The 121896-nt window shown below is 31.4% G+C and overlaps 13 protein-coding genes and 1 pseudogene across 22 annotated transcripts; 4 read left to right on the forward strand and 10 right to left on the reverse strand.

Annotated features, from left to right (window-relative positions):
- Nucleotides 1–12014: 12014 nt before the first annotated feature.
- Nucleotides 12015–13329, reverse strand: LOC114181135 (mitogen-activated protein kinase kinase 9). The gene has a single exon (XM_028067491.1). It carries the CDS (start codon nucleotides 13236–13238, stop codon nucleotides 12285–12287), a length of 954 nt encoding a protein of 317 aa, XP_027923292.1. The 5' UTR covers nucleotides 13239–13329; the 3' UTR covers nucleotides 12015–12284.
- Nucleotides 13330–26083: 12754 nt separating this feature from the next.
- On the reverse strand, nucleotides 26084–33562 carry LOC114181934 (pentatricopeptide repeat-containing protein At1g05600). Of its 5 annotated transcripts, none has more exons than XM_028068613.1 (2): nucleotides 33096–33562; nucleotides 26084–27797 (listed from the first exon to the last, which is right to left on the reverse strand). In XM_028068613.1, exon 2 carries the CDS (start codon nucleotides 27684–27686, stop codon nucleotides 26178–26180), a length of 1509 nt encoding a protein of 502 aa, XP_027924414.1. In that variant the 5' UTR covers nucleotides 27687–27797; nucleotides 33096–33562; the 3' UTR covers nucleotides 26084–26177. The 5 variants fall into 5 exon arrangements, with proteins under 5 accessions (XP_027924414.1, XP_027924416.1, XP_027924415.1 ...); XM_028068615.1 differs by lacking the exon at nucleotides 33096–33562 and adding an exon at nucleotides 30741–30913; XM_028068614.1 differs by lacking the exon at nucleotides 33096–33562 and adding an exon at nucleotides 30708–30913.
- Nucleotides 33563–35392: 1830 nt separating this feature from the next.
- LOC114180230 (homeobox protein knotted-1-like 1) lies at nucleotides 35393–37666 on the reverse strand. The gene is made up of 3 exons (XM_028066518.1): nucleotides 37383–37666; nucleotides 36589–36696; nucleotides 35393–35672 (listed from the first exon to the last, which is right to left on the reverse strand). Exons 1-3 carry the CDS (start codon nucleotides 37551–37553, stop codon nucleotides 35499–35501), a joined length of 453 nt encoding a protein of 150 aa, XP_027922319.1. The 5' UTR covers nucleotides 37554–37666; the 3' UTR covers nucleotides 35393–35498.
- Nucleotides 37667–49121: 11455 nt separating this feature from the next.
- LOC114180957 lies at nucleotides 49122–53312 on the forward strand. Its single transcript, XM_028067255.1, has 4 exons — nucleotides 49122–49417; nucleotides 49955–50037; nucleotides 52822–52877; nucleotides 52959–53312. The coding sequence occupies exons 1-4, from the start codon at nucleotides 49246–49248 to the stop codon at nucleotides 53035–53037; spliced, it is 390 nt and encodes a 129-aa protein (XP_027923056.1). The 5' UTR covers nucleotides 49122–49245; the 3' UTR covers nucleotides 53038–53312.
- A 4586-nt stretch (nucleotides 53313–57898) lies between these two features.
- Nucleotides 57899–59768, reverse strand: LOC114181064 (U-box domain-containing protein 21-like). The gene has a single exon (XM_028067394.1). The coding sequence runs from the start codon at nucleotides 59381–59383 to the stop codon at nucleotides 58061–58063; it is 1323 nt and encodes a 440-aa protein (XP_027923195.1). The 5' UTR covers nucleotides 59384–59768; the 3' UTR covers nucleotides 57899–58060.
- A 7809-nt stretch (nucleotides 59769–67577) lies between these two features.
- Nucleotides 67578–74709, reverse strand: LOC114181808 (extra-large guanine nucleotide-binding protein 3-like). 2 transcript variants are annotated; one of them, XM_028068375.1, is made up of 8 exons: nucleotides 73441–74709; nucleotides 73152–73289; nucleotides 71964–72068; nucleotides 71668–71853; nucleotides 70661–70844; nucleotides 69851–70095; nucleotides 68524–68693; nucleotides 67578–68435 (listed from the first exon to the last, which is right to left on the reverse strand). In XM_028068375.1, exons 1-8 carry the CDS (start codon nucleotides 74524–74526, stop codon nucleotides 67853–67855), a joined length of 2697 nt encoding a protein of 898 aa, XP_027924176.1. In that variant the 5' UTR covers nucleotides 74527–74709; the 3' UTR covers nucleotides 67578–67852. The 2 variants fall into 2 exon arrangements, with proteins under 2 accessions (XP_027924176.1, XP_027924177.1); XM_028068376.1 differs by having other exon boundaries at nucleotides 69851–70092; nucleotides 73441–74707.
- Nucleotides 74710–77427: 2718 nt separating this feature from the next.
- Nucleotides 77428–80280, reverse strand: LOC114181131 (RNA polymerase II subunit A C-terminal domain phosphatase SSU72). Its single transcript, XM_028067488.1, has 4 exons — nucleotides 79879–80280; nucleotides 78874–79019; nucleotides 77968–78086; nucleotides 77428–77813 (listed from the first exon to the last, which is right to left on the reverse strand). Exons 1-4 carry the CDS (start codon nucleotides 80091–80093, stop codon nucleotides 77712–77714), a joined length of 582 nt encoding a protein of 193 aa, XP_027923289.1. The 5' UTR covers nucleotides 80094–80280; the 3' UTR covers nucleotides 77428–77711.
- A 1125-nt stretch (nucleotides 80281–81405) lies between these two features.
- On the forward strand, nucleotides 81406–85082 carry LOC114182387 (UV-B-induced protein At3g17800, chloroplastic-like). The gene is made up of 4 exons (XM_028069260.1): nucleotides 81406–81437; nucleotides 81538–81683; nucleotides 82549–82853; nucleotides 83937–85082. The coding sequence occupies exons 2-4, from the start codon at nucleotides 81564–81566 to the stop codon at nucleotides 84754–84756; spliced, it is 1245 nt and encodes a 414-aa protein (XP_027925061.1). The 5' UTR covers nucleotides 81406–81437; nucleotides 81538–81563; the 3' UTR covers nucleotides 84757–85082.
- A 2418-nt stretch (nucleotides 85083–87500) lies between these two features.
- Nucleotides 87501–88903, forward strand: LOC114182738. Of its 2 annotated transcripts, none has more exons than XM_028069671.1 (3): nucleotides 87501–87692; nucleotides 87769–88026; nucleotides 88121–88903. In XM_028069671.1, the coding sequence occupies exons 1-3, from the start codon at nucleotides 87523–87525 to the stop codon at nucleotides 88749–88751; spliced, it is 1059 nt and encodes a 352-aa protein (XP_027925472.1). In that variant the 5' UTR covers nucleotides 87501–87522; the 3' UTR covers nucleotides 88752–88903. The 2 variants fall into 2 exon arrangements, with proteins under 2 accessions (XP_027925472.1, XP_027925473.1); XM_028069672.1 differs by having other exon boundaries at nucleotides 87865–88026.
- Nucleotides 88904–89217: 314 nt separating this feature from the next.
- On the reverse strand, nucleotides 89218–89703 carry LOC114182028. Its single transcript, XM_028068769.1, has 2 exons — nucleotides 89527–89703; nucleotides 89218–89439 (listed from the first exon to the last, which is right to left on the reverse strand). The coding sequence occupies exons 1-2, from the start codon at nucleotides 89701–89703 to the stop codon at nucleotides 89218–89220; spliced, it is 399 nt and encodes a 132-aa protein (XP_027924570.1).
- A 582-nt stretch (nucleotides 89704–90285) lies between these two features.
- On the reverse strand, nucleotides 90286–93938 carry LOC114182507 (monoacylglycerol lipase-like). Of its 2 annotated transcripts, XM_028069390.1 has the most exons (7): nucleotides 93418–93937; nucleotides 92966–93004; nucleotides 92699–92769; nucleotides 91912–91976; nucleotides 91745–91834; nucleotides 91389–91481; nucleotides 90286–90869 (listed from the first exon to the last, which is right to left on the reverse strand). In XM_028069390.1, the coding sequence occupies exons 1-7, from the start codon at nucleotides 93789–93791 to the stop codon at nucleotides 90468–90470; spliced, it is 1134 nt and encodes a 377-aa protein (XP_027925191.1). In that variant the 5' UTR covers nucleotides 93792–93937; the 3' UTR covers nucleotides 90286–90467. The 2 variants fall into 2 exon arrangements, with proteins under 2 accessions (XP_027925191.1, XP_027925193.1); XM_028069392.1 differs by lacking the exon at nucleotides 91745–91834 and having other exon boundaries at nucleotides 93418–93938.
- A 1234-nt stretch (nucleotides 93939–95172) lies between these two features.
- LOC114182363 (transcription termination factor MTERF5, chloroplastic) lies at nucleotides 95173–98419 on the reverse strand. Of its 2 annotated transcripts, XM_028069232.1 has the most exons (5): nucleotides 98235–98419; nucleotides 97177–97226; nucleotides 96863–97069; nucleotides 95654–96776; nucleotides 95177–95471 (listed from the first exon to the last, which is right to left on the reverse strand). In XM_028069232.1, exons 1-4 carry the CDS (start codon nucleotides 98306–98308, stop codon nucleotides 95692–95694), a joined length of 1416 nt encoding a protein of 471 aa, XP_027925033.1. In that variant the 5' UTR covers nucleotides 98309–98419; the 3' UTR covers nucleotides 95177–95471; nucleotides 95654–95691. The 2 variants fall into 2 exon arrangements, with proteins under 2 accessions (XP_027925031.1, XP_027925033.1); XM_028069230.1 differs by having other exon boundaries at nucleotides 95173–96776.
- A 3152-nt stretch (nucleotides 98420–101571) lies between these two features.
- Nucleotides 101572–105342, forward strand: LOC114182518 (annotated as a pseudogene). Its single transcript, XR_003604105.1, has 6 exons — nucleotides 101572–101859; nucleotides 102281–102426; nucleotides 103067–103288; nucleotides 104220–104435; nucleotides 104522–104611; nucleotides 104906–105342. The product of XR_003604105.1 is annotated as an annexin D5-like (transcript).
- Nucleotides 105343–109686: 4344 nt separating this feature from the next.
- Nucleotides 109687–118851, reverse strand: LOC114181041 (transcription repressor KAN1-like). The gene is made up of 6 exons (XM_028067360.1): nucleotides 117607–118851; nucleotides 117357–117433; nucleotides 116719–116764; nucleotides 116253–116397; nucleotides 110029–110125; nucleotides 109687–109934 (listed from the first exon to the last, which is right to left on the reverse strand). The coding sequence occupies exons 1-6, from the start codon at nucleotides 118355–118357 to the stop codon at nucleotides 109851–109853; spliced, it is 1200 nt and encodes a 399-aa protein (XP_027923161.1). The 5' UTR covers nucleotides 118358–118851; the 3' UTR covers nucleotides 109687–109850.
- Between the last annotated feature and the right edge of the window lie 3045 nt (nucleotides 118852–121896).

A 121896-nucleotide genomic window follows, 5' to 3' on the forward strand; every position in this document is an offset into this window, starting at 1 on the left:
TATATTGAAAAATGCTTTTTAAAATGTGTAAATATTTTAAAATGTCATTTCCATTATTAAACTACAATGAAGAGGAATAAGAAGAAGGTATAAAGGTGTGGGAAACAACTAGCTTTGGACAATTGCTATTAAAGAGGGAGTTGAAATAGAAATTTTGTCCTTTCTGAAAAAAGCCCAAAACATTCACAATATTGCACCTCTACTTTTACTTTTCACACCTCAAATATTACTTGTTTTGTTCAACATCTTTATTCGACTTCAGATTTTTGATTGGTTTTTTGGTGTTGTCCTCTACTGAGCATTAAACATACACTATATTGATATTTTAAATATTTTTTAATATATTTTAAAACGTCAAAATTAGTGGCAATCAATATATTATAAGGCATAGTAGAAGGGCACTAAAAAAAACCAGCATCTACTTCTCTCTTTACAAACTCTCTTCTCTTCCTCTTCCACGTGTTCTTCAAACAACTTCTCACTTTCTCTTATAGTTTCTAAATTTAAAAAAATAAAATAAAATAAGTTCCCAATTTGTTTTTTCTTAAATTTGTTTTGTTTCCATGTTGACATGGTAGTGTGAATGAAGTGTAGGGAAACCAGAATGGATTTTGTTTTAATTTAATGTTTAGAAAAAACCTAACACATAGAATAATAATAGAATATTTTGGTTTTGTGTCGGTTCAACATTGTATTAAAGTTGGTGTACCTACGATAATTTAGTAAATAATTCTAACATAAATAATTACTTCAAATTTTCTAAATTATTTCAGATTTAAGAAAGACCAAGAAGAAAATGAAAGTAATAAATAAATCCAGTAGAGAAAAAAAAAATAGTGTACTTACCTTTTTCTTGGATTATTAGAAAGACTGAGAAAAACATTGTTGGAGTATTTAGACCTAATGAATAATCAAACCCTACTAAATAAATACGACCATTCTTTAAAGTTTTTAATTGATAGTTCTGTATTAATTGTGACAACTATAATAATAAAAAAATTATGTTAGTTGGATTTGAACTCATGCCCCCACTAATATGATCATTTTTATTCATCAACGTGAAAGTAGTACATTTTATATAATAATAAAAAATAGATAAATAAATAAAAAAAGTCATTATGAAAAAGTCATAGTACCTACCTAATACATATGTACAAATCACGTAAAATTACTATATTGTAATTTTGATAATTGTTATTTTTATACTTATTATCGTTTTCTTCCTCTCTTGCATTCAAATTTGTCTCTCTCATAGTAAAATCACGCATTCATACAATAGTTTTATCGTAAAAAAATAACCATTGTCATATTCTTTGGCTGCACTAATTATATTAAACTTTATTTCGTAAGAAAAAACTTATTTTATTTTATTAACTTTTTAAAAAATATTCTTCACACTATTGCACTATAAGAAAAAATCAATTTGAAAAACCAATCAATGAATAAATCACTAGTGCAGGGAAAGGAAATGATCGCGATTATTTTGGTCTTTTGGTCTCGGGTTTACACCCGAGACATATGTCGACGAGGTAAAAAGACAGTTTTTTATGCCTCGGTTATGAACCGAGGCATATTTGAAGGTTACTGCCCTGGTTTCCTCAACAACTGAGGCCTAATGTGCATAAGAAATTAAAAAAAAAATGAAATGGAGAATTAGGTTAGATTAGGTTTTGATAACCCAGCTCATGTCGAGGGTGCCAAAGTCGATGTCGATGGGTTTGTCGGAGAGAAGCTACTCTATGTCGGTGTTGAGATGCTCAAGTGATCTGAATCCTTATTTCTTCGAGATCGGAGGTACAACGGCGAGAAGTAATTCCATTCTTTTGTTTTCTTCATCCTTTGCCCAATATTAACATGATATGCAATGTAGTATTCAACACTTGATAAAAATTGTTAGAGTACCTAAATATCAATGCAACAGTACCAAGATCAATGGCAACAAAAAGACCCAAATAAAAATCCTAACAGTAAGGGAACATAATCAACTCGTCTAAAATAAAAAACATAAAAAAAACCACCAGCCAGTGGTGGTTTCACGTGCAGTCCGGCCTCCCTCAGTAGCAGCAGCGACAAAGGCGGTGGACGCTTGATCTTGTGGTGGCGGAAGCTTGATGCAATGGCGAGAACAACGACAAGAGTGGACGGGGAGGCAGTAGAACACGCGGGCAGAGGGAGGAGGGTGCTTCTCTCTCGATGATGAACTCACGCGAAGAAGAATAAGAAGAAGAACTGTCCCCATTTTTAACCCTAAATAAATGTTTTTGCCTCGGTTCAATTTGCAATCGAGGCATATACCACATTCTGTGTCGGGTCCAACTCACCTGAGGCCTATACTACCTTCTGCCTCAGGTATATTACTAACCGAGGCATATACATACTGCAATTAATTAAAATAGTTTTTTTTAAATTAATTAACTTATATGCCTCGGGTGGTAGTCAATTGAGGCCATAAAGTTTTATGTCTCGGGTGGGTATGAACCGAGGCATATAAACGTTTATGCAGGGGTTATTATAGGAAGCGAGACATAAAAGTTCGCTAAAATTTAAAAAATGTCACCGCATTTTAATATGTCTCGTTTATTATGGAACCTCGATATAATTACTGAGATAAAATAACATAAATGCACTAATGAATAAAGATGAAAATAAATAGGTTTAGTAGATAAGTTACACAAAACACAACAATACTATTTTTTTTTCATTAGGACGTCATCTCAAACTACTATAATATAGCTAATTTTTTTTATATATTACTCATCACTATATAAATAGTCTTGCGTTTATCTTACTCACAATTTTGTTATTGAGTCATCATCTGTATTGATTCAAAGTGATTTTGTTCTACTAAACAACACTTTTATATTAGTTACTACACATAATTTATTTATTTGTGACGAATCATACCATAATATGACATAATTTTTTGTTATATAATTTTATCAATAGTGATAACATAATATATTACCCAAAGATAGGGTGATATATAATATAAATTAAACCATTTTTTTGATTTGATGATGCACTAAGTGATGATTTGAAAGTGACATAGTATATAAGTTATCATTATATGTATTTGCCAAAAAGAAAATAATAAGCATGCAAGGATGCATACGTGCTCTTTCATCCTCCACGAACCATATTATAAAATAAAAACTGTGGTAATTAACGAATCTTAAAGGCACCACAAACTTTTGCAATTTCTTCCACGCCTATTTTAAACTTTTTGTTATAAAATAAAGGTAATAAGAGAGACAAAGGAGAGGAAGAATAGAGAATGAGAGAGTAGGGAGCAACTTCTGGTTTTATGTGTGTCTAATTACTGATAGGACGAGTCCTATTTATAGGTACAATATGGTAACCCAGAAAGGATATAAAATCAAATAGTAAATACAAAATATTACATCATAAAGAGTAATGAATAATATGATTATCAATCATATGAGTAATTGTATAAATCAATGGACGACCATTAATTCATAACACTCCCCCTTGGGTGTCCATTGATAAAAGAATGTGCCTCGTTAAAACCTTACTAGGAAAAACCCTTTGGGATAAAAACCTAGTGAAGGAAAAAGAGTACATCATTCTATATAATATTGTTCTTTGCATCTTCTAATTTCTCCCCCTCATGTAAACTTACATCATTAAGATGGCGGAGTCCAATCCTATGAACCAATTGCTCAAAAGTTCTCCTTGGCAAAGACTTTGTAAATAAATCTGCTAGATTTTCACATGAGCGAATCTTTTGGATCTCTACATCACCATTTCTTTGAAGATCATGAGTGAAAAAGAATTTTGGAAGAATATGTTTTGTTCTGTCTCCTTTAATATATCCTTCTTTCAATTGAGCAATGCATGCACTATTGTCTTCATATATCGTTGTTGGTTTCATTTTTCCCAAGGATAAACCACAAGTTTGTCGCACATGTTGAATTATAGACCTTAACCAAACGCATTCACGACTTGCCTCATGTAATGCTAAAATTTCTGCATGATTTGACGATGTTGCTGTTATTGTTTGTTTCACAGATCGCCATGAAATCGCTGTGCCACCACATGTGAACAAATATCCTGTTTGTGATCGACCATTATGAGGATCTGATAAATAACCTGCATCTGCATAACCCATTAGATCTAATTTTGAATCATTTGGGTAAAACAAGCCCATATTCATAGTGCCTTTAAGGTAACGGAGTATTTGTTTTACTCCATTCCAATGTCTTCTTGTAGGTGAAGAACTATATCTTGCTAACAAATTTACAGCAAATGCTATATCGGGTCGAGTATAATTAGCAAGATACATTAGTGCTCCTATAGCACTAAGATATGGTACTTCAGGACCAAGTAGTTCTTCATCTTTTTCTTGAGGTCTAAAAGGGTCTTTATCAACATCTAATGACCTCACCACCATTGGAGTGCATAGTGAATGTGATTTGTCCATATAGAACTTTTTAAGCACTTTCGTTATATAAGCTTCTTGATGTACAAGAACACCTTTGTTTAAATACTCAATTTGTAATCCCAAACAAAACTTTGTCCTTCCAAGATCCTTCATCTCAAATTCTTTCTTTAAACAATCAATTGCCTTTGTGAGCTCATTAGGAGTTCCAACTATGTTTATGTCATCTACATAAACAGCAATTATGGCAAATTCATTCTCGGATCTTTTCATATAAATACAAGGACAAATAGGGTCATTTTTATACCCTTCCTTTAATAAGTACTCACTTAGACGGTTATACCACATACGTCCTGATTGTTTCAATCCATAAAGGGACTTATTCAATTTTATTGAATAATCCTTTTTAGAATTTGCTTTGTTGGGCACATTAAATCCTTCAGGGAGTTTCATATAAATATCATTTTCCAAAGAGCCATACAAATAGGCTGTAACAACATCCATGAGGTGCAGATTCAAACCTTCTTGTGCAACAAGGCTAATTAAATATCTAAATGTTGTTGCATCCAATACTGGAGAATATGTCTCCTCAAAATCAATACCAGGTCTTTGTGAAAAACCTTGAGCAACTAACCGTGCTTTGTATCTAACAATTTCACCATTCTCATTTCGTTTTTGTACAAAAACCCATCTGTACCCAATAGGTTTTACACCCTCAGGTGTGCGAACTACAGGTCCAAAAACCTTTCGTTTAGCAAGCGAATCTAATTCTGCTTGGATTGCATCTTTCCATTTTGGCCAATCATTTCTTTGCCGACAATCTTCAATTGTCATTGGTTCTTGATCATCATTGTCACTTATGACATCCTTTGCTACATTATATGCAAAAACCTCGTCAATATTGACTTTATTTCGATTCCATATTTTATGATTCATGACATAATTTATTGAGATCTCATCATTTTCAACAATTTCAGGTACCTGAGGTTCTTCTGGAACCGAATCATTGATTATGTCAAAAGAATCTTTTGGGACTTTTACCCCCTCGATTAGGCCATCTTGCCTTTTTTCCCTTTTTCTCACACGAGGATTTTTATCTTTGGAACCCAAAGGCCTACCACGCTTTAGGCGTGTTTGAGATTCATTTGCTATATTAGATTGTCCAACAGGAATATCAATTCTGATTGGAGTATTAGCAGCGGGTATATGCGACTTAGTTACCCTTTTTGTGTCAGTAAAAGCATCTGGTAATTGGTTGGCCAATTTTTGTAAATGAATTATCCGTTGAACTTCTAGTTCACACTCTTTTGTACGAGGATCAAGATGAGATAATGATAATTCATTCCAACCAATATCTTTTTCCAGTTTCTTTCTTTCTCCCCCTAACGTTGGAAAAATTGATTCATCAAAATGACTATCAGCAAATCGAGCTGTAAATAAGTCACCTGTTGATGGTTCAAGATATTTTATTATCGATGGAGAATCATATCCAACATATATTCCCAAACGTCTTTGAGGACCCATCATAGTCCTTTTTGGTGGGGAAATTGGGACATATACAGCACACCCAAAAATTCTTAAATGAGAAATATTTGGTTGTTGACCAAAAACCAACTGTAAAGGAGAGTATTTGTGATAACTTGTTGGTCTGATGCGAATCAATACTGCAGCATGCAGAATTGCATATCCCCAAGTAGTCATTGGAAGATTAGCTTTCATAAGTAAAGGTCGTGCAATCAATTTTAGACGTTTTATCAATGATTCTGCAAGTCCATTTTGAGTATGAACATGTGCTACTGGATGTTCAACTTCAATTCCAATTGACATACAATACTCATTAAAAGCATGAGATGTAAATTCACCAGCATTATCAAGACGAATTTTCTTAATTGGATAATCTGGGAAGTGGGCTCTTAACTTGATCAATTGTGCTAATAACTTAGCAAATGCTTGATTTCGAGTTGATAGTAAACAAATATGTGACCATCTAGTGGACGCATCAATTAATACCATGAAATATCTAAATGATCCACATGGTGGGTGTATTGGACCACAAATATCACCTTGTATTCGTTCTAAAAATGAGATTGACTCATTTCTAATTTTTTCTGGTGATGGTCTTATTATCAATTTTCCCTGCGAACATGCAGTACATGAGAAATCATTGGACTGAAGAAGCTTTTGACTTTTAAGTGGATGTCCACATGAGTTTTCAGCTATTTTTCGCATCATGATATATCCAGGATGACCCAACCGATCATGCCAAACAAGAAATTCATTCTTATTTGTAAGCTTCTGGCTTACAATAACATGCGTCTCAATCGCATTAATATATGTGTAGTACAAGCCATAAGAGAAGGCTGATAATTTCTCCAATACACATTTTTTATTTGACTCAATTTGAGTGATATAAAGATATTCAACATCTCCTTCATTATTTGTCTCAATATGATATCCATTTAGACGAATATCCTTGAAACTTAATAAGTTTCTATTGGACTTAGGAGAATAAAATGCATTTTTAATATGCAATCTTGTACCTCTTGGCAGAAGTACTGTAGCTCTTCCAGAGCCTTCAATTATATTTGTAGTACCAGAAATAGTACTAACATTGACTTCTCGCATTATCAAAGTAGAGAAAAATTTATTACTCTTGAGAATTGTATGAGTTGTTGCACTATCAGCAAGGCACAGATCCTCATCATTGGTGTTAATGCCAATATTCATTCTTCATATAAACATAAATATCAATATTAGAGATTACTTTGTAAGAGGAGAGAAAGAAAAAAAAAATAAAATAAAATAGAGGATTTTATTCATAAAAACATAAAAACTTGTACATATAAAAGCAACATGAATTAAATATAAAACATTGTCTTAAAAATTAATCATAAAATAAAATTATTTTCTAACACTCCCATCACCAATAAGGTGATCAATGCTTCCATCGGGTTTAGAAAAGAAATCACCAATATCAAGATGAGTAGTATCCATATGACCATAATCAGAATCACCATCTTCATAAGCAAAGTGTGTTTCTACATTCTTCTTTTTAAGTGATTCTTGGTAGAGTTCAACAAGATGCTTTGGTGTATAACAGGCACGGGTCCAATGACCTTTACTACCACAACGGTAACATATATTTTCAGCCTTTTTGCCATTATTTTCACCCCTTTCTTTTTCCTTTTTCGCATTCTTGTTCCACTTCTGTTGATGAAGTTTCTCTTTGAAATTTCCTTTATAACCATGTCCACGACCATGATTAATAGCACGACCACGACCACGACCATGGCTACGACCACGGCCAAAATTACGACCACGATTATTATTATGGTCTTGACCTCGTCCATGATTATATGGATCAGATGTTGCTGCATTCACTTCTGGGAATGGAGCAGAACCAGTTGGTCGGGCCTCATGATTTTTCATCAAGAGCTCATTATTTTGTTCAGCCACAAGAAGGCATGAAATCAATTCAGAATATTTGTGAAAACCTTTTTCACGATACTGTTGTTGCAAAAGCAAATTAGTTGCATGAAAAGTTGAGAATGTTTTTTCCAACATATCTTCATCAGTAATTCTTTCTCCACATAGAGTCAATTGAGAAGTAATTCTAAACATTGCAGAATTATATTCACTTACAGTTTTAAAATCTTGCAACCGTAAATGCATCCAATCATAACGAGCTTTTGGCAAAATCACGGTCTTTTGATGGTCATATCTTTCTTTTAAATTTTTCCATAGTACAGAAGGGTCTTTTATAGTAAGGTATTCAATTTTCAACCCTTCATGAAGATGGCGACGAAGGAAAATCATAGCTTTAGCTTTATCTTGTTCAGATGCTTTATTTCCTTCTTTAATAGCATCACCCAGACCCATTGCATCTAGATGAATCTCAGCATCTAAAATCCATGATAAATAATTGTCCCCCGAAATATCAAGGGCCGCAAATTCAAGCTTTGCAAGATTTCAAGGCCCGACCAACTGGTTCTGCTCCATTCCCAGAAGTGAATGCAGCAACATCTGATCCATATAATCATGGACGAGGTCAAGACCATAATAATAATCGTGGTCGTAATTTTGGCCGTGGTCGTAGCCATGGTCGTGGTCGTGGTCGTGCTGATAACGTGTTATAAAATAAAGGTAATAAGAGAGACAAAGGAGAGGAAGAATAGAGAATGAGAGAGTAGGGAGCAACTTCTGGTTTTATGTGTGTCTAATTACTGATAGGACGAGTCCTATTTATAGGTACAATATGGTAACCCAGAAAGGATATAAAATCAAATAGTAAATACAAAATATTACATCATAAAGAGTAATGAATAATATGATTATCAATCATATGAGTAATTGTATAAATCAATGGACGACCATTAATTCATAACACTTTTAACATTTTTTAGTTTTTTTTAATCAACACGTGCAATGCACATAGGATAATTATACATGTTTAAAGTATTATATTTTAACCTACACACGTTTTGGTACACTTAGTTTGATTTACATTATTGGCTCTTAAAGGCATTGGTCCCATAGTTTTGTTATCAATTTTAAAATGGTGTATATATATATATATATATATATATATATATATATATATATATATATATATATATATATATATATATTAATATATCCATTATTTGTAAATCATCTATATTTATGTATAAAATATAATTATGAACATATAATATAATTAATATACAAATAATCTCACATTTTATTTAGTAACATATAATATTAAATATTCAGATTAACTATATCGAAATATTAATATTAAAATTCATGCTTATAAATTAACACCTTCGTTAAAAAAATTAATTGATTAAATTTCCAATTTACTCTTAGATTGAGATTTGTTTAGCAGAATTATTTTTTATAAGTTTAAATTAATTGATTGAAATCTTAATTTGCTTATCAATTGAGATTCTCTAACTAATATTATCCTCCACTAAACAAAAAAAAAAATAAAAAATACTCTCATACAATCTAAATCTAAACTAATCGTCCAACAATTTAATCATCTAATTTTATCTATTCCAACGTGTTTTTATAACCTCATTACAAATTTTAGTAAAAATTACAATCTCATTAGAAAATAAAAATATAAAACCTATCAGTTTAACTATTTCATACAAAACACTACAACTTATACTTAAATATAATTCCAAAATAAATTACATTATCACTTATCTAAATTTTCATCGTTTAATGCAGAGTTTTCAAATCATTTAACTTGAAATTTTATTTAGTTATTTTTAATTCATAATATCTCTCCTTTTGAAATTTGTTTGCATTTTAACTCAAAATATGTTCTATAGGATAGAAAAATATTTAAACTACTTCTAAAAGCTTCAACGACGTAACAAACATCAAAATAAAACAAAAAATTAATGAAACATCATATTTTTTAGCTTATAAACTTATAAGACCTATAAAAGAAATAAAGTATTTTATTTAAAATAAAGAAAAACCAAAGTAGAGTCTAAAAAAAAAAATGTAAAAACTTGAAAATAAAAAGTCGAGAAATGAACAAATATAATAATAATAATAATAATAATAATAATAATAAAAGAAAAAGAAAAAGATATAAAAAGTATAAAAATATAATAATATTTTTTTCACGTTTAATTTCCTCTAAATTTATTTTTCACTCACTCACGTGGGATGCACTTATCCCCCACTCACATTATTCTTTTCGGCAATTATTATTATAAATAACTAATCATGTGATTAGAATTGTTAACTTGTTCCACTTGATTTTGATTTGCACGGGTTAGGTTAAAAATAAACTATAAGAACAAAACAACCTTTTATTAGAATAAAAGTTGACATATTAAAATGTCCACACAAAAGTACTATGAATCAGATTTTTATTATGGATTTTTTCTTACATATAAAAAATATTATTTTTAAATATAGTATTGGACAAATAAATAATAGAATAAAAAATTTACCTCAAACCGATTTATTTTCAAAATGTTTTTTATTGATTTTTGACTTGAGTTAACTCATTTCAAACTTCATCATGAACAAAAATGTCTCGGTACGTGAATTTGATAATTTTTCTCTGTTTTCAACCCGAGATGACCTATTTAGACCATTCACATCGTCTCAATTTTTAATCCAAATTAAACCATATCAAACTTTGATGCGCAACGATCCGTCCTAATGACCTGAATGCTAAGGAGTGACTCAAGACAAAAAAATTACAAACCCAATAAAGTATAAAATATGCAATGGATAATAATATTTTGATCCACTTTTAATCCACTACTACGATCATTATTAAATCATCACATTACATCACTAAAAAAATCAAAACAAATAATTGAAGAGTAATTAAAATGATAAGTTAAGAGTGAATATAAAACAATATGTCAAAATATCATTATCCAATTCACCACCAAGGTTAAACTTCATTTTCGTGGAAATGTATCCTTAGGGTACGAGACAAACTTCTTTGTAAACTCTTTTAAAATAGAAAACTAAGAAAAGAAAAATAAATTTCGTCGTAAACTAAAATTAATTTATGCATGTGTTAATTTGTAGAATCAAGAGATAAATTTTCTAAATTCTTATTTTAAATTTGGAAAAAGATTGTTTGACATCATTTGACAATTTGTATAAGAATAAAATAATCTTAACAAAAATTAACTTTTATATTTTTAGAAGAAAGAGAAAGTAAATAGTTATGAGGAATAATGTTAAATGATAGTAAAAAAAGAATAGTATCAAAATACCGGTGTTCTTTAAATTTATGTATAAAGTTCATTTCATCTTTTTCTTATTTTTTTATTGTTAGAAGTATTTCCGAAAACGTTTGTCCAAATATATACAAATGAAATGCACCCCAACCATTAGGAACTATAATTGGTGGAGCAACCGCAGCAAAAATGCAAAAGGCAATGTGAATCTATTAGAGGAAAAGGGAAGAAAAAATGATTTAGATGCAGGGAACCCTAATAGCTCAACAAATAAGAAAAAAAAATAATATATATATATATATATATATATATATATAACTGGCTTAATTATTTTTAAATACATAATTAAAAATATTTTTAAATTAAAGTCTTACTTTAATTCATTATAAATTATGTAAAAAATTTACCAAGCCTGAGAATCCGTAATAATATTTCATAGCCCTTTCAAAACATTACCGTTTCTAATATTTTATATGAAGCTTCCATAATAAGGAGTAGGTTGGAGAACACACGTGGTTACCACTGAAACATGTTTTGTTTATCTTTTCTTTTATGACATTTTTTAACTGAAATAATTTGTGTTAAAAACACGTGTCTTTTTTTTTCTTTTTTTCTTTTTTACAGAACGAAAGAAGACAATGTACGCAGCACACGTGAAATGGGTGGAAACAGAAAATTCCAAATAAAATGACGATAGGAATGATGAGAGAAGATAGTGCTCATTGCTCAACTTGTTAGAGTGATGACAACAAAGTGCTAACGATTCTTCCACGTTCATGCATCTTCTTCACAAAGTTCACTCTTAAACGCAATTATTTTTTTTTAATTTCAAATTTATAATTTCTTTTTCTTCTATTTAAAATATAAACCATAATAGTTTTGACGAGAATTGAACTTGAACGAATATAGAAAGTAAAACAATTTAATACTAAGTATATCCATGCCTTGAATATGGATGGTTTAACAATGAAACAATTGAAGAAAAAAAATAATCATATCTATTCTGAATTCTAACTTCCATTTTTTATCATTGTGGAGCACAATTTACAAAGGGAATGATTCTCCTAAAACTGAAAAAATTTGAATCCGAGGGAATATACAACATCTCAAAAAGGTCATATAAGGTAAACGTTATCAAGACCCGATTCGTTAAAGCAAAAATAACCGGGTCAACCCACTTAGTGAGTTTCCGGGTTTTTGCACACAAACGGGTGGGTCAAGAGTTGTGCCGCCGTCCACCTATCACCGGACTCCTTCTTGAGGCAGGATTCGACGAAGCTGCGAAATTCCGCTGACGCCGTCGCGGGGAGGCTAGGCGGGTCGCCGTAACAAATGGCACATATAAGGGTAGCCCAGTCGGGTCGCTGACCCGTTTCAAGAAACGGGAAATGACCCACGTAAAGTTCAAAGAGGGTCAAACCCAAACTCCAAATATCCGCAGCGAAACCGTTGTAGTTTCCGCCGGATGCTTCCGGGTCGAACCGTTCGGGACTCATGTACGCGCACGTGCCGACATAGGAGTTGCAGGCTTCGAGCGTGCGGCACATGAGTTTGCTGACTCCGAAGTCTGCAATTTTAACTTCTCCCTGGGAGTTTACGAGGATGTTCGCAGGTTTGATGTCGCGGTGCGCGATGTTGCGCGAGTGGAGGCACGCGAGGCCCTCGAGGATATCACGCGCCACCGCGGCGAGCCTCTCCTCGGAGAACGTGCCGCCGGTGGCGAGGGCGGTCTCGAGGGTGCCGCCGTCCATGTACTCCATGAGGATGGCGACGTCGCCGGAGGGCTTTTCGAAGGAGCCGTGGAAGCGCACGACGTGGGGGCAGTCGGTGGCGCGGCGGAGGATGGAGGTTTCCGAGAACGCGCGGCGGCGCATGGTGGCGTCGGCGTTGCTGTGGATGATTTTGAGGGCGTAGGTGGCAGAGGTTGTCTTGTGGCGGACCTTGTAGACGGTGCCGCCGTTGCCGTGGCCGAGCACGGCGATGTTTTCGAGGTCGGCGGCGGTGATGGCGTCTCCGGCGGCGGGTTTGGGGGCGGTGGGAGGGAGGGGGAGCGGGAAGCGGGGGCGGCGCTCTGAGATCTCCGGGAGAGGTAGGCGGAGATTGGGATGGCGGCGGTGGCGGACAAGTGCCATCTGGGTGGTTGGTGGTGGTTGAAGGAAAAAGTTATAAGAAAGAAAGTAAAGTGAGGTGTGAATGGTGTGAGGATTTTATAGGGTGAGTGAGTAATGGATAGTGATTGTTTATAAGGAAAGAGGGAGGATATGAGAGTGGGGTCCACTCTTCTGAATAATTTTAGATAATTAAAATTCATTGGATATTCACTTTTTTTCAGCAGATTTTGTTTACTTTTATTTATTTATTTTCTGCACGTGATCAAATGTAGCCTGCCTTTCACTTTTTATCTTCAATTTGAAAATTTTATATATTATCTTTAGTTTAAAATCCTCTCATATATATCTTTACCTTCACGATAAAAAAACAAAAAAAATGTGTTTAATGATACCCAACGAATAAGAAATAATTAAGATTATGATTCCTGAAAAAATATTATTAAGATTGCAATTCTTTAAAAAGAATTCAGACAACGAGCATTGATTTAAATTTATAATTTTGATAACGATTGGGATGTTTAAAATATATCTATACGAATTTAATTAAGTAAAATGATAAATTTGTTAAAATTAATTAATTAATTCAAACAATTAATTGGATCAGCTTAATGTTCAATAGTTTTTTTATGTAACCATGTCACATGTGACATATCTCTCAAATTTGTTGATGATCGATGTAATTTTCTTACGGAAATTAAGAAAATAGATGAAAAGATAAAACAAACTTTTAAGAAATATATATATATATATATATATATATATATATATATATATATATATATATATATATATATATATATAAAAGATTCTGAATATTATAATCATTTAAAAAATAAATAGATGAGGTAAATAGATATTTTAAATAAAAGATAGAAGAGTGTAATAACTATTTAATTAAAAAGATATTTGATATTGTAGATAAAGTGATTAATTAATTATTTAAAATCTTATTAAAAGTGATATAATCATTTACTATTAATTATTTATTTTATAGTACGAGATTTAATGATTTATTAATTAAAAAAAAATTATTTTACTTAAATATTTTTTTAAAAAATAAAATATTTAATGAATAATTATTAAGAAGATTTTAAAGAAATTTCGTTAAAGATATATAATGTGCTTATTATAATATAAGATTATATATGATGGTGTGATATAATTATTTATTATTAATTATTTATTTTATAGTATGAGATTTAATGGTTTATTAATTAAAAAAATTATTTTACTTAAATATTTTTTAAGAAAATAAAATATTTGATGAATAATTGTTAAGAAGATATTAAAGAGATTTCGTTAAAGATATATAATGTGCTTATTATAATATAAGATTATATATGACGGTTGTTTTTTAAACAAATTTCTTATATGATTTATCATGTATGTGATTCTGGTTATTCAAGAGATTTAAAAAGATTTTTTTAAGAAACAAAAATAGAAAGGAAATAAAATATTTTAATAAGAGCATGAGATTCAAGAGTAAGAGTGAGGTTTATAATAAACATACATACTAAATGAGTGAATAATGTTATGTTCGGTAAGAAAGAAGGTGGTTGATTAAAAGAAAAATAAGTCTAAGATTTAAATATAAGGAGAAAATTTGACTACTTACAAACTTCATGATAGGGAAGTTAGGAAGTTAGTATTTCATGTGATTGTTAGATAGGTATTCATATGCATTGTCATGTTTTGTGTTAATAAATTAATGGTATGATTAGACGAGACTGAGTATGTCTTCATAAGTGTTCATAAATGTCTTTGTGTGATTGACGAATGTGAGTATATTTTCATGGGTGCTCTTAGATGTCTAAGTGTGAGCATGTAAGAGTGACAATGTGGACTAGTCTGACCTGTTTAGGCTCAATTTGCATAAGGCCCACATATTGTGAGTCAGGTTGACCTGCCTTGCACAAAAATACGCGGACTAGAATCAGTGGTCTGTTCTGCGTTTCGTTTAGCTCGTGGGCATGCGGGCTGACCCTGAGAATTGAAGGGAGTGTGTGTTATTTAAGCTAAAAATTATGGATGCCAATGGTCTTAAACATGTGTGTGAATGATACAATAATTATATGAATCAAAGTACTGGATTCAAGTGCACATCAAAAGTTAGAATTAAAAATGGGGAATCAATGGAATTAATTGTTGTTATGGACTTTTTTTTTTTATCTTTTAAATATTTGAATTTAATTAATATATGTCAGTTCTAAATATTTTATCGTGACATTTAATGATAAACTATGTGATAATTTATTTTACTAATTTACAAGTTAGCTTGAATATTATTTTAGGGAATATTTTTAAGTAGTTATGTGGAAGAGGAGGAGTATATTTGCAGTCTCCAAAGAATCTTACTAACTTAGGGTAAGCTTATGTAAGTCGTGGACTATGTGGATCGAGCTTGAACGAGCTTGCGGGTTCAATGTCTCGGCTCACTCCGTCCATTTTTTGCAGGCTTGCGGGTCAGCGCGTTGGACCAAGTTTTTGTTGTCACCCCTATGACAATGTCTCATTGAGTGCTCCTATATGTTTGAGTGTGATTTGATAAGTGTGAGTATGTCTCCATAAGTGCGTATAGGCGTCTGAGTGTGATTTGACGAGTGTGAGATGTCTCCGTGAGTGTTTTTAGACGTCTAGTATGAGATTGGACAATGTGAATATGTGATATTGATAATTCTTTAATTGTAATAATTGTTATTAACTTACTCTTCTATTGTGGTTGTAGTTTTCATCTATAATGATCATGCATATTGTGCACGAGCAAATAATGAAACAAGACTGGATGCACAATGTTGATGAGGAATTAAATATGGGTTAAAGATGCATTAGATGTTCATGTTTTTACAGGCTTTTCAAAATTTTAAACAAATTTAAATATTAATTAATTGTCTGAAAATGAATTTAATTCATTCTTTTTATTAAAAAATCTTATTTTTATTGGCAAAATAGTAATGCATTAAACAACAATCTTATATGTATTTCAACTATTAGACTATGCTAGTTTTGAAAAGTTTTTCGACAAAATTTTCTTTATTCTTAGATTAACAAATCACCCACATTAAGTAATATGGTTTTAAACCATTAGACAAAATAAGGAATGTTACGCATGGCAAAAGGCGTAATGAAACTTATTTCAAACTTTATCTTTCATTTTTACACAACACTAACATAGTTAATAATAGTTAATAATAATAATAATAATAATAATAATATTATTATTATTATTATTATTATTATTTTATTTTATTTTTGCATTAGACAAGTATTTTGAAGCTTTGCTAAATCATTTAGTTTAAAAATATAAGATCATATAATGTTAGGGAGTGAAGTCTTTTATTTCACGAAAAGAAAGTATTTAAATAAGAGTGAATACGTGTTGGGTATTGGGCTCCCTTCCTATGTGGAGAAAAGGCCCAAAATTTGAGAAGCCCATGTCTCACTTAAACCTAGTGGAGAGGAGGCTATAAAATAAAGAGAGAGGCAGAACAATAGAGTAAGAATACACTGAAAGCCCTAACACATAGAGGGAGAGGTAGAGGGAAAATTCTGTTCACGTTTTTCATAGAGCTGTCGCAGTAAATTCGGCGCTGCGGATTCGTTCACCGTTGGATCGGGCTGAAATTTTTACAGCAGGTTCGGAACTCATTGCTCTTCATTCTGACCGGTCGGATCTTTGATACGAGGTCTGAGTTGGGAGATATTAATTTCGCACTGCAGCAGTGATTTGTAGAGGTTTTCCTCTCTTGTTCTTCTCTATTTGAAAGCTTTGTTGCTTTGTTATTTGGTTGGGTGTTGGCACTAATTTGTGCTATTGATTAAGACTCTTTTGTACTCTTGTTGATCATAGTGAAGCTATTTCTTTGGTCTGGACGACTCGTGGTTTTTACCCTTGATTTGAGGGGTTTTCCACGTTAAAAATCTTGGTGCCTTTATTTGTGCTTTTGGTGATTTATTATTGCTGCTCTTTGATTATTGCTCCTCATAGATTCTTGCAAGTTAGGGGAAATTATATCCGCTGCATTCTCTGGTATATTGTTTGTTGTTGTTTTCCCCATCAGAGTGGCATCAGAGCTCTTGGTTGGGCTATATTTACTTGCTTGAATGATGGAGGCAAATGCAAAGATGATTACTTTGAATGGTACAAATTATCATTTGTGGAAGGGCAAGATGAAAGATTTATTATTTGTCAAGAAATTGCATCTTCCGGTCTTTGCTACACAGAAGCCAGATTCTATGTCTGAAGAAGAATGGGACTTTGAGCACCAACAGGTATGTGGTTTTATTCGGCAATATGTTGAAGATAATGTTTATAATCATATTGCTAATGAGACACATGCCAGAGCTTTGTGGGAGAAGATTGAGTCTTTGTATGCTTCTAAGTCGGGCAATAATAAATTGTATTTGTTAAATTGCTTGATGAATTTGAGGTACATGGAGAATTCTTCTATTTCTGATCACTTAAATGAGTTTCAAGGGCTCCTAGATCAATTGTCAGGAATGAGCATAAAGTTTGATGACGAAGTTATGGGATTATGGTTGCTTAATACTCTACCAGAGTCTTGGGAGGTATTTCGGGTTTCAATTACAAACTCTGCCTCGAATGGTGTTGTTTCTTTTCAGATGGCAAAGAGCGGTGCTCTTAATGAAGAGATGAGAAGGAAGGCACATGGTTCTTCATCTCAGTCTGAGATGCTTGTTACAGAAGCTAGGGGGAGAAGTCAGAAAAAGGAACATAAAGGTGGTAGAGAGAAGAGTAGGAGCAAGTCCAAGTCAAGATACAAGAATTTAGAGTGTCATTTTTGTCATAAAACTGGGCACATTCAGAAATATTGTTTTAAGTGGAAAAAGGAGAACAAAGACAAGAAGGGCAAACAGAGAGAGAATGATCATGATGATGATGATCGTGTCACTACTGCTACAGATGGTGATCTTGTTCTTCTTCGTAACTTTGAGTCTGTTAATCTTGTATCTGATGAGAGCATGTGGATTATTGATAGTGGTGCTACACTGCATGTTACACCTAGGAAGGAGTTCTTCACATCTTACACTTCTGGTGATTTTGGAGTGTTGAAGATGGGTAATGATGGTGAGTCTAAAGTGATTGGTGTTGGTGATGTTTGCCTGCAAACCAACATGGGAGTGCAGTTGTTGCTTAAAGGAGTCAAACATGCTCCAGATGTTCGTTTTAATTTAATCTCTGTGCAGTTGCTTGATGATTGTGGTTATGACAATCACTTTGGTTCTAGTAAATGGAAGCTCACTAAAGGTAACTTGGTTATGGCCAGAGGGGAGAGACAATCTAAATTGTATTGGACTAAAGCTTTGGTTGCTAAAGACAGTGTGAATGCTATGTATATGGAGGCATCTTTGTGGCACCGGAGGCTTGGTCATATAAGTGAGAAAGGGCTTAACTGCTTAGCTAAAAAGGATGTGCTTATGGGATTGAGAAATGCAGAATTGGAGAAATGTTCTCATTGCATGGCTGGTAAACAAACCAGAGTATCTTTTAAGAAGCATCCACCCTCAAGGAAGTCAGAATTACTTGAATTGGTGCATTCTGACGTTTGTGGCCCATTAAAGGTAAAGTCATTTAGTGGTGCACTTTACTTTGTTACTTTTATTGATGATTGTTCCAGGAAGCTATGGGTCTATGCTCTTCAGCGGAAAGGTCAAGTACTTGAAAAGTTCAAGGAATTTCATGCTATGGTTGAGAGGCAATCAGGTAAGAAGCTGAAATGCATCCGTAGTGATAATGGTGGTGAGTACCGTGGACCTTTTGATGTTTATTGCAGGCAGCATGGTATTAGACACGAGAAGACTCCTCCTAAAACTCCTCAGTTGAATGGTCTAGCGGAGAGGATGAACAGGACCTTGGTTGAAAGGGTTACATGTATGCTTTCAGAAGCAAAGTTGCCTAAGCACTTTTGGGGAGAGGCATTGCTTGCAGCTGTGCATGTTATTAATCTCAGTCCCGCAGTTGCTTTGAATATTGAGGTGCCAGACAAAATTTGGTTTGGTAAGAATGTTAGATATGATCATTTGCGTGTCTTTGGTTGCAGGGCATTTGTTCATGTTCCTAAGGATGAAAGATCCAAGTTAGATAAAAAGACAAGGCAATGTATCTTTATTGGCTATGGTGAGGATGAATTTGGCTACAGGTTTTATGATCCTGTTGAGAAGAAGCTTGTTAGAAGCCGTGATGTACAATTCATGGAAGATCAGACCATTGAAGACATTGATAAGGTGAAGAAGACCACACCCGAGAAAGACAGTAATCTCACTGATGGTAATCCGATGAGGTTGCCCGCTCACAATTTGGAGAATGTTGAAACGGAAGCTCAAGACAATGAGCAACATGGTGATGTTGATGATCAACAGTTTGGAAGTGGAGTAGAGGTTCCAATTGATGATGCTCAAGAGGAACATGATGATGATGACGATCTTGGTGATATACCTGAATCACCTCAAGTCCAACTCAGGAGGTCTAATAGACAAAAACAACCTTCTACAAGGTATTCCTGTGATGAGTACATAACCTTGACTGACGGTGGAGAACCTGAGTGTTTTGAAGAGGCTTTGGATAGTGAAGAGAAGAAACAGTGGCTGGATGCAATGCAAGATGAGATGAAATCTTTGCATGATAATCACACTTACGACTTGGTGAAATTGCCTAAGGGCAAAAGGGCATTGGAAACTAGGTGGATTTTCAGGGTGAAACAAGATTCAAATTCTACGCTTCCAAGGTACAAGGCCAGATTAGTGGTGAAAGGTTTCAGACAGAAAAAGGGTGTTGATTTCAATGAGATTTTCTCACCTGTGGTGAAAATGTCATCCATCAGAACTGTGCTAAGTTTAGCTGCTACTCTTGATTTGGAGGTTGAGCAGATGGATGTGAAGACAGCTTTCCTTCATGGTAATTTGGAGGAAGAGATATACATGAAGCAACCTGATGGTTTTCTTGTTAAAGGCAAGGAAGATTATGTGTGTAGACTAAGAAAGAGTCTATACGGTTTGAAGCAGGCTCCAAGGCAGTGGTATAAGAAGTTTGAGTCTTTTATGTGTGAGCAGGGTTACATGAAGACTACTTCTGATCATTGTGTCTTTGTTAAAAGTTTTTCTAATGATGACTTTATTATCCTGTTATTATATGTTGATGACATGCTTATTGTTGGAAAAGATATTTCCAAAATTGACAGGTTAAAGAAGACACTTGGCGAGTCTTTTGCCATGAAAGACTTGGGAGCTGCTAAAAGGATTCTTGGCATACATATCTCACGTGATAGGAGAGAAAAGAAGATTTATCTATCACAAGAGCAATACATTAGGAAGGTGTTGCAGAGATTCCAGATGGAAAATGCTAAAGCTGTGAGTACTCCTCTTGCTACTCATTTTAAACTGAGTGTTAAACAGAGTCCTTCAAATGAAGTTGAGAAGACCAATATGAGTAGAGTTCCTTATGCATCTGCGGTGGGCAGTTTGATGTATGCGATGGTGTGTACAAGACCAGATATTGCACATGCTGTTGGTACAGTTAGTCGTTTTTTGTCAAACCCAGGTAGAGAGCATTGGAATGCTGTGAAATGGATTTTGAGGTATCTTCATGGTACAGTTGATATGAAGCTTTGTTTTGGAGGTGATAAACCTACTTTGATGGGTTACTCAGACTCAGATTTGGCTGGGGATATTGATTCCAGAAAGTCCACTTCGGGCTATTTGATAAAGTTTGCAGGGGGAGCTGTGGCTTGGCAATCAAGACTACAAAGGTGTGTAGCGTTGTCTACTACAGAAGCAGAGTTCATTGCTATTACTGAAGCATGCAAGGAGGTGTTATGGTTGAAGAAATTCTTGCAGGAGCTTGGTTTTAGGCAAGATAACTATTCATTGTTTGTTGATAGCCAAAGTGCTATCCATCTTGGTAAGAATCCAACTTTTCATTCTAGATCCAAACATATTGATGTGAGGTATCATTGGATACGTGATGCTTTGGATGCTAAGTTGTTGGAGTTGAAAAAGGTTCATACAGATGATAATGGTGCTGATATGATGACTAAAGCATTGCCAAGAGGAAAGTTTGAAGTTTGTTGTGAGATCGCCGGTTTGGCGGTTATCTCCACATAGTTGTGAGGGGGAGATTTGTTGGGTATTGGGCTCCCTTCCTATGTGGAGAAAAGGCCCAAAATTTGAGAAGCCCATGTCTCACTTAAACCTAGTGGAGAGGAGGCTATAAAATAAAGAGAGAGGCAGAACAATAGAGTAAGAATACACTGAAAGCCCTAACACATAGAGGGAGAGGTAGAGGGAAAATTCTGTTCACGTTTTTCATAGAGCTGTCGCAGTAAATTCGGCGCTGCGGATTCGTTCACCGTTGGATCGGGCTGAAATTTTTACAGCAGGTTCGGAACTCATTGCTCTTCATTCTGACCGGTCGGATCTTTGATACGAGGTCTGAGTTGGGAGATATTAATTTCGCACTGCAGCAGTGATTTGTAGAGGTTTTCCTCTCTTGTTCTTCTCTATTTGAAAGCTTTGTTGCTTTGTTATTTGGTTGGGTGTTGGCACTAATTTGTGCTATTGATTAAGACTCTTTTGTACTCTTGTTGATCATAGTGAAGCTATTTCTTTGGTCTGGACGACTCGTGGTTTTTACCCTTGATTTGAGGGGTTTTCCACGTTAAAAATCTTGGTGCCTTTATTTGTGCTTTTGGTGATTTATTATTGCTGCTCTTTGATTATTGCTCCTCATAGATTCTTGCAAGTTAGGGGAAATTATATCCGCTGCCATTCTCTGGTATATTGTTTGTTGTTGTTTTCCCCATCAATACGAAATAAGGAAGAGAGTTGATATACAAAGAAATAAAGTCTCATAAAAAGAAAAAAAAAATCAGATGCTTATATAGGTAAGGAGATAAAATGTCTTTATTGTTAATAAATATTATATTTTATCATAATAAATAATAAATAATTTTAGAAACAAAAAAGCTCTAGTTGGTGAAAGAGTGAAAAATTAACACCAAATATTTATCAATAGAACACTAATCAGCAATAAGAGAATTTGACACCATTTTAATTAAAAACAGTAATACTTTTGAGATTTTTTTTTTCACAAATTAGCCAGTTCATTTTTATCCAGTTTAGAACTGAAGTGAAACAATTTTAATCTTTAAAAATTATTATATAACCTCAGTTTCAGTCTTAATAAAATTCCGGTAAAACACATAGGGACATATATATTATTTTTATCATTATCTATGGTGGCTACATTAAAAATTCTGGTAATGGAAGAAAATTAACAAAAACATTTCAGAAGAAGATTCTGTCATTCATTTTGTCTCGTGCTGACAAACTTATTCAATGTTAAGCATCTTTCATATTGTTGACGTTACTATTACGTAAGTATTTCTTTTATGTGATGAAACATGTAAGAGGAAAATGATATTTTGACTATTAAATTTTGATAACTTTCTCTTATTATTTTAGATGGTATTTTTTAGGTAATTTTTTATTTTTTCTATTTTCAATATTTTAAAATTATTTAAAAGATGACATTTATGTTATAAGAGAAAATTGTCAAAATTTAGTAGTTAAAATATCATTATCTATATTAAAACATTAATTGGTTCGAAGTAAACTATATGTAAATTATTCGTAATTAATTTTTTTTAAAATATTTTATTTAAGAACATCCAAATTATTTGTTATTGCCAAAAAAAAGCTGATGCTACCTCTCATTTTAAAAGTTGGGAATCTTTTCAATCTATTTTTATAATGGTGAGGGTTCAAATAGGACAATATAACTGCTTGGATGAGCACTTCTTCTATATGACAGAGCCAGCAGCCAAAAATAACAAGTCAATAAGTCACAGTTCCCGTTATAAGACAACTTTATTTTTTATTTTTATTTTCTGAAAAAGCTAAATAGTGATAATAAGTTATTATTTAAACTATTAAAAGAAATATTGTTATGTGGGCACATCAATAATTTGAAGAGAGGAGAAGATTCCTTCTTACAAGAAAACAAGACCCTAAAACATGTGGCGTATTACAACCTTAGACAACGGAGAACAACAACATGAATACATTGCAACAGAAAAACACTACTTGAATTTTTCGCTGCAGCATGTAAATTTAAACATTATTCTTATTATTATTTGTAAGTTTAATTAAGTTATTGACAAACTTGAGTGTTTCGATCGAGTTTTAACATATTTCTTTTATTTGGTGAGTTTTTAAAAATTCAAAACTTTTTAATTGAATATTTAAAGTTAGATTTAGGTATTCGTTATACGTAATTTTATAATTTTATAAAATTTTAAATTTTAAATTATAAAATTATAATTTATAAATTCATAAAATATAAAATTATATAATTAAAAAATTATAATGCAATAAAAAATTATAAATTAAATTATAAACAATAAAATTAAATGAAAATTAAGTAAGGTATCACTCACTTAATTGTCACATAATCTAATTAACAAAAAAAAAACTTATTGAAAAAAATTTAATTGAAAATTTTTAAAATTTTTAGAAATTAATAATACACAAAAATTTAATAAAATCAATTGAAAGATTCTAACTTTATTTAGATTACAAACTTAATTAAGCATTATTATTATTAATGTAATTGAAAACAACAAAATAATGAGAACAATAGCTAAAAATTCAATATTAAATATCTATAACAATATATAAGGGGATTTTCTTTTTGTGTCCACATTTCAAAATACCAATTTTATTCTTTAAATATAATAATTTATTAAATTTTTAAAAATTGACCGTTATTTTTACAAATTTTTTATAAAATCGACTATCTCTGTTGATTTTCTTCTTCTTTATTTATCAATGGTTATTTTTTCATCTATTCTGATATATTTCATTTTATTTTTAATAAATATAGTTTTAGTTTATATATTAAATTAATAATATTATAATATTATCACCTACTAATATAATATCACGTATATTTAAAATTTGTATACACATACGCGATAACGGCTAGTATAAAAAAATAGAAATAGATCATAATTTATTAGCGTTTGAAATACAGGCAGTTGGAATAGGGTGGAGTTAATAAAAGTGGTTTGGATAATACTAAATGGTCCCAGAAATCAAGTTGCACAACTTGTGTGAGGGCTGCTACGGGATAGTAGCTCAAAACCATGCATTAAGCTATACATCAATTAATCAGCCTAATAAAGTTATATTCTTTATTAGAAATATAAACCACATTATTATCAAGTTGTAAAAATATAACTTACCTTTGTTTCTGTATTTTCATTAAAGTGTTTAATTCAGAGAGTGACAAGTACATTACTAACTTGTAGACTGTAATTTATGCAATATAAAAGTAAAATACTATACTTTTTTTTTTTTTTTATCTTAATAGAGTTGGGTCCATGTGTCCTTAAAATATCTGGCAGCTGCCACAAGTTGCATCACATCACAATGGAACCATTACTTTATGTTCCCTCAAATCCTAAATAAATACACAAATGCATTGCAACTTGACCAGTAAGAACCCATTCATGTACTGTATACAAAAGAAAAAATGGCCCATTGTTTTAGCCTTCCACAGTGAGTTTCACTCATTATAATTAATGAAATACTGATATATATAATAAACTATAATAGTAGACTTATGATAACTCAGGTTATATAATTGAAATATTAAAGATCAAAATTTCTGATTGAGGTGAAAGATAATAGTGTAATTAAGGGTTTGAGAAATGTATATACCATATTAATAATGATCAATAGTAGAGTATGATTGAGAGGGACATATAACCTACTGGCAGCCAATGTTGGAGGTAGATCTTTGAATCCATTGTGCTCACTGACTCCATGACAAAAACTGCAAAAAGACAATATAGTAGAAAAAGGAAAGTTCATGGTTCTGAGAAAAAATCTAGAAGGGCTAGAGTGTGTGAACCAGTTATAAGCAGAAAGTGACAACCTCATGACTACTAAAATTCATGAACAAACACTTTTCAAGAATTTCTAGAACTAATTCAAGAACTTAAGCAGATGAGACTTTATTACAGTTTTATATAGTTTGGTTTTGATTAGTGACATGGATTATTATTATTATGCAGGTTTAATGTTAGTTATACAATAAATGAATATGTTGGTGGAGTGCGGAATAAACTAAAAGTTTATAATGTTTTACACACATTCAACTCAAATTCTAATAGTTAAGTGTCAGATCAAAATTTTTCTATAGGAACAAACAAGATGATGATGGTTGTTGTTTGTGTAGTTTTCTATTTAACTCGCTAATGAATTCTCTAATTAAAAATAAAATTAAAAAAAGAGAGTATATACTGCATACCCTTCATTGAAAGCAAACTTGCTAAAAAAAGAGTAAATAACACAATAATTGCTCTAGCAAACAAATGATGTGTCATTGCTAGCAAGAAAACAACCCTTGATTCCAAAATTGCTCTATCAAGCAGCTGCAACAATTGTCAATTTGTCATAAAAGCTTCAGTAAATCAATAATGAACCCTAACCAGCATCACTGTCACATTTGCAAAAGCCAAAAGAATGAAGAAAGATAATTACATTTCAGTAGACAGGTTTAATCTTGTTGATAGAAAATATCTTATGTTGCAACCAAAGTTATAGCAATATCATTAAACAAAAGAAAACTAAAACTGTAAGTACACGGATAACCAAGAGGTAGTCTTATTCATCAAATCAGTGTCCTGGAGGAGAAGAACGGCAAACTATAAAGCATTTTAGAAGATCCAACCTAGGACATGCAAACATAACAGGGATTCCATAGGCAATTTTTGTATAGTTTTTCTGGGTCAAAAGTGAATGCAAGCTTGGTAACTAAACAAGTTACGAAGGGTCAAGTCAGCAACTGAATCAACACTAAATATGGTGTCTTTGAAGCTATGAAAGAAGCATTTAAATTAAAAAAGGTTGGTGGTGTACATGATTCTAGTAATCACAATTTCACAAACTACTCAGGCGACTAAATGTCTCAGAGGACACTTTAATCTTTTCTGAGTTACAAAATAAAGATGTCAATGAATTCCAGACAGAAGTTTCAGGAAGCTTTCCCTGGCTCATCATGTCCTCTAACCACATAACTGCTTCATATTGCCTACCTAAGGAGCAAAGACCTTTAATGACAGAATTGTAACTATTGGTACATGGCCAATATGACTTAATTGACATTTTCTCCAGAAGTTGGCTTGCCTCGACATACCTTCTCTCACCACAAAGCATTTCCAGCAACATGCTGTAAGTATCTCTGTCACCTGCATTACCTACCTTGTTCGACATCTTATTCAAGCTCTCGAGTACAGCCGTAGAATTTCCAACATTGTATAGGCTTTTCAAGAGAGTGTTATACACTCTAGCAGTTGGTAGACAATTAACTTTCACCATGTCTTCCTCAATTACCTTGATTGCTTCATTCACCTTAGTAACCTTGCACAATGCTGCTACTTTTGCCTCGAAGATAGAATGTGTTGGTCTAAAGCCTCTGTCTTGCATTTCCATGATGACCTTATCAGCCTCATCTATCTTACCTTCTGTGTACAGATCAATAGCCATGGCATTATAACTAGCCAAACTAGGAATTGAGCCTTTGATCAAAGCTTCATGAATCACACGTTTAGCACTTTCTATATCTTTGCCATCCAAGAACTGGCCAAGATCAGGACGGTTATAACATCGCTTCGGAGCCTTCAGTCCTTTTCTCAAAATTTTATCTAGAATTTCCATAGCTTCTTCAAGTTTTCCAGCATCACATAAAGCATCCAAAAGAGTTCTATAGACTACAATATCCTCACCATTACCTTTCTGTGAGATCCTCCAAAACATTGAATACAACAAATGGGTGGCCTCATGTAACCTTCTGTCTTGGCACAATCCCTTCATCAAAATTGCATAGCTGTCCCTATTAGGGTAGCAACTTTGATAATCCATCTCTTGGAATAACTGCAGTGCCAAATCGGAACGACTCTTTTGGCAAAGAGCATACATAAGCAAGTTCAATGCTCGAACCCGAGACCTCACTTCCCAACCACAAGAGCTCTCAACAAAGAGCCGGTGGGCCATTTCAAGCCGGTTCTCATTCACCATTATCTGCAAAATGGTGATGAAGGATTCTGTCCAATTAACACAGTTAAACTGAGGAATTGTCTTGTACACAGACACTGCTTCATCTACCTGGCCGGCATTGGCATATGTCTTAATAACAGACACAAAAACAGAATCCTTGCATTCACATGAATCCTCTCTCATCTGCTCAATCACATCCCTCATCTCAGTCAGTCTCCCTGATGTTCCAAGGATGCTGATCATGGTGGCATAAACAGGACCATTGTGGCAGTAATTGGGATACCTGGATTTGGCTTCATTGAAAATGTGAAGAGCCTTTATTGGGTTTTTCTGGGTTCTTATAATCTGAGAGAGATAGGTTGGTGATAACACTCTTGGCCATCTTATGCTCATGGAATTGGGACACAAACCCAATTGAGTCTAAAACTATTCTCTCTATCTGCCTATATGTTTCAATTTGAATGTCAATCAACTCTGCCAGGATTTCGGATATCAAAACATAACCTGAAAATTAAGAGTGCCCACACATTTAGTTAGCAAACTCTACTTACAGGTGATAAATTCAGCATCGCATAGAAAATAGTAAATTAAATTAACTTACTTTGGCCGCGTCAAAGACAAAACAACAATTAAGTTCAAAGGCAACAATAATAATAATATCAGAATACATGTACAGGGAAGGGGAGATAGAAAAAGGGCATGAAAATCAATTACCAATGTTTCATGAACAGTTATTACAAAAAGAATCCCAACCAAGAAGTGGATGAGGCATTTCAATAGACGAGACAGCCAATATTATGATGAATATGTTCTTCAAGATTGTAGAGAGTAATTTAGACCTCAAGAAAGCATTCTGACAATTGAAATAAATATTGTAGACTCTTACAAGTGATATATCAAGCTGGCTAATGCTCAAAACCAGCACTTACATGGGAGACATTTGGAAGTCTTACAAGTGGTATGAAAACAACTTGTGACTCCCATAAACTTTTCTTTTACCTTATTCCAGTAAGTTTTATGAACAAATATATGACGTAAGTCCTCATGTAGTGGTTGAATTGAAACAAACGTACGTTTCACGAGTAGAGGAAATGTTTCACGACATGTGATTCTTACTTTCATGGTCTGATCCAGGATTGTGATCATCTCTCGCACACTGACTCCTCAAATGTATTCACCTTAAACCAGAAAATTTACTAATTGGTGACTGGCACATTAGAATCTCTAGCTTTTCAATTACATCAAATATATCAGCTAAAATATGCTCCAGCCCATGGAGTCTGCCTATTTTGGATTTTAATACTCAGATCTAAGTTGGATAGAGGCAAGCGTAGCAGAAAATAGAAGCAAATGGAGTTGCATACCAAAGTGAAATCGCATACATATGTGACAGACAAAGCAAACCAGTGGATAGAGTGAGACAGGTGATTTGGAATCTACGGTGGAACGGAAAACAAATTAGGAAAGTAAAAACCCTAGAAAATGGACAAAGGATTACTTGCTGGCAGCGAAGGTTACACAATCAGAGTGGCAAGGGCAGGAACTAAAAACTACGCCGAATCAATCCATATCACAGAAGGCATTGCCGGTGTGCATCATTTCGACGGCATAGGAGGCAAGGCCGAACATCAAATTCTGCCGCCTTGGAGAAGCCGGGAGAGGAATTTAAATAAAATTTTAAATTTATGATAATTTTTTTAAACATTTATTATCAATTAATTAAAAGATAAAAGATAAAAAAATAGAAAATTTAGCTCAAAAAGCTAGTATTTTGATAAAATTGAGATCAACTAAAGATCAAAACTCGGCTCCCAAAAACCAAGTTATGACTTGAAAAAAAGTGTGCTATTTCTATAAATATAATGTGCTGTGGCAGTGAAAACTTTGACACTCACGCGCTCACTTTAGGTTTCAGCCAACATCCACCACTTCGCACTGCTTTTTCATCTTTATTGTTAACACAACGATGTCACTCTTAGGAAAAAGGTTAAGGATTTGTCCTTCTTCCATTCCCAAGTTTCCTCCATTTCATTCCAGCCCTTCTTCCTTCTCTTCCATTCACTTACACTCTCACTCTCACTCCCCTTCACATGATCATGACAATGTTCACCACGTAGTATCCAATTTGATTGCATGCTTCATATGCTTTCCTCCCATCTTCCAGTTGGGGGAGATTTAGGGATCTCTTACAAGGATGAAGCACAGCCCTACTGTTATTTCGCTTTTTAAGCAAATAGAGCTCAAGGGAATTCAGAGTAACCTTGTCATTCTCAACATCCTCATCAATTGTTTCTGCCAGTTACACCAAATGCCCTTCGCTTTCTCTATTTTTGCCACGACTCTCAAACTGGGTTATCACCCAAATGTCATAACCTTAGTAGTTCAAATGCGTCTCATTCACTGGCATTGTAAATAAATAATTCTGCATCTCATATCACATAAGCACTTAAGCTGTCACGCTGATGAACCAGGACTTTATGCCAATTCTGCCAAATTTGGTTTAGGATGTGATTTTTAGTATTTTGAGTTGCTATTGACTTTTTCCGGAATATTCTAGTTAGTTTTAAATATATCGACATCTTTCATCATTTATACATGCATAATTTACATTTCCAATTCGTTGTGGCATTTCATCAAACGCATTGTAAATTTTCAGTTTTCTCTTAGGCATTTTCACAAACACTTTTTCGTTTTCATATCTCTGCATCATTTTAGATACTTTTAAAGTTCAGAATAGGTTTAATATCACTAGTTAACACATTCCATGCATTCATATCTCATTTCCATGCATAGAAGTCATTGTAGATATCAAAACCACAGATTCCATATTCATATACAATAATACAATGCATCCTGTCCAGTTTTGATTGCAGCTGTAGATATAGTTTCATGCATCATTTCATTTACATTTTAGGATCATTTTTGTTTAGTTTAGAGTATTATATTAGTAATCCCCCATCACTGTCTTCACAAATCAGATTTTACTTACCTAAATCATTCATAACTTTTAGCTATTTCTATGAATTGATACTCGAGTTCTTCCCTATACTTCATGAGGGGGAATTTGAGGTTTTTGTTACTTCCTATGTATGAAGGTTATCGAACTCGCGGATTGACTCGTAAAACCGTACGAGTCTGCGAGTCATGACACTGTTGACGAGTTAACTCGCATATAAACTTGTTATTTTTCAAACTCGGAATAAACTCGGAGTTAACTCGCTGACTCGTACCAGACTCGCGAGTTTGAAACCGAGTCATCGAGTTCGAAAAACGGCATGAAATGACAGAAAAACATGTCGTGGGCATTCGGATTTTAAGCCCAAACTAAAACCCCAACGACCCAAATCGAAAATCCAATTGTAAGTAGAGATCGAAGCCCAAATCCCAAATCGAAAACCCTAATCGAACGCTGACCTATTTCGTGATCTCAAGTTTGAGCTTAATCACCTTCAACGCCGTAGCTCCGCTCGTCCACGTCGCAGTTCCGGTCGCCTCGCGTCGTAGTTCCGGTCGCCTCGCGTGGCAGCTCCGTCGGGTCTCTGGTTCTGCGGCGTCACTGTTCCGTTGCTTTTATTTTTTCATTTATTTATTTTTATTTTTCTGAATTTCGTTTGCTGCTGTTACGTATATATATATATATATATATATATATATATATATATATATATATATATATATATATATATATATATATATATATATATATATATATATTATGTAGTTTTGTTTATTTATTTATTTATTGTAATTCTGGTTTTCTAGAAAAATAAATTATTTTATTTTAGTTGATTGAAACTGGTTTTCAAGGTCCGAAAGTGGGATCGGGACGGCTTCAAGATCCTGATGTTAAAGTATTTTTACTTGCTAAACCTTCTATACCTAAAAGTGAAAATGTTATTGGAGTAAAAAAGAAGTTTGTGATTTGTGTTAACTAATGTGTTTGTTGTAATTTGAACTTATATAACAATTATGTGTTAAATTAAGTTATTTTATAATCATTGAACTACCTTTTACTATTTGCATTAGTAATTAAATTTTGAATTGATACGATATTATATACAATTTTTATATGAAATAGAGGTGTTGAAGACTCTAACAAGTCTATAAGTCGAGTCTTCGAAGCTTTTACGAGTATAAGTGGACTCTCAAGTCTAATAACCTTGCCATGCAGTTAAAAGAAGTTTAACAAATTTGCAGCGTTGCCGGGGGAATGGCTAGTTTTGAGTGATTGTGTGATAAAATGAATTGTGTAAGTTTGATAGTTTAGGCATTTCACTGCATTGAAATTTTTTACCACTGCATGGAAGTGTGTTTTCTGTGCTAACGGTTCTATGCAGGGTTAGACAAGGTCACTTGTACTGAAAAGCAGAGAACCAATATGTTTGAGTCAGGACAAAGAGTTTGGAAGTGAAAAGATGACTGGAGGAAAGGAAAGAACACTCAAGGAGCTGACTAATGAAGACATGTGCTGCCAGCCCTTGTGTAAACAAATTCCAATTGCTGAGGGAACTTCCAACAGTACTCAGATCAGAATTAATCCAGCATCTGCCAATGTATCATGGCCTGGCTGGAGAAAACCCACACCGCATATAATAAAGTAAACTCATAGTGTGGGGGGAGCTTTCTTTGCGACTTTAGCACTAGTTGTCTTTACTGTTTTAGTGAGCCTGCTTTTACTGGTTTGATGTATTCTTACATTTCTTTTCTGTTTTAATTAGTTAGGATTAGATATTAGGTTATGTTTTTAGTCTTGATTTCAGATTTGGTTATTCTTTTTAGTTAGGTTTATTGTTCAGAAATTGTTCTCTTACTACTGCTAGATTTTAGTTAGCTTTTCTTAAACTGATTTTGATTTTAGTTTTGACTGACATAACAGTGTTGATACTATTTTTTTTTGGCTGATTCTAACTTTACTAACTCTTTTCACATATGTTTGCAGAGTTATCTCAGTTCACTAACACCATTAACACAACTAACATTTATCTTTTGTCTCTAACGTGATTTTTGCTGGTGTTACTTGTGCAGGTTCTGCCAATCAAAGTTTTTATACCAGTTCACATGGGGTTTTAATTTTTTCTTGCTGCAGCTAATCTACAGTTGTAGGCTCTATTTTCTTGTTGATATTTTGATCTTCATTAACATTTTCACTGTTATAGTATTGTAGATGCATTTTTCTTTTCAGATACAGATTTTAATGGTATTTTGATAGCTGACCTAGTTATTTTTTACTGTTATTAGAGTTTGCAATTAGCGTATACAAGTCATAGGTTAGTTAATACTCATTAACATTCTTTACTAATTAGTGTTTACTAGCACATATAGACTTGTACTAACCAGTTTTACTAACTCTCTTCTGCTAATAATTTTTTGCTGACTTAGTCAGTTATACTAACTTGTTTTTGCTGATGATTATTCTCGAACCAGTTCTTACATCAGTTACTAACATCTTCACTACCAAGTTCCTTTTACTGACTTGCTAACCTGTTCTGACTTTGGTTTTTTTTCTTCTTCTTTTATTTCTGACTTAGTTTCTTATTTTGCAGGTTTTACTACCAGTTATCAAATCGAGAGTTAACTCGATAACTCAGTTAAATCATTAACTCGGACGAGTTTACGTTTTACATAACTTCTGATTCAACTCGAAAGCAAATTCGATTTTGATGTAAACTCGGTAGAATCGAGGTAGAATCCTTGAACTCGGTCAAACTCGTGATTTTGTAACTGAATTGGCGAGTTCGAAGAGTAAATTGTTTAAAATCCAAAACAACAGTGGTTTGGTGTGCGAGAGTGAAGAAAACTCACTGATTAGGGGATTAGGTTTCCACTCTTGTTCTTATGCTGCCCCGCAGTGGTTGTTTTCTTCTTTTGAACCGCTCGTCGTCGAGTCACAGACCGTCGCCCTTGGTGGTCGCACCCTCCGTCGTCTAAGAGTTGCAATACAAGGAAATGATAAATATTTAATTGGCTATATAATAAAGCATTTAAAGAATAATATAATATTATAATATAGTGGTGAAGAAGACGAAGTTGGGTCCATAGGATCCATTGGTGTATTGGATGTACGATCTGAATTAACTCTGCTTGCTCATAGGGTCCTGCTTCGTACACATATATCATTTTGCTCTATTATGAAAATGGTATATAAATCAACAAAAAAAGTATAAATGAATATAGGGGCAAATATGTAATTTACATTTTTAATATAATGATATTTGTCTAATGGTATAGGAATTTACCTTATAATAAGAGGGAGAATATACCGTTAGTTCTTACTGTTACATGTTTGAACTAGGAATATCCAATAATAAAAGGGAAATTCGTATGCTAATTACTGAGCATTTACTACTACATTCCATGGTCTAAATATTTTTTTTATAACATTTAATTTCACTTAAAGAAAACTAATGGTACTTAACTCTATTATTATGTACAGTTTTATTAAGATAACAATAACAATTTCGAATCACTTAACTAATAATTGAGATTGTAAAAACGCATATATATATATATATATATATATATATATATATATATATATATATATATATATATATATATATATATATATATATATAAAAATGAGAAGTTGAGTTAGATATGCAGAATACAAGAAGGAATTTTGCATAGAGTTGAACCTCTTGGAATAATTGATATACTTTTGCATGGATGATAAAAATGGAGATATTCTACAAGTAAAAAAACAACAATAAATATGAACGGTTAATATGGTCTATGGAACTCTTTTTTCTTAAAAGTGTAACAGTTTAAGTGTTATAATTCGATTATAATACAATTTACAAAACAATTGATGTCACTTGCAACCATCTCTTCGTCAACAATTATCCTACTAAAAATTTGATCCATAACAACTATAATTCTAACTCTGTATAAAAGTGAGTTATATATAATCTCAATGGAAACTCATCATAATTGGTTTGCTAAATTTTCATAAATTAATTCACTTCAAAAAGTTCCAACATGAAATATATTTTATATATATATATATATATATATATATATATATATATATATATATATATATATATATAGACGTATATAGATGAATATAAAAGTGCTGTGGAAGTAGACATCATGATTGGTGAATGGCATGTGGTGCAGCCAAAGTGTTGGATAAGACATGTAAAGGCCCTGAGACAAAGTAGCATCAGAGATCTTTTGGAAATTCAATTATCAATATTTTGTACTCATCTGCATTATAATTTATTCAAATATCTTCACACTTTTCTCTTCAACATGGCTATGGCTAGTAGTATTAATTGGAAGTACAAAAACTATATAAATATTTCTGTGAAAATTTGTTGCTGATCATACATTTTTGTCATCATTGTAATAAATTTCCTTGCAGTTTCTAATGAAAATTTTCTACTTACTGATTCATTAATCACGAACACCGGTTAGTTGGAATGTTTTAGATGATTTTTCATGTAAAAGAAAATGACTTAAAAAACAAAATCAGTTTCATATTATTAGCTAGTTCAGAAACCTATTGTTAGTGTTATATTTTCCTTCATATTTCCTTTTCTGTTGCATCCAGATAATGGGAACGATACATGCAAGTGATTCATGAGATATATCACCGTCCATAATAATTCTAATTAGCATTTCTCACATATAGTTCCTATATTAGCTAAGCATAAATCTTTCAATATGAGATATTTTTAATTAATTAAGTACAACTGTTTTTTTTCTAAGAAGTGGTTATTTTTCTAAAAAAGAAAATCCTCGTAATTTCAGCAATATGTTTTCATCGTAATTTCGAACAATGTTTAATTCCTTAACAATTTTGTTAAGATAATCATTAACACAACCCTTCGTGTATACCAATGTTTATGATCTGCATTGTTGGAATTTTTTTCATAAAAACTCTTTACTAAAGTAAATATCTCATCTGATATAGATGAACCTTAGTATCTCTAAACCAGATTCATTTTTATGGAAAATATAAAAAGAAATAAAGCAACACTAAATTTTAATTAACCTCAATAATATTTATACATAATAATAATAATAATAATAATAATAATAATAATAATAGTCATGACAGTTAATGACAGCTAATTTATATATTTATGTGAGGTAGAGTTTAATTAACCAAGGATAAGATAATAATTGAAGGCTTAATTAACAACCTAGCTATATAGCTGGAATATATATAATATTACAGACTGAAAAAGTAGAGTGTTGCTAATTTGTTGTGAAATTGCAGTGACTAGAAGATGCAGAAGGTGGTGCAGGTTCAGAAGATGGTGCAGTGATCTCTCTGAGTTGTGAATGCATGTTGTTTATGAAAGCCATGGACTTCTGCTGTGGTTCCACCATTGCTTCTTTAAGCTTCCCAAGTGACAAGCAATATGCTTCCTGAATCCATCAACATTTCAAGTGTTTCAAGAATCATAAAACTGTATATTAATTGGATCTAAAGTGTTTGAAGAATGATAAAAGTTTGGAGAAGTATATGTAGGTGCAGGTGTGGGGTCTCATAGGTCTCCTAAAAATGAGGAATTCAAAGAGATGGTGCATAAACTACTTGTGTCAAAAACTATTTTCACAAACTCATCTCATAGATTATGACACCACTTTTCTCACTAATATTTAATAACAGCATTGCATTCCACATTTATGATATGTCTGATATACTGCTACCTTCACCTACCATTTTCTCTATTTAAAGTTTTAGCATTAGACCTAAGACCTTGAAAAAGTTTAATCATTACTTTCATCTTTTCATCTATATGCTGATTTTAATCTTATTCATCCATTTTTGATCAATTCTTTATAAAATCTAAACCTGAAACACATATATAAACAAGTAAGTATATGGAGAATTCATGGAAGAAAATCTATATGACAAGTTTTGATGAGAAAAACAAGTGATGGTTATGGCGATTATATGGTGAGTAATAAGCATACTCTAATGATCCTTGCGGCCTAAAGTAAATGTGAAAAGACAGGATGTGAAGAGCAGCACAAACACAGAGACAGATAGGAAAAGTGTGACAGTCATAGAATTGGAACAAAAAACTATGCGCATTTCTGAGAGTAGTCTCTTTCAAGCAGGAAGCACATGCTTTAGCCAACCATGAAGTGTCCATCAAAATCAACATAATTCAGTTCCCACATGATGTGTTAGGTTATATATTTGACTCACTTTTTGTACGCTACTTCATCATCATATCCCACTAAACCATTCACACATACACATACATTCATTGATGTTTGTGTAAACCAAGGCACACAGGTGAGGAAGTGGGAGAGTGTTCAGTGTTAGTCTTACCATGAAGAGATCAAGCTCAGGTTGACTCAACATGTCCAACTTTTGCTTCTCTCTTGCTTTCATCTCATCTATCTTCACCTCTCTCTCCAACTTGGAAATCTCACCGACCTGAAAATATGTTCTAACACCATGCATTTTTAAAGGTTCGAGCTTAAATTAAAAGAATGAAGATCTTTGGTTTTCTGATATCTTTTGTGCATAAGCTGCACCAACAAGTTAATTAGTCTACAGTTTATCAAACCATAAAGTGGTTGATATGAAAGAGCTTGATAAGAAAGAAAAACTTCACTTTCAAGAAAGGTTAGTATTCATTTCAAATGATGTGGACATGCTCTTGGTTTCCTATGTGAACTACTTCACCCACACACACACAAAAAGACATGCATAAAACTCACACATAATGTAACCAGTTATCACCCATAAATGTTTAATAAGTCTACTGGGTTTGGATTTGGGGAGTAAACTAAGTTTTTCCTCTTCTATTGCATCTTTAAATTCAGACCTTTTAAGATACAATTTAATTATAAAATTAACCAGTTTGGCCAAACTGGAATTTAACTTCAGCCTGCATATATTGGAAGAAAAGAATTGAATCTGAAAGATAAAATCCTTGGTCTTTTACCATGATTCAAGATTCAACAGGGGGAATTACAATAAGATGAAAGACTCCTTCAAAAGGGTAAGAGAAAACAGTTCCCTCTTTAACACTGATTCACATTGAGAAAACAAAACATATTACAGTTTGATACAAAACATGGTAAAGAGAATTAATAAGAAGTTGAAAAGAAAAGAACCTTTAAACAGTCGAGGTGAGCTTCAAGCAGCAGTCCATAGAGAGGGTGGCTGGAGATTCTTCTCTTGAGAATCTCACTGTTTTGTTCTTCTGCTTCTTCCTCGTCATCATGATCTTGTTGTTGTAGTTGTTTGTAGGTGTGAATAGTAGTGTTAGGCGTCTGAGATTCCATGTCTATTTTTGAGCAGGAGAAGTGAACCTTTGATATTCCAGATATTGAAGTGCTACAGCTAGATCATGATAATAATGTGTACTACAAGTACTATTATTATTATTATATAAAGAGAGAAAAGTGTAAAAAAATGATGTGGTGGATGAAGATAATGAGGTGAGTGAGATTGAGATGCTGCCACTTTTGGAAGTAAGGGAAAGAAATGAAAGAGGGAATTGCATGCATACGTGGTTAAGAGAAATGATGAAAGCAACAGTTGAAATGGATGGAGTTTTGTGTGTTTTTATTTTTCTACTTTTTTACAAAGTCAGTGATTCATTCCCTCCCCAACCGAAACAGCCAAAACCGAAACTGTTCACTTTGGTTTCATCTTCCTATCACTTTGCTTCTCATTCCTGTTTCTGTCACTGTTTATGTGGTCCTAACTACTAAAGGACAATTGTTTACTATAATTTTGGAAAAGGGACAATTTTATGCCTTAAACCATTATATATTCCATGTGCTTCCCCTACCTTCAATTTCTCCGACTTCTTCCTTCCCCTCCTTTCAACATGCTAACATAGCATACTATTTGATGTTTCCTTTGCTAACAGACAAGACAAACAAATATGGCAAAAGCAAAGAGAAGATGAAGCATCGGGTCTCCCGGGACCGGAGTAGCCAGACCTGAAGACTTACATTGAGAACCCAAGTCAAAAGTCTTTCTTCCTGGATTTGGCCGAACTCGGCCAAATTTAGTAAAGTCAGTCCCGATCGAAATTTGGTTCAGCTGGTCCTAGACAAGTCGGTCCCGATTGTGATTTGGTCGAGTTGGCCCTGACCCAAATTTGGATGTATTGGGCTGGGACGACCTACGATGAAATTTGGTCGAATTCAAATGAGTTGGTCACGATCAAAATTTGGCCGTATTCAACTGAGTCGATCACGACCGAAATTTGACCGTATTCAATCGAATCGGCTCCAGTCAAAATTCGGTTGTGTTAGCCTCAACCAAAATTTGACCAAGATCCCTAGAAAAAGCACACATGATTTGTTATACTAGAGTTGCTAAATTTTAAAAAATTAAGTAACTGAGATTGTGGGTCAAATGTGGTCAATTCGTCATTGATCGATATGGGTGTAGATTATGGGAGACGAGTCTAACACTAGTATAAAATTGCATTTTTACCTCGCCTTATAGGTCTCGGTTGGTAAGGAACCGAAGCATATAACGGCGCGGTGGCATTTTTGCAATTCCAGGCAACTTTTATGCCTCGGTTCAAGAAAAGCCCGAAGCCAAAAGGGGTTATAGGCTTCGGTTCAAAAAAAACCGGTGCCAAAAGGTCCTTATATGCTTCGGTTGAACAGACCCGAAGCCAAAAAGGTGGCTAGAAATTTCAAAAATGCCACTAGCTGTTATGTCTTTGGCCTCGGGTGGCACTGAACCGGGACCAAAGAGGGTTATATGCCTCGGTTATTAATTGAACCGAGGCCATATAGTTTAATTAGGGCAAAAAAAAACACGAACCCTCTACTTCTTCCTCGCGCCGCTACCTCTCCTCCATCTCTCTCTGCGACAACACTGACCCCTCACCCTGTTCAAAATGAACACTCTCCTCACTCTTCCCCTTATCGCCACTCTCCAAAACATCATCCGGCACAACAACAACCTCATTGGTATTCTCCAGCGAGACCAAAACTTATGCCTCTGCGCGCACTGAGGGATTGGTAGAAGACCCACCACTTTGGTTGGCGTTAGAAGAAGAACCACCGCCGGAAGAACCCCTCTGACAACGCAACGCAAACCCTAATCCCTCTCACGGGGACTACGTCAACGATTCACGCTGCGACTCGCTGCCACCACGCCAGCCACCGAGACTGGGCCCGCGAGCACTAAGGAAACCAGCCCTCCGGCCGCCGCGACAACGACCGCTCCTGTCCGAGACTCCGACTCTCTAGAGGTTCCATTGACCAGCCGTGTTGTTTCTGGGAGAGGCTGATGAGGTTGTGTCGATTTTGGAGAAGGAGTTTCCGCTTCTTGGGTTGAAGAAGGAGAATTGTACCGAGGTGAGTTGGATTGATTCTGTTCTGTGGTGGAACGATGATGAGAGTTTGAAAAACAGTGACAAACCTAAGACCCTACTGGATCGAAATCTAAACTCTGTTGGTTTTCTGAAAAGAAAATCTGATTATGTTGAGAATGCCATTTTAAGAGACGGGTTGGAATGGATATTCAAGAGGATGATCGAGCTGGGAAAAACGGGGTTTGTTTCCAGCCCTTACGGAGGGAAAATGGGAGAGATTGCTTCTGAACATTAAGACCAAAGTGGATCCTGAAAACGTTTTCAAGAATGAACAGAGTGTCACTAACTGGGTGCAGATGTGTGTTCGTGTGACTGCAGTGGATGATGGAGATGATGAGTATGCATATCATCTATGGCCTCGGTCCTAACAGACCCGAGGCAGTAAGCTACGTATATGGCACCGGTTTCAAAACAACCGAGGCATAAAACTGGATCTATGGCTCCGGGTGATAACCGAGGCCAAAATGTGTACCTTTTGGCCTCGCCCCAATATGCCTCGGTTCCAGACCCGAGGCAAAATGTGGAAAACAACCGGGGCAGAAAGCCCTTACTGCACTAGTGTAAACAACTCAGCAAACTAAAATATTTAACCCATCGTACACTTTTTCTTATTGGTCCATTGTCCAATCTCATAGTCCTCTCCACATTGTTATCCTTAAAATAAATACATTAAAAAATATTTAAAATAGCACATTGAAGTATCTTCAACTAAATATATTTATCGTTTATTAATGATGTAATACTGTAAGTTATCATAATGATTATAATTATAATTTTAATCTATCTTAATTCAAAATTTTAGGTCCTACCCACTTATATAAATTTTATTAATCATATAACTTCTAATATGAAATTTCTAACATGAATTTCTTTTGCACAAAATTGGTGCTATTATAATGTGCATATTCTTTTTATCAATGACGATTGATAACAAAGTTTCAAACAATAAGAGTAACACTAATTAACCAACACATTATTTGTCGAAATAGAATTGAGAATAAACTCTCTGCATAACAAGTCAGAATGATGCCAATAAAATATTATTGAGAATAAAAAACTCATAAATATAATAACTTAGGTTCTTAAAAAGCAATTAAAAAAACTAACACTTTCTGATTCAAGTGATAAGGAAATCGATTCTTAAATTGAATTCAGCAAACGGTTGAAGTAAATGTGTGGAAACCAAGATTTATTCAAATTTATTAGTAATAAAGCGTGATGGGTTTTGTGAATATTAAACGTGTACGACAAAAAGAGAGAAAAGATTAGTGATTTTGTGATGAAGAATATAGTGTGCATCACCTTAATTGATAATAGCATTTGATTATGCTACCAAATCAGCTAGCAGACAAAATCGACAATTTAATTAAGGTTTGATCTTGTTGGTCTCACTTTTTGGAAAAAAAAGCATGATAATTAATTATGTCACAAAATCATTTTTGGGTAGAATCATGTCCAGACAAGCTAATCATATGATCTACGTTTCTACTTTTCATCCATTGCACCTAAACTTTAGGAACCAAATATCCCACATTTCAAGTTTCATTACTTTAAATGATGTTAATTTAATAGTAACATTATTGATTAATTTGTTCAAAATCCGCTAGCAAACAAAGTACGATGAATATATCTTATCGAGATATTATTATTATGATTATTGTTTTATTAAAATATATATTTTTAATATATTTATGGATATAATGATGACCATATTTATACACATTATTTTGATTAAGATACATATTAGTTCTTCTTCAATACGTATCTTGAAAAATTAAGAAACAATCAACAATTTTTCACTCTCTTACATAGGTTGAATATCGTTCTATGACGACATGTGAGTTAAAAGGGCTTAAACAGTTGCTTGATGATATAGGAGATACTGATTCTAAAGGGGTGTGATTGTATTGTGATAACCAATCATCATTACATATAATTCAAAATTTGGGTTTTCATGAAAGAACAAAAGATATTGAAATTTATTGTCATTTTGTTTGTAATTAAGTAATAACTAACATTATTTGACCCTAAACCTTCATATGTTCCTACCAAGGTACAACTAACAAACATTTTTATAAATGCCTTAAAAAACTCAATGAGACATGAATTTTCTTACCGTAAAACTTATCACATATCTTTTGATTTCTTTTTTTCTTTTTTTACCAAAATATAATATGATGAAATATTAAATCCTCTTTTAAGAACAAAGCTAAAACTTAATTGAACCTTGTATTATATGATTTTAGTGTTCATAGTTTGAATTATATCAATTAAATTTTTTTATATATATGATTTTGGTTCTCAGTTTCCAATTGTGTTTTTCTTATCAACAAAAATATATAGATATAAAAGCATGTTGCAACTCAAGTACAAATCAATATATTATATAAAGAAAACTCATTAAAACTAAGAATTAGAAGCAATGAAACCCCTTCAAAAAAAATTTCCCTTACAAGTTGTGATATTGTAGTGCCTTTATATGTATTTCTATCAACTAAAATCTGCTTTTAGAATTAGTCTTAAATCTGTGCCTTGAGGAAATAAATAATTTTAAGAATATATATATATATATATATATATATATATATATATATATATATATATATATATATATATATATATATATATATATATGTTAGAAGATGAAAAAACATGTAAGAAATAAACAATCTAATAATACAAATATTAGAGGATCCAAAGAGATATATTAGAATGAGACTACCTTGAAAGAGTTGATATTAAATATTCTTGAAATTTTTTATTAAAGAATTAGAATCTAACAATTTAAATTATAGTGAATTAGAAAATAAAATGTGTATTTGAAGAAGATGGTGGGTTTTTTTTTTTATATATATTTTGGGATCTATTTAAACTGTAATTTGTAAAAATGGGTCGGTAGATTTTTTTTTTTTTGCAAAATTAGGTTAAGTCGTTAGGGCAGAGGACGACATTACAGGTGAAGTCGTCCTCCACCCTACCGGTTTCTTTTTTTTTTTTTCAAAAAATGAAACCGTGTTGTAAGAGGCCGGTTTCTATTTACTGTAAAAAGTGAAGTCGTCTTCGTACATGACGACTTCACTTTTAATTTTCTTTTTATATATTTTTTTACCGTTGCATTTCTTTTGCTGTCTCATTCACTTGCCAAATGTTCTTGCAATCACAAAGCAAGAACAAGATCATCGCGTACCTTGCAGCGGTTTCAATTTCTCTGCACCTTTTACTGTCATGGCTTCTAACTGTTCAGTTCAAGTTTGGCCTCAACGGTGCACTCACATCAACAATTCTGGCATATTGGATTCCAAACTTGGGCCAGCTTGTATTTATCATGACCAAGTGTCCTAACACATGGAAAAGTTTCTCATTCATGGCCTTCAAAGATCTGTCATCAACCTTTCCCTCTCTATTAAAAAAAATATATAAAAAAAATTAAAAGTGAAGTCGTCATGTGTGAGGATGACTTCACTTTTTACGTAAATAGAAACCGGTCTTCCATAATACGGTTTTGCTTTTTGAAAAAAAAAAGAAACCGGTAGGGTGGAGGACGACTTCACCTGTAATGTCGTCCTCCGCCCTAACGACTTAATCCAATTTTACAAAAAAAATTCAACCGACCCATTTTTACAAATTACAGTTTAAATAGACTCCAAAATACAAAAAAGCCAAGATGGTGTGAAGGAGGAGATAGCTTTGGAATGGGTGTGAATGAATGATCATTGTGTGGGCCATGTACGATAATCTTTCCACGGTTTCAGTGTGTTGACCAAATTTTTTATCATTCACAGTTTCATTTTTACTACAAAAAGAAGCAAAAGATTGTATTGGGAAACTCCTTTTAATGGGATCTCAATTCCATTCTCACTCCTTTCTTTCTTCTCTTTTCTTTTTTTTCCTTTTATTTTTCATTTTTGTTTTTATTTCTTTCTCTTGGTAAAATCAAATTTATACATGCATCATGATTCTATATTTAATTATTTTAATCACATTCCTTTTTATCTGGTCATAATCACGACTTCAAATGAGATATTAATATGGTCTTCATATATTATAAAATATCTTTATAAATTTTAGTTAAAGACATTTTTTTCTAATATTCACATCCTAGAAACACGAACTAGGCTATTTTGTACTCTGTCACGTAAGTTTATAATTTTAAATAAAAAATTTAATTTATAACTACCCTATCTTTTTAACTTGGCCGATAAAAGTGCAGAAATAAATTATGGAGGTGTAGTAAGAAGCGTTCCAGCTCTGAACTCGCCTCAAAATGGGTTGGCCCAATCTCAAATGTCATGAGAATTTGATCACAAAAAGAGAAAGTGCATACATGTCAAATTTAGAAAATATATATTCACAACCCAGTGGCGCAAACGCAATTACCATGACGTATGTATATACATTCTCTAAATATATAAAATAAAATTATATTTATTAAAAATAAAGTAAAATATATCAAAAATTAATAAATAATTATTAATAAATTTAAAAGAAACTAAAAATAAAAATAAACGATTTAAAAAAATTTATAAAAATAATAATTAATTTTTAAATATTTAATAAATAATTATATTTTAAAAAATAAAATTGAAATTTTAAAATGTGAACGCAAAAATTAAATCGTATTTATATATTTTTATAAATTAGAGTTATTATAAATTAGAGGAGATGTTTATCGAAGTGTTTGAATAAAGTATCCAGTTACTGAAAAAATAGTTGATATGAAAACTATTTAAAAAAGAATTGAAAATTACTTCATTGAACAATGGCTGTTTATCAATAAAAAAAATGTATTTTTGGTCAAAAGAGAACAAACGATACAGAAAGATAACAAAAGAGAGAAAAAGCGAAAACAAAGATCGAATATAAACTATTTGAAAATTTGTAAAATCTATTCTATTAGCCAAAATTGATTATAAATTGTTTAAGAATAATATAATAGGGTGAGATTCACATTTTACATTTTTCAATATGGTAAATACTTTATGTTTGAAATAATTTTTTATTTTGAGGTAAAATATTTAATTAGAATTTTCTTTAAAAATCATTATTCATCTTGAAAAGTAGTTTATATGCAAATATAAACTAAGTAAATTATTCAATTGATAAGGGGTCCCATTTGCTTTGGCTCATGTTGACTTTTGACTGCTTCCTCTCACGAAAAACAAAGCACAAAAAACTTTTTTTTTTTCTTTAATTTGGGAAATTTTGACAAATCAATTTTCATTGCACATCAAATGGGTATATACTATATAAATAATTAAAAATACTCACAAAAAACCATTATGCAATTAAGTTAATTTCTAAGCCACAATAATTTATTGAAAACTAAGTAAGAGGGTAGGGTGAGAAATTACTTTTGAAGATATAATCATATATAGTCATCATTTTGATGTTGGAATATTACTTTTATTATCCTTTAGGTTTGTCCATGCACCATAATGTATGGGGGCAGAACCAAGATTAAAGGTAAAGTTACAACAATAATAACTATCAAGTATCCCTTCTCATATACATTTTTTTTTTCTCACAATTCCAATTAAAATAAAACGGCAAATCTTGCTACATGGACATTATTTTTGCTTAAAGACAACACAAAAAGTTTTTTTTTTTTTTAATAAATGTTATTTGTACGGATAGAACATAAATAAGCATTTAAAATAAATGGTTAAATATGTTTTTATCCCTCAAGTTTCAGTGAAATTTGGAATTAATCCCTCTTCAAAACTTTCAACCAATTTAGTCTTTCATCTTTAAAAAAGCGTGAATCTAGTCCTTTTAACCAAATTTTGTTAAGTTTATCTCACATTTCAAACGCAATTCATGATAATATTTGAATTGTTTACACCGTTTGATACATTTTTGCTTTAATGTTAACTAAAATATTATCATAAATACATTTAAAATGTCAAATAAACTTAACAAAATTTGATAAAAATAATTAAATCCACGCATTTCTAAATATGAAAAACTAAATTGGTATAAAATTTAAAAATAAACTATTTTCAAAATTTACTGAAAGGACAAAAACATATTTAATTCTAAAATAAAAACCGAGATGTAAAAAATGTAATAATTAATCTTCTCAAAACTTTACAAATGATGGGGCATGCCATGAGACCCTTATTCTTTTTATGTCATTTTCAAATTAAAATATGAAGATATATAATCATATATACTTAGAAAAAGGTGAGAAAAATAGGGAAATGAGAAAAGCAAAATTGGACCATTCAGGTATTCAATAATTACTTGCACTCATTAAGCACATTATTCTACTCAACTATTGCACGTGTAAACGTTTTAGGTTTATATATATATATATATATATATATATATATATATATATATATATATATATATATTTCTTTTCTCTTTTTTCTATATACAATCTCATTAGGAAGGGACCCATTAAGCATGTCTACAACACAGTTTTACTATCTGCAAGTCCCTTTGATTTTTTTTTTCTGATTTTGATTATATTTGACACCATTTTTATTTCTGTTACTCATATTTCTGATATTTAAGATCATGATTCCACAGTGAGAATCATGTACCTTGATATCATGAAAATATTGAAATAAACAATTAACTTATAGTTGATGTAAAAATCTATTATATATATTGAATGTGAAGTGATATATATATATATAGAATTAGTGTGGCAGAAACTGTGAATGAAGGGTTGATAAATATAAAATAAGAGAATAGTGGAAATGAAAGAGCACAGTAACCTTGCATGCAAGCAATATGCAACTCAATGTTGGAAAACCTTAACGACAAAGAGAGCTTCCAACTTCCACACAGTAAGTTCTAAAGTCAAGATAGCAATGAATACCCTTTTTCTCTTCTTCTTCTTCTTCTTCTTCTTCTATTCTCTCCATTAATATGAATCTTTCATTCACACAGTTACAATTATGCAGAAAATCCATGGTAGCTGCTATGTATGATATGTAGAATGATGCAGAAGGTGTGGGGAATGTTGCCTTGGCTCGAGAGATGATGATGATGTATGTGATGTGCTGTGTCCATGTCATGTCATGTCATGCATGCATTCAATGGCAATGATTGTGAGTGTTTCTCGGACCAGGCTTCATTCCCCTCACTCCCTCGTCTCTTCTTCTTCTCATTCTTTTCTTCATGCACTAACTGCACATTGCATGCATATATATATATATATATATATATATATATATATATATATATATATATATATATGCTCATTCTCTCTTCTTATTCCAAGATTCTCATAGTCTCTATTATGTATAAAATTATTGTAAACTTTATTATGTGCGTGATTATTTGAAGTACATTGAAAACACATGAAAGTTTGTCATGTTGTAATTATGTTTGCAGAAGAAAAAGGGTATTGTATTGTTTCCTAAACAAATTGGAACACAGGTATATATGATACTATATATAGTTTTTGTTATTGAGCTCATTTCACTGTGCAAGTCATGCTATATTAGTTATTTTTTCATCGCTATATTAATCATCCTATCTATTTCTTACCATAGTTATCTCTTTTTAACTAGTGATTTCATATGTATCTGAATTATATATACATCCAGATTATACACAGCATGCATAGTTGTGATTAGATTCGGTTTTGGAGTTAAAGTTTAGGGTTTTGTCCTATTAAAAAAAATTATATTTCTGGTCAATTTTGTTTTCATTTTTTTTAGAAAATACTTACAAATTTTATTGTGAAAAAAAATTTGTAAGAAATTGCTATGCAAAATATTTTGTATAAAACATTTTTCACAACAAATTTTGTAGAAAATACTTACAAATTTTATAATTTTGTAAAAAATTATTACCCACAAAAACAATTATCTGCCAATTAAATTTTATAGAAAAATTAATAGAAAAAAGTCTTTTCTTATAATTTTTTTAACAAATTTTTAAGAGAAATATAATTTAATATAAAAATTTCTAATAATTAGTTTTAAAAACATGCAAAATAATAAGATGAATAAAAAATCTGTGATATAAATTATGTATTTCCAGCCCATTTTATAAAATAATAATTATTTTAAAAAGTAAAATAATATTATTTTTAAACGTAATTTATATTTTTTCATATAAAATCAATACACCCAAATTTTAGATTTAAGTTCAATAATTTGACTTCTAATCGAAGATAATTTGATTATGAGATTTCTAAAATTGATTTAAAGAGTTTTTCGTAATATTTTATTTTTAAATTATTTTAAAGGGAACTAGAATGGTATATTTATTCAAAAAAGAAAATTATAACCTTTAAAAAAATTAAATCAGTTGATTGATAAAAAATTTAAATAATTGACCCATTTGATAACTCTAAATTTATACACTAGTTCAAACTACGTTCCAAGATAAATACCTAGTCCTTATGAAATGAAAGCAATATCTTCTAGCATTTATATTTAAAATACTCTTGTGACCTTATTAATATTTATTTACTGTTAGAATTAAAGAGTAATTAATAATTTAATACGTGATTTATTTATAAATATACATTAACTAAATTAGAATTTTAAAATATGAAAGATGGATTCCTTGCAAGGTATTTTTAATTAACAGTATAACTGGAAATATTATTACAATTCTATTTAAAAATATGATTAACTATACTTTAACATCTAAACAAATCAAATTAAAAATAAAAATAAAGCATAAGTGTTGAATGAGATAACAATTTCTCACATTTACATCAAAATATAACTGTTCTGCGTTGTTATTAATAAGCATTTTTCACATGTTTTTATTCGTCTTTCTATATATATATATATATATATATATATATATATTTACCAAATCAATCAAATATTCAAATATACTTGTCTTCTTTTTTTTTTCACATTTCTATATTATCAAACAACAAACCATTCCATTTTATTGTTTACAAATTTATCTTATTTTTTCAACTTCTTTCTTTATTATTTCCATTTTTCTACCTTCAAACCTAAATTGTCCCACAATTTGTTGTAAAATGACAAATTGATAATAAGTAGTTAACTCACTTTGTGGGTTGAATTTGACCCACCAAAATCATACAAAATAGAATTGATGAAAATAATCTCCCTTAGTTTTTTAAATTCCTATAATTTACTGAGTAATGTAGATTTACTAAATATTAATGTTGGTTGATGACTACAAATGTTTCATGAGGAAAATCCTTCTAAAAAGTAATAAAAAAATATAAAGTCTTGAATAGTGAACTAATATGTAAAGTAATAAAGTCAACTCAATTGAGACAAGTTAGAATCATAATAAAATTAGGGTAACTTAATTAATAAGTGTTACGTTGGATGAATTCAACCATATAATTTGTAACGTATTTTTTTTTTTACTTAACTAAATTAACCTACTTTTTCTTATCGGCAAAATAAAATTAACCTACTTTATTATTTATATATAATATTACTAAGTTACTAATTTCTTAAAATAAATAGTATTATTATTATTTTTTTTAATTTTATAATCTAAAATTCAAGTTATAACAAATAAACTTATATAAGAAACTCCGCCACAGAATCGCAATTAATACATTCCGATCTTAACCCATAAGAAAAGCAAGGTATCGAAAACAAACAATCTGAACACATAAATTGCAGAGGAAGGAGCAAGAAAGAACACGTGAAGCAGAAGAAGACATGGCGTTGCAGTGGTTGATACTCACATACGTGGTCGCGGCTGAGGCTGCGGTGGCCATTGTGCTAACGCTTCCGACACCCAAACTTCTCAGGAACCGTTTGGCTTCTCTCGTTTCCCTCATTCTTCAACCCGCGCTTTTCATCGTCCCCTTTGCGGGGTTCCACCTCCTAGGTACGCTTTTCCTTCTTTTCTTCAAATGGGTCTCTTTAATTTCATCTTCCAACAACTGGGTTTGTAGCAAAATCTTTATTTTTCACTTATTGATTCATGGGTTGGTGGTTGCCAATTGTTGCAGTTGCTCTTTATTTTGGGGTTTGTAGATGATCACCCTTTTGGGTGTTTCTTGGGTGGTGAAAATTTTGAATCTTTTTCACTTCTCTCTTTGGGGTAGATTGTGTTGTCGAGAGTTAGATTTGGAGCTAGCATAAGGGTCTCTTCCCTCGTAACTTGAAAAATCAAGATTTGAAATCCTCTTTGGAAGGTTTTTTGCAAATTAAGTCAAATCCTGCCTCTAACATGATTGTCTTCAAAGGACAATACCAATAGGAAACAAAAATAATTGGGAGCTTGAAAATGGCTTAGATGAGTTTTTTTTTTTTAGTGTTGGTTGTGTGCTCTTAGTTTATATGTTTCGTTGGAGATCCATTGGATAATTGTGTGGGATCTAGTGTTGGTTTTCGTGATTTTGGATCTGTGGTTGTTTTGTAGATATATACTGGAAGAATGAGCATCGGTTGATGTGTACCTCTGAAGTTTGCACTGCTGCGGAGAGGGATCGATATGAGAAATCTGTAAGTATTTCTTGTGGATGTTAAGATTGATTAATTGGGGAGTTTATGTTTTGCTTTGTAAATTGTAGTCACTGAGTTTTTTATACTTTACATAAACTTGTGATTGTTTTGGTTGATACCGACAAGGATCATTTCATAATTTGAGATATATTAGTTTCAAATTCAGAGCAATCTAGTGAATATTGGATGGAAATATAACTTTATAAGCTATTGGTGATGAAAGGTTTTGTTCCATGATTTACATTGTTTGCGAAGTCTGAATTGTAGTTTAAAGGATTTATTTGACTTTCAGCTGCTTATCATCGATCGCTTCAAATGATTTTACGAGTCTGAATGTTGCAAAATTAAAAGCAGAACGTGTCGAAAATCAATTGTTGAGGATAACTGGAAACCTCTATATGGATTCTACTATCATTATTTTCAGTTTTACTTTGTCCTTGTACCTCATTACTTTCTTATCTATTTCTTTTATCCTCTCCAATCTTCATCTCATTTTTTTTTCTTCTATTTAAAATTTCTAGTCCTTTTGGATTATGGCTTACTCCCAAACTTTCAGCATGTTCTTTGCAACATCTTTATATCATTGTTCTCATGGTTTTAGCTTTATTTATGTGAAGTTTTTTTCTCCGTGGACTATCCTTTGATAACCGAATGTCTCCAGCTGCATTTTTTATTGCCCTTCACTTTGCCTGAACACTTTAGGTTACACAGTTTTCAATGACCTTAACAATGCCATTTTAGGTTTAAGCTGTTGGTGGCTAATGCAAGAAGTTACACTCTTGTTTTTACTTTGCGTCCTTCCATTGTGATTTAATCTTTTTATTCAACTTTATCTTGTTAGCTGTATATAATTTTTTTGTTCTGTCACGTGTTTCCCTAGCCTAGTGGGCCAGAAACTGTCTTGTCACTGTGTACTTAACCTTGACATTATTTTCCTTCTTGAACAATCTTGATTTCTAAATCACCATTTTTAACCCCCGTAGCACATAAAGCATATTCCTCAGGTTCTTGCAGAATTTTTCTATAATTTGTTTTAATTGTGCAACCATTTTGCACTGATGGCGAACATATTTACTTACTATTTTGTTAAACTTTCGTGTACACTCATCAAGACAAAATGCTTTCTTCATTATTAATTTTCTTCTCGGAATATTGTTGATTGCTTTAGGGGTTCCCCCTTTACACCTTAGAAGTATGTTGCTTTAAATGAATGAACTTTTTTTATCTGAGTTGTAAAATATCAAAATATTGTGTTGCTATGCTAGTGAATTGTAAATACTCATTTTTGTTTATGCTACAAATGATGATTTTAGGGTTAGAAACTGAATGTATAAGCTAAGTTTTTTCCAGCATTTGGCTGTTATGATTTTTATTTAAAGCTGAGTTGCTGTTGCCTGGCCATATTTATTAACAAGTTCAAATGTATTTGGGTTTTGTGATTGCATGAACTATTAAAATATAGGAGCAATTTTGTCTAAGCAGCTTATAAGACTGAAAGGATAACTAAAACGTGTGTCAACATATTAAAGCACACTCAATGACACTTTTGGTTCATCATTCAAAGTCATGTTTAAGATAAAACGTTACCGTTTATGAAAGTAAACCAAATTAATGTTTTTATTCCAACCCCTTGGTACAGTCATCAATTGCAACAAACTGTCAATGGTATTAGAGTATTACATGATAGACTTTATCATTATAAAAATTATCAATGAATTAAAGTTTGCAAATTTTGAGTTGGACAAGATTTTTATTAGAAAGTTTGTACTTTCTAAAAATGAAATTATCAAACAGTTTTGTGATTTGAAAATTTCATTATTTTCTTTGAAGGGCTATTTTTGGTAATGTCTTAAAACTACACTAAACCAGTTGATTGAATTGGTACGACCATAAATTGGTTGTGTACTTGGTTTGAACATCAGAATTATCTTGTTCTACCAAAAAATTAATGCAATATTAGCTTGAAGAGTAGGTTTGATTTTTAAAACATTAATGCTAAGGATCTTATCAATAGTTATTAAACCCAGACTTCTTTAGTTAAAACATTAGATCAATAGGTCATTGGTTTACGTGATGACTAAAGATTCATTGGTCAATCCACATACGAACATTAATCAGCAAAACCTGAATATTGATTCATCTTTATATGATAACATAATTTTTAATTTAGATTTATTTCTTATTGATTTCTATAGTTAAAAAATATTTTCCTTTTAGTCCCTTTACTTAGAAAATTTCCTTTCAGTCCGTACACATCTTTTTTAAGTATGTGTTTAGGGACTAAAGGATATAAAAACTTAAAGGAAGTTTATGTAATCATAGGGACCAAAATGAGCAATTATAGTACGGTTCAAAATGCAATAGAGAAGATGAGGTATAGGTATATTAGCAATATATTTACCATGACATTTGCAAAGTAAATTAAATGAGTATAGATTCTGTATCACCATGTGAGCAATAACTTCTGTCCCCGTAATGCTATTTGTTATTGACTTTACTAGCACAGTCTAAAACTCTACTGTCATACCATCTTAAAGTTTCTTAAACAGCACTTTGAAAGGTTGTGAGATTGTGAACTGTGATGTGAGAAGATGAAGTTTAGTTCGATACCCTTGCATGTTTTACCTTTTAAGGGGAAAAAATGTTGTTTTGTTTTACTTGGACCAAAGTTTGTTTTCTATATTGTTTGAACTACACAACTCTTAGACTTAATATCTCTCACAGAGTAAAATACCTTCACATTGTTGACTTGACTCATTGACCATATTTTGTGGTGTTGCACAGATATACAAAGCTCAGAGGAATGTAATCCTGTGCATCACATCAATTCTTCTTTACTGGTAAAATAAGAATTTTACATTTAAATGGTTCTTTGGGAATGGAATTATGGAGTGATTGAATGCATGTGTATGTGGTGACAGGTCTATCAGCCGTATTTGCAAGTATCAGAAGGATGTGGAGAGTATGGAGGAAGTGGAGAAGAGATACAAGTCCCAGTAGATATTTGTAGTCATGGATAGTGGTGGAGTCTAGTAATAGTAGTGTCTATGGACATGCCAACATGATGTACTAAATTTTCAAATTCCAATCTTTCTTTATTATGCAGTTTGGGATGTGTTTTTGACTTCTATGTTGTTTAATGCTTTTTAGCCTATATCAGGGAAATATTTTTCTTTTAATGTTAAGAGTGTGTTTGGTTTCGGTGGGAAAATTTTGAGAATTGTTTTTGCCACTTCTCAAACTTTATTTTAGTAAAAGTAAAGATGTTCTGTTTTTGTTTGGTAAGATTGATTATGGCTTTAAGTGATAGAAGTAACACTTGGACTGGGTTAACCAAATTGCACTATATTTGGAATCTTTATATATTTTTTTTTTAATTTTTGGTAAAATTTAAGAATCACATGCTAAAGTTTGAAAACTTATTTAATCCTTTTATTGATCTGCACTTCTCATTTTTCAGCAAATTTAACGTTTCTCCTAAATTTTCATAGATAATGAATGTCAAAAAAGTAAATTTAAATGGACTTAACAGAGATTATTTTGAGTCTGACAGCAAAAGATTATGACAGCCAATTTGTTTCTAATATAAAACAATCAGAGTAATTAATGTTAACACTAAGACTATATTGTTTTAAAAAAATCTTAAACTAGTTCCTCTGATTTCAACGTTTTGGTTTAAAATATGTTCGAAATTCCATTCTAGAATATGAAAACTAGAATGCTTGAAGTTCATATTCACTCCTGATTTTGAGAACGAAACTGCAGTCCTAGAAAATAGTTCTGAGTCAATTAAACTCATAAAATCAAAAGGCAGGAAGCACGCGTGGTTGAAAAAGTTGAGACCAGAAAATCTGGTAAATGAAATTTCATACCATGACTTATTAAGCAGTGTTTGCACAACCTAAACGCCAAATTTTCAAACGTGTCGGTGCAAAATTTTCATTTGTGGACTTATCTTACGCCTGCAAACTCATTCAGCAGTAACATAACATTTATTTTATTCACTCACAACCACCTTTTATTTTCTCCAACAAGGACACAGCTTTCATCCTACGAAACATATTTAATACACTCACTTGTCTAAGTTTAATTTACAACGTTAACTTGATCGTTCATATTTAAATTTTGTGTTACACATAGTTTGTGTTTGTGTTTGTGTCTGTTCTGAGTGTGAATGCAGAGACATGTTCCCATTTTGCACCACACCAGATAGTTCAGTTCCACTGTTACATCACATGCTTCACATTCTCAATCTTCCCATTCCTACTGCATTTCAAATGGTAAAATCATTTCAAACTTAGTGCTATTCACACTAAACAAACACCTACTGCAAGTTTTTGAATTTGGATCCAGACATGTTCTATCACATGTTATCTCAAACTAACCGGTTTGAGTTGTACAAAAGAATGTTAGATAGATAACATATTAAAGGATTAAATGTTTTAATCATTGAAAAAAAATAATTTTGATTTTTTTAAAAAATAATTTTTTAACGACTAAATTTTGACGACTTTTTCTTACAATCTGAGATGACATCTTCTTAGTGACTTCCCAATTTCTCATTTTCTCATTTTTTTTTATATTCCAAAATTACTTAAAAGATTCCACCTCAAATTGTAAAAAAAAATTGTCAAAAATTTAGTTGTCAAAATATTTATTTATTTTTTCTGTCAATCTTGTCAACTTTGTTAAAGCTATACAGTCACTGTAAAAAAATAAAATAAACAAAATGAGCCTGATAATTTTTTTTCTTCAATTTTCATTACTTTGAAATAGTTATTTTCAGACTTGTTTTCTTAAAGAAGTAAAACTTGCATGCAACTAACTGATTAAGTATTTTTAATATTATTTTGAAAATAAAATTAAAGTTTATTTTACTAGTGAAATAATTTAAACTATAGTAATAAATAACTATACAGATAAGATAAAATTATATATTTAATAAAATAAATACAGTATAATTTTTTAAATTTTAACAATGCATTTATTAAAATTAAAAACATCATATTTACTGATTCTTTAAAACAGCATTAAAATACAGATAAAAATGAAATTATATTCCAAACTCAAACTCCTCTTATTAAAAGAAATTCAAAAAAACTAAATGCAGCAATAACTGCATCATTAGGAAAACCCTTGCATCTCTGGTCAATGTTAACCATTAACAACAACAATTGCTTCCTCATTATAAAATAGTTTTTCATATTTTATAATTTTTTACATAAATATTTTTATGAAATTTAATAAACCAATAAAAAAATGTAAAAAAATAAAACTCATCTCTTATAAACTTCTATAGAAATTTTACAAGAAAATATTTACTTTTAATGAGGAGAATTTCACCATAGAGAATCATTCTTCATAATTTAATTTAACTTTTGTCTTTGAATACAAAGTTGTCTGTAAAAGAAACACTAGAAGATTTGTGTTGCATGAGTTGCTTAAACAATGAGTTTACGTGTTTTTTGACTGAAAAACCAATACAAAATGATTGTGACTTTAATACATGTAATAATTATCCATCAATCTAGATGAAATGTAAAGGTTCGTAATATTTTTTGAAATTATTTAGTATCGATAACGTGTGAGTGATGCTAAAGTCAAAATATTCAAATTACACCAATTCCTAATTTTAAATAAAACTTCATGTATACTTTTCCTTCTCCATATTAGGAAATAAATTTCTGTTTGTGTTATATTTTATTCGGGTAAAAGGTATAATTTATTAAATATTTTTATAATCTAAATAAAATATAATATTATTAAAAATTCAATATTTAAAAAATTATTTAATATTAAATAATAGTAAAAAACTCCAATTTACATAACTTTAAAACATAGTAACACATAAATTAGTGATAAAACAGAGATAAAAATGGGACAAATATTTATATATTTATTTTTACATTAAATATTACTTATATTTATATTGATACTCATAAATGAAATTTCTATAAACATTAATTAATTATATATATATATATATATATATATATATATATATATATATATATATTAAATCCATGTGTTTTCTGTAAAGGGTTTAATGAGTTCAAATATTACGTCAAACACAAATTTATTTGTCATTCTTCCTCCTGTGAAATAAATATTCATAAAAACTGATTTCGTAACGAAGTAATGTTTTATATTTATAATTTGTTATTCTAAATTGCTTTTCAAATGGAATGATTTATCTTTAAAGTTGAATATAAAGTTTTATGCGAATGTTTTTCGTCAAAACAATTTTTTTTATTATCAATTATAATTAAATTGAAGTTTAGTGGTAAAACTTCTACTTAAAAATAATCAAACATTTATATGTTTTTAGTTTATGTAAAATGAGTTATTTTTTATATTGTTTCTTGTAGTTTTTTTTTTATATTCCATTCTTATAAAATTTTAAATTAATGTTTTAAATTTTTATACAATATGTGGATTTTGGTTTTAGTAAAACATTTCTTTTCAATTAATTTCTCTAAAATTTAAATAAACATCTGTGGTCTCTAGTATTTACTTAAAATAGATAAAGCAAATTTATTTTAAAAATATAATTTTATAAAGTGTCATTATATTATGATACTAATACGTGTTACTCGAAATAACCATTTGTCTTTTTATTTAACTCTCTCTAATTTTTATTAAGACTAAAAGGGTATTTAAATGTATCTTAATAAAATTATTTTTTACTAGAAAATAAAACGTGAAACTAAAAACATTGTGAGTATATAATCACAATGTTTTTATATAGGATTAGTATATTGTGTTTCCTCTAATATATAAACATGTCTAACTCAAAAATTAAGATTAGTAGAAAACTTTTTTAAAAAGGAAAAACTAAATATAGAAAAGCTCTTATTGTGCTCTTCTCAAAAGATCAAAAGAGTTACTTAGAAAAATATATATTATAATTTATAACAACTCTTTTTTCTTTTCTTCAAAGCTCGTCAAATTGAATACCTAATTAGTTTCCAATTCATACTTCAAAAAGCTTTGATTCCACACTTCAACAATGTCTTTCTCTTAAATTGAAGAGACTCTTAACTTAGAATAACATTTGCCAACAAAAAGTTTTGAAGAAAAAACATCTAAAGCTTCAATTCAAAATATTTTAAAATAATTTCATACCACATAATCAAATAATTTCATACTCATGATCTTACCAAAGATTTCAAACTAAACCATGACCTAAAAAAAATACCTAAAGTTTTGGCTTTTGTTCTAGCTTTATATACCATAGCTACTACTCTAGTTTTACAATAATTTCTTCATTCAGGCACTGTTCCTTCCTTATCATCACCACCTAATCACATGTTATTTCAAAAGAAAGTTGTCACTCATTTTCTTTTCGAATGACACATTTCAAGCTCAAGTTAAAGAAATAATTAAATTATATGTCCAAAATTAAGGCGTATAATTATTAATGGTACAAGAATGAAATGAAGAACAAGAAAAAAAAAATGGTGTAAATAGATATATATTTCCTTTTGGTTAATTGATGAAACCATGTAGTGAAGTTGTTGAATATGATAGAACAAAGTAGAAGCCAAAGATTTTCTATTGAAAAAAAGTTGTTTAACATCGTTTGACGACCATTTGACAATTTGTATAAAGATAAAATAGTCTTAACAAAAGTTAATTTTTATATTTTTAGAAAAAAGAAAAAGTAAACAATTATGAGAGACAGTGTCACATGATTGTAAAAAAAAAGAATGATATCAAAATACCAGTATCATTTTCTATTACATTTTTTTTACTATTATATTAAAATATTTTGAAGAAATGACACTGAAAAATTTAACAAAAATCCAAAATTCACAGCAAGATATGAATGAAATATGTCATTCTCACAATTATTGTGATATACAAAAAGAATAATTTGTATTTCCCTATCTACTTTTGGATTCTTGGAATCCCATGCCATGACACAGATTGTAGAGATGCAATCTTTAGGCAAAAAAAAATGTTACACATAATGATTAAAGACAAAACTTGTAATGAAGAAATAAGAAGCAGCCTAATGAAGTTAAAATGATCTCTTAACATTCTTGTAATCTGAGTCTATGCATTCCAATTCAGCCCTGTAAGGGTTCATCAACTTGAGAAGTTCTGTGGCTTTCTCCTTGGTTTCTTCACCACAACCAACCTGCAACACCAGCAAGAGCTTCTGAAAGGCACCAACTTGAAGGGCCTCAACAATGCTTCTTCCTTCATCTTTTTCTCCAAACTTGCACAATTTCCAAAGGGCAGAGACAGAATAGTCTGTGCTCAAAGGTGAAACTCTCAGAATTTTCTTCACCAGAAGAGGAACTGTTAGATCATTCCCACATGCTATGTTTCTTCCTTCTTCAGAGGTAAATAGAGAATCCAAAATGGCCAAAGCCTTCTCATACCTGCTCTTGTCTGAGTCAATGAGAATCTCAAGCAAAGAAGAAACCAAACCCAGTTCAACAAATGAAAATTTCATTTTCTCACTGGAATTTGAAGATGATGATGATGATGAGACCAAGTACCAAACCACCCTCAATGAGGCCTTTGTGATGGTTGGACTAATTTTCTTGTTGATGAACTCCACCAAGAGTTCATTCACCCCTTCAATCTGTGACAAGGCCTCAACATGCTGCACATCACCAAAGGAAAGAAGCTCTGATAATGCCACAATGGATTTCTCTTTCCCTGAGAGATCTTGGTGCTTCAAGAACCAAACCATGCACCTCAGAGAAGCCAGAGATCCCAGGCACTTGTGTGCCTCAAGTTGAAGTGGAAACATCCAATTCAGTGCTGACAAAATCTCCTCAAGAACCACCACGTTTCTCTCCACTGAGTCATTGGCAAATGCATCAAACGATGAAGCCAATGCCACAGGTGCCCCATTCTCCACTATGCACCTCTTGTTCCTCTCACTCTCCCCACCCCATTTCCTCATTTTCTGCACCAATTCAACACAGCCATATTGGTCCAAACGCCTTGCTGAGTTCTTCACCTGCATCAGAAGCTCAGCAACCTCAATTGGGCTGATTGGTATTCTTGGTGTTGGAATCCTCTCCACCCCGTGTTGCCTATTCTCCACACACCAATCTTGGATCATTATCCTGAGAGAATGGTTTGGAATCATGTCGAAGTTTCTCACAACCTGGTTGGTAACTGGACATGTGATGTTCCCTTCTTCGAACCACCTCTCCACATTCTCCCTGTCGTAGGTTATCCCAGTCGACAGCGTCACAGGATCCTTCATCATGTCGAGAGAAATTGGACACCTGAAGGAGTTCGGAACCACCAACTCCATCATCGGTTTCCCACCTTTTTTGTGCTTGCTGTTTCCCTTCCTCCTTCTCCATCCCAACACCATCTCTAGCAACCTGAATATAGAAGCCAAAACTGTTTCTGCAATTTGAATTGAGGTTTCTGGTGAAAGAATATTCAATGATCTTCAAAAGGGTTTGCTCGTGTAGTTATATATTACAGAGAATCACAGAGATATATGTCATGTCTCATGTGTGAGTTGTGATATATATGTATAAGAACAGGGTCGGGGTCCTTGGTTTCATACACAGGAATCAGTGTGTTCAAAGTTAGACCCAAGAAAATAGTATTCTAAGAGAGAAGCATTCAAACTGAATAGAGAGAGAGAAAGTTAATGTGTTGTTGCATATTAGGAAGAAGGAGTTAGGATTTGAATATTGACCATTGAAGATTTGAAGAAATTTTGAGAATAGACATAACCGTCAAAAGAGGAGAACGGGTAAAAGAAAAAAATGAAAACAGAAGAGAAGACCTAAGCAACACAATTTTTTGTTTTGGTTTAGACTCGGTGACACACGCTTTCTACTAGGACATTAGACAAACACAACACGGACGTTGTTACTCTGCTACGCGCCATTACCCTTTATGTTCTTCTAAAAATTCTATTTTTCTTTTGTGTCCTCAAATTTTGAAATTAAAGTTGAATCAGGCTCATTAAACTTGCATAGATTTTAAGTTTTGGCTTACAAAAAAGTCAAGAAAAGGAAAAGTTTGAAATTTATTAAAATACTCAGAAAATGTATTAAAAGTAATTACGCTACTTAAATATGTAATTAAGGAAATTGATTCTTTAAATGAGAGAAATATGTTGAATGCTGAGTAAAATTATTTCTTTAAACTGATTTTGGTATCTTAAAATAGACCAATTCTCAAAGAAATGTCAGAGTGGGCATTTCGCTGAGATTTTAATGTATAAAATAAAAACTATGTAATTATTAATACTTTGTAATAACAGAGGAAGAAGAATATTCCTTAAGAAGCTAATTTATTTAATAGAATTGATTAATTATATTGAAGATCTCTTCCTTGAACGTGTCGACCTTCAATCATGGGCTTTCATAATCTACTAATATTTTTTATTTAATTTAATTTATTAACTTGTTTTTTACCTGAACGCAAGATATTAGTAAAACGTGTGAAGATTATTTTGTTATTTTTTGTATGGTGTGATGCTTCGCAATTAACAAATAATTTATTATTTATAATGTTTAATTTGGGTATAACAGATTTATGGTAATTAAGATTAAAAAGAGAAAAAAAGAAAAGCGTGTGGATGTTTTTGCATAAAAATACGTAAAGTTGACTCTTGAAAGTAGAAAGTATAGATACAGTATTATCATATTATTATTTGATCATATTTTTTAAATGAAATTTTCATTATATTTTCTGATATTGAAAACATCTTGAGAACCAGGAAGGACATAATAGGTCAGATGAATTCATAAATTGATTTAATAAAATAAAATTTATCTCATTAACGCATTATAATATTGTTCATAACAATAATATATAAATAAATACAAATTTCAACTCAAAACCTATTTTATAGGATTTAATTAAACTTAAATTTTATTTTCTTAGAAAAAAATCATCCTAACAAAGTATTTAAAAATACACGCAAACTTCATCTCTATATCAGTTTTATGATAATTGTTTGGCAAACTTAGAACAGTTTTGAATTCATTAATAACGTTTAAATTTTTATATGGGAAATAATCAAAATTAAATTATATTTAGTTAGTTATTTAATTTAGTGTACTTTTATTTTAAAACGAATTTAGAAACTCGTTATATTTTAATTAATAGAAAATAAAAAGTTGATAAGTTAAATGCATTGGGTAATTTTAAAGTTAACTTTTTTTTTATTAATCCTCATTTTCGGGTACCCCAAATAATAAATTAATTTAAACATATAATTAACGACAAAAATCATTTTATACCATTTTTTTTAAGTTTACTGATAAAAAAATCTCCTTTAAAAAGCCTAATAGATTCATCAGAGTCATAGAAATCTTTTTTAAAAATATATATATATTTTACTCAACATGTCAAAATGTAAAACTTATTCATATAATCAATTCCATCTATAATTAACCATGTAAATCAATATTTTACAACTGATATAATCACACACACTAGGTTAAATTTACCACGTATTTTTTAATAGAGGTTTTACTAGATTTTCGATCTTCTTAATTATTTTAATAATTTTCTTTTATTTTCTCCCCCCTTGAGTTTTAATGAACATGCTTCCTGACATAAGTGCCATTCTTTTCGGCCTGCAACTCATGGTTTTAATTGTAATGGAAACTTCTAAGGTTTTCTTAGTTAAAATATTCCGATTAATAAGATTACTTTATTACTCTCTCCGTTAATTTCTATATGTCTTTTAATATTGTTTTACAATAACTAAGAAATAAAATAATTATGATTATAAAGGTTAAATATGTTTTTTTTTTCCTTTAACTTTCAGTGAATTTTGGAATTAGTTCATTTCGAAACTTTTAACCAATTTAATCATTTATCTTTCGAAATATGTGAATTTAGTCATTTTAATCAAATTTGATTAGGTTTATTTGATGTTCCGTACGTATTTTAAAATTGTAGTTGAGTTGTTTATACTGTTTGACACATTTTTGTTTTAATGTTAAATCAAATACCATTATGAAACGCACTTGAAATGTCAAATAAATTTAACAAAAAATTATTAAAAGGATTAAATCTACGTATATCGAATGATGAAAGAATAAATTGGTCCAAAGTTTTGAAATATACTAATTCAAAAATTCATCGAGAGTGAAGAGACAAAAATATATTTAACCATTATTATATTAGCAAAATAGTTATTAAGTTTTTTATTTTGCTCATTTATTTCTCTCTCTCTCTCTCTCTCTCTCTCTCTCTATATATATATATATATATATATATATATATATATATATATATATATATATATATATATATATAACAAATACAAATTACTTGAAAAGCTAAGAACATAACAGGAAAAGTAATAATAAATATGATATTAAAATTCTAGGAAGACAAATAAAAATCATGGTACATAAATTATGCTGTGTAGGTAGTACATTTTTCTGGAAATTAATTAACTTAATGACTATGCTTAAATCAACAAAGATAAAAAGATCGACCATCGCAGCAAGCTGGAATTCTTCTGCAGAATTACAAAAAAATTGAAGATTTCGATGTTGTTTGAATAAATAATAAATATATTAGTAATCGGCAATTAAAAATACACATTATTAATAATTTTATATTCGAGAAGGTCCAAGTCCTACATAATATATATGAATCTAAGTCCTAGGAATTAGAAATGAGTTGGCATGGTAATAGGAGTCAATTTGTGACAAAAATAAATAGAAACGGTGATAATGGGGCATCAAATATATTTTAATTAATCTTAAATGAAACCTTAATCATACTTTTTTTATTCATTTAATAACTAATTTCATTGTTGATTTTTTTTTTTGAATTTTTTTCAATCTAGAAACTACCACGACAACATTCTATAAATTGAAGATCAAAGTGATAATTTATGATTTGTTTTATTTTATTTAAAAAAAAACTATTATTAGTTTGACCTTTTCTATGTATAAAATTTGTGATGGTGATTGAATAGGTGAAAGAAAAGAGACGTTGGTATTTACGAAAGTAATAAAACTCCATTGTTGACACCTTCAAACCCTTCGATTCAATTTCATTGCAAATCCTAAACCCTTCATCTTTGACTTCTTTGCGTGTGCAATCAGTCCATGACGCAATAAACAACATTCTATATATATATATATTCTTATAACTTTCATCACATTTAATTATAATTATAAATTTTAATCAATCCTTTACACACGTACAGGGATGTCAACCCCGTATCCTACCCGTTGGATAAATATTTATCCCGTACCGTACTTATATTTGTCGGGTATCCATTATGTGGGTGTCTGCCTATTTTTTTCATATCCATAGGTATTTGCAAAATTATTTAAAAAATAAATATTTAATCATAAATTCAAATAAAATACATCACTGTCATAAATTTTAAATAATGTTCAAGTAAACTCAAGTTGATACAAGTCCAAATAATTGTAAAAGTAAATATAAAATGACATTCAACACAATCGAAATTTTTTAATTAGTGTTTTGATTAACAAACTCACTCTCTTCGATTGGTTCCTAAAAAATAAACAAAATAAGCAAATAATAAACCTCAATTGCCACATGCCAAGTATTCTTATTTTTATTCCATCATTTGACAACAAGCATACCATAAACGTCATTGTCTATATAAGGTTTGATGTATATGTCCAATTTCAAAGAAAAGAAAGAGAAAAATGTCAAGAGGTATAAGTTTAGCGGGTACGAGTATCCACGGGTACGGATACTATGATACCCGTACCTGTCCCGTTAACATGCGAGCATAAAAAATATCTGTACCCGCGGGTAGCGGGTATCCATTTTTAATATCCGTTTTATACCCGTTGAGGGTTTTTCCGCGGATACCCACATGTACGGATTTTTTTGACATCTCTAGACACGTACATATCAATTATAACATTTCAAACACAATTTCAATAAAATAAGGAATAAGGGTTAAATATTTTTTTATTCTTTAAGTTTCGTAAATTTTAGAATTAATTTTCTTTGAAATTTTATACTATTTCAGTCCTTTATTTTTAAAAATGCGTAGATTTAGTCCTTCTTACCAAATTTTGTCAAGTTTATTTGACATTTTAAACGCATTTTATGATAATTTTTGAATTAACATTAAAGTGAAAATGTCTTAAATGGTGTAAACAATTCAAATACTATCATGAAATACACTTGAAACGTCAGATAAACTTAACAAAATTTTGTTAAAAAGATTAAATTCAAATTCACGTATTTTAAAAAATAAAAGACTAAATTGATCGAAAATTTTAAAGAAGAATTAATTCTATATTTTACTGAAACTTGAGATAAAAAGTATAATGTTATTATAAAATGAAAAACATTAAAGTAAAGTTTGTAAATGTTGATTCAAACACACACAGTTATAAACACTTGACTCTGACATGGTGGTTTAAGTAGTAGTTGAGGAGACATGTTAGAGCCAATAATTTCTCAACTTTCTCAAGTAAAAGATGGTGCAGGGACATGAGACAACAATGTTATTGTCAACTTTGTACTATTTATAAGCTTTTACTTTGGACTTCAACAAAAATGTAGGTTACCAGTTTAAATTCCAAATCCAACACAACTAACCTAAATCACAGGCCTCACATTATACCTAACAGCAAAAACAGTTTAATTAATGCAGATTTTTCTGCTATGTTACATGCAAAGGTTAATAATTGTGAGAAAGATGAGTAAGCATATTAAAATTTAAGGTAGCGGTTTGACTAGGATATTGTACTATATTGAATTCTCTTGTGTTTATTATATATATGAGTGATGAAGAATTGAAAGTAAGCATGGGTGAGCCTAGTTAGGTATGAATATGGAGTCAGAAAAATACAATCACTCTTTCTGCCGGCGATAATGGAACCACCCTCTTCTTTAAAAACAATAAATGAATAAATTATTAATTAGTTTGATGAGTGACACTTAGATTCTGTACTGAAAAAATATAATTATTCATCTTTTTAGTTCTGTTTTGTGAAATATGGTAATTATATATAAGTTTAATTAGTTGGATGGTACCTACTTTTGTTTGGATGTGTCAATTTGGTACTTACTTGCTTTTAAAAGGATGTCAATTAAGTTCTAACTTTTGAAAAAATACCTTAATTAAGTAATTTTCAGCAAAAAATCATTTTAACGGTATTGATATTTAAAATGAATTACAAAATTAAGTATTGATATTTATATTAAAATTTAGTGATAAAAGTCATGAATTAAGTTAACAACTTTAGTAATTTTTGTCTGAAAGTGACTTGATTAAGACACTTTTTCAAAAGTTTAAACTAGATTGACACATATTTAAAAACACGGTTATCAAACTGATACATCTAAACGAAAGTGAGTATTATCCAACTAATTGATAACCGTTTTTAAAAACGTGTCAAGTCTCAATTTTTGAAAAAGTCTTGTTAAAAATGGATTTTAGATTTATTAATCGTTGTTGAATTTTGTTGCATGAAGATGAATAGGGTGAAATGGGTAAAGTTAGGCTTAATCTTAAATGGTATAAGTTAGGTTTGCAGAGTTAAAATATGAAATTGCATGCCTGAATGAGATAGATTTATTTTAGGTTTCGACCAACATCTTTAACAGTCTTTGACTTTAAAAAGTACATCTCTAAATTTATTTTATCATAAGATATTTCTATTTAGGTTGGTACACATGATTTAACAAATATAGTAAATATTATTAATTAATTTGAAAGAAAGATTTTCAATTTCGATTTAGATAAGAAATTAGCATCGTCTTTATCTCAAAATATTGACGCAACCAGTTTACAATTTAATTTATTTATTTATTTATTGCGTTTTATTGTCTCCTGGGTACGTTTCTCCTTACATTTAATGGAAGGTGACATTGTAGAAATTAAGGAATTTGAACTATTTTTACCCTAAGATTGATATAGTTTTATAATTTGAGTAGTTACACATACTAAAACAAATACTTTTCATATTTATGAAATAGATATTAGGAAATAATTAATCTCACAAGTGAGATTTCTGTTCATTTAAAAATATGAGTTATCTGTTATTAAATGAAGTGGACTTATTTTTAGAGATAAAAAAAACAAAAAAAGAAAAATTTTGTGACCTCCGCATAAAGGACCAATTATGACTATATATGCAATTAATTTTTTGTCCATTAACTAAATGCATTTTAGAATGAAGTAACAAGATTGTGATTGCAATCCATTATACAATTGTCTTCAAAAGCTCTTGGATCAGTTCTAAAGAGTCGATATTAATGCTGAAGCTATGTGATGAAAATTCAAGTGCAATGCTAAGGTGATAATCCATATTTTTGAATTTATAAATTTTTATAGCAATAAGTCGCCATTTGGTAGAAAGAAAAAATACAGGAAGTGAATGGGAAAAAGAAAAAAAAAAGAAAAAAATGAGTGGGAAAAAAGTTTAATCGGTAAGAAATGAGTAAAAAATATTGATTTTGTTTTTTTATTAAAATAAGAATTAAATTGTTTTAAGTAATTTTTATATTTTAGTTTTATAATTAAATCAAACAGTTGAGTAATCATCTTTATTTTTTTACATTTTCCGATCAAACGTGTTAAATTACTTTTTAGTAACGTTTAATGTTATATCTTTTAAGTTTTTTTTCTCGAAAAATAAAAATGTGTAACAATGAGATGATTTTATTATGATTTTCGTAAATAAATATTCAGGATTTTGAGATAAAAATCCATATTGAAAGATAATTATGAATATGTTGACATTTTGAACTTGTGACTTTTAGTAAAGAATAGTATTATATGTTTATATATTTAGAAATTGTATTTTATTTTAGCATCACTAGTGTGATTTTTATCATTCTCTAGTATCAATGTGTTTCCGGACCAATTTATCCCTCTGTGGTGAAAACAGAACAATTCATATTGGAAGCCCAAGACTTACAAAAAGAAGCATCCAACATTTTATTTGAGTATGGTTCAAAAGGAATATCCAATATGCAATATTGATTTTTGGGAGTCTTGAAAATAGTATAATAGTGACTAGATCACTTTTTAAAGATTACAATGTTCTTCGAGATTACAAATTTAGGATAAAAGAGACACATTTATTTAGGTGTGTATGACAATGTAACATGCCAATAGGCTTTTTTGTTTTTTATTTTATTTACGGTCCTAATAAATATTTTCTTTTTTCATAAAACGAGGAAGGCGTATATTTAATATAGGGCAAGTTTGACGAATCTAATTTTTTTTTGAAGAGAATTGAGTTGTATAATTTTTTATTTACCTGTGGTATATTTATGTCATATTTATAGTAATAAAAAAGAATTTCCATTAGATCGAACTCAGTTGGCTCTATGGTTATTCATTAACTAATCATAACAAGTCATTCATGCTTGCGGAGAAATCGTGACAGTTATTAAAAACACTACTTAATCGCTAAAGTTGAATCATAAATTCAATATGCTTAACTCATTTACTTTCCTAATAAATCAATCATAACTCAAGCAATCTTTGTAAGTTAAAAGAAGTTAGGTTTTTTGTAAATTATTTTTTTTAACACCGGGTAATAAATGGGTGGTTAAAAAATGGACGGTTAGAGAAAAAAAATAGCTCTTTTATGTTTTATTTTTATTTTTCAAATTAAGCTGAAGAATATTGTCAACATAAGCTGTACAGAGAACAAATCACCTCTGAATTTACAACCTCTCAATCAAATTAGCTTATTTATGAAGGGGCAAAAATCATTTGAAGCTGTTTGGGGAAGATCCTAAAAAACCAAAACAAAACAACATACTCTCCCACTCCCTGACCTTCACAAATGCAATGCATTGCTCCTAAAAATAAATTTTTTGGAAGAAGGGTTACCATTCACTCCTGTCTGACGAAGGGTGAAGAACTCATTTCTGTACTGTAAAAAGACTCTTCTGGGTTGATTTCATATACATCATCGTCTTTCTCATCGTCCCATTTGATGATTTCCCTTATGTATTTGAATGCCTCATCGACCGAGGTGCGGTCCCGACCACGAGTTTGCCCCACAAACAACTTCTGCCCAGTTAGGGAATAATAAAGCTCTTTGAACTTCACAGCCACATAGTAGTATGCTTGGTGGGCTAGGGCATGATTGTTGTGATGAGGTCTCACGGGGCAAAAGTCCCCAAACCACTCACAACTTGATAGAGGAACTTTATTTATCTTGTCTTCAAAGGCATCATATTTATTTAGGAGAAGCACAAATGGGGTATCTTTAAAACAAGGATGCTTCACCAGACTCTCGAAAAGATCTTTGCTTGCCAGTAGTTTGTTTCGAAGCTGACCGTTGCTACTGGGCCACATCTGGTCGTAGTCACTCAGGGCAACGCAAAATATGATTGCCCTCACATCTTCGAACATTTCCAACCATTTGCAACCATCACGCAGTCCCTTTGAATTTATGCGAATCAGTTGATATCTGAATCAATAACGGTGTCAAGAAGTCAAGTACATTTTCAGAAGATTCCGTAAAATAAGAGAAAAGGAGATTGAGGACAGTGATTTACTTGGTTAAGGGAGGAGGGCAATTGAGGTTTTCACTGTATATCTCAGACATTGGACTCCTATCATCAAATGAGAACTCCATGAATGCGAGACCGTTGCTCTGTGTGACTCCTTCCGCATATAATACATCCTTATCAGAAGGTTCATACTCATTGCTCGAAATTTCTATTGCCTGTGCAGGATCACATATAATTACACCTCTTGATAACAGAAGCACGGTACGGAAGTCCATACATTTCAAGATTATTTTTAAAATATTAGCCCGAAAAATATGAAAAATCAAAAGTACAAAAGCAAGACTAATAAAAATAGAAGGTAAAAGATGAATATGCACATCATAATATTTCTATTGCGTGTGCAAGATCTCATATGATAAGACATCTTGATAACAGAGCACACTAAAGTGAAAGACAAACATTTATTATATGAGCCAAATTTAGATAGGCAGGAAGGAGTTATGCTCCACAATTTAAATTTTAGACCATACTTTAAAAGTATTCTTTAGAAGGTTCGGTTCTCAATCTTCTATCCAATCAAACTTTAGCAACTATAAAGATGATGGATTGTGAATATCTTGCTGTAAGTTTTCCATGGTGGCAATATTATTATGCAGGTATTTAAATATGCATTGAGAGGTATCAATTCATGCATTGAGAGAATCGTAGATATTTTTTCATTGAAGTTGCACAAAAGTACATAATTACATGCTCATTAAATAGACATCTTGATATCCATAGAAATCTATAAAAATCTAGACATTAAATATTTACCTAAATCATAAATAAGTGAAATATCAACTAATAACATTTGCTACTCCACTCTCAATTTTTTGATAGTATAATATACGCTTTTAATAATTAATATGACAAGACAACCAGTATAGTTTCCATGACTTCTCTTCTGCTATGCAGTTTAATGTTCCATAGATATTTGTGATTATGTGATGGGAACAATTCCTATCCACCAAGGGAAATTATATTATCTAACAAGGTAGAGGAAAATACAAAAAACAGAAGAGAAAACATGATAGACACACCCTTCTAATCCAGGATTCTTTCTACAGCCGGAAAATGTTACATTCACCTCTTGCATATTTTTAAAGATTATTGACATATAAGGAAAAACAGTAGTTTGGGAAAGCAGTGACAATGTTGTCAGTTACTTTGAAGTAACTTCAGGATGGAATTGGAAAAATAATTTTGTTAAGGACAAACATAAATAACCATGTAAACATAATTACTAGTTCAGTGGCAAAGAAATATACAAAACAACACCACTAAATACTTATCAAGAAGAAGAAATAATAAAAAGGAAATATTAGAGTCATACCCGATCCAAGAAATATTTAGCAACATCAGGAAGATTATGCAATTCCTCTCTCCTCTTGTATGTTTCCTGAACAGCAGGATCTCTCCAGATCTCATCTACCATAGGAGCATACTCACGTGTTGCAGCAGGGAAGAAGGCCTCCAAATCTCCCGTTGCCATAATATCCAGTAACCAGTCAGAAAAGTGCTTGAATCTTTGATTGATTGAATAAATACAAGGCTTGTTTCCATCAGCTGCTGTTTCTGCTAAATTTAGTTTACAATTAGATTCACTCACAGAACTGTAGTTTTTCCACAGACATTACAAAAAAGGTTATCAAATTGTATCATCCACAAAGGAAAAAATTGATGCGGTATCAAAAATTACCACATCTAACTTGAAAATTGTTGCTTAAAAGGACAATTGATCCAATATACTATTCAAAACATAGTTGTATTGCCCTGTAGTTATTGCAAATAATGGGCAAGAAAAAGAACTCTCTCCAAGATATACTCCAAGAGGACTAGACGTTCTTCATTAAATGTTCCAATTGGACAACAATTTCACACAAACATGAAGAAAAAATGACAAATGAATTGATATAGTGAGCATTCGAAATGCAACAAAAGCACGAGGTACGTGAGTAAAAAATACAGAGCAAATGCATATGTTACAAACATTATGGAAATTTAAAACCATTAAGCATCACTGTATGATCATATAATATACATATATAGAAGAAAAAGAAATATATGCCACAAAATAGTAGAAAGCAAGTGGCACATCAACTTAAAGAGAAACAGTCCCATCAATCAATGAAAGAAATTATACCTTGTACTTGTCCAGATCCTTCACCTTCTAATGAAGTAGATTCTCGCTCTGCCAGAGCTTCCTCTTCAAACTGCTCTCGTCCTTCAAGTAGAATGCTAAGATACTTGTACATGTTGCTTTGAATCATAAGCTTGATATTTTGTAATTCTTCTGAAGAAAACTTGTTTCCATATAGAAACTTGGCCTGTTCCACAGGTGGGGAAAATGAAGTTCAGATAATTAGAAATGATAAAATGCAAAAAACAAAACAATCAGTAAAACACCATATTAACAGTTAACGCCAGGTTAATAGAAAAAATAATATGTATCAAAAAAGAAAAGGTGTTATAATCACAATAACAAGAATTAAAGCCTGTTCCAACTCAAAAGTGTCATAAGCATGTAAACTAAAATGATGCAATTTTCGAAAAATTATCTCCTGCCACATTTGCACTGAAAAAGTCATCCATAATGAGCATATGAGAAATCACTACAATAAAAATAAGGCAAGGTCGCGTTTCCATTATCCATAAGTTGTGCATACAGATTAAAATGCATATAACTTCTTGTTTAAATATACACCTAATTTCTTAGTACGTATGCGTTTTGCATAAATAGGTATTCATTGGTACATTATGTTATATGAATCTGACAAGCACACAGAACATGATACAAAAAATTAATGGTATATGCATGCATGTATCATCCATACTTAAGCAAATACATGGCTATACAACATATATTTGTGAGAGTGTGGATGAGCACGTGTTTATATCTAAACTCCTAAGAAAATAGTCAACTTATATCTACATTATTCAGTCTATCAGCCTCCATTGCACAATGAATCAAGAACATAAACTATGACTCTTCACTAAAGTCCTTTACCCATCAAAAAGGGAAAGCCAAATATATTTAATCCAAATCAGCCAGGCTAAAAGTTAATAAGCACAAAAGGTGTGAAAACATGCAACTATGAGAAAGAAGGTGAGAGAGCCAGAAGAAGTAAAAGATAGAGGAAACAAACATGCCTGTTTGAATAACGTGGCTGTTCCAGACCCTTCCATGCCAAACAACAAAAGTTTCTGAACTCTGCCTTGCTCCAAATATTCAGGCACAGATCTTGTTGAATAGTTAGTTGAATTATCCCTGACCCCAGGAGGATTAGCGGGAGGTACAGGCAATGAGAATAATGAACAAATGAAACGAGTGGACGCCTGCCTACCATAAACCAAACTAATATTGTATAAAAAACCAAATTAAGAAGAGATACACTTTCAAGCCTAAATTGAACAGAAGTGTATGCTATTATCAGATAAGAGAGAACCTTTCCCCATATGTTCCCCTTAATATTATTTTGCCCTTCTTCTTCATAAGATCCATCTTCATAAACCCAGAAATGGGTATCTCGTGGACATTGAACATTTGCTAACTGAAATGATAACCAACAAATCACAAATAAACCAATGAGATGATAAAGACATTACAAATTGAAACACGATAGCTTAATGGTATATGATTGGGTCAGTAGGGACAACAAAGAAAAAATTCAATATTTCTTTCACTTGAGATGGCCTAAATGCATTTAAAAGAGGGAGCAGAACTGTCTACTGAAAGGCCCTTGCAGCCTTCTTTGAAGACATGGTTCACATGATCAAGATTTATTTCGCGTGCTATGGCCTAAATGCATTTAAAAGAACTGTCTACTGAAAGGCCTTTGCAATCCTCCTTTCAAGACAAACTTCACACTATCTCAAGTTGTTTTGGCAAGCATGGTTTTTTAAAAGATAGAAAGGAGCGCAGAATAAGAAAGAGACACAAAAAGAAATTATAAGAGAGCAGGAAAATAAATAAGTTAGAGAAAACAGACATTTTAGGTACAATATGTGAAAACAGACATTTAAGGTACCATCATAAAAGCTACTATATAATTTTCCAGGGTTTCATAAGTTGTGTTAAAATTGATTGTTGATTGTCAACAAGTAGAAATTATGGTTGCACTAAAATCAGGTAAGCTTATATGCTTGAAATATTTTCTATTTTTAAAGGGAAATGCTAAGAAAAACAATTAATGTATGTCCAGGGTTAATATCTACTATCTCTAATATTACCCAGCAAAGAGAGTAATTTAAGTAATGCTTTTTTCTTCTTGATATCGATAGTAATTGGTAGGCATTAAAGTAAAATCCAAACACCTAAATTTTTAGAAACAGAAATGGCCATAAGTTGACTGATAATAGCACGGTCTGTATTCATTTTTGTTTTTCCTTAGTTAACCGAATGTGTATAAACTTGTCAAGCACTACAACAATCAATTAGGGTTGCCACGTGGTACTTCACACACAACCTTAGTTGAAGCCAAGACATAGAAAACATTGACGCTCAGCTAAAAAAGTTGGTATCTAGCATTCTGGCCTAGATTCTAGTACATTTACTAACTTCCATGTTCAATTATTTCATTCAGAACCAAATCCAAGCTAAATGAAAGCAAGAACCTGATTATTGATTTGATTACCTTCAACATTCTAAGCTCAATCTTTGTTATTTCACGGCCATTCATGTAGACTCTGGTATTCCCATTGCTCGCATCCGTCTGAAGCTTGCCTCCAATATTAAGCTTCGAACTTATTATCTTATCAGGCTTCTCTCCTTCCTGAAATCGATCCACCATATCCAAGTTCAGCAAAACAACAAACCAATCCAATAAAAGTAGCCTATACATATAACCAAAGACAAACACTAAAAGAAACACAAAAACACAACATATTGAAGCATTAAAGTTGTTAATAGTTTTCCATTTTCACCTTGCCCCAAAGTCCAGAGTCCTTATCATACCAATACCTCCCGGGCTTCAACTTCTGAGGAGGGATGGGGCAGCCCAGAATCTCAGCCAACTCCTCTTGCCTCAACTGCCGGCCATTCACAATAAGCTGCTCCGGCCGAAGCTGATTAGCAGGACATTCCTTTTCAGCCTTCATAATCTGATTAATCTCCAAAGAACTACACACTTTCGACAACATTCTAGAACACTTCCCCAAACTTGGCCTCTTCGATTCATCAATGGGCTTCCCAATGCAACTCACGCATTTTCTTCCCTCGGGCATAGACCCCATCGCTTTCAGCACACAGTTACTACAGTACCTTGAATCACACACCAAACACGCTTCCTTCTCCTTCAACCTGTTACTATTTCCACATCTGCTACAAATCCACCGCTTCGTATTCCGCGACGGCGACGCGCCCACCGGCGATCCCACCGGCTCCGTCGCAACCGACCTCGGCGACGGAAAATCGTCTCCGTCGTCCTCGGAGTCCCTCGGAGTATGAAACGTCACAGTCGTCGGACGCTTGCCCGCTCCGGGCCCGCCTCGAGGCACCGGAGCAGAATTCGGCGGAGACTGCTGCTCAGACGCCTCCGAGGCGGAGCTTGCTCCGTCTTCGTCGTTCACCTCGCCGGAATAATCGGATCGATAAACCACCTCGCCGCTGCGCGAATCGAACTGCGACTGAGACCTGGAGACTGACGACGACCTCCGGCTCTCCACCGGACTTCTCGGCGGCGGCGGCGGCGCGCGGTCGAAACCGCCGTTGCGGATTCGGCCGAACCGCGAGAACCGCGGATGCACCGGCATGGCGACCGGAATCGAGGCCGACGCGTTGTGATCGGAGACGATTGAAGCCGTCCGTATCGGTACGGCGACGGCGGACGCGGTGGCGCCGATTTCGAGCGGATCGACCTTGGGAACGTCGTATGGAACCGGTGGACCTTCGTACTCGACAGCGATGGAGTAGTCCAGGTGCTCCTCGTCCGGGAGCGGCGCACCGGCGGGGAGCATGCGGCGGAGGACATGCTCCCAGGATTTGTCCTCTTCAGTAGATTCCGACGCCATTTTAGGGTTTGCGAAGGGCTTTTGGAGGGCGAGAAAGTGCGGGAAATTTATAAAGAAAGTGCGAGAGTTCGAAGGAATCAACCTAAAGGTTCCATCGTCTTTTGGATCAGAGGAAGCGAAAGAAAGAGTTTGTGAGTGTTGAGTTGTCAGCTGCAGCAGTTAGCAGAAAGTAAACGGAGGCCTTTAACGCCAGACTCCGTCTCTCTTCACTGTATTCCGTTATATTTCACGTCATCGTGATTGCATATATGTTTTTTTCAATACATTTTTATGACATAGGCATGAGTTAACTTCGACTACTTAAAGATATTGGTTATTTTAATTTTACAATTTTAAAGCTTCGCATAAAAATCATTTCAACGTTAAATTTCTCAATGTTAGTGTTTAACTTAAATTTTCTAAGTATTAATATAATTATTTAAATTAAAAATTAATTTTTTTAAAAATTATTTTATTTTTAATCAAATAAAACAAATATATAATTTTCTTTCTTATTCTCTTTGGTGTGAATCTGTAACAAAACATAATATGCTTATGAGTCGTATTCTTTAAGTCAATAAAGTCTTTCTTATATTTTAAATTGTAAATGAATTTAAAGGTTCTCGCATCAATTATTGCCCAAGTTTTTACAGAGCCAGTGAAGTCATTTTTAACCGTAATTCGAATTAAAAAATAATTATAAAATATTGTTTAAACGACTTCATATTTAAGTATACACATAATTCAATCGTGTAAATTTTGGATTATAATCTTTATATTATTATTTCATTACGACCTATTTAGAAACTTAGTTAAATTTAAAATAACTTTAAATGTCTAAAGTACGAATTTAAACAAAAATTGATAAGATTAATCATGTTTTTTTATCGGCGATAAGATTAATCATATGATAATTTACTTCCACACTTTTCTAAATAATTTTAAAAACTAAATGAAAGTAGAAAATGTAATTCAAACTAAGGAACAAACGTTTTCTATTCTGACTAAAATTTAGCGGTTTTGTTGAAGCTATTTTATTAAAAGAATATGTAATCATATATTTTTTAAGATAAATATTTTAAAAGTCAAAAAACTCTTTTATCACGCGGAAACATATACGTTTATGTGTTCATATTTTCTATTAAAATAATATAATTTTCAAAACGTAAAAAAATTGCATTAATCGTTTAAAAATATATATAATTAAATGGAGAAGCTATGTAATTATTTTATCAAATAAATAAATTATTTTAATTTGTTAAAATTAATTTTTATTTTTAAGAAAACGTAAAAAAAAATGTATTGTACAATGATAGAGAAGTTTTTTCAATAAATAATTTATAAAAGTGACGCATAAGCCGTTTTTTATAGACTATATGTATAACTTAATTTCTTTTAATTAAATATTAGTATTTAAGATTCAGTTACTATTAGTATTTATTATTACAAGTATATATCAATAAATATTACATAAATATTAAACTCTAATAATTTATAATTTAATTTTTTTCAAATAAATTAATAAACGCATAATGATATTAAATACAAATACACGTTATAGATTAAAAAGAATTACACTAACACTATTAATATTAAATACCATTATTATTAATATTGGATGTGGCATAAATATATTATAATAATATTAATACTAAATGAATTATTAAATATGAATTCTTGAGTGAAACAAAAAGATACACATGGGCATCAATATATATCATATTTCATTTCATTAAATATTAAATATTATAGGCTTAAGTCCTGTGAAATCAAAATATATTATTTGTCTTAAATTTTAATATATTTTAGTTTCAAAACTTAAAAATTAATGTATATAATACTTTAGTTTAACAGCGTCAATTTACTTTTATTTGTTAAAATATATTTTAGACTGACATTCAAATTAAAATAATTAAATGATGAAAATAAATCAAATAAAATTTCTTTTAACATGTTAAATAATGCAAATGAGTTATATTAAAATTTGGGACCAATTCCAATTTTTGGATAAGACAATGTAAATAATATTATATCCAATTAAATACGTTTTGAAAGAGAGTTACAAATCAACTCTATTTTAGTTAAATACGTTAATTTTGAAATTGTATTTGAAATTCAGATTGAAAAATTTGTAATTATTCCAGATAGATCCTTAACAATCAGTTTAATGTGTGGAGATTTTAGATTAATAAAAGCTAGAAAAACAAGACAAAACTATATTTGCTTTGAAAAACAGATGAACCTTTTATTTTACAGAAAAAAAAGTAGGTGAGCCTAATAACATAAAAGCCTAAGAAAAGTAAAAATGACACAATTCAAATCAGAGGAATTGAAAACATAATTAAACAAAGAGAACAATATATAATGACCAGAGGTTATACTTTTATGCTACATTACAAACAAGGAACCTTCTTCATAAATTTGGTGCAGTCTTGCGTTCTATGTAGGCGTCTGACATAACTTGGTCAAATACTAAGATACTAAGAAAATTATTCATATCAAACCATTAGACTGTTATTTGCTGCAGAAACAATAAATAATACTTATTTTATCTGTGACTTGGTCTCCTCACTAGTGTTTTTTTTTCTGTCGTTGTCAAATTACTTTTACCGTATTTTGATTTATATATCACAATGAGAGTAAAATGATTGAAAAGCAAAGAGATTGGTTCCTATACTTGATTCTGAGAAACAGAGAAGTTAGTCTTCTTAGCATGATTCATTGTTTTCATGAGGTTTTGCACTAGTGGTATTCTGAAATCAATAGTACAAATGGATCTCAAACAACTTGACCATAGTTTAATCTTGAACATGCATAGAGAAAAGAAAATACTTCAGAAAAATTAAAATTTATTCTGATAATTTCTATGGATTAACTGTACTTTACTGCATAAATACAACAAGAAAATCCATAGCATTTTTCATGTTTCCATCTTTTCTGAATACATATTACATATTTCAAAATACTTATTTCATATGTAAATTGTAAAATAAGTTCATCACCCTTTTGGAAAACTCACCAAAACAAGTCCATGATCCTTTTGTTCTTTGGTAGTTTAATCCTTAAATTTTAATGCACAGCAGCCAATACATCTGTTTTCATTTGAAATGAGATCAGTAGTCAAATTTACAAAAATGGTTTTCATATTATGCTTAATAAAATATTCATCAGTGTAACAGTTCTTTTTCTAGGGAGCCTGCAATATTTTAGTAAAAGGAGACACTGTACAAAAGCTTCCTCCGATGCTTATTCTCAAAACCAGTAATAATTTCATCTATTGATTCCTCCCATGATTCAGCTTTTTCAATCTGTGCACAAAATACATACACAGTAAGCAATAAAACATTGAAAAGAAACAGAAAAAAGAAAAAGTCTTCTCCATTTCAAAATATATAAATTCATATACAGCACTTGAATTTTGCCATCAACAGAAAACATTGATGGATTGCATGAGATACAAACCTCCTGACATAGATCCAAAGTATGCTTAGCTCCCACAGCTGCTTCGTCGTGGTTATCTTTTACCTCCAAGTTGATTACCAGCACAGCTTTCAATAAAACTTGATCTCTGTTATGAAGATCTGCACATTGTTTAAGTTAGATAGCCATCAAACATAGGTACTAGAGAGCCATTAGACACAATATGGTCTTCAATTCAGAGACGTATCTATGCTAGAGTTTCCACATGTACACAACTAGACAGATACCACAACAATATATGCATGGAGGGACTGAGAAAACAATAGCTTCAGCCAAAACTATGAGATGTAGTTAAAAACTAAAATGTAAGAAAGAAACATCAAGTAATCAAGTATCGTTTCTGGGAAAACTATATAATCTGGCCACTCATTTTATGAGAGGCAAAACATACTTAATACAAAAATAACTAGAATGGCTAAAAACAACTTAAGATCAACCAACAACCATAAAAGACAATCTAAAAGAAACACAGAACATTAGTGCACTTCACAGTATTTGCAACTCTGCTGTTAATAAAAACAAGGAGGGAGGAAAATAAATTATGTTGCAACCTCCTTGCAAAAACTGGGGTTACAAACACCTGTCTTTTTGGTTCTCTTAATTAGTTAAAATCAAATGCCAAATCATGGCTGAGAAATATCTCTTGTGAACTTCCTTTTAACACCACTAGCAGACATGACATCCCAGCTTAAAACCCAAGTATCTTATTCAATTAGGCCTATCAACCAAGATAATGTGAAGCAGAAGACTGTTTGTATTGCTAGCAAAATAAAAATATATCTAGAAGTTACTCAAATTCAAATATCCTACAACACCATTTTATATTCACTAAAAACGGACCAATCAACAATCAGGAAACCGAATAAACAAATCAAGATGAATATTAACCTTCAATAACCATATCAAACACTTTTTCTTCAAATGTCAAAACCACGTCAAAGACGCCATCAACAGCATTTTCTTGCCACCGTTGAGGTGCCAACTTCACTGATGCATTTCTTTTAAGCATTGTCAAGATTCCATTTCGTTTATAGCTGTACTCTAGTCAAGGTGCCATCAATCCACCACACCACACAGAATGATAAACAAGAATGAAAGTGCAAAGTAAATGCATTACCCAACATGCATGTAATTCTAACAACAGATAGGCATGTAGATAACAAAAATTAATGCGATCATCAACTCAGTATCTCACTCTTTTCTTGTGTTTACAATGACAAAAATGAAACTTATACCTGTGACCTCATGCAAACTATCCAAACCACCACCACTTGAGCAAGCTTTGTGGGTTATCTCAGTATCTTACTCCATTAACCCAAACAACACACAATCAAATAAGAACTTAACAATACTAACCCCTTTGCTCTTTCAATCGATCCCTACACAAAAATTCCCACCACTTGGTATCACGGTGAATATTACTCCATCAAAACTATCACCACCTGGTGTAACAAATACAAAACAACTAATTCAAAAAAAAAATATTGAAAGTAACTGATTTTCTTTTGTTTTGTTCTATTTCCCCAAATAAACATAAGTTTAATTTCCATGTCTTGCCAGCAGAAAAAAAAAACACTTCATATTGCCGACCAATAAAAAACCATACAAGTAGAACTTCACCGATAATAATTATAAAAGTCAATATACTCATCATAAGTTCAATACAGAAAACCCTCTACACCCATCTGAATCAAACTCACACAACAAAAGAGCACAAATCCAAGTCTATGAACAAAATTGAATAGAACAAAACTTGTGAGAGGGAAATGTTGAAGCTGAAAAGATGGAATCTTTTTTTAGGGGAAGCAACCCCACGAGTTGGGATTTGATTTTGGGGTAAAGAGAGAGAAAGCGCAGAAAGAAAAAAACGAATAAAAAGAGAGAAAAGGATACAGTTCAGAGTCTTTTTTGCGTAGGTCATCGAACATATACTTGTAGGGGGTTCCGAATTCGTAGACATTGGGCTCCCGGAGCGAGGGACCCGGGAGCTTCACGTGGGCACCAGTGCCGTAAGAAGACACGTCGAAGCCCTGCTTCTTGAGCAGGGAATGAGCCTCCATGCTCCTGTTCTGGTTCGAAGAACACACCATCGCGTAACGAAACTTCATCTCTTCTGTTCTCTTTACTTTCGAGGTTTGTTTCCTTTCTTTGTTTGTTGCTGTTGATGCTCTGTTGAAACTGAGATGCTGAATTGAAGAGAAGAGGAGAACACGGAACAGAACAGAGCCACTGCAATGGAGTTAGGGCACATATGCAGGACAAAATTATTATCGTTTGGGATCTTTCGTTCAAGGGCTTGTGTGATTTTTTTAAAATTAAAAAGGCATTTTTTAATTAATAATATGATATATATTTTAATTGAGTTTAAAATTCCTTATATATTTGAAGAATTTTAATTGAATGTTTATTCATCTCTTTTAGTATAATTACTTCTAAAAAATTTAAAGTTTTTCAAATGGATTTTGTTATTAGATTTTTCATTTGATCAGATGGTGTGGTTATTAATTAGATGATTAAGGGTTATTAAAAAAAATATATATATATATAATAAAATAAAATAAAGAACTCACGTAAATAAAACTCAAAATATCACTTCTAAAAATGTCCCTAATTATATCATCAAATAAGGTTCATATTCATGTGCATAAAACAAAGTGTAGTGTATTTTTTAATCAATAACAAAATAAATAATATAATAAAAATATTTCAATATAAAAAAAAATACAATGTCACTTTAAAAACAACAAACAACAATTGAGAAATTTGCAGACATAATTGGCAAAACTTAAAAAAAAAAAAGTTAAATAGAAGTAAGGAATATATATAGAGAGAGAATAAATAATATTGAAAAACTGAAACCCACAAAATTTAAAGCATGCAAAATGAAATAAAAGTTTTAAAAACTAAATTGCAAGGAAAATAAAAAGCAAATAAGAGAAATGACAAGAAAATAAATGGATAAGACAGAAAAAAAAGTTGAAAAAAGATATGTAAAAGAACTTTTGGTAAACGATACACCAATAACAATTATTAAGTTTTATAATTTTAACTTTATTTGTAAACTCATATTTTTTTCGTAATTATATGTATTAACTTATTATCTAAATATTTTATGTACGTGTAGTTGTGTAAACTTTATTTATGTTTTATTTTAATTTTAAAAATAGCAATACTAGATTTTACACTATTACCTGTCATCAAAACATTACAAAACTTATTATAATTTTAAAAGACTTCTAATAAAACTGTTCAGATGATCAATTTCAGTTCATTGATCACTTTAAACCAATTTAAGAAATTTTGTGTCTGTTTTTCAATTAAAAATTACAGAATAAATAGTGGTAAAATAAATTATGGACATATTTTAGTTTTTAATATAATAAAAAATGGGATTATTTATCATCACTTTGTTTGTATTGGATTCCATTTACATCCCTGCGTCTTTGTCAGAGGTAGGCATGGTCAAGCTTCATCTTCTTCATTTCTTTTTATATTTTATTTGTTATATTATATTCACCTTTATTCATAATTTTTTCTTCCTTCATTCAATAGCGTTCATCGCTTTCGCAGAGCTGTCAATGGAAGCGGCTGCGACTGCAACTGTCCTCACACCACCGTCCGCTCCACCTCGGCCTTCGGTTTTCCTCCGACGACCTTCCGCACTCGCCTTCCCTTCGAATCTTGCCTTCTCCACTAAGGTTTCAATCGATTATTTATTTATCTTTTTAATTTTTGGAGTATTATTTGTGGTAGCTAGAAATGTATGTTGTGGTTGATTAGAGTAGTTTAACATTTCAATTTATTTTTTTCTCCCTCAGCTTAGCTTGTTTAGGTGTTTTTCTTACATTGATGATGTTGTTGACTTGAATAAAATGTGTTGTCTTGGGGCTTCTGCTTGCTTTAGGGAAAGAGAAATTACGAGTAGTGTGTTTTTCTTATAAGAATGTGCTGTTTAGGTTTTGTTTGGACAAACTTATCCTGTGGCTGAAAAGTGAAAAGATAAATGAATTAAATTTATCTTGTGAGCTAAAATCAACTTACGTGCTTCATTCTTTATTATAAAATTAAACTTCTCTCTCATGAGCTAAAATCAATTTATTCAGTTCAACTTTTATTATAAAAATACTTCTAAGGCTAATTTTAACCTGGCATAACTTTATTTTAATTTACAAGAGAAGTTTAATTGTTTTTTCCTTCTTATTTTCTTCTCCATCAAGTACTAATCGAGAAAGTTTATTCTGATTGTTTCTTAATGGTTGGTTGTTTTTAACATGTTTTTATTGTATCGTGGATATATGATTCGGTTTTAAAAGGGGTTATACAGAGCACGCTTGTGTCTAATTTGAACTTGCACAAAGTATATTTGTAGTTTTTCTCTTGTTTGATTGTGAAATTATGACGTCTCTTCTCTAACCTTGTCATTTGTCAAGTGTTTTTGGTTTGCATGAATTAATGTGCTTTTGTCAAATATTTAATTTTATTACTATTTATTTTATTTTTGTTGCATATAAGAGGTTTTGGGGATTAGTTATTTGCGTTCTGAGTGTCCTTGGTGGTTGGCAGTTGAGCACTTCTGTATCTGTTTCCATCTCCAAGCAATGTCACGGGAGACTTAGAGTTGGACGTAAAAAGGGTTTTGTAGTTAGAGCTGCATCATCGATTCCAGAGTCATCTGAACCAAGTTCCAATGTTGCTCCACTTAAACTGGAGTCTCCAATCGGCCAGTTTCTCTCTCAGATTTTAATTAGTCATCCACATCTTGTGCCTGCTGCAGTAGAGCGGCAACTTGAGCAATTCCAAACTGATCTTGATGGTGATAATCAAAAGAGAGAGCCTTCAGCTTCGGGCACTGAATTAGTTCTGTACAGGTTTGCTTTACACTTATATCTGATACTCTTCTAAGTGTACTTTATGACCATATATTTCTGATAAATCTGGAAGATAGTTTCTTATTATTTAGTAAAATTTAAACAATAAGCAACCCATAATCCATCTATATACATAAATTTATAATTCCCCTCTCGTGCATTGGTTTGGCCCCCCTAACCGGTTGATGCTACATTTTACTCTATGGATAAACAAATATTTTCAAGTAAATTTACTTGTTTAGCTCTGTCCAAATGTCAGTAATTCACCCTTTGGAATTCAACATAAGAATCTTTGCTATCTGTGTCTTCTCCTTTCGAGCACCTGTGCATTGTTTTTTCTTTTTCAAGTAAATTACACAGTGTCATTCGGTTTGGTTAAAAGCCAATTTCTTAAGGATATTGTTCTCCATAAAATTCCTTTTAATAATTTCTTTCAATGCCCTTGGTTTTCCCTCTACCTCTCCTATGAGGCTTAAACTACCATGTGATGTACATCTCCTATAACTTTCTTTGCGCATGTCCAAAGTATTGAAAATAATTACTCTTGCCTGGAATTATTACTTTATTAGATTGGCAGGTTCATTTTTTGTTTTTTAAGATTATTTTGGTGGAGGGGCAGAGGACGTTTTAAGGAAGAATTAATCATTAATGCAAGAAATATTTTTGAAAATAAGGCATTTGTTTGCATAGAAGTGGCGTTCTTTTTTATCATGTGCGAAGTTTGAGTTTCGTGTATATATCATATCTAAACTAAATAATTCGAAGTAACTGTTTGGTGGAGAAATATTGTCTGTATCATCTCATAATAAGCGTAATGGTTTGATAGATTTGAATTTACTTGTGGAGCTGCTGAGGGTGCAATATTTCGTTGCTTTATTTTTAGATTTGATTGTGTTTACTTTGAATCCAGCATAACATTTTATATTAGCACAAGAAAATCAGTTTGTTGGAATGATGTTTCTTTGTTTAGTTGCTATTTTCTATTTGAAATTGTTTTAGTAATTATAAAGGACCGAGGTGTGTTTTTATCTGAATAAAAGGAAGGAGGTATTGACCACTGCACTGGCTTTTAAAATTTTCCAGGAGAATTGCTGAGGTTAAGGCTAAAGAAAGGAAAAAGGCTTTAGAAGAGATATTGTATGCATTGGTGGTGCAAAAGTTTATGGATGCCAACATTTCTCTGATTCCCTCCTTAACCCCAAACCAATCTGGTCGGGTTGATTCATGGCCAAGTGAAGATGGAAAATTGGAGGAGCTTCATTCACCTGAAGCCTACGAGATGATCCAAAACCACTTGGCTATCATTTTGGGCAACCGTTTAGAGGATTCAACATCTGTCGCTCAGATCAGCAAAATCAGAGTAGGACAGGTCTATGCAGCTTCAATAATGTATGGATACTTTCTTAATCGGGTTGTCCAAAGGTTCCAGCTGGAGAAGACAATGAAGATTCTTCCTAATATGGCGGAGGAAAATAGCATTCAACAAACTGTTATAGACGATTCCAGAGTCAGCAATGGAAAGGGCCCTTCTCATGTCACGTCTCATCCTGAAATTTCTACTTTGCCTGGTGGTGGCATCAGCTCAGGGGGATTTAGTAACGGTTCAAAAGTCTCCAGGTTGCGTACCTATGTGATGTCCTTTGATAGTGAGACATTACAGAGATACGCAACAATAAGATCTAAAGAGTCTGTCAGCATCATTGAGAAGCACACTGAAGCACTGTTTGGAAGACCTGAAATTGTTGTTACACCAGAAGGGGTAATCGATTCTTCGAAGGATGAGAACATCAAAATTAGCTTTGGTAGCTTGAGGAGACTCGTTCTAGAAGCTGTTACTTTCGGTTCTTTTCTGTGGGATGTTGAGAGCTACGTTGACGCTAGGTATCATTTTGTCCTGAACTGAGTTCTGCTCATTCCCATGCATCCCATGACAAATTCTATATGCACTGAAGTTCCAATGTTTTCCACCTGTTTCATCATAATGAGAGTTGATCTGATTTTCACTAATGGAAGGATACATTAGAATTTTCGCATTTGGTTATCCTTTGTTGTCGTGATTTGTATCGAAATAACCATGTAGACCTATCAAAATTCAAATTACGATTGGCTCTGGAACAGTTATAATAAGGATGGTTGATGTAAAGTGGCTGAGTTCAAGATTTATTTTAGTGAGATGTACATACATTTAATCAACTTTTAACGAATGGAAGGACACCCAATTCATGACCATGTTTGTTAAAGTTGCATGAATTTTATACTAACTCTTGTGTTTTTTTCTCCTGTTGTTATCTTATCAAGTAATTTTAACTTATATACTAACACTATTTTATTTTCTGAAAAATAAAATAAAATCATTCAGCACACAGGATAGAGGATTAGCCTGCAGGTAGCATTGACTGTAATAACACACTCTTCTATATCTTGAATAAACTACAAGATAAAAAGTATAATAATAATCATATTTAAATTATTGGCTAAAAATTGATATAAACAATTTTCCACATTTAAATGTACATACCAAGAATCCTTTTATAGCATCCATCAGGGGAACGAGATTTTGGTATTTCAGTCTTTAAGATTCATAACAAGCAACTTTTTTCCTGCCATACCTGATACGGAAACAAGAACTGCACAACTAAAATTAAGAAAAATTGCATCGCAAATAATTCTTTGAACTTCTATGAACAAGAAGCATCAAAAATAGAAAATGTGTTGGAAAACAGTTTCATATATACAAGAAACCTTGATTCAGTTTCGTATCGTAGCTGATTTTTTGCCGCATATCGTGATCTTCAAATGCCGCAAGGCTCGCATTAAATTCAATAATTCGAACTAAGGACTTGGGTGAGTTGGTTTTTCTTTTAAAACCTTCATTGAACTTAATTCGTGAATTTGGTTTAGCCAAGAAATTAGTTTGTATAATAATGTTTCATTTATATGTTGAGTTTTGATATTATATTTAATCAAAATTACGTTTTTACAATATTAACTAACTTAAGATATATAATATTATATTTAAAATATAATAAATTATTCAATTTGATCTTGGTTTGTAATTAAATTCGAACCACATCATCCTCATAAAAATATGAAAATCGCACCTCTCTTCCCTTCATTCATCACCTTCTTCCTATTGTATATATTTATTAAAAAAACATTTTAATTGTGAAATCTGAAATGTTTTATTTATTTTGTATTCTAAATTGTATGCAAAATATAAATTCGAATTATGTAATAAGAGAATAAATTTGGAATTTTGAAGTTTAGACGGGTGTTAAAATAGTCTATTTGGTAAGATCTTCCTTCTTTTATTTTATTGCACAAATGAAAGATATACTCTCCTTCGTCTCTCTGCTGGTTTGAAAAACTTTACATCTTTGCATCAAATATAAAGGATTAATATATTTTAGTCTTTGAAATGCAAAATTAAAATCCATCTCTCTCTCTGAAATTGAAACTTTGATATATTTTGGTCTTTAAACTTTAATTGATATAGTCTTTTTAAGTCAATTGTTAAATTTTATTGATGTGTCAACCGTGTTTTCCGGTTGACATTGAAACGAAAACAAGTTAAACTATGTAAATAACTCAAATGCGAGCATGAAATGTGTTTGACACGTAAAAGAAAAAGGTTAAAATACCTTTTTGGTCCCAATTTTCGTCAACTTTTTTGAATTAGGTCCCAATTTTCGCGGGGTGCTCAAATAGGTCCTAAATTTGGTCAATTTGATTCAATTAGGTCCTAATTGGGTAACGCCGTTTAAATTGATAACGTTTCACTGTACAGTTGGCTTTTCCTTGCTACGTGTCGAAATACTAATCCTACGTGTCAGTGTTTGCTTTATAATGAGATGGTTAATTAGGGGGTTAATGACATTAAGTTTTTAATTAAGAGGAAAAAAACAAAGAAAAGAAAGTAAAATAAAAATAAAACATAACAAGCAGCGCGATAAATGCAAGTAGAAGGGGTTAACCCATCTTAAGGTCTTTGCTGAGGGAATTGGGGGTTTAGGTTACTGCGCTGGAATTTGGGGAAAACATTCAACTCGATTTTTAATCGCAATTGGTACGGGGTCAACGTGAATTCATCGCACATATCTTAACCAGGTTAGGTTTTCTATTGCGTTAGCGGTTTCAATTTCGTTTTTGGTTTTTGGTTTTTGGTTGTTTGCGATTTTCTTTTTCGTCGTTTGCGATTGGGTTGGTGTTGGTTTCGAAAGCGGTTTTGTTTGTTTTATTGTGCTATTGTGTTGTCATTGTCTGCTATTGTATGGCATCCTGATTTTCGTTGTAGTGTCTCACTCGTTTGTCCTGAACATGTTTGTCATTGGATTGGGGTTGTGTGCGTGCTTTGTCGGTGTCGGTGCGGTTTGTTTGAAAGTTGTGTTACCTTTTTTGTTCGTGGACCCTGTGTATGTTGTTTCAAATGTTTTATGCGATATTAAATGTGTTTGTGGACCCTGCTTACCAAATGTTTTTTATATGTGCCAGATATCACTTGTTTGAAAAAGTTGTTTGTAATGTGTGATGAGACTTTCGAAGTTGTGGTCCACCATGGTGGAATTTTTAAACAGTTTGGTCCTATTAATTACATAGGTGGGGAAACCACTGTTTGGGATTGTGACCCAGACACGTGGAGTTATTACCTGGTGCAGAACAACGATTTTGTATGAGGCATTTGTACTCTAATTTCAGAAAACGGTTTGGTGGCCAGAAGTTGAAAAACCTAATGTGGAAGGCAGCAACTGTGACACACCCTGTGGCCTGGGAAAGGGTAATGAGAGATATTAAAAAGGAGAATGAAGATGCTTTCAAGTACCTCATTGCTATACCACCTAGGTATGTGTTGAAATCTCATTTATTTTATAGTATTTAATATCAACACTGACTTATCATAATGTTTGTTTCTACACAGGTTTTGGTCCAGATCAAGATTCACTAGGAATGCTGTGACTGACACAGTAGTAAATAACATGACAGAGGCATTTAACAGTGTGCTTGTTGATGCTAGATGCAAGCCTGTTATCTCAATGTTGGAAGACATACGAATATACATGATGAAGAGGTGGCAATCTAAAAGACAAAAGCTGGAAAAAATGGAAGGGCAAATCTGTACTAAAATAAACAGCAGACTACAAGAAGAATCCAAAAAAAGTAGATACTGGATCCCAAGGTATGATTTATAAATTGGTTGATCATGTATAACCTCATCTTTGTTGATGATTTCTGCTGTAGAATCTGATATGTCTATATGAATTGTAATGTAGTTGTGCTGGGGGGAAAGTATTTGAAGTTGCACACCTATCAGTGCTAGGTGACAAGTATGTTGTCAACCTAGACACCCAAGATTGCAGCTGTAGGAAGTGGATGATAACTGGCATCCCGTGCTGCCATGCACTTGCTGCCATCAGGTTCTTGAACTTGAATGCAGCAGATTATATCCCCCTATGTTTCAGGAAATCAACTTTTGAAGAGATGTACAACTCCATTATCTACCCTATCAATGGACAAAACATGTGGCCCACCACTGATTTTCCAGATGTCATGCCTCCACATAAAAGGATTATGCCTGGGCGACCCAAGAAAAAGAGAAGGCTGGAACAATGGGAGTTGAGGAAAGATGATACCCAATTACGAAAAGGTGGCCATAGAAAAAGATGCAGAGTTTGTCGTGAACTGGGGCACAATAGAACAAATTGCCCACAACTGCCTACACAAGGACAGTCCTCACAGCCAAGTGATGCTCCTCCACAACCAACCCAGCCATCTCAAGAGCCAATTTCTGCTACTCAACAACCAACCCAGCCATCTCAGGAGACAATTTATGCTACTATACAACCAAACCAGCCATCACAGGACCCAACTTCTGCTCCTCCACAACCAACCCTGCCACTCTGATTCACTTCTTTAATGTATATGTAATCTGGTCTTTAAGTTTTAATTTTGATGGCTGTTATTTTGTAAAATTCATTAGCCATTTTTGGATAATTTGGATCACAGACATTTTCATTTTGTAAGTTGGTAAATTCAGGATTATGGTGGACAACAACTTGTTTAATCTCAATTATGAGGATTTTGGTTATTTCTGAATTATAATTTTATTAGTACTGACATTCTTATACGACTTACAATGCAATTAATTGTATTAAGAACATTATTAAACAGGAAAAGTTTATCCAGTACACAATCTACTTAAACAATTTTTTAAAAATTTGGGACCTATTTGAACATCAATTACAAAAGTAGGGACCTATTTGAACAAAACTAACACAATTGAGGACCTCATTGAACATAAATAACTTAATTCATTCATAATTTTCGAAACTTCGTACATCAGAACCTTCACAATTACAACCCTTTTTTGTCAATCTTTCAGCATCAACGCCAACATCACAACGTTTATCAACCCAACGATACTAACAACTACGGCTAATACATTAAAGCATTTTTTCAGATCCCTAACTACATTCTCGAGATCTTCTATCTTCATGTTTTGGTTCACAATAAGAACTTCTTTTTCTTCATCAACGTCTTCGTACCACCATTGAAAAAAATTGCAGGAAACACCACCACCTTCACTCTGCCGCTGTTGATGAACAGAAAATACATAAAAGATTCATTAAATCAGACATACCCAGAACAATAGCAATTGATTCAATTAAATCAATCTTACCTTGTAGTTAGCACAACCCCAGAATTTTCTACCCACATTTCTCGAAGTTCTTGCTGTCCGCACAACTGCAGCTTGCCCACAATCACAAATAGGTCTTAAAGCTTGAGTGCGAGAAGCGGGAACACTACGCTGCACGCAGTTATTACAGTATGAAGAAGATGATTGGGTCCGAGACATAGCTGCAACAAAGCTTCAACCATGAGCAAGGTCACACACGACGAGATGGCTTATTCGACTTTTTATAAACCCTAACACTTTCTTTTTTAATTTTCATTTCTTGCATTTAATTAAAAACTTAATGTCATTAACCCCCTAATTAACCATCTCATTATAAAGCAAACACTGACACGTAGGATTAGTATTTCGACACGTAGCAAGGAAAAGTCAACTGTACAGTGAAACGTTATCAATATAAACGGCGTTACCCAATTAGGACCTAATTGAATCAAATTGACCAAATTTACGACCTATTTGAGCACCCCGCGAAAATTGGGATCTAATTCAAAAAAGTTGACGAAAATTGGAACCAAAAAGGTATTTTAACCAAAGAAAAATTAACGCAATTAGGTTAAAAAGACTATATCTATTCTTTTTTTAAATTTAGGGACTATGATGTGTCAAAGTTTGAGACAATTATGAATTTTAATTTTGCATTAAAATTTAGTAACTAAAAACATATTTAATCCAAATATAAATTTAGTAAGGACGATAGCAATTGCATTTTTACCAAACTAAAATAATTGAGAATGTTGATAAAAATTGCCTAATCAATAAAAGATTTAAAGGATTCCAATACAAAAAACCATGCCTCAGGGTTTGCATGGCTTTTTCAAGTTGTTTTTCCTCTTACAACCAATGAGAAATTGATCACTAAACTGCTAATCTTTCAATTTCTCTGGTTGAAATTTCACTGATATGCTCCCTCACTGCTCTAACTTATTTCATATTCTACTATTCAACCATTGAATTATGTCCCTTGTGATGTTTTCTCGTTCAGGTTCAAAGAGGAGGTCATGTGAGAATCCTTCATAGAGTTTGATAGTTTTGTCTGTTGAGGATGCCTGTTCATACAGTTTTCGAGAAGCATCAGGATCAGTAACAGAATCAGCAGTGCCATGGAGAACTTGAAATGGAACTCTCAGTTTTCTGAAATTTTGTTGCAAGTACGTTGTAATTCGAAGAATTTCATAGCCAGTACGTATTCTCAGAGATCCGGTACATACTAGTGGGTCTGAATATTTTGCATGCAGAGCCTCTGGATCTCTACACACCGGTAATCCCTTCTTATATGCAGAATTGCATTCATATGTTGGCAGCAAAAAGGAAAGTATGGGTGCAAGTGCCTTTCATCAAGAAAACATAGAGATGAACACCGCTTCTATCCAATCATGTATGTATGTGCAAGCATGCCATGTTTTCTATACACAAAATATGTTATGCATTGACATTGTACAACAATTTACATTGTTATCTCATCACAAACCATCATGTACGAAAGTTTGTTGACTTTTACAATCCACTCAATGTTAGGAATTCATTTGAAGTTCCACGTCGAGTAAAAATAAGTATGAAGATGGCTAACATATAATTAGAATTGTAAATCCATTGTCTTAAGGTTTTGGTTGAAAATGGTGTTCTGATCTCTCTTATATGAGCATGTTCACAACTCATTGGTGTCTCTCCTTAGAAAAGCTCACACTCAAAAGTCATATCAATGGTGATTTCTTGTTAGTTGATGATGGTAAACTGTTTTATACTGTCAATGCATGATCATTGAACTCTTTACATATTCTGATGTAAATGAACATGTCAGAATGTATATATGTATATATGGATGGATGCAACAAGCTGTGTGTTCTAACCACCAAAATTGGATGAGAAGGCTCCACTCCAACTGCTGGTGAGGTGAATGTAGCACCAACTATTCTGGCTTCAACCTTTGGATCAAGCAGTGCCTGCAATATATTTATATACATAGCAGTGAAAAGATGAATCAATTTTCCCCTAGAGTAAGCTTCATGAATCATTTAATACAAGAGTTTGTGAAACTGATTAGTGTAAAAGGTTTTTACATTGATTACCAATGAGAAATCATCATGCATAGTACTTCACTTTCATTGACTTCTACAATAATTATCTTAAAAATCACTTGTGACATGATTTAATATTTGATGACAGTGTGAAAACCACAGAAATTAAGCTCTTTACACAAGCCCACCTTCAGAATAATGGCTGCACCTGTTGAGTGTCCATAGCAGAAACATGGAAGTTCATGATTTTCATTGAGAATCTTCTCAACAAATACTTTCTATTCATCAAAAATGGTGTATATCAGAACTTATTCAGACAATACCCTACAAAATACTTATAGGTTCTAGAACATACCATATCAGAAACAGCATCATCAAGAGAATGGACATATGCATGTAGCCCATCACTCCCACCATGTCCTACACAAATGTAAGGATTAGCAGAAAAAAAATCAGGTTTTGATCTAATATTAGAAATGAAAGAGACATAAGAGTAGAACACAATCTACTAGATTATAAAATAAAGAGTTCAAGTTTTCATGATATATCAATAGGAAACTTAACTCAGTGAAAAACTGAACAAGTAAGATTTAAGCAAGTAATTAGTCTTTATCCATAGAAGAATTCTGTGATTTATTTTCAGACTCTGACTTAATGTTTGAGCTATTATATTGTTAAACAAGCCAGACGCAACACGCACAGATAATAAGCTTACTCATAAACAGGAGCTTCACATGTTACTTTATCGCACAAATATGCATCCAAATAACATAGCCCTGCAACATCCAAACATACATGCATGTTGAAGAACAATGGTGACAACTAAAGTATCAAATAAAAAGAAGACATGTTGAAGACATGTCTTCCATAATCCAATTCTATAATATAAATAAAAAGAATGACATAAATTTGTTACAAGAAATTTTCTTCACATTTTCACTACAGCAAGAACTGAATTGTTTTTGTAGAAACTGCAGAAATCGGTGCATCCTCCTTATACCAAAGAGTGTAAAATAATAATGTATGTTAAAAAAATTGTTCCATCATCCTTATGCCAGTTATACACAGACAAGAACATGAATTACTATCAATTCCTGCACATTTCATGCATGCTCATAAACTAGAATTAGCTTCATACTTACCACTCCAATCCATTCCATAAACTTTGTAACCATTAGCATTCAGCTGCTTTGCAAAATCACTATATCTGCTACTGTCAGAGAATAATGGGAATGGCTTCAGGAAAACAAAGAAGTAATGTAAAATCTGAAAGGCTTCAGAACTAGAAATAAATATCTCACTTTCTCTTTTTTGTTTCCTTTCTATCTCTCTCCTTCTTCCACCCAACTCACCCCATAAGGGGGTGTCAGAAAGAACGTTGTTATACCCGTACATAATAAATAACTAACCTGTGTTCATTTAGACCATGCAGAAGAAGAACGAGTCCCCTGCACAAAGTAGGTAACCTATTTTAGATGTCCAACTTCTGTCAGAAAGAAAGGGAAAATGGGGTGGGGTGTGGGGAATAATCTGAAGGAATAAATGCATAAGCTTTCCTTAAAAACAGAAATAAAAAACGTTTGCAGTAGAAACTGTGCATGTTATGCCATACTTGAATACCTTGTTTTCAGGAAATGAAATGTTAAAAATGCTCTAGATGCAAAATCAACATGAAACGTCTAAAGAACCAAAAATATGTTAATAAGTGAATTTTAAACCTAATTCAATCCTACAAAATCGACTTGTAAAACAAGATTTGTATCTATTTATATATTATGAAATCATGTTGAACTATCCATAATCCGAATGAACTTTTAAACCTTTCTTAATGAAATGAGTATTAAAATCTCTTGATATCTACCTTATCTTGTGATAAACTGGTGTCCAACATTGTGTGAAAATGGTGTCACCCCTTTTGGTTCCCAAAATCCAATACTCCCTCACACACCTTTGATCATCATCCTCCACCACCCTCCTTATGGCCAATTCCCTCCTTGCCACCACCACACCAACACCACTTTTCCTCGGCACCATCTTCGCCGGCATGCGCACCATTGCGCCTTTCCGGTGGCATTCCTCCTTGCTGCTCGGCTTCTCGGCCGGAGACACCCTCCTCGGCCCTCTGAACGGCAGCAGCAGCAGCATGGCAGCCGCACATATCAACGTCAACAAGCTCTTCAATGCTCTGAAAGATAACAAGGCACTTTCCTTCAAAATGAAAGCCTCTCTCGCCATTTTGTTCCAAATCCACGCACCCTTTTGCTGTTAATGACTCCTCTATCTTCTCACGTTGTTTTTTTTCTTCTTTTCTTGAGGAAAATGTTGAAAAACATGAAAGAAGAAAGAAGAAGATGAAAAAAAAAAAGAGAAAAATGAAGGGGAGATTTTGCTTGTTATGAGAACATTCAGAAATATTGCAGATGATAAAAATAGCACTTATAAAACGGGATGATGAACAGGATGGCCATGAATGATATGGCATATATATATATATATATATATATATATATATATATATATATATATAACGATGATGAACAGAACAAATACATGCAGCGTAGATATATATTTCTACAGTAACAAAATGTTATGTGTGAAAGTTTATTAACTTGTATAACTATTTTAAAAATCAAACAGAAAAATATTCTAGCTAAACAAAACTGGTTGATAATTCTATATTAATCACAGATTATGTTTACAACACATGTCTATTAACAGAATGTTAATAGTACATTAATTCCATCCATTTTCAGAGTATGAGTAAAAGGATAGAAAGAGATTGAGGTTAAGCACTACACGTGGTGTTTCAGAAAATTTTAAGGTAAGATTAAGTTGAAGCAGTCAAGAAAATGACATGACGTACAAACAAACTTTCCATAAAGTGAGGAACCAGTGGATTGTTACTAACGGATTCAGAATATATACAGACACTTCGGATCTTAGATATTTATTATAGGATAAATGATAAAAACATGTGATGAATAAACTATGTTATTGGATGTTTGATTCTCGAAAAACACGATTAAAAAAGATAAGATTCTTTTACATTAAATGTAAGTCCAAAATAACTTACACCAACTTTCAATGGACAATTTTACCAAATCTAACGATTCATATCAGTTCATTTAAAAATGTGCGGAGAAAAAGTTTTAAGGTAAAAAGAAAACTATGCAACAAGAAAGAAAACACCACCTTACTGACTCACTTAAGTAAAATTATCTGAACAATTAGATTTCATAAAACTAAGGATTAAGATTTGATGCAAGTACTTAGATTTACATCTACTTTTAATGGATAGAAAAACACTCTCTCTATATATAGAAAGAGAGAGAGAGAGAGAGAAACACACATATATACATTATCAAGGAAAATCATTACTAAAAAGGGTTGAGAAAGTCAAATGAACAATTTCTAATTAAATGCACAAAGGCACTTTTTGACCATAAAAAGCAAACCATGACTCAAATTAAATCATTGTGTTTCATCCCATTATTCCAATTGCTTAGGTTCTCTGAACATTAGGTATTTTTCTCCATTTGGAATTATTCAACACACACCCATATAACCAGATTTCGGAGACAAATTGGTATCACTAAGATTTGAGTCATCATGACCATAACTTCGAACAAATGAGAAAATTATTCATTAATTTGCTATGAGACCAATCCATAGGGGTATTGTAAATCGATATAATTACAATAATTTAACCAATTTAAAAGGCTATTCATGCAAATGATCTGCTATAAACCAAACTCTAATGAAAAATCCACCGTAACACAACGTAAAACAGAGCAACATTTGCACCACTTGATTGCTGCAGCGCCAAAACTGCAACTGAATTTATCTGACAGTGGTTTTGCAGAAGCATTTCTCATCTTGTTGACAGTACTAGTTTCATGGGACATCTAACAATAACTGCAAGAACGGTTTCAAACATGATGTTATCAGAGTATGGTTTCAGGACCTAGCTATTGACTAATAATGTTCCAGTATAACTGCAACTTTTGACTTCATTGATCCCTCCAAAAACAAAAAGAATCGTGAAGTTCAGCAGCTTCTAGCATGTAACATTACCTTAAAGTCTCAATTTTCTTTACCTGATGGATTGAGCAACTTTGCTGTTGTAACTAAAATCCTAACCATCTTGCATTTTTTTCATTTTCTTTTTCAAGGCCTTGTCAAAGTTGTTGCTTGACAGAGAAAGAACCTGGTTCAGCAGTAACCTTACCCCAGATTTCTTCATGATTGCAAATCTAGGCTTAATCCTTTTCTCTAAGCTGTATCCAAAATACTGAGGAAACTTAACCAGCTCAGAGTTTGGGTATCCAGTGGTCAAAAAGAAATCCCATTTTGGAATCAAATTTTCAGTCAAGCTAAAAGTATACAAGGCTCCATATCTTGAAATCATGGTCCCAATTTCTTCCAAAGTGTATCCCCTCTCCAAGAAAAATGCTGTTATAGGTTTCAGGTTGGCCTCAATGCTAAGACCAAAATTCTGTGGGCATCTGAATAGAAGAATGCCAACATCAGCCCCTAAAGAACGGAAGTACTTCGCCGTCGGTCGGAGATTGTCCTCTACACTATAACTAACGATATGCGGGCAACGAGTTAAAATCTTACCTATATTCTCTTCAGATAGGCCCAATTCAAGAAGGAAATCTATGCTTTCCATCACTTTCTGCCTGCTATAAGTTATCAAGGCCGGGAAGCGATAGATCACCTTTGGCCATTGCTTCTTGTCAATACCCAATGACTCTAAGAACTTCATGGTGGGTTTAAGATTTTCAGATAAACTGAAACCACATAATTGAGGCCTTTTACTGAGAATAGATGGAATGTGCTCTTTTGGCACCCCAAGTTCAAGAAAAAACTCAACCACAGGCTTAACTTTACCCTCCAAGCTATAGTAGGCAAAAGCCGGGAATCGGTGTGTGATACTTCGAATCTGATCAATATCCATACCAAGTTCCATGAGATAGACAATATGAGGGCGCAGATTGCCACCATCTTGGTCTGTCTCACTCACTAGTGACACAGCTTTAAGCTTCTTAGAGTCTAACACAGGACTAGAAGGAGAAACTGGCACTGCTGATTTGTCCTTAACAGGTGGATTTGGATAGTTTTCCACTACATCCACTAGAATGTCACCATGCTCTTCAAACAGGGATTCAAGATAAGGGATAAGAGCATCCCTGATCTCCAAAGTTGTAAGCTCTCTTCCTGTTTGTTCCAATAAAACTGTGATTAGCAGTGTTCAACACAGAAGAAAATTATGAAATGAAAAAGAGTAATTGTTGTGACAGAACCTGCAAGATACCAAGATCTGTGTTTGGAATGAAGCTTTGAGACAAGGTGATCAATGAAAAGATCTGACTTGTTGATGGTTCTAGCAGCAACCGCATTGCTCAAACCTTGTTTCTTCAAGAACAAGGCCAATACAGCCTTGGCTTCTTCCTTTTCTGCTACTAACAGTGTGGGAGACACCACTTTTAAATTCAATGACCCATCTATGCCTGAAGAAAGAGCACCACAATGAATGGTCTATGCTTATTAGAATGTTACATGAACCTTGTGCCAATTTCAACATCTAAAAGTAAAAATTAAAAACAAAAATTCTAACCTGATTTTGCCTGGCAAATGAAGACCTTTGCAGGAAAAGAAAGTTGAGTCCTGATGTAAAACATTCATAAGTGAAAAAAAAGTTCATATAATTTCATAAAGAGGAAAAAAAAACATATACAAGAGAATGGAAATCCTTGCATGCATCTACTAATAGAGAGTTAGACAGACAGAAAAGCAAACAAAAGAAAACCAAGAAGATATTGGGGTGTCAGCCAAAGCTATTCATGGTGAATTTGAGTAAAATACTTAATTAAGTGCCTACTGAATATGTTCTTATTATATAGTGTTTATGTTTAAGCTGTTTTTATAATCAAAATAAAGAATAGGATTTGAGTGTTTTCATATAGTTATAAGTTGTTTTCCTAAGTTACAATAGAGAACTTACCGAAAAAAGCGTATGGACATCTCATAAGCTATTCTATGTTCTCTTAAACACATGCAGGGATTATGTCATAAGATAAGTCATCTATAGTATAAACAAGCTCTTTGAACCTAAGGGCTAATAAAAATGACTTATTTTGAGAAGATTTTGCAGGAAAATTGTTATCATAAGTTCTTATTAAAATAGTTTTAAATCCTCCTATATCGTCCTTTTCCTGATTATCAAAAGTATATAATGTTTTCTAGAGCAAATTACATTGATACTACTACCTTTTTTCTTCTTAAAAATTCACAAGATACACCCATACTTTTTTTTTCTCCCACATTGAGCCTCTTAACTGTTTCAAATACATTAAACTAGCACGCTCTAATACTCAAGAAACACATTGCATCTTGCATCCATGTAATGAGTTTACTCACAATTTAAAAAAAGAGGAACATATTGTGAATTTTGGGAAAAAAATCACAAGAAACACCTTCTACTATTCAACATACACAAACGCAAACACACCCACAAGCTCATTCCCTGAATTTCCTCTCCTCCCTCTTGATCCTCTCATTGGGGCTTTGAATTTGACAGAATAAAAAAACAAGAAGAAAAAAAATTGACACTAGACATGCAAGAAACTTTGGATAGAGTGTGAAGTGCACGAAAAGAGTGAGGAAAAAGGGTACCTCGTGGTTGTGCAAGAGAAGAATCTTGCAGAATAAAAATGGTGGGGTAGTTGAACTGAGGAGAAAGTCTTCATCTTCTTAGGGTTGAGTTAGTTTCTGTGAAAAAGAAAGATTTTTTCATTACTGTATCGCTGCGCGGACTACAGACAACAGACAGAATCATGGGAGATAAGATACGATAGATGTTGCAACCAAGATTAAATATCTTTGGGTCTTTATTATGTATTTAGTAAAAAATAATAATTTGGTTGCTTTATGATTTACAATTTTTATTTTATTTCATTAAGTTTTGTAAGGAAATCAAATTTTTTTATTGGTTTGAAACTTGTACGTTCACTGGGATAGGAGATTTGGTTATCAATAAAATTTATAATCTTATCCAGATTAATACAAAATAAAATTAAATGTAAAATAAATTATATTTAAATGAAATTTTTCATTAAATATACAATTTTTTTTCTTATTTGTGTAAAATGTATTTCTCATTTCAAATTTAAGAAAATTTAAATATATAGCTTATTGTATTAAATGTGATGTAAGTGTTTTTATTTTAGTAGATTTTAGAATTTTAAACAATAATTAAATATGTGTCTTTAATTATTTTTGTAATGTACCATATTATTAGGGGTGGCAATGCGGGTCGGCCCGGCCCGTATAAGGCTCGCACAACGCGGGCTGGGCTACCCCGTTTCGCACACTTTATGCGAGCTGCAAACACTAATATTTGTCTTTTTCAGATATACAAAAATTAAAACGTTAATGCAAGAGTTTATAAAAAAGTAATTAATATATACAAGTGCAAGTTTTTTATTTTATTTTATGCGAGTTGCAGGCCAGCCCATGCAGATTGCGAGCTTATACAGGCTGGACCACTACGGGTCTGCGGGCTCACTATCCTAGTCCGTCCCACGTTTTTTTCGTGGGCCTACAGGCCGGCCTGAATGGCCACTCCTACATATTATCGTCATTAATTAAGAGTATTTATGATGTGATAAATAGAATTTTGTAATAAATTATAATATTAACATTTACATGTTATTTGTTATGAAAAATATTTTATTTAATTTTTATAAAATATATAGACAAAATAAAATTTTTTAAAAATAGTTTAAGCATTACAAAATATTTAATCATTTAAATAATAACAAAACCCAAAATATTTTTATTTCGTTGTCCTATTTATTATTTTTATTCTTTTTAATCTTCTCCGTTTAATGGTAACAAGTTCAAGTAATGCACCACTGGTCTTGGATTCAGTAACACAATCCATTCGGCCAATTCCGCGTTTGTGAGTCCATTTTGAATATCATTTTTTCTTGCCACACCTTCATTATTACTAAATGTAGACTTTTATTAATCGAGAAAAAGATTAAAATACCCTCTTTCGCTGAACCATTTCAATATTTCTGCTACTACAGTCTCCAATGCTACAATTCCTTTCTTTATTGCATTCTGAGAGGAAGAAGAGAAAGAAAGCTTATTCACCAGAGCACGTTCCATAAGTTATTATTTATGTTTTAGAAAAATTGTTCTTGAAATTATATTTTAAATAGTTCGCTCTAAAACATATTTTATATGTTATGGAAAATTTGTACCAGAAAGTATTATATATGTTAAAAAAAAATCTAAAAAATTTGTTTTGAAGTACATCTCATTTGTTCAAGAAAACTTGTTTCAAAAATTCTGTTCCAAAAATCATGTTTCAGAAATTTTGTTTTGAGCAATTTTCAGAATAAATAATGCATAGTTCATTTCTAAAAAAAATGATCATGGTAAAAATCATTCAAGTCCAGTTAGAAATTATGGAATGCAAGAAGAAAATGGCTTTTGCAGGCTAAAATTATTAAAAAGGCCGATCTATCTATAACAATATATAATATATAAACAGATTTTCTCTTTTATGTTCATATTTCAAAATATTAGTTTTATCCTTTAAAATATAATTATTTATTAAATTTTAAAAAATTGATTGTTACTTTTATATTTTTTTTTATTTATCAACAATTATTCACTATTATCACCTATTAATATAACATCACGTTTATTTAAAAAATACGTAAAATCTTTTCGATTGCTTGTTCGAGAATTATGATCTTTAGCTATGGAACTGAATCATTTCCTTATATCTGAGAAGAACTTCCGGATTGATAGGAAGGAAGCTTAATTGGACTGAATCCGAATTTTTATTCTATGATTGATCAGTATAAACATCAACAACTCCGAATTGGATCAGTTTTTCCTCAACAAATAAGTGATTGGGCAAAAAGAATCTTACCTAATGGAGAGATAGTGGGGAAGGTAAAAAAACCCTATACTTTTCATTATAAAACCAATAAACCTGAAAAAGATGGATTATTTTGTGAAAGAATTTTTGGGCCTATCAAAAGTGAGATTTGTGCTTGTGAAAATTATCGAGTAATCAAAGATAAAAAGGACGATCCAAAATTTTGTGAACAATGCGGAATAGAATTTATAGATTCTCGAATACGAAGATATCAAATGAGACGTAACAGGCCAGTAGTTTTGTAAAAGGAATAAAAAGATAGCAAGTCTGTCTGAAGTAGTGTCTTTTTTTCCTAATATGACATAAGAAGAGACAATATAATGTTAGTATATACACACATGAAATAATTGAGTACGAATGAAAATCTGATTTAATATTCAAACTGGCAATAATTAATTTTAAAATGTACAACTTAAATCGATTCATCATACTACAACTTAATGCCAAGTTAATCTTTAGAAAAACAATTTCATACTATTTCCTTAAACATTTATGCTTAGTGACGAAACATCTTATAAAGCTTAACCATAAAATATAATCACGTAGGTATTCTCTTTTATTCCATATTGAAAGTATAATCAATCACCAACGTCTAAATTTTTGAACAATTATAGACAAATTACTACCAGTTATATGCTGACAATTTTATATTAACTAAATTATCATCAAATTACAATAAATATATATATATATATATATATATATATATATATACTTATATTAATTTATATAAGCAACTTTTCACATGCATGAATGCAGGTCAGAATTATTTTGAAAGTGATGACAGCATAGTGGATTTGGTGCAGTGAGGATTGAGGACTGAACTTCTTTTTAATGCATTTTACAGTTTTTTTTTTCAACTTCATTATTTTATTTTACCTCTCTCCTTTTTTTTCTATCATACAAGAAAATATAAATATAATTTATCCTTTTTAAGGTTTGGATCAGGGAAGAAGCCTTCGAACAAGTCAAGTGGTTTACTGAGTCAAATGAAGTAAAAAAAAAACGTATTTATTATAATTGATAAAGTGATGGATTTCTTGCTCAACACAACAAGTGGAGACACGGAAAAAGTTACTTTCGTACAACAAAGTGGTTGGATAGGGACATCGTGAAGAAAGATGAAATGAATGTTTTCTAAATCCGGTGGACCAAGAAGAACACGTTTTTTTGTTGTTAATAATAATTGAACCCCATTGTTGTTATCTTCTCAACATTTTTCTCTGTTTTCCCAATTCTCTTCTGAGAGTTTCTTACCGGTAAAGATGGCTACTTTGACTGTGCCCCCAGTTCCCCCTTCTCCTAGAGATGATGCACTGCAACTTTACCGTGCTTTTAAGGGTACCCTTTTTCTCTTCAAAGTTCAGTTATTGTTTATGCTTTGAAACACACGTTAAAAATCTGAGCTTTAATTAATTAGGTTGTTATCTGTGTGAAACTTCCCTTTGAGGAACATGCTATTTCTGCACAAAATGTTAAAGTTCATGTTGTCGGTGTGAATTTTTATATAACATCCTAGTATTAACCTTTTTGCATGCTTGGTTTTAATTTTGAAGTTTGGAAACAAGCCCTGATTGACAATGTTGCTGTTTTCTTTTGTGTTGCGTTGATTTTTGGCTTTTGCATGTAAATGTACATTGTGAAGAGTCTTGACTCTTGAATGTTTATTTCTTATGTTGCTGTGAACTTTCTCAACCCTAATTTGAACCTTTTTTCTGTTCTTCATACCCGTGATTTCTTTCTAATTGTGATGTTTTCACAGGATTGGGTTGTGATACCAGTGCTGTCATCAATCTTCTTGCTCATCGTGATGCTACGCAACGTGCCTACATCCAACAAGAGTACAAAACAATGTATTCTGAGGAACTTTCCAAACGTTTAGCTTCAGAGCTTAGTGGAAAGTTAGAGGTACACTAATAATCAAAATACACCAGTAACATGTTTGGAGGAAATTTTCCATAAACTTATGTAAGAAAAATAAGAAGAAAAAGTGATTTTTTTTGCTTAAAAGTGCTTATGGAGAAATTGCTCCAAACATTCATGACTTTGTGTTGTGGAGATGTTGATATTTTAAAGGTACAACGATAGTAACTTGTGGAAAAGCTGGTACAACTACTAACAAAGAACAAAAGTATATCTTTATGCATGATATATGTCATATATGTCAGGAATCCAAGTTTGAGTCTAAATCGGACATTAAGTATAAATAAGAACATTGAATGAAGAAGATTCACAAATTTATTGTTTTAAGATTTTAAATTGAAAATAACATCAACAATATGTTATGTGAATTTGGCTCAAGTTTCATTGTTGTTATAAACTCATGAAACAAAACAGAACCGATGAAAGAGCATAAATGTGTTTTAGACAAAAATAGACATCTAAATAGATTATACTTTATTGTATGCCTAGTGATCACGGTCACGTTATTCATTTACTAGAAACACATTTGTATAGAAAACTAAATCATATGTATCTTAAAATTTAGAATAATGTTTTCCAACATTTCTGGTTTGTCTTACATGTTCTTCTTTTTTCTGTTTATCAGAGTGCAGTTCTTCTGTGGTTGAAAGACCCTGCAGGACGTGATGCATCAATCATTAGGAAGTCTCTGGTAGAGGTGCGAAGCCTTGAAGGTGCTACTGAAGTTATATGTTCACGGACTCCATCTCAGCTGCAGTATTTAAAACAGGTCTACCATTCATTGTTTGGTGTTTATCTTGAACATGATATTCAAGCAAACACCAGCCCCGGGAGTGATCATCAAAAGGTGAGCTTTCTCTTGCTAACATTCATGAAATCAACCTAAGATGATGTGATTTAGGACATGTTTTGATACAGTAATTAATGCGTCAACATTTTTAAGTGAGCAAATTTCTACTAATTTGTTTATATATGGACTAATTGTAGTTAATGGAGAGTTTTCTTTTTCTCTTGTCAACAGAATTATCTAATTTCGGAGTATATATAAATGACAGAATTAACTAACTTCTGAGTGTTGTTTGTCTTGAGCATGACAAACACCAATGGAGATTGTACCAGCAAAAGGGTGGCAAAGGCATCAAAATGGTGCAATTTTGTCTTCAAAATTAAAATGATGTAATTTTGAAGTCGTGTCAGTTTGATACAACTTCATTACACTGAAGTCGTACCAAGCTGACACAACTTTAATTAAAATTAAAAAAAAAATTACAATGAATTGAAAGTCATACCAAGTTAACATAACTTCAGTTTATATCACAATATACTAAAATCATATCAAGTTAGCACGACTTCAATTAAAAGTGAAAAAAAAAGAGATTACAAACGAATTGAAGTTGTACCAAATTGGCACAACTATTTTAGAATGAAGTCGTACCAAGCCAGTATAACTTCAAAATTACACCATTTTGGTAATTTTAAAGTCAAAATTGCACCATTTTGGTGTTTTTTGCCGCAAAAGGGTACTATTAGCAAAAGGGTACCATTAGCAGTAGTCTTCTTGGCCTTTGATAAGATCTCCTTCCTCTTTTCTGCAGAAAAAAGGTACCTTTAATGACACTTCTACACATAAGTTAGGGGTACTTTAGGTGCAGGGTTTTGAGAAAGAAATCTATGAAAAAGTAGTTTCCTTTCATGTTCAAATCCATGAGTTCCTTTCAAGTTATTAGAAGAGTGGAAGTGCTGCTATTGATACCTTTTATGTATGAAACTTGTTTCAGCTGTTGCTTGCATATATAAGCACACCTCGTCCTGAAGGTCCTGAAGTTAACAGAGAAATTGCTCAGAAGGATGCAAAGGTTCTTTACAAAGCAGGGGAGAAGAAACTGGGAACTGATGAAAAGACCTTTATCCACATATTCAGTGAACGGAGTGCTGCACATTTGGCTGCTGTCAGTGCTTATTACCATGACATGTATGGTCACTCTCTGAAGAAGGTATCTTCAGCACTTTTAATTTCTTTGATTAAATTTACTCTTTCTTCTCATATTTTTACTGTGCTTATTCAATCTCAATTTATCAGGCAATAAAGAATGAAACATCTGGGCTGTTTGAACTTGCACTTTTGACAATTGTCCAATGTGCCATTCATCCAGGAAAGTACTTTGCTAAGGTATTCCACTTCATTTCAACTTTTGATGAGTGCTTCTTCCAATGCTATTTCAACAATTTTTTTGTTCAATGACTGACAGAAAGAGGACACTTAATGTTACTCATATACTGCATTATGATGCACGGATACGATATGTGTATCTGATATGTCAATATGCTTATTTTGCAAGTATTATGATATGATACATGATATATGCATAAATGATGCCTTGTGATTTGTGAAAGCCAGCATTATTTGAATTGATTGTTCAGATATGAATGTGGAAACTTTTTAAAATGTGTGACCACCATTCAGGTTTTGCATAAGGCAATGAAAGGTTTAGGGACTGATGATTCCACACTGATAAGAGTGATTGTGACAAGGACAGAGGTTGACATGCAGTATATCAAAGCTGAATATTCAAAGAAACACAGGAAGACTCTGAATGATGCAGTTCACTCAGAAACATCTGGTCACTACAGGGCTTTTCTTCTCTCACTTTTAGGCCCTAATATCTAGCCAACAACATGTTCAATGATGTTTCATGTGCAGTAAACTCATTCTCTGATGGTTTAAGATTGGTTTGTGATCCATGTAATGTAACCGATCTCTGCTTGTAAAATAAGGTTGTTCTTGTTGTTGTTGTTGTACACTTGTACTAGTGCTTTGAGAGTATTAGTTTCAACCTAATGCATTGATGAAGAACTGTTGTGTATTAAATATGCATAACTATATGTTTTTTCCTGTTTTAACAGTCAAATTGAGGTTAGAAAAGCTATTACTTTCTTCCATTCAATCTTACACAGATGATTGACATCAGTTTTAATAATTTTACTTAAAATTAAGATTTGAGGGTAAACATTAGTTATCAACATCTTAATACATTTTTGTTATAATTGGACCACATAACTATTTATAACCTTTACTTTTAGAGATATAATTTAAGGCTAGGGTTCTTCTGATATTTTTCTGCTACAAAATATAGGAATGTTTTTCCACTTGCCTTAAGATAGAAAGGGGAGGGGAAAGAAAAGAAAGAGCAAAAGAAGTGAGAGATGTAAGTGATAACATTGATATATTGATTAATACTACACAACCACTTAATTTCTTATTAAAATGTCATTAGTTCACTTAAATGTTCAATTAAACTTCATAACTATTTGATAAGAAAGAACAAAAGGGATAAATAAATACAGGATATGAAAGAAATATAGCAGTTGTACAAAAGACTTAATAATAAAAAAATATAGGAGTATATATTTAAGAAAAATAAACTATGTTAAGAATCTGAAAACTACAACTTTATTATTTTCTAAACTCGAAATATAATTTATAGTAGTAAATTGAAACTGTGATATTTAATATGTAGGAGCTGTTTATTGTAGATTCCAGTTGCTGGGCCTCCAAACAGGGAAGGGGAAAAATTTGTCTTTTGCTACCTGCACCCGATAATTACTAACTGCATCTAGCAAAAGCAAAAAGACTAAAATATCATTAAGTTATAATTTAATCTCTAAGTCTAATTCTTCCCCATTGCTCAATCTGTAAATTTTTCATATTACAAAATTTAAAAATAGCAGGTATAAGTCATAATTTAAAAGTTTTTCTCCAATTTTTTTGGAATAGGTATTTCATAACACCTTTATAACTATGGAGGTGTTGGTAGTAATTAGAGGGGTGCAGGAAGAAAAAGTAAAAAAAATTAAAATTAAATTTTAAACCAAAATTTCATTTATATATTATAATTTAACTTCTTTTTTTCAATTAACATGAGATCTCTCTTTTTAACCTCGTTTAATTTCTTATTTTTTGTCAAAACTTTTAATGATAGTGTTCTCATATTGATAATGACATTATGTTAAAGAAATTATTATCACTATTATTATTTTGAAAATATTGCACAAATTACTTAAATTTAATCTTGATTTGTGATTCTAGAATGCGCATACCAAAGTCCAACCCTTGCAAGTTTAAATGAAAAAAAAAAAAAATCAGTGTTTTTAACTTATGGGCAAAAGTTTTTATGTACACAAACTCATTCAATTAACCGAGTCTTTCACAACTTTATAATGCATAATTATATATGAAATTTTAAGTTTTTCTTGACTTATGTGAGATTTCTTGTTCTATTAAAACTTCAAAAATTTTAAAATATGGTGATTCACACTACAATCTGCATCTAAGAACATGTCATGAACTACCACTTCTTTCTATTACTCATTTTTCACTTTTGACCTAAAAAAAAAAAAATCGGACTTCGAATTCATTTCTTACCCATTTTTTGTCTTTTCCTCTAATACAAGAAACAAGCACGTCATTAAGAATGACACAAATGTTTAATAATAGTATAAAAATCTTCATGCTTAATTTCGGCTTTTTTAATATACTGAGTCCATTTTGTTATAGTAATGCGTAACTCTTCTAAATATTAATATATATCAAGAAAAAATATATGCATATAAATATAATAAGAAAAGCATTACACATAACTAATATTTTGTACTATCATCTATTGATGTAGTTTTAAAGTTTAACGCGCATTTTTAATATGGAAACATATAAAGGATGATAAGTTTATTGAATTTATGATGTCACTCATTAAACATTCTTATAATGTCACTCATTAAACATTCTTATAATGTTATTAATTGAATTTCAGTATTCGAAAATACTAACGTAAAAAATAAATGGTGACATTCTTATAATTAAAATCACAAAAATTATGTGAGCTCACATTGTAACTGACCTTCAAATTAAAGTTGACGTCAGCTCCTCTGTAACAGATGTCAATTCACATCGAATGCTATATTTATTATTGGAAGATGATACGTTTGACCCTCTTAAAATGCTATCGTTTAATAATTTGATATATTATTTATATTTAATATTTATTGATTATTAATAATAAATTGTGAGAGGAATTTGCTGAAGCAATACGAAAAATTAGACAAAATTAATGGCTCACCAAACAAATACCAATTGTATATTTTTAACATTTCTGCTTTAGACTCTCAATAGAATTATCACTCACAAATGATACAACCCATAAAATTCACTTTCATATTTGGGAAAAGAAACAGATTACCCAAAAACTTAGGTAAAAGTTAATTATTGGAAATTGAAAGGTTTAATTACCAACTTTTTCCATAATATAATAAGTCAAATCAGGATTCAAACTCTAAGATCTTACTTCATTGTGCACACTTATATTTTTAAGCTTAAAAGTAAAAGTTTAAGGTGAAACATCTTTAAACTAATAATTTTTTCTTCAACAGAAGTCATAAGAAAAAAACATATATATACATAGCAATTATGACTATTCAAAATATCAATTAACATACAAAAACATTTTTTTTTTTCAAAATCTACTACTCCCAACGAAGGAGAATAAATTTATTATCGAAGAATGTAATAATAGTATATAAAATAAGCATGATGAAATAAATAAACTTAGGTGAAACTAGGGCAAAGGGCATTTAATTAAGGTGTGGACCAATTGAAGCAGTGATATGTGATTTTCAATTATTTATTTGGCCTACAGTGGTGGAGCTTTCAGTCCCTTTCACATCTTTCACTGTGTTTACATCATCTTCCATGCTAAAATTTCCTAAAATAATAATTCAAACATTCACATTCTACTGCAATTAATGTTCTCATCATGCAATCATCTAAAACCTTTTCATCTTCATCAACTTGCCCCATCTTTTTTTACTGCACCAAACCCTAAATATCTTTTTTTTTTTTTTAAACTTTAAGTTTTATATCCCTTTAAAAATTCAACCCTACAGCTTTTCAATTACAAAATGGCAGTAATCTCAATTAATATTAATACAGCAAAATACAAATATATAATTAGTTACAATGTCATTCTCTAAAGGATGAAATAGAAGCCTCTAACAACCTAAATGCTCATATATATATATATATATATATATATATATATATATATATGATTAAATATGTTTTTGTCGTTTAACTTTAACTTTATGTGAATTTTGAAATTAGTTCATTTTGAAATTTTGAATCAATTTAGTTCTTCATCTTTCGAAATACGTGGATTTAGTCTTTTTAATCAAAAATTGTTAATTTATTTGACATTTCAAGCGTGTTTTGACTTAACATTAAAGCAAAAATATGTCAAACAGTATAAACAACTCAAATACAATCCTGAAATACTTACGAAACATTAAATAAACATAACAAAATTTGATTAAAAGAACGAAATTCACATATATTCAAAAGATAAATGACTAAATTGATCTAAAATTTCGGAATGAACTAATTTCACAATTCACTTAAAGTTAAGGAACGCAAAATATATTTAGCCATATATATATATATATATATATATATATATATATATATATATATATATATATATATATATATAATTTGTTTGTAACCTGTTTTTTGAATATGCTTCACTTAAGGTTACAGCTGTTGCAACTGGCTTTTCCATCAGAGCATCAAGTCAGTGGAATATCATATCAGCCAAAAGGAGTTCATAAGTGGGGCATAATGCAAGCCACAATCACAACACAAACATGCAAATCACAGTATCAAGTAACGTGGATATCTTCCAATCATAGCCCATGTATCTGGAATTTTTTTTAAGCACAAACACCTTTCTTTTTTCAGGATTTGCCAAAAGATGTGATTTCACACACACATGAAAGAAAACTCACTAATATATTCTTCATATCTTTCACTCTCATCACTGTTTTTCTTAGCTTTCATGATATATATATCCCTTGTGCACAAGTCAAGGATAAAATCCAAGGAACAAAAGTATACTATAATGATAGATACCAGCTATATCAAGCTTTTTCACACAACTGAATATCACACACAAGAATCAAAATGAGGCTCAAGAAAAGTTGTGCATGGACAAATCTGTAAGAACCAAGGGAAAAGGAAATGGAAAAAGGAGAAAAAAAAGAAAGAAAGAAGAAAGAAGAAAGAGGGAACAAAGGCCTTATTATACATCTGATTCCTTCTTTTCTTCAGCTTTTACTTTTAACTATAATAACATTTATATAACGACTAACACAACCTAAATAAGTTTTGCCCCAAAAAGAATATACAGAGATGCTTTAGATTTGTGGAAAGTGCATTACATCTTTGCCCTGAAAAAAGCACTGCCTATATATATTATATATATATTATATATTAATTAATTTATATTCCTGTGCATTAATCTTTTCTATTTTTGGCTAGTAATAATAAAGTGATCATGTAAACCAGTTAAAATTAGGCTTGTTCATTCTTGTGTTGATCTCCCTAAGGTGAACTCCAAGCTTGGATTTTGATCCTTGAAGCTTCTTGTTTGTATGTAGTTGTTTCCCTGCACAAAGTAGTTACTGTCATCAACTCAGACTATATATTCTTATCGATCTCAACAGATATATTCATTGATGTGAAGATGATGAAGTCACAACCTCAGAAAGTTTCCCAGAATATTGCTGAGATGATAGGATTTCGTGGTGACTAAGTTCTTCCAAATCATGTGCACTAGCTTGTATCCGTGCTCCTCTACTGTGAGTCATTTCAAAGAACAAAGTTTTCAGAAGTTTAATGTGACAGCCAAAAGTATTAATTATGTCACGATCTTTATTTTAGACAAATTATTGTTTTGGTTGTTTCACTATGTTATTGTGAGCTCTAACATGTTGCAAGCAAAATAATAAACAGTACTAAGATATGAAAAACTAAGCAGCTACCAGTGTATGAAAGACACAGACGAGGATAACGAAGACAAAAGAAATAGAGGGAATTCAGGTAAGGAGGAACAATAATACAAGAGTGATACATGTATGGGATCTTTAATAATACATGAATGTGATTTTTAACATACACTACTAAAAAAACTCATATTTCTTGTCAATTTTATTTTGAAATTTTTTTCGTAAAAAATATTTATAAATTTTATTATGAAAAAACATTTTACAGAAAATTGCTGCCAATTCTTTTATAAAATATTTTGTATAAAACACTTTTCATAACAAATTTTGTAAAAAATACTTACAAATTTTATAATTTTGTAGGAAATAATTATCCACAAATGAATTATTCATTATTTAAGATTCTTAAAAAATTAGCAAAAAAAAAGTTGTTTTTTAAAAGTTTTTTTAACAAATTTACAAGAAAAGTTTCATGTAATATGAGAATTTTTAGTAGTGACACTTCTCTCATACCGATATATATATATATATACATTTCGATCATAAAACTAAACATTAATGAATAGTGTGATGGCGGATGACACCATATACCTAACAAATAATAAATGTGACTAGAACATACTCAAACTCATGATTTAGATACCTGATTAAGAAATGAACTTCAAACCTAATTCAACTTTACAAAATCAACTTTAAACTTAATTATAAATTCATTTTATCTTTAATCGAGATAAGATGTCTGATTAATATATATATATATATATATATATATATATATATATATATATAATATAATATAATATGATAGATAATATGCTCATAGTATTATATTTAAATTAGCTTATATATTTACATATTTGTCTTTCTTTAGTTTTAAGTATATATATCATTTTTTTCTTATTGTAAATATCTAGTCAATGTTAGTTGAAAAGACAGATATGATAATCTCTTATTATGAGTTTTGAACAATCTTTTCTTTTTATTCTCCATTTCTTTTACTATATGATTCAATCCTTTCTCTCTCTCTCTTTTTTATATATCTTTTCATGATTGTAAATTGTTGTACAAATTTGTTGTCTGAAGTGAAAGAGCTGAATTAATTACAACCATGAAGCCATCATTACAAACATTTAAACATGATAGTTCTATGAAAATTTATATACGTACACCTTTAGTTCTTCTGCAGTGTGAATTAGCTTTAATTCTTCTCTACTCCACTGAACATGCTACCTACTTTATTAACTTTTTCAAGATAAAATACAGGGAACATTTGCTTTGTATAAGAAATACTTTATGCTTTCATTTTTGTAAGATCTAAAATTTGAATGAATATAATGCAAACAACACATGCATTAAAAAGATATTGTTTCTACATGTTACAATATGTTCCAACAAGTATATTTCACTTTTGATATCAGATTTTTCACCATTTAAAGCTCTCAAAAGTAACTATATATATATATTCTTCATCTCATGATAAAGTAAAGATTATAAGTTAAATCTTATAATTAGGTTTACTGATATCAGAATAGAACACTGATATTTTAATATTGGACACTGTATTTTGACACCGCTAACACCACTCTTTCTCATAGTACGTTAAAACAAACATTTGTGATGGTCAATGTGCATTTATTTCATTCGTACCTTGATCAGAGAAAGGACTTTAAGCCATCTGCAGTTATTTCTACCAGAAATTATATATAAAGTTTCAGAGCTTTTGAGTACATGTATATATTCATTCCCTTAAAAGACTTTATTTTTTTGTTCATGCCTTACAACATTTTATGTCATGAATAAATTGAAGATGTATTTCATTGTAGTATACAATATAAAATTCTGTTGCAGAGAATTTATCAGAAAAAGGTAAGAAAAATAATCAGGAAAACGGCAAGGAATAATGAAAAAAGACCAAATAACAGGGAATCTAGGTTTTTAAAAGGAAGTCAAGAACATATGCGTGTGTTTGTGAGTCAGTGTTTGTTTGTGATGTAAGAACATATCCTCCATTAACTCTGATTTTGGGGCTTTTTATTAGTTTTATATTCTTTAAAATAGGTTAAACAACCTAAACCTAAAGCTGTTAATATAACGTAGTTTCATAATTATGTCTTTTAATTAAACCTTTGAATATGTATATGAAATCATATACTATTTCAGATATAATTTTATTGTTTACTTTGATGAAAAACAAATAGTTGAGTATCCGAAAAGTTTTTCAAACCCTTTAACTAAAAAAAAAAAGTAAATGTGTGTATTTTAAGGTTTGAGAAGCTTTTTTTAAGTTTACTTTCTGCCATAGCTGTTTTTAAATAATTCCCACTAATTATCTATATATGAAGAGAGAGAGAGAGTATATAATTTGTTCTGAGATTGATTTAATTAAGCCTTATTGGAGAGTAGGTAATGAACATGATGATATATATTAATAATGTTTTTTTTTTCAAAATATATCTTACAAACAAATTTTTAATTTGTGTGAAAATGTCATATATTGGATAATTAAATATCTAGGAATACAGAATATTATTCTTTAAGAAATTATATTCTTATTAGTGAAAAATCAAAACTCTTGAAAAACAAACCCTTGCACTTTTGATTTTAAGGGAAACTTTTTTTGAAGATAAAACACCAATTCAATTTCTTATTTACCCTTACTAATTGAACACATTTTTGTCCTTTATAATGGTCATAATGATTCCATTTATGACTTGTATCCACTAATATCAAATTTACAATATAGTAATATAGGGAAGGACCCTATTATCTAAAGTTTATATACAACTTAATTTAATTTAAGGTTAAGCTTGTGTTTATACATCATTATAAATTTAAGTTAATGTGATGTAAGTTTATTTGTGCGTAATTTACTCATGAAGATCTCTTGCGGTTTTACTTTTCCTATTTGAAGTGACATCAAAGTTAATTATTGCTAGAAATTTTCCTATTTTGCGAGAATTTTCATGTCAACATTTTATAATAACATGTAAGAAATGAGTTTTATATATATATATATATATATATATATATATATATATATATATATATATATATATATAATTTATGAAGTTTCAAAAATTAATTTTAAACACAGCACCAAAAAAAAATCTAATATATGGTGCATGTGAACAACTCATAATGCTGGTGGAATTGTTGATAAATCCAAACATAACTTTTGTTTCTTACTGAAAGTCTTCTCAATAATATGAAGGCTAAACATTGTGTTCCCAACAAGTAATTTATCTATTTTTAATCAAATAAAATTTAATTTTTAAAAGTACTTTCTTTTATGTATTGTTTCAATTCTTTCTTTTCTAATAAGCTAGGAAGCAGAAGAATTAATTTTCTTTTTGGAAGCTTTCATTGTGTTTGTTTCATTCTTTCACACGTAAGCTTTTTATAATTTCGGTAAGAAAATTAGAGTCTGACACTCTAAAATGGGAAAATAAATTTACAATTTTATATATTTTATATATTTTTTTTCAAAATGAAATTAATCTTATTTCAATATCTTGCTAGGGACAACAGGCTGTCCAATAACCTAGCTAGGTTTGTAGCTTATCAGGTGGGTTTGACTTGCATTTCAGGTTAGTTTGACCAAAATGATACTATATAATATTTAATTTATTTAATATAATTGTTTAAAAATACATATCATAAAACAATTTTTTAAAATTTTATATTAGTAAAAAAAAAACTTAAATTTGTGTAACATTTGAATTCAAAGTTTGTATGGGATATGATTTAGTTTGATTCTTTGTTCAATAATTATTTTTTCTTTGTTTCTATAAAACAATCATTACTTGATCTATAGTGAGCTTGGATTTGGATTTAAGAAATTGATTGGTTCAACTCATAAACACTTTTCTAGTAATAAACTAGATATTAATTAATAATTATGATCCCTTTATACATTTTATATTTAAATTTAAAAAATCCAAACTTTCACATACACACATGTTCACAATATAATAGGCAAATAACATAACTAATTAATAATTAAGACTAAAACATGGTTATTTTTGAAAGCCATATGATTTTATATTTTAAATTTTAATTACCTGAGTTTAATTATTTGTTTCAGTCATATAAAAACTGTACAAACATTAAAATTAGAATATAAAAGTCATATTTCAATCTTAAGTGAATGATCAAGATTAAAAATAAATAAATAAATAAAATCTTAATTAATCACCTAGAATACTTATACACAATTATTATTCATTTTTCATCCTTTCAAATAAAATTATCTGTTTTATTTAATTACACTAAATCAATAATGTATTCGGTCTAAAGATTCTTGAGGTATCTGATAAATCATCTTTGAACATCAGAAAGTTACTACAATGCATATTTTTTAACATATTATTTTGAATACAACATTTTACTTAACTCCACTACTTGTGTTTTTCTTATCAAATACAACATTTTGAGAAAAAAAAAACATGGAAAATTGAAAATATTGTACTTATAATGTTTCTCTTCTAGATGTATAAGTTGTGCACTTAAATGTATTACTTTGCTAGTACATTTTCACAGTAAAATAAATTTTAACTATAAATTTGTCTAATTCTTACTATTTAAGAAACATGCTTTAGTTGTTAATAGTAGTGCTCATAAAACTCAATATCAATAAAAAAAAGTGTTGAAAAATCCCTGTACCAGCACTTCTCTTCTAACTATGACTTGTGTAGCAAAAGAGAAACAAAGAATTCAACCTCACTGTCTATCTTTCTGACTCCAAGAAACTTTTTTGCAGTACAAACGTGAGGACCGAGACAATTTTGCATCAGAGCTAAAGCTTATCAGAATCCAACTCAATTCTTGACCACCATTTTCATGACATAGGGAAGCCAAAAGATATATATATATATATATATATATATATATATATATATATATATATATGATGGTCATGAAATCTATATATATAATATGATTTCATGTAATCTCATACAAACTAAGTTGTGTATTAAACAAAATAGTCATAAACCAGAGAATACCTTTAAGTTTTGCTTGATTTTCTGTGTCTGAAATATTAGCCATTTTTAGTCCAAAAAAGAAGTTTATCATAGTATAAAGACATTATTATGCTGTATAGTATCACTGAATGACAACTTTTTCAGAATTGTATATATTTGAACCTTAACTTCCACTAAGGATATGTTTTCTACCTATTCCATTGCAATTCTCGCTAGAAATGTCTTTTCTGCGATTAGGATCATAGGAGGAGTTTGCCACACCTAAGTTTTTAGCCCTTTTTGTCGTATTAGTTGACTCAAATTTTGAATTAGAAACTATATAGTACCAAGCATCAATCTTTGATAAAGCTAAAATACCAAATGTACGACCAAAGGAAAAGAAAAATCGGAACAGAAACAAAGCCTAATTTGATAACGGTATAGTGTTGTGAAGAAGTAATGTTAGTTACTGAATGGAGATCAAAGCAAGTCCATTAGTTCATGGAATGATCATAGCCAAAGGGAGAAAGAAACTGCATAAGTCAATGTAGAGCATAGAAATATGCTGTTCTAAAAGTAGAATGTTAATCCATAAATGGTGCATATTCAAGAGTGGAGAGAATAGCTTCTCCATGTATATTTTCACTTGCACATAACCACTAAATTTCGTCTAGTTTCAGGAAACTTTGCTTTCTACACATTTAAAGAGGGTGAATGACATTGTATCAAAAAGGGGTATCAACCAAATGAGGAATCGCTACTTTGATCTTCAGAAAGAGAGAAAGAAAGCAGAAGTGGAGAAAATAAGTGAAAAGCAAAAGTTGTCAGAGAGAAGCACTTTTTTCAGTTTCACAAAAGGGTGTACATTGGATTTCAGATTTTCCCCAACTCCAATTATTAAACTCAAATCTTAAATATATGAACACTTGCATATATATAGATAGTGAAAATCCAACACCATGCACCATGCAGATAGTGACACTGAAACATTTTCATACACACACACACATCAGAGATTACCTGGTAGAAGAATTAGCCCACAGATTGCTGGATGTGTAGCCCTTATCATGATCCATGGATGCATTTGGAGCTCCTCTCTGATTGGGTAAAAAATTCGTATTTTGATTATTTGGAACTGTTATGGACATGAAATCCTCATCCCCATCTGTTTTATTGCATTATGTAAATGTAATCAAGCATTAATATAAATTCAAAATCACATCATCACATACGCATATACAAGTCAATAATTAATCTTTTTCTTTTGTGCATATACATTAACTTTTTTACAATATTTATGCAGACATGAAGAAATTATTAGTTAATGGATATAGATTAAGAGGGTCTGAGTCATAAAGGGGTGTTAGGGAATCTCCATGGGAATTGAAAACATTGAGCTAAAAAATTTGGAGCGGAAATCAAGGAATTGCATTAGGTAAAATATTACAAGCGGCTAGGGTGTGATTACAAATTATATATGAATTACCTGAAGAAGGTGCAGGTTTGTCAGTGTTCTTAACAGTCCGATACATCTGCAGTAACAAAAAAAAAAGACAGAAAAGATTAATATAATAGAAAGAGATGGATATTTATATATATTAAAAAAGAGAAAGAGCAATGATAGATGGGAAATCTGAATTGTGTATGAAGAAGATTTTGAAGGAGAATAAAAAAGGGGAGAAAATAATCAAATCAGATGCTTCTTTTTGTGGGTTTGTTTGTTTAATAACCACGAGGTTGATGTTTGGTAAGGTAAGTAATTGCTTCTATTATTGAGAAATGATGGCTACTTTTCCTACTTTCTCTTTCTATCTTTTATCTCTTTGGCTTTCTCTCTCATGAAAAGTAGAACTTGTCATGTTCCTCTTGCATCAAACAACAACTTCCACTGTTCATCATTCATTCATTCACTGCATGCCTCGGTTCCTGTGCGGCCCCTTGGATAGATAGACCTTGGACAAAGTCTACACACTACCCTAGTCCACACAGGCGCAACAAAACACAGAGGGAAAGAAAGAGAAAGAGAAAGAGAAATAGAAAGCTTTTTTCTTTCTATGATTTTGTTTTACATGGAAGAAGAGGATAACAAAAAATGAGGGTAAGGTGTATGTAAGTCATATATACCTGCAAATGACTCTTCACATGAGCTAGTGTTAGATCTTTCACATCCATTAGTTCCAAAACTGACTTAGGAGTAGCCCCTAACATCCAACAAACACAACAGTTCAAAACACGGCAAAACCTAGATTTAATTTCACATCTTGGATATGTAATTTTTCATTTTGTTAATGAGTCTTCAAACACAGTCACAGAAACTCAGACACACAGGCACACACACATATCTATGCAAAAGGGAAGAGGAAGAGAGATTCACTTTCATGGCCACCGAGTAGTTCAACAGCATGAACAAAGCGGTTGTGAAGAGAACTAGTCCAACGCATTCTTGGAGCCCTCATGTTCCTTTTATTACTTTGATTCCTTGGCAACATTCTTGATCTCACAAATCCATTATTAGAAAATTCAGAAGCTCCAAAATTTGAACTATTCCCAAACTGCTGCTGCTGAGGGTAATCAAAGTGCTGAAACTGTTGGGGCCTTGAGATTGGTTCTCCTGCTACACCCCCAACAGCACCATTATAGGTATAGTTAGGAGCAGAATTGGAAGAATAAGGAGGGTGTGGAAGTGAATATAGAGAAGAAAAGGAAAACTTGTTGGTGGGGTTTCTCTCAGTACTAGTGTTGTTGTCCAAAGAAGAAAGGTTACTGTAGAGAGGGATTCCATTGATGAGTCTTATTTGAGCCTCAGAAACCCCATGGTGGCTAAGTCTAACAAAGTTTCTCTTCCTCCAGGTGCTGTCAGCCTCAGAGGGAGTAACAGTGACAGTTGTGGAGTTTGCTAAAGACAGTTGTGTGTCTGTGTGGTAAGGGCTACAACCTTTGATTGAACCATCACTGTGGGATTTGAAGCCTTCTTCTGCATAGTCATCTTGGTGTGGCCATGCATCAAAGGGTGAATCCTCTCCAGTGCAAATCGAAGAAGGAGCACTGTTTGGGAGGCTAATGTGAAGGGAAAGATCAGGAATCTGATTCGATGATTGGTCTCGGAAAATGCTATTCTGGGGCATTTTATCAATCACCTATATTCCCAGAAATGATTTCAATCTATAGTATATGATGTGCTACAACAACACAGGGAACAAAACCAAAATAGGAAAACAAAAACACACTGGAGAATTCAGAATTTGAAGGAAGGGAAAGGGTGTTTAAATACACACACATATATATAAAAATTTATTCTTCCACTGTATGAAATTTGGTATATATTATGAGAGAAGAACCCCAGAAGCTACAAAACAAAAACAGAAAAGGGAGCTAGAATATTAATCAGTTAAGGTGATTAATTGAGGAGCTGCAAAGTGATGAATATGTGAAAAATGTTTTTGAAAGAGAAGACACTTTCTCAGCTACACAAAACCATGGAGAGAGAGAGAAAGATGTGTAGTGGTGCATATAATATAAACAAAAAAAATGTAAAAGGAATGGGAAAGAAAGAGAGAGATGAGAGTGTTTTTTGCTGGCTAACTTGAGTTGAGAGTATATATAGGAAAGTGACACTCCAACAATTCTTTTTTTCTATTTAATTAACTCTGCTTTTTCTCTTCTTTTCTGCGTAGTCAATAAACGCAAAAACTGCAAAGTGCAAAGTTGGGACAAGTTTTGCTGTGTTTGATTTTTCTTTCTCCAAAGAGGACGGGGTGAAATATATTAAACACTAAAGAGAGTAATCAAAAAGGAACTCCACTGTTCATTCTGCTGCCACTTCCTCCCTTCTTCTTCTTCTATCTCATGACTATGTCTTCTTCATCTTCGTTCGTACCCAGAACACAGATTAATTTCTCCTACAATAATATATCAAATAAGTATGAAAATTTAATTTATAGGTTTTTTCTTAATTCGATATGTAAACTTGCAAGCTAAAAAAATCTCAATTAGTTAACATCATAGTATTAAGATTAAATTGATTAAAATGACTGTAATTATTTGGATGATTGCTATAATTATTAGTCACCACTAGGCCAAAAGTATTTTTTTTACTTAAGAGCCTAATAAGCCAAATGTCACGATTCTATTTAATTGTTGTGACTTGGCTCATTTGACATTTATTATGAGACAATTGATGTCACTCGGTCCAACTCGTGATCTTGGCTTTGATATTAATTGTTAGATCAAGCAGTTACGATTAGGTACAAAATTATATCTATTAGTCAGGGTGCAACTCTTCTTACTGTTTTAATGTTTAATGTTTTACTTCCATGTATTTATATATATATATATATATATATATATATATATATATATATATATTTTTTTCATAACAGGTATAGTTTGCATATGTTTCGTCGAGTGTAATTTTTATCATGAGTTTGGTGTGGTCTTCATGCTTTGTATTATTTTATTTTATTTTATTCGTTCATTTTAATAAATTTTCATGCAATGACAAATGATTAGTGAACTTTGGGGTGTCAATATATATAGCTGAGTTGTCAAAATTCAAGTAATGTTTAACATAATCTTATTTGAAATATTAGTATTAGTATCTAAAGTATAAAATCCATTTGTAAGAATACCTAAAGTTTTAGACTAAAGATGATAACATATATATATTAATGGTGAATGTTTTTTTAGCCTCTAAATAAAAGTTTAATTTGTTAAAAATTTAAGTGAGTCTAATTCTCACATTTAGTATAAATAATAAAATTAAATAATATAAATTTATTGGCTTAATATTTTATTAGAGTAATGTGTGTTCATCGATAAGTTAATGAGATACTCATATTTAAATGGACTTATATCTTTAAACATTCATATTTCACTAATCTTTTGTAGACCTTATAGAAGTTTAAATATTTATTTATATTAAATAATTAAAAATAAATATAATTTGTCTTTCTGGAGTACTTGTGACTTTAAACAAAATAATAGTAGTACTTTTGTATGATTTTAAATAATACAGATATCCATCTATCTTATTTGTTGGATAACAAAAAAAAAAAAGTAAATGTTTATATTAAATTAATTGGAAATTATAATTTGTAATGAGTTTTGTCAACTTTTACTCTAAATAGCTAAAAATCATCCTCTTACATAACATTATTTTTTATTGCAGTACATAATACTTCAACTGGAGAAATAGATAGGCGTGGCTTCTAAATGCTAAAAGAAGGTTTATGTGCCTATAATAACTTTACTTAGTCTAAACATGTTCATTATCTCAAATTAAAAATTAAAAAAAAAAAACTAATTGCATATTTGAGTACTGCATATTCATCTATCTAGAAGAAAGAGTAGCAGTACATGCACAGAAAATGTTTGAGTTTTTATAAGATTAACTAATTAGAAATTGCAATACGAAATTTTTGTACGAGATACCTACTTCCTGCAAACGTTAATTTATATATTCATAGATGGTACTAATATACTTATGCAAAAGAAAATTTCTCAATTCTTTAATATGATTTTTAAATATGTGTGATAATATTGTAATGTTATTAAGTTAATATATAAATTAAAATTATATTTATTAAAAATAAAGTGAAATATATCATAACAGATAAAAGAATAATCATGGATAAATAAATAAGAAGAGAAAAAGTAGAGATAGCCAATTTTATAAAAAACTTGTATAAGTAACAATCAATTTTTAAAAATTTAATAAATTATTATATTTAAAGGGTAAAATTGGTATTTTGGAATGTGGACACAAAAAGGGGAATCCCTTTATATATTTTTTATAAAAATAAAGTGAAATATATCACAACAGATGAAAGAATAACCATTGCTAAATAAAGAAGAAGAGAAAAACTAGAGATAACCGATTTTATAAAAAACTTATAAAAATAATGATCAATTTTTAAAAATTTAATAAATTGTTATATTTAAAGGGTAAAATTGATATTTTGAAATGTGGACACAAAAAGGAAAATCCCCTTATATATTGTTATAGATGTAATGCATATCACATACCTCAAAATTAAAGAGGTAAAAAAGATATAAATATTTAAATTGATCTGATCCAAATTATTTTAATTGAATTATATTTATTCATTTTAAATCTAATCAAATAAATTATAATGTGATTGTATTTTTTTAATTTAAGAAAATATAAAATGAATATTCATATTAAGTTACTTTAGACAATTTTCATTAGTTTGCAATTACCCCCCTTTTTATTCATATTATGCAGAAGATGATCTTGGATAAGACATTCTTAATTTGTCCTTCTTCAAAATCTCAACTTGATATAGATCAAAGTATCATTTAGAGGGAAATATCAATTAGAGATATAACTAAATTATATTTTATAAATAAAGATTTTATTAAACTAATTACTGAGGTTGAATTAAACCTAAGTTCACCATCTAAATCCTCAAGACTCTATCCTAATTGAAATTTTAACTCTTTAAAATCTATTCCAATTAAGATTTAAACTTCACCATTTAAATATAGTTAACAGTCTTTATTTTTAATGTCAAATTTATATATATGGATTTAAAGTGATTTAAATTAGATTAAAATTTAAAATTCGCCCATTAATTAAACAGATCAAATTTTAAATTTATTGAATTTGGATTGGTCCAATGTAACACTACCCTACTTAAAATCC

This window comes from Vigna unguiculata, chromosome 4 (genome assembly GCF_004118075.2).
Source record: "Vigna unguiculata cultivar IT97K-499-35 chromosome 4, ASM411807v1, whole genome shotgun sequence".
In the NCBI taxonomy this organism is placed as follows: domain Eukaryota; kingdom Viridiplantae; phylum Streptophyta; class Magnoliopsida; order Fabales; family Fabaceae; genus Vigna; species Vigna unguiculata.

Coding starts and splice junctions, on each gene's coding strand:
- LOC114182028 (XM_028068769.1), bottom strand. CDS start 89,703: ATGTCTCGGACCCAATCATCTTCTTCATACTGTAATAACTGCGTGCAG. Junction 89,440..89,526: donor GGGGTTGTGCTAACTACAAG/GTAAGATTGATT, acceptor GTTCATCAACAG/CGGCAGAGTGAAGGTGGTGG.
- LOC114181135 (XM_028067491.1), bottom strand. CDS start 13,238: ATGGCACTTGTCCGCCACCGCCGCCATCCCAATCTCCGCCTACCTCTC.
- LOC114182507 (XM_028069390.1), bottom strand. CDS start 93,791: ATGGCGAGAGAGGCTTTCATTTTGAAGGAAAGTGCCTTGTTATCTTTC. Junction 93,005..93,417: donor CCAGTTTATCACAAGATAAG/GTAGATATCAAG, acceptor TACTTTGTGCAG/GGGACTCGTTCTTCTTCTGC. Junction 91,977..92,698: donor TTATGGAATGGATTGGAGTG/GTAAGTATGAAG, acceptor ACATTTGTGTAG/GACATGGTGGGAGTGATGGG.
- LOC114181934 (XM_028068613.1), bottom strand. CDS start 27,686: ATGAGCATAAGATGGCCAAGAGTGTTATCACCAACCTATCTCTCTCAG.
- LOC114181064 (XM_028067394.1), bottom strand. CDS start 59,383: ATGGTGTTGGGATGGAGAAGGAGGAAGGGAAACAGCAAGCACAAAAAA.
- LOC114182387 (XM_028069260.1), top strand. CDS start 81,564: ATGGAAGCGGCTGCGACTGCAACTGTCCTCACACCACCGTCCGCTCCA. Junction 81,684..82,548: donor ATCTTGCCTTCTCCACTAAG/GTTTCAATCGAT, acceptor GGTGGTTGGCAG/TTGAGCACTTCTGTATCTGT. Junction 82,854..83,936: donor ACTGAATTAGTTCTGTACAG/GTTTGCTTTACA, acceptor AAAATTTTCCAG/GAGAATTGCTGAGGTTAAGG.
- LOC114180957 (XM_028067255.1), top strand. CDS start 49,246: ATGGCGTTGCAGTGGTTGATACTCACATACGTGGTCGCGGCTGAGGCT. Junction 49,418..49,954: donor TGCGGGGTTCCACCTCCTAG/GTACGCTTTTCC, acceptor GTTGTTTTGTAG/ATATATACTGGAAGAATGAG. Junction 50,038..52,821: donor GGGATCGATATGAGAAATCT/GTAAGTATTTCT, acceptor GGTGTTGCACAG/ATATACAAAGCTCAGAGGAA.
- LOC114180230 (XM_028066518.1), bottom strand. CDS start 37,553: ATGGAATCTCAGACGCCTAACACTACTATTCACACCTACAAACAACTA. Junction 36,697..37,382: donor CTCACCTCGACTGTTTAAAG/GTTCTTTTCTTT, acceptor ACATATTTTCAG/GTCGGTGAGATTTCCAAGTT. Junction 35,673..36,588: donor CTGAGCTTGATCTCTTCATG/GTAAGACTAACA, acceptor TGATGGATTCAG/GAAGCATATTGCTTGTCACT.
- LOC114181808 (XM_028068375.1), bottom strand. CDS start 74,526: ATGGCGTCGGAATCTACTGAAGAGGACAAATCCTGGGAGCATGTCCTC. Junction 73,290..73,440: donor ACTCTGGACTTTGGGGCAAG/GTGAAAATGGAA, acceptor GATCGATTTCAG/GAAGGAGAGAAGCCTGATAA. Junction 68,694..69,850: donor CTAAATATTTCTTGGATCGG/GTATGACTCTAA, acceptor GATCCTGCACAG/GCAATAGAAATTTCGAGCAA.
- LOC114182738 (XM_028069671.1), top strand. CDS start 87,523: ATGAGGCATTTGTACTCTAATTTCAGAAAACGGTTTGGTGGCCAGAAG. Junction 87,693..87,768: donor CTCATTGCTATACCACCTAG/GTATGTGTTGAA, acceptor GTTTCTACACAG/GTTTTGGTCCAGATCAAGAT. Junction 88,027..88,120: donor AGTAGATACTGGATCCCAAG/GTATGATTTATA, acceptor ATTGTAATGTAG/TTGTGCTGGGGGGAAAGTAT.
- LOC114181131 (XM_028067488.1), bottom strand. CDS start 80,093: ATGAAGTTTCGTTACGCGATGGTGTGTTCTTCGAACCAGAACAGGAGC. Junction 79,020..79,878: donor CGCAAAAAAGACTCTGAACT/GTATCCTTTTCT, acceptor ACTAGAGTACAG/CTATAAACGAAATGGAATCT. Junction 78,087..78,873: donor GTTTGATATGGTTATTGAAG/GTTAATATTCAT, acceptor AACAATGTGCAG/ATCTTCATAACAGAGATCAA.
- LOC114181041 (XM_028067360.1), bottom strand. CDS start 118,357: ATGCCCCAGAATAGCATTTTCCGAGACCAATCATCGAATCAGATTCCT. Junction 110,126..116,252: donor TGGGCTAATTCTTCTACCAG/GTAATCTCTGAT, acceptor AATGACTCACAG/TAGAGGAGCACGGATACAAG. Junction 109,935..110,028: donor ATTCTGGGAAACTTTCTGAG/GTTGTGACTTCA, acceptor TACTTTGTGCAG/GGAAACAACTACATACAAAC.
- LOC114182363 (XM_028069230.1), bottom strand. CDS start 98,308: ATGAAGACTTTCTCCTCAGTTCAACTACCCCACCATTTTTATTCTGCA. Junction 97,227..98,234: donor TTCTCTTGCACAACCACGAG/GTACCCTTTTTC, acceptor GTTTTACATCAG/GACTCAACTTTCTTTTCCTG. Junction 97,070..97,176: donor CATTTGCCAGGCAAAATCAG/GTTAGAATTTTT, acceptor CTCTTTCTTCAG/GCATAGATGGGTCATTGAAT.